The 144,179-nt window shown below is 39.7% G+C and overlaps 2 protein-coding genes and 1 pseudogene across 5 annotated transcripts; 2 read left to right on the top strand and 1 right to left on the bottom strand.

Moving 5' to 3' along the window:
- The first annotated feature begins 68,870 nt into the window (after positions 1-68,870).
- On the top strand, positions 68,871-69,017 carry LOC111756883 (small nucleolar RNA SNORA70; annotated as a pseudogene).
- Positions 69,018-69,981: 964 nt separating this feature from the next.
- Slc26a3 (solute carrier family 26 member 3) lies at positions 69,982-102,265 on the top strand. Of its 2 annotated transcripts, XM_063233818.1 has the most exons (21): positions 69,982-70,126; positions 78,010-78,224; positions 78,741-78,880; positions 80,415-80,525; positions 80,779-80,936; positions 82,596-82,760; positions 84,758-84,910; positions 85,442-85,524; positions 88,388-88,535; positions 88,652-88,765; positions 88,863-88,940; positions 91,767-91,862; positions 92,838-92,944; positions 94,031-94,100; positions 94,190-94,282; positions 95,029-95,124; positions 95,421-95,654; positions 97,008-97,062; positions 99,979-100,121; positions 100,242-100,307; positions 101,794-102,223. In XM_063233818.1, exons 2-21 carry the CDS (start codon positions 78,094-78,096, stop codon positions 101,815-101,817), a joined length of 2,265 nt encoding a protein of 754 aa, XP_063089888.1. In that variant the 5' UTR covers positions 69,982-70,126; positions 78,010-78,093; the 3' UTR covers positions 101,818-102,223.
- Cbll1 (Cbl proto-oncogene like 1) lies at positions 100,778-125,449 on the bottom strand. 3 transcript variants are annotated; one of them, XM_063238344.1, is made up of 6 exons: positions 125,103-125,449; positions 118,913-119,080; positions 115,848-115,921; positions 115,311-115,394; positions 114,705-114,778; positions 100,778-111,983 (listed from the first exon to the last, which is right to left on the bottom strand). In XM_063238344.1, the coding sequence occupies exons 1-6, from the start codon at positions 125,113-125,115 to the stop codon at positions 110,948-110,950; spliced, it is 1,449 nt and encodes a 482-aa protein (XP_063094414.1). In that variant the 5' UTR covers positions 125,116-125,449; the 3' UTR covers positions 100,778-110,947. The 3 variants fall into 3 exon arrangements, with proteins under 3 accessions (XP_063094414.1, XP_013007917.2, XP_063094404.1); XM_013152463.3 differs by having other exon boundaries at positions 115,848-115,924; positions 125,103-125,446; XM_063238334.1 differs by lacking the exon at positions 125,103-125,449 and adding an exon at positions 124,426-125,075 and having other exon boundaries at positions 115,848-115,924.
- Between the last annotated feature and the right edge of the window lie 18,730 nt (positions 125,450-144,179).

Genomic DNA, 144,179 nt, shown 5'->3' with positions numbered 1-144,179 from the left:
CTGAGATCTGAACACAAAAGGTTTGACCCTAGATCTCGTGTTCTGCCTTGAGGCAAGAAATGGAGTGGACAGGCAGGTGACCAGTGTAGGTTATGTAATTGTCCAGGGGAAATAGATAGGACGTGTTCGGGAGGCGAAAACAACAGAGAAATGACTAACATTCAGGCCTTTGTGTCTAGCTGGGGGAAACAGATAAATTAATAAGCTTTTAACTGAGTTTAGGAATTCTTAGGAGGTACAAGTTTCAGACCTACAGCCCAAAAGGAAGAGGAAAAGGGAAATAGCATTTATAAAGCAACATTTATGTTACAGGTTCCCTCCATAGATGTCTTGCTAAATTCCTGTAATTCTAAAAGATTGGTGTTAAATCTGAGAACCCTGTGGTTCAGAGAAGTTGCATAAGGTTACCCAACACGTCAGGCATTTGTCAGTTCGGGCATCCTGGTTTCTTTGGGGAATCATAGCCTTCCCATTGTATGTGCCTGGGAGTGTAACTCCAAGTACCTGCTTCCAACAAGAGGCTGAAAGCTGTCCTTGTTTTCACATGTTGATCTAGTCAACTGGTGGGCAGGCTGGCCAGAGCAGGTTTTAGTTGCTTGCAACTAGGAAGTCCAGAGATACGCAGTAAATGGTGAAGCCAAACCTCCAGTGCCAATCCATACATTCCCACATCATGCAGTTCCCTCAGTTTCTGCCCTGAGAATAGGGCGCACAGGATGACTGCTCACCAAAATTGTGGTATAAGAACTTTTCCAAAACTCATTAGATGCTTATCCCAGTGTCAGTGAAGAGCTTTGTCATGTAACTAAATAAAATTAGCTTTATAAGGTGTATATAATTCATATTCAGCAATTCATCCTGTTTAGTGAACCAGTTCTACACATTTAACAAACATAGAGTCATGAAAACACCATTAAAAACAAGCTATAGAGTTGCTCCACCACCCCAACCCTTTATCATCCCTGCCCTAATCCTAAGCAAACACTGTGGGGGTTTTAATTCTACTCTTTCCCAGAAGGCCAGGCAAGTGGAATTTACACTATGCAGTCCTGAGTTTCATGTACTTTACTCAGCATTAATGCTGAGAGTCATTCATGTGGTTACATCATCATTAATTCATTTATCACAGAAATTGTACTGAGTTGTCAGTAAATCTGTTAAATTGTCAGGCAGTCAATAAATATTTATTAGGTAGGCACTATTCCAGGTACAAAGGATACCGTAGTGACTGAAAGAAATCTGAGTTCCTGCATTCAGTAACCTTATATTCCAGTGTTGCAGGGGTACAGGTAGGCTGTTAAGGGCAGTCAGGCAATAAATGCATAATTACAATCCTTAAAATAATTTGATTTCAAGGGCTTGTTGCTCTACCCAGGATGATTTGTTCAGATCTCTCTGAAGAGGTGGTGTGAACGGAGACCCAGATAATGAGATGAGCCAGCCAGATCAACCTCTGGGCAAAGAGAAAAGGAGAAGCAAGTGCAGGGAACCCTGGGGGCCAAGCGTGGTGGAGACGGAGAGAAGTCTGCAGGGCCCAGAGTGGCATCAGGCAAACTGTAGTTTACTTGGAGCCCAATGGGCAGGCTGGAGAAGACAGGGCTGGGGAACAGATTGTTATCTGGCTGTAAGGGAGACTTTGAGAGTTTCTCATCAGAGCGACACAATTGGATTTACACTTTATGATTCATCTCTGCTTGCTGTGGTGAGGGGAAGGAAGCAGGCACATGTTTCTGGAGGCTTTCTCAGTGTTTAAGGGAGAGGTGACAGTGAGTCGACCAGCACTATAAACTGCAGAAGTACAGCAGTGCAGGTGATGAGAAGTATTAGGCTTGGTTTTGCTTTATTTTGTTTTGTGTTGTTTTTATTACAGGGGATTGAACTCGAGGCCTTGGCACTGAACCTCACCCCCAGCCCTTTGATTAGTTTTCATTTTGAGACAGGGTGTTGCTAAATTGCCCAGGTGAGGCTCAAACTTGCAATCCTTCTGCCTCAGCCTTCCAGAATGGGATTACAGGCACGCACACTCCTGGCCAAAGTGTTAGAATTTAATAATCCCATGGTATGGTAGAAACAGAAAGAGAAAAGTCACCTCCAAGAGCTATTAAACTTTAGCATTTATTTTAAAAGATTTAACTTCAATAATGTCAGCCAGGCATGGTGGCACACACCTGTAATCCCAGCATTTGGGAGGCTAAGGCAAGAGGATCCTTGCAAGTTTGAGACCAGACTGGGCTACAAAGTGAGCTCCAGGCCAGCCTGAACTGCATCGAAGGACCCTGTCTCAAAAAGATAGATAATAAATAAATAAGTTTATTTATTTATCATTAGTACAAACCTTAGGAAATACACAAGACATTTCAAACTCTGGAACACAAAACAGGTAAACTGGTCTTGATAATTGAATGCAAAATAATCTAAACTTGAAACTAGACTCATTTCATTTCACAGTACACACTGATCAACATAAAATGAGCCCACAGTTCACCAAGCCTCCACTGCACTTTGGATTGTAAGAACAGACGGTGAAAAAGCACACCGAGTCTAAATGCACTCCCAGGACATCTATGTTCCAAAAGCCACCCTGGGTTGATAAAAAGACTCGTTACCATGGCTGTGCTTTTGATGAAGGTGCCACCACATCCACCCTTCTGAAATGTTTGACTTAGAAATGGAAAACTGATAAAATGGAGTAATATAACCAAAGCAAACTATTAAAACATCACAGTTTCCAGCTATTTCTCCTCCACCTCCTTCACTCTACGTGGACATTAAGGCCCATGCCAGAGACCAAGTGCTGGGTTCTGAAGCAATCGTTCTGATCTACACGTGACCATCATTTTTCCAGCTAAGGTCAGTCTCCCTGGTAAACACAGATCTGTTCAGAGGATATGAAGGAACACATCTTAATGGAGTGTTCTGTTCCCTTGGCTGTTCAAAGGATTTGAGGACTTTGTTTCCAAAACAAGTAACCAGCCTTCTCCAGGCAGGTGTCCTTTAATTTAGAGGACAGCCAGCAGGAAGTCAGACCCAAAGAGAACTGTCCCAACTGGACCAAGCTCTCTGTTACCCTGCCCTCGCCCCCGCCTTCTTGTGTATATTGTTTACTTGTTTTGAAGATCAGTTTCTGTCTGACTTACTTCACCTACTAGCTCTCCAGCAGGATAAAGCACAGAGCAGCTGTAGGATGGGGCTCAGCCCCTCAGTTCTGTATTCACCCAGCCTGGAAGCAGGAAACTTGGATGTTGGAACAGAAAACGAGCCACTCCCTTTTCCTTTTCTCAGAGGGAGGGGTTGGCCAAGGCCCTGGAAAATCTTTGTGGGGCTTAGAAGAATCTCAGAAGAGGACCCTGCTGCGAAGAAAGCCAGTGGGAGGTGACAGGGAGGCTCAAGCAGCTTCCTGAGCTCCTTCTCAGCCCTGGACAGCAGGATTCTCTCCAGAGCCGCAGCCCACAGAGGCTCCCAGCACCCCGACTTCATTGCTTCTGAAAACCATTTCACACTTTCAGAAGCTTCTTTTGGAACTAGCAACTCACACTGCACCCACTGCTATCCATTTTTCTAGATATGAAATAACAGTTATTAAGGAAAAGAGTGAAACACAAGAGACAGATTCAGGAGAAAAAAAGGTGGGGGAGAGAGAGAGGAGGAATATTAATTGATGATTCGAGATAGTAGCACCTTTCCCTCAGGGCTGCCTGAGCCACAGTATTCAAAAATATTCCGTGAACAACTCACAGCATATATTTATTCACTCATTATTTTTATTTTCTTTATTTTAAAAAGAATAAAGCCAAGTAGAATACAACAGAATAAAGCCAATCAAAACAAACGAGTGTGACACAGGACTTCAAAATAACAGAAAATCAACAATGGTTACCATAATGCCTCTTGTCTTCAAAATAGCCACAGATATCTTCAGACATAGTAAAAATCAAACAAAATAGAATGGAGTAGGAACCAATAAAAATGAAGCAATGAATGCAATAAAGGATTTCAAACCAAATAATACTAAATCCAAAATAGCTACCATAATATACCTTGCTATCTTTGAAATAGCTGCCCATCCCATTAGATCTAACAAAATAAAACTCAACCCACAAAACAATGAAAATGATACAGGACTTAAAAACAAGGTGATAGGAAATTCACAATGGCCACCACCTTCAAGAGGAGATCCCCCATAGATGCTACACTGTGTACTGTTATCCTCTGAATACACAACCAGACCACCAGCCCTCGACCTGCAAAGTCAGTGAAACACGAAGCACCACAAGAATCAAATTGCATTTCACCTCAATACCTATCATCACAGCCTTGGGGGTTTGGGGGTGGCTCTTCTTGTTCGCCAGCCCTTGTGCCAGATGGGGCTGGGGTCTATCTGTCCCCCTGGTGGCCCATGCATGGTGCTGATTCACAGGGTAGGTTTGCTTCTTGATGATTTTGTGTTCTTTTCCCCCTTTATTTATTCATTAAAGAAAAATTTTTTGCATCTGCAGAATAACATAAAGTAGCCTGTGGCGGATAGTAGGTGATAGTAAATGTTCGTTCTTATTACTGCTAGTGTTACGCTGTTGCTACTCTTACTGTCCTGGTCTCTGTCCTCAGGGATGTCACCTCTAGCAGAGAGGAGAGGTGAATTAGCAGCAGGTCATGGCAGTGTAGTCAGTCTGATCAGGTTTCTGCAGGAGTCCGGGAGAGAGGCAGAAGCTGGGGATGGGTGCTGTTTTAAGAGGATTAAGTCATTAAGAGGATTCTTGAAGGGTGAATAGAAACTGGCTACACATATCATCAGTCCCAGTCTTTTAAATTCCTTTTTAATTTTTATTAATTAGTCCATGTTTGCAGTACATAATGACTGCATTCCCCAGGGGAGGTGGTGATCCGTGTCCATAATGCACCTTAATTCTCTTTACGTCCCTTATCCCTTCCGTTCTCTCCCCACATCAGCCACGGTCTTCACTGGAAGTGACGGCGACAATCTCTGGCCATTTTACATGGACAGAGAGGTACAGAGAGGACATCAGGGGGCCACAAGCTTGCTCTCAGGGTAGGCTGGAGAACAAGAGTTAGAAGCGTAGTTCGGGTTGGTGGGGTGGCACTCAGGACTGACCAGCTGCATGCTGCTCCTCCCCTCCCCCACCACGGCCAGTAGAGAAACACCCGCCTCCCAATCCACCTCCCATGCACTGCTCTTTGGTACCAGCACTTCCCAAATGAACATCGCAGACAGGTGTAGCTGAAGGGCCCAGCCTGGGATACCTGCCTGCAGCTTAGCTGCCAGGGGAATCAGCAAATTGAGCACTGGGGCTTCTCCACTTTTGTAGATTAAGCGAAGTATTGTCTCCCCGGGCTTCATGGTGAGGAACATCCTCACACACAGGAAGAAGGTTGAGGGACTTGAGTCAAAGCAGGAAGGAAGGCAGGTGCAAAGGCCCTACCTGGACGACCAGCTATATAGTACATGTAGAGGACAAGGACAATGTTGACTTTGACTGGAACACGGGCAGAGAGAGGGCAGGACTCTCTCTGGGCAGGTGGAGAGTCTCCAGAAACCAGGAGCACCCGGCAGGCTTCCCTGCCTGAGGAGTTTGTCTTCAGGTTGTGGATGAAGGTTTTCAGTCTACAGGTGAGGGGCAGGCTCACAGAGCCAGGATGAGGTGGACAAGACAGACCGGAGTTTTAAAACCTGAGCTGTGTGCTCATGAAAACGTAACAGAAAATATCTTTTTTATAGTACCGGGGTGGAGATGTCTGTTCAGCTTTCGTGGTCATCCTGCCAACCTTGGCCTCCACCGGATGGTATTTATTTAGAGGCAATAAAGGTATCAGCTACCACTATATTTTCATGCAGTAGGAACATTGCTGAAACCATGGAGTAAAATTGCTAAGAATAGAAATCTTTAGGACTCCTTGCTCACAGGAAAGAAATACAATATAGAGTGCCGTAAATCTCAGAGTACAGGGAGCCGTTAATTCAGGGCTGATATTCTGATGGCAGCTCTAGCTCAAGGAAAGGAATCCCCAGACATCTGCAGCACCAATCTTCTTGGCTTTCTGATGAGGAGAAGCCATGAAAATACAGAACGCACAGGGGAGGCCGCGCTTTGGGTCAGACGTTGGGAGCTGTTTCAGCCACAAATGTTGCCGTCTGCAGCAGGAATGGGAAAAGGCAAAGGGAAATCCCATTTCTACCCACATGGGGGAAAAAAAGAACTGAATAATTCAGACTTAGCTCCACTTTCCCCTCCCAATTCGCCACCCTTCCCCTATGTTTTCCAGATACTTGCCCACAGGACAATCATTGTAAGTCAGCCCCAGCCCCCAGTTACACAGGAGGTGTTGATCTGGAACACAAGGTTTGATGGTCGCAGGGCTGAGAACATCCCCCATCCCAGGGACAGCATCTCGGGGAGCCCCCATGACTGTGGCCTCACCCATCAGGTCTCTCACCATACCTGTTCCTGTCCAGAACTCCTCGGCAGTGACAGATAACTGCCCCACAGTGAGGATGACCCTTGTGCAGCCCTCTACAGTCAAGGATACCAGGGCTAGAGTGATTTTGAATCTAGAGAACTCTAATTCATTTGTGAGAGTGCACACAAACTTACAGTGGAAACATTTTGAGTCCCTATCTACTGCCTGTTTTGACAGGGATTTAGCACTGATGGATTTTTGAGGAGTTTTAAAACGTAAAGCCTGATTTTAAAGTAGTGAGAGGACTCTTCACTAAAGGATCTACAGCTCCGACTGAATTACCTGGTTAGCCAGTGAATCAAACTGAGATTTCAAAATATAATTTTGGGAAGGCAGGGAATGAACTCCTTGATTCTTTATGCAGATCACCACATTCACCAGATAAATGGCAGACAAATGCTTAAATGGATTTATTGAAGGACAATCTAAAAAGCCATTCATCTGTGCAGGGTCAAGGTGGACCCTGTGGTCTCTGCTCCTTGACTTCTGGGAGGGGGACCAGGGGACTTACGGCAGTCTCTGCCCAAACAGTCCAGTGAGCTCGGGCGAGCACGGCTGATGGCACTTACTGCAGTCACAGTTTTGTAGACACAGAGATACCACCTGACCAGGAGCTTTCGTTTCGGTTTTTCTTGCTTCCACCCTGTTCAGAATAAGAGCCATCTGCTCACTCTGAAATATTCTAGCTGGGCCTGAGAAATGTGTGTCAGGGAAAAGTTTAGGGGTCAAGTCATCTCTGGGCATTTTTTGAACTATGAAATTTTTAAAATGCTTCATTTTCATTATAAATCCTAAAAATAAAAAAATCACAAACATTATAAATTCTATGTTAGATACCTCAATAAAAATTACAGTGATTTCAAAATGCAACCGTCGAACTCTATAAATAGCCTTTATAATAACAATCAGTAAATGCAGAAATACATATTGACACTGTCAACAAATAAAATAAGTAAAGTAAACAGTGTTGTGGCACACGCTATCGTCCCAGTGTTCAGGAGGCTACAGCAAGAGGATTCCTGGGAGTGTCAGACAGCCTGGGCTCCATAGTGGGTTCAAGGCCAGTGTAGAAAAGGGAGACACTGTCTCAAACCACCTACCCCCAAAACACTAAAATTACCACATAAAGTGTAAATCAGGGGTGGGGAACATATCCTATCTTTTGAGTCACTTTATCACTTTAAAAAATAAAACCATAGTCACAGATGCTTCAGTCATGGACACATTCATTATAAGGGGGACATGAGACCACTGATGCTGACCACTGAGGACCCTCCCAGCAGAAATGTTCATAGCAGTGTCACTCACAGAAGCGAAAAGGTAGAAACAACCTGAATGCCTGAAAGAGGACCTGCATGCATGCAGTGGGATATTAGCCTTAAAAAGAGATATTCTGTATCATGAGTCAACTTTGAAAATTCTATGTCAAGGGAAATAAGCCAGACAAAAAAGTACAATATGCATGATTTTAGTGTAGCCAGGTTCACGGGGACCGGAAGTGGAATGGTGCTTGTCAGGCCTGAGGGGATGGAGGCAATGGAGAGCTACTGTGTAATGTGTAGTTTGTGTTTGGGATGATGCAAAAGTCTGTAGATGGATAGTGGTTGGTGGTAATGTCCTTAGAGGCACTGAAAAGCAGTGGGGTAAATTATATTCATGTTTACTTTACCCCAATTTGAAAACACAACAAACCCGACTCACCTGCAGAAAAGCTCCCACCTGCTGGCCCTGTTTTGTTGCTTAGATCACTTCAGTTTCTTGTAGGCCAACGTCTTTTCTTTGCCCTTCATTCTCCTCCTTTCTAGACTGCACCTAATAGGTTCCTTCATGGCATCGGATGTTAGCTCGATGAAACCCTTTCTGCCTGTCTCATTTCACCTGATACTGACACATGCGTGCTCCATCTGTCCCCCTCACCCGGGTGTGTGCTTCTCAGGAACTCCCAACTCCCATCTGTTCTAGTCCCTAGGAGTTAGTGTGGTCTGATCTGGAGCTGGTGCTCGGGAAATACGTGCTGAATGGATGGGTGGTTGAAGTCATGACACCGGGACTTAAACTGGCTGTCTATATCGTCCATAAATAGACCTTATTTGAAGTCAAGGGACACACTCAAGGCTGCACCCCTATTTTCTTGAGTGAATGTCTTTACATACTTTCCCTCCTTCCCCCTTTCCCCTCCCAATTTTCCCAGCCCTAAGTCCAGTGTCACATCATTTAAATGAGTAATACCGAGCTCTGTGTATAGACCTCACCCACATTAAAGTCCACTTGGTCCACACCTGCCCTATTGCTTTGCCCATTCCAGAGAGGTTAAGGCTCTTAAGCGAGGAAATAATTTGAAAGGTGGCAAAGTTAAACATCCCAGTCCAAGAGGCCTCCTGGGACAATTGCAGATTGAAATGATAAAACAGCAGTCTTGCTGCATGAGTTCATTTTACTGCCCTCATCTCCCAGGGCAAGCCTTGCCTCTTGCCATGATAGGCTTCAGACAGAAAGCCCAGCTAGGAAGAACCGGGTGCCAGCTGGCTAATCTCTGTTCTCACTCAGTGATGCCTCCGCCGCTGATGTGCCTGCATACCCCAAAGTGTGTGTTGTCAAACAGGGGCTCTGCTGCCACAGATGCACCCCAGATCTGGGGACTAGTGTGGAAGACCCAAGGGTCTGTGTGCTACCAGAAAACATCTGTCTCACGTGAGCCCAGGTTTAGCTCTTTAGATGTCATCAGGAGACAGTTCTGTTTATCTACTGCCAGTAGCTATTAATCCAAATGACAGCCAGCCTCAAGAGCCCAAAGATATATTAGGCCAAAGACACAGATCTGATCTGCATTGATCATAAATGGTGGGTGAGATGGGTGAGGAATAATAATGCTTATTTCTCCATTGTGTGCCTGACCTAAGGGTTCTGACATGGGAGTTTTACTTGACCTCATTTAATTTATTAAGAGCCTCCACTGAATTCTTTAACTATAAAGTACAAATCATCTCTATCCAACCATGCTGCAGATATAGGTTCACTGGTGCATGAAGTGTGCACAGAATATGAGTTTTAAGCACATTTTACATGGAAAAACTACTCAAAGTACAGCTGGAGGAAGAAATTGAAAATAATGCTTTTTGGAGTCTGGGAAGATGGTGGAACAGTAAGCAGCAAAGTAAAAAGCCTCTCTGAGAGAAACAGTCCAGATGCTGGAATATAGCATTCTGGAGAAGGCCAGAAAGAAAGAAGTAGATGCCCTCAACCCAGAACTAAAGTGAGAACTGAAGCCCACTGAGAGAATAAAAAAAAGAAAGAAAGAAAATCTTAAGCAGAAGAAAGCAGTAGGTGATGGCACCTTCACCGGGTCCAGTCCCACTGTGCCAGAAGTGCTGTTGGAACCAAGAGACCCATGGGCACAGTGAAGCTGGTGGCTGGCAAGCCCAAAGGCCTCGGCAGGGAGATACACTGGCAGAGGGGAGTGGCAGACCAGAGAACTGCACTGGTGAGTGTGGGGAACTTGGTTCTCTCACAGGAGTGGGAAATTGGCCAGGCACCATTTTGGAGTTGGGCAGGATAAGCCTGGAGACAGAACTGCAGCCGGCTTCATTCAGCCACTCCTACTCAGAGCAGACTGGCAGAAATTGCTTGGACTGAGTTCCACCCCTTTGCATGGTCCAATAGCCACTCCAAGGGTTCCCTAAAGCTATTCCTAACCAAACCCACCTGCCCAGTGCACTCTAACATGGTGAAGACTCCCTGTGGTTAACCTGCTCAGAAGGGAGGCACCAGCCTGTCCCACCCCTGCTTACACTCCAGTAGCCACCAGCAGACTGAGGAAAGCAGCAAACAGTAGAAATTGCTAGCCAGCAAGCTTCAGAGTAATTATAACCAATACAGGAAGTGCCGGGGACCCTGCTACCCACCTGTCTAGAAGAATCCAGGAACATTTTCCTAATTTAGCAAAAGGTAAAGATACTCAGATGTATGAGGCATACAGGACCCCAGCTACCTACAACCCTAACAGAGAAACACCCAGGCATATAATAATAAAAATTCCAGAAATTCAATACAAGAACAGAATATTAAAAGCTGTAAGAGACAAGAAACAGATCACTTACAAGGGAATACCCATCAGAATTACAGCAGATTTCTCTTCACAAACCATCAAATCACGAAGAGCATGGGGAGAAATAATTCAAGCTTTGAAAGATAATAATCTCCAGCCAAGATTGAGATATCCTGCACAACTGTCCCTGGAAATTGATAGAAAAACGAGGTGCTTCCAGGATAAAGAGGAACTGGGGGAATTTGCAACCACCAATTCAACCCTACAGAAAGTATTGCAGGATATTCTAAAAAAAGAAAAATACAAAGAACCCAGAAATAGTGGCGGGGAGGCCACAACGAATGGAGCAGAGAACAAAATGAAGAAGACAAACTGACAGCTACTGACAGAAAAAGAGCTCAACAGAAATGAGACAGAGAAGATTGGATGATAGGAACAGCTTTTTTTGGAGAAAATGACATCTTAATAGGTAATGCTGATTTAGTACCATCTTGTTTTGAAGTCTCATCTAGCTTTTGTTCTTCTGTCTCCAATGGTCTAAACAGGTTGTATCTTACTGGATTTTGTTATGTACGATAGTATAAGCAAAAACCTTTTAAGGACAAGGAGATTATACAGAGACCATTGTTCATTTTCTGTTAGTCGATTCTAAATACTCTATAATGCTGTCATTCTCTTAAATGGTTTTACATTGTTTTGATATACTTAATGCTACAGTATATGAAGTTGTACTCAAGGACTTCAGGGAGGGAGTCAATATGGTAACTATTTTTGGGTCAGGATTATCTGGTGGTGAAACACTATTATGCTTAAATGGTTATGTTTTGATCTGCCCTGTTTCGCTGTTATGCCCTCTTTTTTCTCAATCTCCACTCCATTATTTACTTTTTTATTTTTATCCATTTAATTAAAGGGAAAAATATAGCAGGATATAATATAGTAACCCACTTTGACTTTCTATTATCTCGATTTGAAGCCCTGTATTACTCTCACCATCTTGTTTTTGACTGAGGTTCCTCTATTCTGTTTTGCTGGATAGTATCAGGTTCGAAAGTTTAGGCACCAGCTGAGAAGATAATGAGATTCATTATAACGCCCATTCTCGTTGACTTTTATCTACTTTTGAAGACCTACAATATCTCCAATGTTTTGGTTTTGTCGGTTTTATTCTTTACGGTTTTGTTCAATTGTATTACAACTAATGATATAGGCAATTCTATTAGAAATAGCGGGAGGCATTATGGTAACCATAGTTGATCACCTTGTATTATGTTTTTATATTATCTATTATGTCCACCCTTTTGACTTGACCGATTCTGTTCTGTTATGTCACATTTGGTTTTACTCTCTTCCAAAAAAGCAATAAGAACCGTGGGAGCAATGAAACCCAAAATGTGTAATAGTCACTGTACAAAAGAGAGGAAAAGAAAGTGCTCTAAACTATATAACTGCATGTATATTTAAATGTATAAGATAGAAAATGATATCACAGAGTTTTATTGGATCATTGAACAGAACGGTTTGCAGTATCATTGTTGGAATGTCCACTCTACAAGCTTTAATTTTGTGACCTGAACAATTATTTCTAAGAAGGCAATATGTAATCCATTAACTAGTGATTTCCTACTGCGCATTTTTTTCTTCTGTAAATCTGTATAACTTGTACCCCTTCACTGTTTTTTTTTCTTTCTTTTCTTTTCTCCTTAAATAAAAATAAAAAAAAAATAATAATAAAAGAATCCAGGAACATGACAAGAGGACAAAGCAAAAAGCAGTCTCTAGCCTCCAGCCCGAGCAGTACTGTCCAGGAGATGTAAATACAGAAGTGATTGGGAGTCGCACACCTGCTTTCTGAAGTAGCAGCAACTGAAATAAAGAAACAACTCCATGAAGCTATAAGAGAACTTAAAGAGAAATACTGTTACAGTTAAAAGAAGATTTGAGAAACATAATAAAAGAATTGCTAAACATCTCTAAAGAAAACACAAATGGAAGAATAGAGGAGCATAGAAAAAGGAGGGAAACCTTCAATGAAGAATACACAAAAATTTAGAATACATGAAACAAATTCAAAGAGATTACCAGGAAATTAAAAACTCCATTGAAAGCTGGCAAAATTGCTTGAAAGAAACTAAAGATAGATTATCAAACCTAGAAGACAGATTTGCAGTTTGCAATCATGAAAGGAAAGATCTCTTTAAAATTACAAGGAAGTAAAAATACAAAAGGCTAGAAGATGACAAGAGGATCTATAACTTAAGAATAAATAATGTGAGTAAAGAAGCAGGGATAAACACAAAAGAAATACAAAGGCTATTTACAGAAATAATTAAAGAAAACTTCCCAAGCATAGGAAAAGGAAATGATATTCAGATAAATAAGGCATACAGCCAGCTATAACCAAAATAGATCTATACCCAGACATATAATAATCAAGATCCCAGAAATTCAGCACAAGAACAGAATATTAAAAGCTGTCAGAGAAAAGAAACAGATCACCTATAAAGGAAAACCTATCAGAATCATGACAGACTTCTCAACACAAACCATCAAATCAAGAGGAGCTTGGAGTGAAGTATTCCAAACCCTGAAAGAAAATAACCTCCAACCCAGATTGATGTACCCTGAAAAACCATCTCTAGAAATTAATAGAGAATCAAGATGCTTCCATGACAAAGAGGAAGTGGGGGAGTTTGTGACCACCAAACCAACTCTACAAAAATACTGAAGGACATTATATAGAGAGAGCAAAAAGACCATGGTTTCAGGAACAATGGCATAGGGGGCTCACTGAATGGGGCAGACAGTGGAATGAAAGGAAAAGTAAACAACCAGCGACAGAAAAATAGCATGTCAGAGATGAGGCAGAAAAGGTTGGCCATAATCACTAACATGGATGATATTGATACACTAATAAAAAGAAACACAGGTAGAGTAGATCAGGAGATAGGGTCCGTCAAGATGCTCTATATAAGAAATATAATTAACCTGAAAAGGTTTATGGACTGAAAGTCAAAGATGAGAAAATAATGCTCTATGTGACAGGCAACCAGAAAAAAGTGGGGGTAGCTCGCTCTTCAACCTGCAGATTGGTTGGAAAGACATAACACCTTTATTCAATGGAGAACTACTCAGCTATAAAGAAGGAAAACCTTGAGGCTCTTGTAGGTAAATAGATACAACTTGAGATCGTGCTCAGGGATAAAAAGGTTCAGAACCACCTAGGTAAATAGCAGGTTGCCTCCCTAATCTAAAAACTAAAGGAATTGGTGGGATACAAAATGTACAATGTACCCTGTGAAAGTGAAAAGGGAAGAATTGTCTAAAAAGGGAAGGCAGAGGACACAGTGAATCTTGTATCATGATTTGAAACCATGTTCCTTTCATTGCTCTGCTTAGTTTGGTTCTATTCTGTTCCAGGTTGTCTATTTGTATTAGATTTGATGGCATGGACAGCTATCCAAAGCTAGCAGGACATATTATGGTAACCATTTTTTATTTCCTATTAACTTGATTTGAAGGCCTGTATTGCTTTCACTGTCTTGTTTTGACTGATTTTATTCAATTCTGTTTTGTTTGATAATACCAAGTCTGAGGGTATAGGCAACCACTTTGAAGACAGTAAGATTCACTATGATACCCAATGTGATTTTACTATTATCTTTTTTTGAAATCCTATAATGTCTCCAATGTTTTGTTTTTATTGGTTTTGTTCTGTACTGTTTTGTTCAACTTTATTATGCCTAATGATATGGGCAATTCTTTTGAAGATAACAAGAAGCATTACAGTAACCATTATTGATGACCTTGTATTTTGTTTTTAAGTCATGTACTATGTTCATCCTTTTGTTTTGACTCTGTTTTGTCACATTTGGTTTTATTCTCTTTAAAATTAAAAAAGAAAATAATGCTTTTTTGACTTTTAATATAGTAAAAGAATAGTACAAAAGAAAAACGTGTTTTGGATGACTTTTGTCCTAAAATGCAGGATTACTTAACGTGCTTTCTCCTCTATACCCCTTCCCATGAGCACCACCTCCCTTCTCTTTCTCCTCTATTATTGCTCATGGATCTGTTTTCCATAACTACCCAAACAAGTGGTAACTCCTTTGAAGTTTTGCTAAAGCAGCGGAAGAAAGGCAATCCAGTCTTTTCAGAGTTAAAGTAAGAACTGCTCTGATCTCAGCAACAGTGACCAAGTCCCCTCCAGTTCTGTCAGCTGGCGAGTTATACTTTACAGCTACAGTCAAGCACAACTGCTCGTGTCCAGTACCAGTGTCCAGTACCAATGGGTGTACCCCGCTCGCTGTTCCCTTCAGCTTGTAGGACCAGCCCAAGGAATGTGAAGAGAAGCGTATGTGCCGAAATGACCCAGTGATCTATGCCTGTCCCTGGGTGGGATACTGCATGACAGGTGTCTGCTTTCCTCACGGAAGACGTACATAAAACCAGAAAATTCATTTTTGAGTTTTGCAGCTTTGAGTGGCGAGTTTGTGTTTCAAATGTTACATAAGGTGGTTATTTTCAGTCTTTTGATGACTGGATTAAGTGGAAAACAATTATCTTATTCTTATTTGAAAGTTCCCTAATAAGAGTTGTTGAATAAAACATCAATTAATTATGGATTCTTTGTACTGTTCTCATTTTTTATTAATATATAGGTACAGATATACACATTTATATAGATGTATACAGATATAGATGTAGTGTTACATAACAAAGGGACTTTGAAGATGTGCAGATATGAGTAAGGTTCATGACCATGAAATGAAGGGATAATTTTGGATTATCCAGGTGGGCTCAATTCCATGAGTTCTACTTGTCCACAGATACTGTAAGCAAGTGTAAGTGTAAGTAAGACACGGGCTTTGTAGTTGGCTATGACGATCAAGGAAGAGACCATGCATCAAGAAATATGAGCAGCTTCTAGAAGCTGGATTAGGTAAGAAAATAGATTTTTCCCTAGAGACCCCCAAAAGTTATACAGCCCTGATAACAGGTTGATTTTAGCACACTGAGATGATCAAACTTCCATTATACAAAGGCTAGGAGATAACACACTCAGTGGCATTAAACCAGTAGGTTTGTGGTAATTTGCATATCAGCAATGGAAAATTAAGGCAGCTGGAAATTTCAATGATGGCATATCAGATATCGTCAGCTGTCAAGTCAGGAAAACAATTTAAAAATATAGAAGATTGTAATAGCACACAAAGTCTTAGAAATCTTTTGCATCGTTGGTCTTCTATTAGCCAGTTTTAAATTTCACACCCCCTTCTCCCTGTGGTTCAAAGGCAGCAGGACAAGTGGCCCCAAGTGTGTTCTGTAGGACAAGCATAACTCTGAGATCCTCCAGAACTGTTTACTAATTTTCAACATTGTAACTCTTTGTTCAAAATCTACCAAAATATCCCAGCAATGTCTCCACAAATATTTCTTTTTACACTTTTAAAATTTTATCAGTGCATTTTAGATACACATAATGATAACATTTCTCATAGACAATTTTCTGTACATGATATACCTTGATTTTTTTTTTTCCGCATTTCTCTCCCCTCACTTCAATCCCTTCTCCTCATTTATAAAAGCTTTGTTCCCATTTTTTCCTCCCATTCTTTTTTTTTCTTGTCCCTTCTTTCCTTTCCCCATCCCTCCTCTCTTATTCTCCTTCCCTTCTGAACATTGTATTCCCATTTTCCAATAGCTATCATACATTTTGGTCCTGATTTACACTTTTAGTTTCTCACATCAGAGAAACAATGTGTGTTGAAACATGTGTGTTTGATTTATTTCACTGAAGAGTATGGACTCAAGGTATACCCATTTACCTAGAAATGTCTCAAGCTTATCCTTCTTTATGACAGGGTAAGAGTCCACTGTATTAAAAAAAAAAAGCCACATCTTCTTTATCCATTCACTGACTGATAGGCATTTAGGCTGTTTCCAAGATTTGGCTATTATAAACGCTGCTATAAACATGGGTGTGTATATATCACTGTGGTATGAAGCTTTTTAATTCTTTTGGGAATCAAGACAATAACTGGGTTGAATGAAATCTCTAGCTTTAGTTTTTTGAGGAATCTCCACACTGATTTCCATGGTGGTTGTACCTGTCTACACTCCCCCCAACAGTGGAGAAGGGTTTCTTTTTCCACATAGCCCTGCCAGCATTTGTTACTGGTTGATTTCTTGATGGTAGCCATTCTTTCAGGAGTGAGATGGAATCTCAGTGTTGTTTTAATTTGCATCTCTCAAGTGACCGATGATGTTAAATATATTTTCATGTATTTATTTTCTACTTCTATTTCATCTGAGAATTATTTATTCATTTCAGATGCTCATCTTTGGATTGGGTCTTTAAATTTGGGGAGGGGTCTGATTTTTTTGAGTTCTTTACATATTCCAGATATTAATCCTTTGTCTGAGGAACAGCTGGCAAAATTTTATTCCTGTTGTGGGTTATCTCTTCACTTTGCTACTGATTTCTTTTATTGTACACAAGCTTTTTAATAAGACGAGATCCCAGATGTTGAATCTTTGTGAAATTTCCTGTGTGATTGCAGTTTTGTTCATAAAGTCTTTGCTAACATCAATGTCTTCAAGAGTTCTACCTATGCTATCTTCCAGAAGATATAGTGTTTCTGTTTTAATATTAAGATATTTGATCCATTCTGGTTTTAGCTTAGTGCATGATGAAAGATACTGGCCTGGTTTTAATCTTCAGCACATGGAAAGCCAGTTTTTCCATCACCATTTATTCAAGAAGCTATCTTTCTTGCAGGGAAGGTATTTGGTTCATTTGTCAAAGACAATGTGGCTGAGTATTTGGAGTTGTTTCTCCATCTTCTAATCTGTTCCACTGCTTGCCAGGTCTGCTTTTTGCTAGTACTGTTTTTATTGCTGTAGTTTTATAGTATAATTTCAAGCCAGGGAATGTGATGGCCCTTGCATTTTCATTTTTTTTTTTCTGGTCTAATTGCTCTGGTTAATGTTTTCATAACTATGTAGAGTAAGAGTGGTGACAGTGGGACATCCTTGTCTTGTTCCTCATTTTAGAGCGAAAGCTTTCAATTTTGATCTTTTAGTATGATGTTGGCTGTTATATTGTCATAGGTGGCTGTTATCAGACTGAGATAAAGACCATCAATTCCAATTTTCTGTAGAATTTTTTTTATCACTAAGGGGTGTTGGACTTTGTTAAAAGCTTTTTCTGTGTCTAATGAGATGAGCATATGGTTTTTGTCCCTGGGTCTATTGATACAGTGTATTATATTTTTGATTTGCCTATGTCGAACCATTCCTGCATGTTTGAGTGAATCCTACTTAGTCATGCTGTATAATCTTGATGATTTGCTGTATTCTGTTCTCCAGTACCTTACTGATCCTTTTTTAGTGTGTGTCTGTGTTCATTAGGGAGATTGGCCTGTAGTTTTCTCTTTTGGTTGGGTCCTTCTCTGGTTTTGGTGTCAGGATAATGTTGCTTCTAGGAATGAATTTGCGAGTACTGCTTCCCTAACAATTTCATTAAAGAATTTGAGAAGTAGTGGCATTAGATTTTCTCTAAACATCTTACAGAATTCAGCAGTGAATCCTTTAGGTTTGGACTTTTATTTTCAGGTAGGTTTTTAATTATATTTTTAATGTCACTGAGATTAGTTTATTTCAAATTTTTTATCTTCTTGATTCAGCTTTATTCAGCTTGATTCAGATTCTTTGGTAGAGTACCTAGGAATCTGTCCATTTAGTCTATGTTTTCCATCTTATTAGAATACAGGTTCTCAAAGTATTGATGATCTTCTGAATTTCTGCAGGATCTGTTCTGATTTCACATTTTTCATTCCTAATTGCATGGATTTGAGTCTTTCTTTAATAAGACTGGCTAAGGGTTTATTAATTTTAATTTATTAAAAATTAATCTTAAAGTGATATAATCTTAAATTAACTTATTCTTAAATTAATCTTTCCAAGAAACAACTCTTTAATTCATTCTTTGTATTGTTTTCTTAGTCTCCATTGTATTAATTTCTGCTCTGATCTTTATAATTTCCTGCCTAGTACAAGCTTTACACTTCACTTTCTCTTCTAGAAGCTTGAGGTTCAACATTAGGTGGTTTATTTGAGCTCACACCGGTTTTCTGATATGGGAATTTACTGCTTTAAACTTCCCTCACAGCATTGATTTTATTGCATCCCATGAGTTCTGGTATGTTGTACTGGCAAAATCATTTAATTGTAGAAACTAATTTCTTCTTTTATTTCATCTGTGACTCATTGGTTGTTCAGGAGGGTGTTATTTAATTTCCATGTGTTTATGAAGTTCTTGTGGTTTCTGATAGATTCTGCCAGCCTGGGACTTAGCTATCCCTAACATGACAGCCACCCAATTGGGCAACCGCCTGAGAAACAATTTATCTCTCCAAAAGCAGTGTCTATGTTGCTTTTATAGTCCCAGAAAAAAACAAAAAACCTCCCTTTTTGTGCGCCAAGCCTTTTCCAATCCCAAGACTCCACAGTCACCCAAGCACCCCACCCCCGGTGCAACTCCATAAAAACCATCCTCAGCTCCCCCTTTCTTGAGGGCTCTTGCACTCTTCTGCAGCCTCCCGTGCCCGCAGTAAAAGTCCCTTTTTCTCTGTCTCTCTGTCTCTGTCTGTCTCTCTCTCAACTACACTGAAAAAACCGTTAAGTTACTTTTGCCATTGCCTTCTAATTGCTTTACATTAAGGTCTAACAGTATGTGTAGGATAATGTTGCAGTCAGGGGTTATACAGAGAACAATTAAGATCAGGACATGGAATTTATAATATTTTTATAATGGCCACCAGAAGTTAACACAGGAAAATGCAGGAAATCTATCCACAACACCAAAGACATAGATTATTTAGTCAAGAGCCTAAACCTCACAGCAATGTCTCACGTGAGTCCAAATAAAAACCCAGAGCTCAGGACAGTGCCTCTCACGAGTCCAACTGGAGGTCCAGAGCCCACAAGAAGCACTCACGCCAGTCTCTTTTACAGATCCATGCCGGGAAGACCCAAGGGTCAGTGATGGAAGCCAGAAAGTCCATGCCAGCAGGGTGAGGAGCTGTGCTAGTGGGTGAGGGTTCTACGCTGGAGCCGAGAAGTCACACTCACAACAAAGACCAGGGCTGTCCTGAAAGGCACCACAGCTGTCCTCAGCGACATAGAGGCCCCGAGCTCCTCTGACGACAAGCACAGTCGGGTACGTGCCAGGAAGCAGCGTGACAAGTTCATCCTGGAGACCAAGCAGCACATGTCTTCCCCTCCGGAGCCAGGAAACAATGCTCGATGTGAGGACCAAACCTTCTCCAGGAGAACCAACAGCTCAGACAGCAACTCACAGGAGAACCCCGAATGCCTCCTTAATGCCTCAAGCCTCTCCACATCGCCCTTCTTCTCCACCTATTTATCCTGGCAACCCTCCTCAGGTGGAGCATCTTTGCTCAATGCCATGCTGATGTAATCCAGCTGGTGTTAAGTTGACCACCAGTTCTCAATCCATAACAATCCACCCCTGGTCAACTTAATAACCACATGCCTTTCCTTAAATTATAGTCCTTAGTGGCAGATTTGTTATATTAATAACACAATTATATATATACACATTCTTTTTACACTTAATTCCTGCATCAAAACTAAAACATTTAGTTTAGTTTTGATCAAAACTAAAACATTTAAAAGGTGACCAAGGTTCAACATTAAAACACAATACTTTGACAAGTTAACCTGGTTACAAACATAAAACATTAAAATCACACTAAAAGCACAATTACAATCATAGTCCTTGCCTCCCATTAACTTTAACATGGCATGGCAAGACTAAAATATAAGAATCTCCTGCAATTTAAATGTACTCTTACTTTTGTTATTGTCCTATTCTTCTAAACAACCATGTTTTCTGTTTCATCTTTACAACCCACAGTTCCAATGGAGCCTTCTTGGCCAAGTGTCTTAAATTATTTTACTGGCTCTTTGCTCTAAATTTTTAAAATAGATCTGGTCAAAAGTTCTCTAAAGTAACTATGCTACCATCTCAACAGTAGCACTAAAATTTTTCTGCCACCCAGGTAATATCTCTAAATACAAACAAGAAGACTAACCTTCAGCCAATGCATAATATACTACCTGGACTCCAGCAGACATTGCAGTCTTTCTCAACAGAAGCCTCCCAAGCTTTATCTTAATTGGCAGCATTTTCATCAGTACTCCAATCTTCCAGGTTCCAACCAGAGTCTCCAAAATAGTACAGCATACAGGGGCTGTCTCTTTGGCCAGTTTCTCAAAAACTTTTTAAATTAATTTCTAAGGCTCTTAAGTTACATAGCCAGGCAACATAACAGCAATGACCCAACTCTTGGTACCAATTTCTGTTGTAGTCAGGGGTTATACAGAGAACAATTAAGATTAGGACATGGGGTTTACAATATTTTTATAATGATCAGCAGAAGTTAACACAGGAAAATGCAGGAAATCTATCCACAACACCAAAGACATAGATTATTTAGTCAAGAACCTAAACCCCACAGCAATGTACCACATGAGTCCAGATAAAAACCCAGAGCTCAGGACAATGCCTCCCACGAGTCCAACTGGAGGTCCAGAGCCCACAAGAAAGACTCAGGCCAGTCTCTTTTATGGATCTGTGCCGGGAAGACCCAAGGATCAGCAGTGGAAGCCAGAAACTCTATGCCAGCAGGATGAAGGAGCTGTGCTAGTGGGATGAGGGTTCTATGCTGTAGCCGAGAAGTCACACTCACAACAAAGACCAGGGCTATCCTGAAAGGCACCACAGCTGTTCTCAGTGACATGGAGGCCCCGAGCTCCTCTGACGACAAGCACAGTCAGATACGTGCCAGGAAGCAGTGTGAGGAATTCATCCTGGAGACCAAGCAGCACATGTCTTCCCCTCCGGAGCCCGGAAGCAATGCTTGATGTGAGGATCAAAGCTTCTCCAGGAGAATCAACAGCTCAGACAGCAACTCATCGGAGAACCCACAATGCCTCCTTAATGCCTCAACCCCTCTCAATATCTCCCTTCTTCTCCATCTACTTATCCTGGCAACCTTCCTCAGGTGGAGCATCTTTGCTCAATGCCATGCTGATGTAATCCAGCTGGTGTTAAGTTGACCACCAGTTCTCAATCCATAACAGATAATTTCCATCCTTTTGCATTCTAAGCATGTTCTATGAGCTAGTATGCAGTCTCCTTTGGAGCATATCCCATGTGCACCTGCAGCTAAGAAGGGCCACTCTGCCTCTGTTTCTGGAATCTTGGTGTTTTTCATTTTTAGAATATCCTGCAGTAATCTCTGTAGAGTTGAGTTGGTGATTGCAAATTCCCCTAGTTCCTCTTTATCCTGGAAGCACCTTGTTTTTCCATCAATTTCTAGAGACAGCTGTGCAGGATATATCAATCTTGGCTGGAGGTTATTATCTTTCAAAACTTGAATTATTTCCCCCCACACTCTTCATGATTTGATGGTTTGTGCCGAGAAGTCTGCTGTAATTCTGATGGGTGTTCCCTTGTAAGTGATCTGTTTCTTGTCTTTGATGGCTTTTAATATTCTGTTCTTATATTGGATTTCTGGAATTTTGATTATTATATGCCTGGGTGTAGCTCTGTTTGGGTTGGGTTGTAGGTGGTTGGGGTCCTGTTTGCCTCATATATCTGAGTATCTTTACCTTTTGCTAAATTAGGGAAATTCTCCTGGATTATTTCTGTGAATAGCTTTTGTAGTTCATTTGTTTGAGTCCCTATTTCTTCTTTTATGTTCTTAATTCTTAAGTTATAGATCCTCTTATCATCTTCTAGTCTTTGTATTATTGCTGTTTGTTTTCTTGTTATTTTTAAGAAGTTTTTCATTTCATGCTCCCACCTTACAAATCTGTCCTCCAATTCTGATAATCTATCCTTAGTTTTTTTCAAGCTGTTATGCCAGCTTTCAACAGAGTTTTTAGTTTCCTGGTAATCTCTTTGAACCTGCTTCACATATTCTATGTTTTCTCTATTTTCTCCATCAAACAATTCTCCCCTTTTTGTCTGTTCTTCCATTCCACCATCTGTTTTTTCTTGGGTGGTGCTTGGCATTTCTCTAACTATTCTACTTATTTCTTGCTTTATTTCATTAAATACTTCATTTTTGAACTCATCTATGAGGCTCTGGAGGCACCGCTTTATGTCTATAGGTGCCGTATCTGATATTGTATGTTTTCTGTCTTCATTCTCTTTTGCATTTACATTTCCTGGATCAGTGTTCTCAGGATTGGGGACTGACAACCCTTTCTTGTTGCTCCCTTTTCCCATACTTTTTGTTCCTTCCATACAAGCATCTGTAGGAGGCCCATTTTTTTTTCCTCTTTGTCTGTTACAGTTTGTTTGAATCCACTGGCTAGGTGTTCCCACCCACTGCAGTGTACTAGGGAGACACAGACCTGGGCAGCCTCTGCTGGGCCCACCCCTCCAGGTCAACCTACTGAATGCTTCACTGCTAGGGTGCACTGCCAGGCACAAGGACCTGATTTGGGCTAGCCTACTGGATCTTAGTCCGTGGTGTCACTAGACCAAGCGCTCCCCACCACTCCCACTTGAGAGGGGAATATGGGACTAAAGTCACTGCAGGGCCCTGTTCCGGCTAGTCTGCTCATTCCCAGAATGTCCTCTGTTGGAGCCTCCTAGTCTATGAAAGGGTCCCCATTTCTCTCACTCACCACAGGTCGATGCAGGGCTCCCTGCCAGTCCTGCTCTCAACGCTGTTTGGTTCACCGATTCCAGCTCTCAGAGCTTTCGTGCATCATTCTCCCTGCCACGCGGATTGGGAGGCAGTAGCAGCAGCAGGAAATACAAATCTCGGCTTCCAATGGCACGGGATCCAGCTTCCACACTGAGATTTTATCTGTTCCTGTTATAGCATCAGGATTGCATTTCCAGTTGGTTTCTCTCAGCTTAGTTCGTTCCTGGGTCGGCAGGGTACATCTCCCCTCGCGTAGGACTCCTCACACTGCTCCTGGATTCTAAACTGGCAATCTCAGAGAGCCTCTGTGGCTGCTGTTATTTGTCTGCCATGTTCTCCCAGAAGTCTTCTCTATCTCTCTTAATCAGCCTTGGCTTGAAATCCACTTTGTCTCAAATAGAGTAGCTACCCCTACTTTTTTGCAGGTTCCTATCACATGGAGTATTGTTTTGCATGCTTTGACTTTAAGTCTCTAAATTTCTTTTTGCAATAAATGTGTTTCTTTTGTGCAGCACATTGTTGGATCTTGCTTCTTGATCCATTCTGGCAGTCTATTTCTTTTGTTTGGTGAATTGAAATCATTAAATCGATGGCTATCACTGATATGCATTGACTTATACTTGCCATGTTGTTGATTTTCATGTTGTTGATTACCCCTTTTCTCCATTTAATTACTTGCCTTATCTGGTAGGTTGGGGTTTATGGAGTTGTAGTCCTTGTTATCTTATTGTTTGCTTATTACTGGGAATCTAACTCAGGACCTTGCACTTGCCAGGCAGGTACTTGTGTTGCTGACTTATATCCCTACTTACCTTTTTCTAGAATGTCCTTCAGAACATTTTGGAGTGCTAGTTTGATGGTCATGAATTTTATCAGGTGTCCTTTATCATAAAATATCTTATTTCTCCATGCATTTTGAAAGATATTTTTGTAGGGTACATCAATCTGAACTGGGGGTTGTTTTCTTTTAGGGCTTGAAATACTTCACTTCAAGCTCTCCTTCACTTGAGGGTTTGTATTGAGAAGTTGTGTGATTTTGATAATCTTTCCTCTATAGGTGGTTTGTTTCTTTTCTCTAACAGTTTTTCATATTGTTTCTGTGTCGAATTTCTAGCATCTTGACTATTGCTCCCTGAGTCTGCCTTTGGTAAACAGGAAATCTGGGATTGCATCTTCATTAAGTGTCTTTTAATTTTCTACTTTTTAAACTGAATTCCTGAGTTGATACTTGCAAATTGTTTATGATAAACAGCTTTTCTGCTAGTATTTAGAAACCTTGGGAAATGCCTACATCTCAGTGATATCTTTAGGTATAGCTTGTTTTGGATTTTGAATCCATTGCAAGATCCTACTTCTTCAAATTATTAGGAAAGAGAAGTTGCTCCTAACCCCTGGCTCTTTGGCACTGGCCTAAGGTATCTTTTATGAGCCTTAGGTAATCTCAGAAATATCAATTCCTTGACATACCAGGAAAAATAATTGATTAGAACAATATGTCAGCCCGACTAAAGTAATACAATCAGCAATAACAATAGCATCAAATACAACCTAGAAACTAACAAACTGTGGGAAGTATTAATTTGCCACCTTTAACTGTATATATTAGATTTGTGATTATATAATAAAATCTAATTATATACAGTAAATATGTATACAGTAAATTGTACACAGAAAATATGTATAAATAAATATGCCCTCATATGGTAATTCTATCCCCAGAGGAAAAAATTTAGAAATGGCCAGGGGAAAACAATACAGAAAAGAAGAAGAGGAAGAGATTAGAAGCAAGCCTGAAGGATAACAGAAGATTACACAAACTCTGGGAAACTGGTGATGAAAACAGGAAAAAAAGAGAGAAGAAAAAAATAAAAACAAAGTCTATGGCCATACCACCCTGAACGCACCCAATCCTGTCTGATCTCAGAAGCTAAGCAGGGTCGGGCCTGGTTAGTGCTTGGATGGGAGAAATAAAACCAAGAACACAGCAACAACAACAATCTAGAAACAATGTTCACGCTCATAAAAACAAGAACAAGCAATCAAGAAAAAATAAAAATAAAATATCTATTTCAAGATGTCTCTCCTGTGACTGGCAGAAAAAGTAGATAGAGTCCAGATCTGTGTGGATTAATCCCAATAAGCCAGCTGTAGATTTATTGTAGGGCAGTGGATAATCCCAGCAGCATGTATTTTTAGTTCCACTGAAGTTCAGGTTGGTTTCTGGCTAAGAGGCTGAAATCCCATTTGCTCAGCCTGCAACACTCCTGTGCCTCTGCCCAGCCCAAATTCAGCTCTCTGCCTTCTGTCAACTTGAACTCAGTTCAACCTCATCCTGGCACTGGGAGCCACTAGATGAAGCCCACAGGTGCTCTCAATTCTGAGCTCAGTTGGTCCCTAACCAAGATGGCTATCAGCCAATTGCTCTCTTCTGGGGGACATCTAAACTTGAACAACTCTCCAGCCACTGCAATCCACTGTGTTTACTGCTCTATTTCAGTGGTGAAGTTCTCTGTGGAGGCCTCTGGGATTGCCAGTAGTCACTGCAGGTTCAAGCCACCCATCCCACACAGTGAGTCAGGGCTCAGAGAGAAAGTGCTGCTTGCTATTTCCTTCTTCTTTGCTGAGGTCTCTCCCTTTCTCTCCCCATGCATGTCAATGCTCACTTCAGATCCTTCGTAGGGCCACTTCCCTCCTCTTCCTCATATTGATATATGCCAGCATCTGGACAATGGAACTTGGAGAGGCTATTTCCCTTCTGTTCACCACTCCCCCATCCCCACAAATGTTAAATGAATAAATATTGCAATAAAATACACAGGAATCCCAAAAATTTTGTAGTAAATCATATATCCAGTTTATGGTCAGAAAAGATGGTTCTGTTACCATTGTGTTATCTTATTCCTTAGGAGATTTATGGCAATTTGATGTCTTCTGAATCCATCCATTCTACTCTTCCAAAATAAACTGGTTAATATAGCACAATGCAAAAGTTGACTAGACTGTAATCCTGTTCATTTGATCAGCCGTTCACCTCAAATTGGATGATAGTTGCATAGTTCAGAAATTAGTTCTCTGTTGTAGAACATTCCGATTCACATATATCCAAGATGTGTGTTGAGAATCACATGATGGTCTTTCTAGAGGCCCCCAAACAGCACAGTTGAGTTTGAAGCTGCCAACATCTGCTCTAGGTACTTACAAAGTGACTAGGCTATCAAATCTCAGTTTACTGGGTTTAGTACTCATTTGTCTTAGTCTGACCATGAGCCTGTAGCTAGAGCAGCCTCAGGTATCACCTGCCAGGCTGGGACCTCGAACTTACTGCAGAACTAGCTGTAACTTAGGGTGGTCTAGGAAGAAGCAAAGGAATTTCAGTTCATACCATTCACTCTCACTTTATAATCCAATTATAATTTCCTCTACTATTATTCATAACATTACATTCTCTACCTATATCCAGATGGCTCAAAGAACCCCATTCATAAGAGAATGTTACAAATTTTTAAAAACAGAGATAGAGAAGGAAGAGAAATTTACCTTTCAAACAAAATAAAACAAACAAAGAAGTTTATGTTAACTAGATTTGTTCCAGTGTTAACTGGAATTTTCATTCATTGATGGCAGGAATGAAAAATGACATATCCTTTTTGAAAAACATTTTGGCATTTTTAAATAAAGTTAAGCATATACTATTACTATATGGCCTAGCAATCCTACTCCTATGTGTTTAGCCTATAAAAATTTAAACCAGGATTTGTGCATATACACAGATGGCTGAAAATATTGATAGTAGCTGTACCCATCATGTTAAAAGCAAAAACAACCCAAAGACCTTCAACTTATCTAGCCACAAAAAATAGAATACTAAATGAGGATGAATCTCAATGAATTATACTAAATGAAACACTGGATTTTAAAAGCTTACATATGATTTCATTACACAGAATTCTTGGAAAAGGGAAATGATGTAGGGACAGAAATCATATAGTTGCCAAGAGCTGGGTGTAATGAGAGAGAAACTACAAAAAGGAATTTTTTCTGGGCGGTGGGGCCATTCTGTATCTTATTATAGTGGTAGATACACAACGGTTCATGTCAAAATTCACAGAACTGTATACTAAGAAGACCCATGAACTTTATTGTATATAATGAATGTATATAATGAATCTGACCTTAAAAAATAAGTGATATACTGTCTTATAAGAAAGCATCTTATTTAAAAGCAGTGAGCCAGCTGTAGCCATGCCACTGGGAGGAGAAACATGAAGCCAGCCCCTTCCTGTGAGCCAGTGGCAGCCATGCAGGCTGCCAGAAGGAAAAACAAGCCAGCTCCTTCCTGTGGGCCAGCAGCAGTTGTGGGATGCTGGAAGGAGAAACAAGCAAGCAAGCAAGCAAGCAAGCAAGGAAAAAAAAGAAAAGAACAGCTTAACATTTGCAGTGTTTAGTGTTTGCTTGACTTTGCAGACCTAAAACCAGTAGTCTGAGAATCTATTTAGAGGATAACAACATGCAATATAGCGACTATGGTAGATTTCCCTCTGAAGGTGAAAGCTATTGTTAATTCCTTATTATCTTGTTTTAAAGTCTTGTAACATTTTCATTGCCTTGTTTGGTTTTATTCTGTTTTACTTTGTTTGATTTTATTATATCTGATGGCATAGGCAACTATTTCAAAATAACAAGATATATTATGGTATGGGCCAGAGATTTAGGTCAGCAGCATAAGCACCTGCCTTGCAAGTGCAGTTTTGAGTTTGATTCCCAGTACCAAAAAAAGAAAGAAAAGAAAAGACATATTATGGTAACTGTTATTGATTTTCTACTATCTTGTTTTGAAGTCTGTATCACTTTCATTGCTTTGTTTTGATTGCTTTTATTCTGTTCTGTTTTGTTTGATTTTATTATTTCTGATGGTATGGGCAGCTACTTTGATTATGGCAGCCACTGTTGATTTTCTATTATCTTGTTTTGAAGTCCTGTATCACTTTCACTGCTTTGGTTTTGTTTTGTTTTGTTTTGTTTTGTTTTGTTTTGTTTTGTTTGATTGGTTTTATTCTGTTTATTTTGTTTGGTTTTATTCACTTTAAAATAAAATTGGAAAACATTTTTTTAAAAGATAAAAGCAAACCCCATACTTAGCCCCTGCAAGATAACATAGTATCTGGGTCATCCAGATGACCCAAAGAACACTGCGGCTTTTCCAGTGCTCATGAAACAGGTGCCCAACACTTGTCCTTCTGAATTCAGCAAGACTTAAAAAGAAAATGTCAAGTTTTCCAAACTTCCCTTCCCTACAGCTATTGTTCTTTGTCCTAATACATATAAAAATAGTAACTTTTGTCCCCATAAGTAAAATTTTATAACCTCCTGGTCCCATAATATCCTGTTATGCCTGAGTAGAACCATCAAGATACACTACAAAACTGTCAGTAGACAAGCTGCCTTTGTTCTCCTTCTGCCCACCTGCAAGTTCCACACCAGAGATCAGTCCCTTGGCAACGTGTATAAAATCGGAGCCCTTCCTTTGTGCAGTGCTCAGCCCCTTTGGACAGAAGTTCACTGAGCTAAGTGTACACGTAAACAAACTGATCCCCCTGATCTTCCCGTGGTCTCTCTGTTCTCTTGAGTTCTACAACATTTCCACACTGGATCCCTGTCATTTGTGCCAGGCTCCTGTACATACCACCCCTGCAGTCTGTAGGCTGGGCCTGCTCTTCTGCTGCTCATTAGCTGGGAAGGGGGTCTTCTGATTTCAGTCTCCATTTAAAGTCGCTTCCCAAAAGAGGCACTTCTTGATTCATTTTTTTTCCCAAATCAATTTTATTTCAACAAGAAAAAATTTTTAAAAAGAAGAAGAAAAAAACTAAAACAAAATTTTAAAACATGTCAATCAGGGGGCAACAATGGTATATACCTTGCTCATTGCCATCTGCAAATCATTCACCCAGAGCACAAGACATCTACATTTAGTTGTCCAAACAATACTGGCACAAATATTTCTCTTCAGTGAATTCAGAGAAATCAGTAGTATAACTATCTTAATCAGTAGTGTAACTATCTTATAAATATTTTTAATGTGCACATATATATACATATATATTTGTCATTTCTTTCAGCTTCTCACACTAATAAGACAATATGATGTTTATATATATATATATATATATATATGGCTTATTTATTTTACTATTGAGTATGGTCTGAAGTTGCATCCATTTACCTATAAAAGTCTCCAGTTTACCATTCTTTATGGCTGAGTAGTACTCCATTGTATAAAAATGTCACATCTTTTTTATTCATTTCTCAGTTGATGGGCATTTAGGTTGTTTCCAAGATATGGTTATTACAAATTGTACTGCTGTAAATATGGGTGCACATGTATCACTGTGGTATGAGGTTTTTAATTCTTTTGGGAAGATACCCAGAAGTGGAATAGCTGAGTTTAATGGACCCTGTAATCCTAAATTTTTGAGGAGTCTCCACACTGATTTCTACAGTGGTTGCACCAGTCTGAATTCCCACCAATGGAGAAGGGTTTCTTTTCCCTCACAGCCCTGCTAGCTCCCTGATTCCTGAGCACAGCACTGTGGTAAAGTTAGTGGTCAGTAAATGTTTGCTGAATCAAGAGACTAGAGATCCTGCCTAGGGGAGCAGGTCCTATGAGCAACAGCAGAATTTTACCCAGCATGGTGTTATCTTTAAAACCAGCAACTGTTTATCCTTTAGCCCTCTAGGCACAATGGTGTCAGCACCACACTGAGCTGCACTAAACCCAGTATACACAAATAGAACACCCACAAGTTCATTTCATGCAGTGGAAAGACTTGTAGGGTGATCATCAGCAGGTGTGGGTGAAACCAAGTTGTATCCATTGTGCACCAGAATTTAACAGTAAGTGTATATTCACAATAGCTCTATCCTATATGATGAACACAAGCACCTCGAAAATACAAAAGAATTGCTTTTGATCAATACATTATGCAATGCCTTCTCACAGTCAGTAAATCATTAATTAATATCTTAAAGCATTTCCTGACCCAAATGCAATAAAAAGATAATTTCCTACTTAAACCATAGTTCAAGATCAAATATTGATTTTTTTTCCTCCAGTAACTATAGGCTCAATGTTTAAAATATAGGCTTATATATTAGTTATGTATTTACCCTTCCTAACTGAAAACTATGTAGGACCCACCAAGCTATATATTTGTTGCTCAGGATCATCTTACCAATATGTCACTAATGTGTTGTGATGAAGTCTTTATATCTGTGATTCCCTCTGTCTTCTCCCTCATCACTCAAAGACCACTAGATTAACAGATTGTTCCTGATACACCCGAATTAAAACCTTATCATTCACCTCCTCACCTGGTATGCTGCTTTCTTCTTTCCTGCTTTTCTTAGCAGGAAAGCATAGCATCCATCTCTATCTGCTATACTACAAATGTATACAAAGCGAGACTTACTTGCTTTGTTTATTATATGTCTCCCTTCACTAAGCACAAGGAAGAATGATTATTTTCTGTCATTTTTTTACTTAGTATTGCATTTTCAGGATCTAGAAAAGTGCCTGAAACATTCGAAGCGATCAGTAAATGTGTGTTCAATGATTACTAGTTAAATTGATGTGATTTGTTATATAAGCCACTTAACACTAAATTGGTGACAGTAGCCGTAAGTCTCAGGTCCCTTCTAGGTGGTGTGCACTTTTTTCTCAGTTAGCTTTTGTGGGGATGTGGCAGTTCAGAGCTCAAGAGCTTCAACAAACTAGAGAGGAACTAACATTTCTTGGGTAATCATTGCTCTTAAACTGAGGATACCCAAGAGCCATTTGTTTGAAATTTAACACAAACCAAGCAAACATCAGGTAGAGGTAGCATGATGGAAAGACCATTGTTCTGGGCTTCTGGATGTACTATTCACACGTTATCAAGCAAATCAGTCCTCTGGGGCTCAGCTGTTTCTTTTAAAGGGAAGCAATTAATTGACAGGATTTGCTCTGATTAGTGTGGATGAACTGAAAACTCCTCTATCCTACTCCCCTAATATATCTGGTTGTTTCTCTTTCTGGGTGCTGGTGCAGAAATCTGATAAGCTAACTATATTTAATGGACTAGTGTATCTAGGTTTCAAAAACTTAACAGAGATTGTAGGGAGTCTTTTGCTTTATTGGAAAAAAATTCAAACAAACCACAAAGGTAAGCACTGTGGCCAGAGTATGAGAGTGATCATTAATTATTTGGGGAGCAAAGTTCCTTTTGAAATGCACTAAATTAGACTTCAAAATGACTTAAGGAGAAATAATTACGCACCCTGGAGATCTACTGATTGCATTCTTCAATTCGTCAGAGGTACTGAGCATCTACTACGACCCTGCTTCTCCATAAACAGATGAGTATGCCTAGTTACTTCTATGTCTCCCCTATATGCACATGCTTCACATGGCACATGCCCAAGGATTTTCAATGCATTCTTGTCCTGCTACAAAGCAGCAAAACACAGGGCACCTAAGAGAGGAACCTCTTCTCCACACTCAACAACCTCTCAGTATCATACTCCAGGCATCCCCAGGAGCATCACGATGTCCTCGTACTGCTGAACACTCTAGGTTAGCCGTAAACACCAGCTTCTGCATCCTATCATTTGAGTCAAGGCCAAGGCCCTTTCCTTCTGGATGTTTTCCTCCTTCTCCTACTGACCTGTGCTGAAAGGGGAATGGCACAGTGTTGGTGGGAGTGCATTTTGAATTGTTATGTATTGTCACACTGCGTGTCTGTTAATGTCTCATAGAATCTTTCTCTATGGTCAGCTTCAGGGGTGGGCTTATTACATTCTTGGCTAATTCAGTCTGTGCTTCATCCTTGATGTGGGTCTGTGATACGTAGCTTTGCCCTTTATTAATCCTCCACAGAATGAATATGACCAGTCTGCTAAGACTTTCCCTGAGAGAAAGAGTTTTTCAAAAATGTTTTATCTCCTCTCCAGATCCCTAAGGCTGTTTTTACAGGGAACAAAATATTAAAGGCAGTGACCTTACCCTGAGGTCCAGGCTGATCTCATATTCTACATACATAAATCAATGAATACAATACATCACGTAAGTATAACAAGGTTAAAAATCACATAATCATCTCGATGGGTGTAGAAAAGGCCTTCAATAAAATCCAACGTTCCTTACTGATTAAAAAAAAAATCCTGATGAAAACAGACAAAGGATCGTAGATCAAACAGGAGAAAGTTGTATTTGACAAACCTCTAGCCAACATAATACCTAATAGAGAAAAGCTGGAAGCATTTCTCCTAAATCAGGAACAAGACAAGGGAGTCGCTCTTACCACTCTTATTCAATAGAGTACTTGAAACTAGCCAGAGCAATCAGATAAGAGAAATAAATAAAAGGGCTAAGAAGAGGAAAGGAAGAAGTCAAAGCATCCCTTTTGTAGATGATATCCTTTACGTAGGAGACTCAAACAATTCTACCGGAAGACTTTTAAATCTGATAAACTGAGCAAAGTGACAGGACACAAAATCATCACATGAAAATCAGTAGTGTTCCTGTACACCAGTAATGAACCCACTGAGAAAGAAATCAGAAAAGCAACTCCATCCACAATTGCTAAATAGAAAAACACCTAGGAATCAATCATAACCAAGGAGTTGACATCTACAATAAACATCACTGAGTACTACGGAAAGAAACTTACAGAAACTAGAAAGAAGGGATTTAGCTCAGTGGCATAAGCACCTGCCTTGCAAGTGTGCAGTCGTGAGTTTGATCCCTGGTACCCAAAAAAAAAAAAAAAGAAAAGAAAAGAAAATAGAAAGACCTTCCTTTTTCATGGACTGAAAGAACTAATACTGAGAATGAAATGGACATGATTCAATGTAATATGTGTTAGAATACTAGCAACAGTTTTCACAGAACCAGAAAGAAATTCTAATATTTACTTGGAATCAAAAGAGTCCCAGAACAGCCAAAGCAATTCTGAGCAAAAGAGCAAAACAGATTTCAAGTTATACTCCAAAGCAAGCTACAATAATAAAAACAGCATGGCATGAAAACAAAAACAGACATGTACACCAAAGGAATAGGACAGAAGGCACAGAAGCAGCCCCAGGCACCTTTAGTCATCTGACCTTTCACCACGAAGCTAAAAACATACAGGGGAAGAAAGATAGCTTCTTTTATTTTTTGGTACCAGGAAATGAACTCAGGAATTTATGCCATTGAGTTACATCCCCAGTTAACTTCTTTTAACAAATGGTGCTGGGGAAATTTCACAATCCACATGCAAAAGAATGAACCTAGACCCGTGTCTCTCAACTTGTACTAAAATCAAATCAAAATATTATCTAGGACCTAGATCTAAAAACAGAAACTTTAAAACTGCTGGGATATAACATAGAGGAAACACTTGAAACTACGTCCACATCCACAAAGACTTCCTGACTAGAACATCATAGTACAGAAAATAATAAGAATTATTGTACGGGATTACATCAAATTTAAAAGCTTCTGTAAACTGCTTGTGGTGGCATACACTTGTAATCCCAGGAGGCTGAGGCAGGAGGACTGTCACGAGTTTGAAGCCTCTTCTGATAGAGGATTAATCTCTAGAATATGTAAAGAATTAAATAAAATTTTAAATTAATCTCAAAAATATCCCAATTAAAAATGTCAAGTAAGCTGAGTAGACACTTCTCCAAAGTACAAATGTTTGATATCTTTAACCATTAGGGAAATGCAACTCAAAATTATTTGAGATCCCATCCCACTCCAGTCACAATGGCCATAATCAGTCATATAACAAACAAGAGCTGGGCATGGCGGTGTACACCTTGGGCATGGACTGACCTATATTGTTCTTTCAGTCTCAGCACTCTGGTAGGCTGAGGCAGGAGGACTGCAAGTTCCACTTCGGTCTGGGAAACTTGGCAACTTAGCAAGATCCTGTCTCAAAATTAAAAAATGATCCAGGATGTAGCTTAGTGTGATGGCACTGGGTTAATCCCCAGTCAGACACACACACACACACAGAGAGAGAGAGAGAGAGAGAGAGAGAGAGAGAGAGAGAGAGAGAGAGAATATGTTGATATGTTGACATGGGCACAGAGAAAAAGGAACCTTCATATATTTTTGGTGAGAAAATGAATCAGTGCAACTACTATGGAAACCAGCATGGAGATTCCTCAAGAAACTAAAAAACAGAAGTAAAATTTGACCCCACCATACCACTCCTGGATATATTCCCAAAAGAATTAAAGACAACATACCACAGTGATACATGCACACCCAGGCTTACATAGGCAAAACTCAGAACAGCTAAGCTGTGGATGCAGCTTGTTAACAGAAGAATGGATAAAGAAAATCTAGCATCTACACACAATGGAGGACTACTCACCAGAAAGAAGTCATGTCGTTTGCAGGACAATGGATGGACCTGGAGATTATCTTGTTAAACAAAATAAGCCACAGTTAGAGAGCTAAATAGCTCATGATGTTCTTGTCTGAGAAGCCAGATAAATAAAAGAATAAGAGATGACAAAAAATTAGAAGACAGGCTTTTGGAGAAGGGAAAGAAAGCTGAGGAAAAAAAAGAAAGAAAGAGAGGTAGAGAGAGGTAGATCATTGAAAATGATCTGGATGCACCAGGCGTGAAAGAGCTTGCCCATAACCCAGCAGGAGGACCGCTGAAGCAGGAGGCTGATGCAGGAGGACCGCTGTGAGTTTGAGCCTAGCCTGGACTACATAGTAAGATTCCGCCTCAAAGAACTAACAACAACAACAAAATTACCAGGATGTGATATTACTAACATGCTCTTTTAAAAAAAAAAGGCAGGGGTCTCACTGTATTGCCCGAGCTGGTCTCAGACTCCTGGGCTCTTGTCTCAGCCTTGAGTAGTAGCTGCGACTACAGGTATACACCATACTCAGTGAAAGGAAATTTTTAAAAATCGTGAACATTGTCCTCACCCAGGTTTTGTCAGCTTCCACCAAAAAGGCATCATCTTGATAGAGCCTCAAAACCTGTGTTCATTCATTCAACAAAAATTAACTGAGATGGTCCCGTGCAATCTCAAATAAAACAGAGAATGAGATGGATATGCCCTGCTCTCCTGGAGCCTGTAATGAAGGAGTTTTGCGTTAAAAAGAGATAAGAAAATAACAGTAACTTATCATACATTTCAAAATAGCCAGAAGAGAGGCTTTTGAATGTTTCCAACCCAAAGAAATGATAAACGGTTGAGGTGAAAGGGACGCTAATTATCCTGACTGGTCGCTGAACCCCGTGTACAAAGGCCAAAATATCACATTATACTGCACGGATATGTGCAATTAGTGTGTGTCAATTATAGAAGATTTAAGGATCTTTTTTTAAAAAGAAAGTAAACCTAAAATTAGGAAAATGATTGAGATAATGTTAAATAAACTAAACCAGACACACAAGCTTAAATTCTCTTCTATGAGAAACCCAAACTATAAATAAAGAGCAAAACAAAGGCCTGATAATAAGAAGGGAGAGAGATCCTTCTCATCTGGGGAGGGGATTAAGAGATCAAAGGAGGGGGAGGAGAGGAGGGGACGAGACTAGAGAAGAATCAAATGCACCACTTACTGCACCAGCGCCCCACAAGGAACACAATCAGTGTGTGCTGCAAGCATGTAATAATAAAAAAAAAAGAAAGAAAGAAAAATAAATAATCCGGGGGAAAAAGCAAACCAACAAGCTCAGGCTGGGTCAAACCCTGAGGAAGGACAAGACAGGGGACAGGAGGTAAAAAGGAAAACCAGAGGCGCTCATTTAAGGCGGGGTGGGTGGGGCTGGGTGGGTGCCACCAGGGCAAAGGGAACCAGGCACCGCCGGAGGCTCTAGGTGGGCAGGGCCGGTAGGTGGAGGAGGCTGAGGAAGGGCCTGCAGGGGCAGAGCAGGACCAGGAGGAGGCTGCCTCTAGAAGCCTCACCTCTCGCCGGGAGCTGCCACAGGGTGACTGCCCCAGGCCTCTAGGCAGCGGAGAGCAAGATGAGAACGCAGGTGTCCTCCCCTTACCCTGTTTTTCCAGGACAGCAGTGACCTTTGTCCTGCAAATCCAGGTCCCATGTTGACTCATTAATTTGCCAAGGACAAAGAAGGATTCTACATAAGGTACAGAGAGATGGCAGTGAACAAGAGGCATTTGGAGGTGTAAATTTGGAACATCCATGAAAAATAATTTAAATCTCTTCAAACCAAAAATACACAGCTGGCCCCAGGGAGCTACTGCCCTGGAGCTACTGTCACCTGACTGTCACCCTCAGCACCGCCCCCTTTCTGCAGCCCCAACAAATGTTTTTCTTCTCTTCCCACTGCCTGTGTCTTATCTCTAAGGACTGCGGTCACAGGAGCACATGTGGAAGTCGGTGTGTCCTGCTGCGGTGCACAGCAGCCCTTGCCTCCAGCAGGGTGACCTGGATGAAGGATGTCCCCGAGTTGGGAGCAGAGCCAGCATCAAGAAATGGCAGTTGCTCCTCTGCCTTAAATCTTCACAAGCCCACAGATGGCAGGAATCTAGCAGTGCGCCGTTGCCCATGCCCTGCTTTAGTGTTCTCAAGTGTTGTGAGCCTCATCCCTGGAATCAACCTCTGGAAAATGTTCATCAAGATATCTCACATCCCTTGGGCTGCTCAGGCTTCCACACAGTAAGTGCACGAGGCAGATATTTTAAAAGTCTCAGTTCCAAGCCAGTTGACGGTGACCTTGACTGCATGAAGGTTAACCTAGCACACAGTCAACAGTTTAAAAATACAGCCCTCTCCTAGTACCCTGGACATGGTTAACACAGTGTTGCATTTATGATGAACTCAGCTCCTCCTGCACAGTGGGAAAACAGTTCATCCAGACTGCAGGGAAAAGGTTTTCTCACCAGCCTGTTTGTTGGTACTTGGTCCTCATCCTGCGCTCTGGAAAGAATAACAATGGTTTATTGATTGCTTATCATGAGTGGGCCAAAGGAGACCACCTGGTCTCCTTTAATCATCTCCTAATCCCCACAGTAACCCAAGGAGACAGATACCGAACCATCTCTATTGTGAGATAAGGGATGATGGGACAAGAAAAGGTACGAAGCTTGAACAGTGCACAGGTTGGTTAAAAAGTGGTGGAGGTGAGAGTCACACTCAGGAAGCTTCATTTGGACTCTTTCCCCTTCTAGTTAGTGTCATCCACACTGGCTGATACTAGACCGAGCCTGTCGGGCACCATGGTTTGTTACAGTAAAAAGTAAATATGGAACCTCAGGAACGGACTCTAGGTAAAAAAGAGTGGGGGGGGGCTTAGGATTTCTCTCCCTATAGAAATGAAATTGTCGAGCACAGTTCTCCATCTCTGTTCACGGACGTGTCTCCTTCGCATTGAGTGCTGCTCACTTCTTCTTTTCTATTTCCAGCACTGATTTTCATTTCCTTTTTCTTAGATCTCTCTTTTTGATTGTGGTTTGAACCACCATGCTATGAACACGACCAGTTTACCTTTCAAAATAGTGCTAGTTTTTGAATCTGTTGCAAGGTTAACTATGAATGATTAGGTCATTTATAACTACTCTTAAAACTGCCTTAGAAAAAGCAGATAACCTGTTATAACACCCCCCCCCATATAGGGTCCCATCTATTTGATCCAGAGGCAAGGGAGACCAGAACATGGATGGAGAATTAGAATAGCTTGGTCCCAGTGGACTTGTAGGACCTGATAAGGACGAAGTTAAAGAACAGTATTCTTCTATCACTTCCATTGAGGACAGCTAAGGAGCTGAGAGCAAGGAAGGTGATTCACAGTTTATGTGGACTTTGCATAAGCTAGGCATTGTGCAAGGAGCTTTTGCAAATATTTTGCAAGTTACTCGTTACAATTTTATAGCTAATAGCTAACATCATTAATCACAATGTTCTGCGTGCTTTACAAACATAACATGACAACAAGATAAAGGATATTCTGTTATTTTCTTCTCTTTAGAACAGAAGAAAGAAGGTCAGCAAGAGGGTAAGTCACTGCCAAGGTGCTGTCATGAAGCAGAATGAGAATTTAACCACAGGCTCAAGAACATGCAGCTGTCAGACATCCTAGCTCTCAGGATAAGGGAACCAGGGCTCGGAGAGGCTCTCAGGCCCACGATCACACCAGGAGGAGCCAAGGTGCAGAGCCCAGATGCATCTGTCACCAAGGGGCCCGCTTCCTTCTGCCTCGCTGCCACCTTTTTCCTGTGACCACTGAAACTATGCCATCCTACCTTTAGGTGCAAATCTTAATTCCTTTTTGGATTTCCGATTTTTTCCTCTTCACCGCTGTGCCCTCTGCACCCCCATTTTTCTGCCTTTCATTCTCTCCCCTTCCTTGCTTATACCTCAGGTCTGCTGGGGACACTGCGAGCACCACGAAGGCTCAGGAGGTTAATGAGTCCTGCCGCTCGTTAATTTAAGCAGAATTAAATAACTGCACAGTAACTGCCAATACGACCGGAAGCCTGCTAATAATTGAAAATGTTTATCTCAAGAAATAGTGACAAATTGGTTCAATAGCTGGACAAAGGGGAATTTCAGTGTTGATTGTGGCCAGCCAGTTGTTCGGATCATTATGTTCTCGCTGGATTAATTGTTCAATAGTTTGATCGAGGGTGTGGTGATTGACGTTGTTGTTCACATTAACCAAATTACACGGTCTGAGGCAGGATCCCAGAAAGCCAACTGCCACAGAAGCATAGGCCGCCTACGAAGTTCCCAATTTGTTGGCCTAAGGACAATATTGACTTGTAAGACACCCCAGAATTTTTCAAATAAAGGAATTTATGAAAGTCATCAATCCCTAGAAGACTCCAGAAAATGCTTTCATGTCTATAATCCTTTCGGTGCATTACACGATCAGTGTAGCTTCTGTTCAAATTGTGGCGCTGTCCAGGCTCTGACCTTGATGCCTTTCTTTTCCCCTTGTATCTCTTCATTCGCTTCCATGCCCTGAGGTCTCATCGCTTGCTCATGACGTCTAGATCTGTGCCTCTAGAACATACTCTCAACAAACGTTTCCTACTGCTTCCTTCTGAAGTCCCTCCCGGGCTACCCCTCAGACAGCTTATTTCAAGCAGAATTGCATGCCTTGACCTTTCCCACACACACGATGCTATTCATGCTGCCCCATCTCTCAGCCCCACGAGTTTAACTTCTTGCTGCCTCCCTGAGCCCTTTCTCTCCCATACTTGGCAGATCTCCACGTCTCTTTAGATCTTACTAAGGAGACCTCTTTGAGTCATCACCGCCTCTGTACCCCTTCTGCTCCTGCCTCTGATCATCCCAGACAGGACTGTTGCCATCATCCTGCAAACAGTATTTAGGGTATGACCCACGTTTGCTTCTCTGTTTTCTGTTTTAGCACGTAAACTACTTTAGGACCAGAACGGAGTCTCAGTCACCTTTAGATAGAGGCACCAGAACTCAGCTGGTTTCACCTCACTGCAGTTCCCTGTCCATGTTGCTGCAGGGATTCACTATCTATAAATCAGTCATCCTTTTATTTCCATGGCTTTCCTGCTACTTACAGAACAAAGGTCAAGCACATTGCCATGGCACATGAGGCTTTTTCACAGTCCCAACACAATTGAACTCTCCTCCTCCTTACTTCTCACCTGTGTGACTCACCCGCTGAACCAGGGTGTCCTGTGTTTCCAAGTGCACCGCGATCCACGTATTCTCACACCTTTGCACATGTTGTTTCTCCTGCAGGAAAGATGTCCCTGTGCACTAACCCCAATGCTGCCCAAAGACAGCTGCTTACCATTTAAAACCCATCTCAGTGTCCTGTCCTCTGAGACACCTTCCAGATGGCTCTTCCTTCTCCAACCATTGGTGTAACCATCTACCACCTTTAATGCTTACCTCCACGTATGATGTTGTTTGGTGGAGATTTATTTACTTTGTATATCACCAACTATTGAGTTCTAGTGACTAGAGTAATAAGCTACCACAAAGTAGATGGTTTCAAATAACAGAAGTTTACTTGCTTACGGTTCTGGAGACCAGAAGTCTGAAATCATATCACTGGGTCAAGATCAAGGTGACAGAGGGCCATAGCCCCTTAGAAATTCTAAGGGAGAGTTAGTTCCTTCCCCTTCCAGGTTCAGTGGCTGTGAGCATTCCTTGGCTTAAGGCCACATCACTCCCCTCTCTGCCTCCACCATCACAAGGGCTTCTCCCCTACATGTATGCACATGCATGTGAAATCTCCCTCTGTTTCCATTTATAAAATGGTACATGTGATGGCATTCAGAGCCCACCTGGATGATCCAGTATAACCCCTTCATCTCCAGATCCTAATCACATCCACAGACTCTTCTTTCAAATAAAGGCAAAGTTTACAGGTTACAGGGAAGATTAGGATCTGATATTTTGGGGGCCCACTACACTATCCCCCAGTTGGGACCTCCTCAAGGGCAGGGACTGTGATTTACTTGTTTTTTAAATTTCTAGAGCCTACCACTAATAGGCATACAACAAATACTGAATGGTTGGAGAATAAATGAACTAAACTCCCTTATCTTGCATGTATACCCAAGACAAGCATTCAACAATATTATTCATTATTATTTATTCAGAAAATAGCTATTGATCATTCTTGCATACTAGATAATGCTTTAGGTACAGGAAGCACAATAACAACAGGAAAAGGTCACAGCATAAACAGAAATGATGACACCTTAGGATAAGAGTTGGGAAAACAAAGTGTAAGGACAAGGGAAGGGGACAAAGAGGTGCAGATCAACAGAGGTCACCATGGAAGTAACACGATAAGCCAAGAGCTGAAGGATGCATACATGAGAGTGGGGAGGATTATTCCAGGCAGAGGGGGCAGCATCTGCACAGGTTCTTAGGAAGTAAACACCTGGGGAGTTCAGGAAACAAAGAGGCCAGGGAACGCTGAAGTGTAAGGATCTAGAGAAGAAAAGAGGCGCACTGCTAGGGCAGATCGTGCAGGCGTTGAGATCATGTGAGCGATTTTGAATTTTTGGTTGAAACGGTATGAATTTAAGTTCAGTGAATGACATGACCAGATTCTTAATTTCAGAAGATGCCTCCAACTATTCATTTGAGGACTGATAGGAATGGTCAAAGGAAGGAAGCAGAAACCCATCATGAGGTCACCTAAGGAGCCTAAATGAAACTTGATAGAAGCTTGCAGAGCATGCAGGCCTGAGAGATGTTTAGGGTTAGAATGGATTGATCATGTCATACACTAAATCGCAGATAACTTTTTTTTCTTGCTGGGTAGTGTGGGCTGGACTTGAACTCTCTATGTAGCCCAGGCTGGCACTGAACTCGTGGTGATCCTCCTGCCTCAGCCTCCCAAAGAAATATCATTTTTACAGATTGGTGGATTGACAACCGGTGGTCAACTTGAAACACCCCACTGAACTGAATCAGTGTGGTGCTGGGTGTGGAGGCCCACCTGAGGTCTGTAACAACAGCATAAAAAGGAGAACTGGACAGAAAGAGGCAGTGTGGTTGATTCTCCGGGAGAAACTTGACATGCTGGCTTTCCTGATGTGAACTCAGCTGTTCTCATTATCAGAGGAGCTTGTGTCCTTGCTGTCACTGAGGATGACTGTGATTCTCTTTGGAAGAGTTCTCGTCTATGATTTCTGGCTCCAGTATGGATCCCTCAACCTGCTGACACAGACTTTCTAGCATCCATCGCGGACCTTTTGGCCTTCCCAGTGCAGATCCTTGACACAGAGACATTGCATGAGACATTGTCATGGGCTCTGGGCCTCCAGCTAGACTCATGGAGGACACTGCCATAGGCTCTAGGTCTTCAGCTGGACTCGTGCAGGACATCGCCATGGGATCCAGGCCTTCAGCTGATTACTTTGGGTCTCTAGTGTGTGGACAGATCTCCAGCATTCTTTTGCATTTTACTCTTAGGGTTAATATTATAAAATAATCCTATAAATTATGTGTCTTTTAATAAATTGTTTCTCTTGTAAACCCTGACTACAACAACAGGTTAAGTTCATATATTCATCTAACCTGGTAGAGAAAGTATAAAAGTCAATGAAATATATATATTTTTTTCAACGAATATTGTGGGTATAACTAGAGATCTGTAGGTAAGAGAATTAAGTTGGGACCCCTATTTTACCCATATACATAAATTTACTCAAATTTACTCAAAGATCCAAATGTGAAAGCTAAAAGAACAAAACTCCTAGAAAAACCACAGAGGTAGATCCTTAGAATACTGAATGTGGCAATGCATTCTTACACATGTAATCAAAGGCAGCCAGGCCTGTAGTAACCCCGGCACTCCAGGAGGCTGATAGGAAGATTGCCAAACGCCCAAGGCCAGCCTGGGCTGTACAGTGAGTTAGCGAGTTCAAGGCCAGTTTGAATTACACAGTGAGACCCTATCTCAAAAAAAAAAGGCATAGGCAACAAAACAGAGATTAGATAAAGAGGACTTTATCAATATTTAAGATGTTTGTGCCTTAAGAGATACTATTCAGAGAGGCAAAAGGCAAACTGAGGATGAGAGAAAATATGTATCTGGCAGGGCTTAGTATCCATAATATGAAATAACTCACAATTCAGAAACAAGACAACTCCGTTAAAAGGGGCAAAGGACTTAAATGGAAATTTCTCCAAAGCAGATGTGCAAGTGAGAAACATGTAAGTAACCAGCAAAGCTGTTTGACCCCATTAGCTTAGGGAAATACAGATCAGAACCACAATTATTCATACCAGCACCACTCTCATGGGAAAAAGCTGGAAATAACACAAATGTCCATAAACTAGTTAATGGATAAAGACATGATGGAATACATACAATGGAATATTATTCAGACATAAAAAGGAATGAAGTCCTAATCTGCATTAAAACATGAATGAATTCTTGAAAACATGCTAATTGAGAGAGTCCAGAGACTTTTTGAAAAGACACATATTGTATGATTTTAACGAATAGAATATCCAGAACAGGACATTCACAGAGGCAGAAAGCAGATCCCTAGTGTCCAGGGGACGGGGGAAGGGGAAATAGAGAGTTACTGCTTAATGGGTGCAGAGGCTCCTTTTGTAATAAAAATGTATCAGAATCATTTAGAAGCAAGTATCCTATAACTCTATGAATGTACCAAATGTCACTGAATTATATACTTTAAAATGATTAGCTTTACTCTATATGATTTTCATCTAAAATTTTTAAATCAACTCAGTAGACTTTTGGATAGAGTCAGCTCAAAGAATAGTGCCCTGAGCTCCTTTCTTTTCCATTTCATGGTGACAGCATAAGCTAGGTCGTCTGGACTTTTGAGATGAAGGGTGGGGGCCAAGTCTGCATTTTATAATTCTGAAAAGCATCTGTGTGAAGTAGTCTGTTTTGTGACCCAGATCTCTAGTTATACTGAGAAACACTGCCATCATAAAAGAACATGTAAATGATCTTAGAAGAGAATAAATGAGTTAAATATAGCGGCTGATACACATAAAAACATTTGTTGATTGTACAAAGGATGAGAGCATAATATCCCAAATAGGGAGGAGGGACAATATGTCTGGTTCAGCAATCAAACATGTCAAAGGCTTATTGTTTAAGGAGTTGCGGGGACCAGGTGGAATGGGAATTGGTGTAGAAGGGGGCTGCACCCCAAAGACAACGCTTGCTCTTTTCTTTTTCTCAACTGTCAAAGTCAGATCTATGCCGGAACTTAAGAATAATACCTAGGATGGATTCTCAGTTTAGTATTTACTAAGCATGATACATAAAGGAAGGTAACAGAGCCTAAGCAAGACAAGGGACCAGCTTGAGACATGATTTCCAGGAATCCCTTTATTCATCATTTCTGATTCAGTTATAACACATGAGTTAATCATGTCTGCAGCTATTATTAGTGAAAAAATGAGCATTTATTATATACCCAGTGTATTACTTAGTTTTTCTGTTACTGGGACACCTTGTGTGACCCTCACAGTTTAATGGAGGAGAGTTCAATTTGATTCACGGTTTCAGGTGGTTCAGTCCATAGCTGGAGGGTCCAAGGCAGAACCATTCTAGTAGAAGGGTATGGCTGAGCAAAGAAGCTTAGTTCATGGTGGGAAGAAAGCAGAGTAAGGACACAGTACTGGACAGTAGAGGCCATGGACCACAGGCAGCACCTAAAATCATTGCTCCAAATGCCACCTAATGCATCCAAAAGCATGTTTTACTAACCCTCTTGGTGGCTTCCAAGCCAATCAAGCTGCAATCAAATTAACAGAATTAAGCTTCATTACCACACTCAAGCACTATGCTGAATGCTCTCTATACACTATCTTGTTTTACACTTTTGAATATCCTCTGAATTAGATCTGGCTTGCAAGCTTACAAGGTGGAGCAGAGAGTCCAAGTACGTTGGCAGTATGAGTCCAGCAATATAGCTTTAAAAAATTACTTCATTATATAATCTACTGCTGACTTTTCAGAGATTTTAGGTTTTACCTTGGCTATTTAAGAGAGAATAAGATAACTAATAATGAAAAAACTGGTATCTTCTAAAGATTTACTAAAGTCCTTTATTTTTAAAAAAATTGTAAGAGAAATTTAACAAGTAATCAGCATATAATCCCAAGAATAAAATAAAAATACAGTAGTACCTTGATTCATGAACTGAATTTGTTCCACGATTCTAGGGAAGATGGCTGTGGTCAGATTCGTCACCTGACGCAGAGTTTGTGAATGGAACCCAAATACTATTGTTTGCAAACCGAGGTATTACTATACATACATGAAGCAATACTAATACAAACAAACAAGCAATTGGATACAAAAATAAATGGAGATCTTAGCTCGTGACAGCAAGGGAACTTTATGGCTTCCTGCCACACTGAACCAGCTCTGCAGGGCTTGGGCTTCCCTGCACCAGCTTCTAGCCATACTCAGCCAGCTCTGGGAATCTGGGCCTGCCTGCCTGCCTGCGCCCTGAACTCTGGAGACTGGGGGACGTGGGAGAACTGGGCGGCCAGAGTCCCAGAAGCTCAGAGCATAGAAGAGGATTTCCAACAGGCCCAGGGGAAGCCTTGGAATAACACTTGAAACACAGAAATATAGGAAAATGGCCAAATGAAAGACCAAAATACAATCTCAAGCCTCCAGCCCATCCCAAGAAACCTTAGGAGCTATGTACATAGAAGAAAACATACGCCATACACCTGAAATACCTGTAATAACAGCAACTGAACTAAAGAAGCAACTACGGGAAGCTTTAAAGGAATTCAAACTAGAAATAATCTCCCAGGTAAAAGAAGAAATGATAAAAGAAATGAAAGAGATGCTAAACATATCTAAAGAAGAGACAGTTAAAAAATTGTTGGGACTAAACAACAAGATAGAATCCATGGATGAACAATATAGGAAACAAACAAAAATAAATGGAGAAGGACTAATTGTTTCTTACATATGAATTCAAGTTAATAATTGTAGAAAAAATGAGGGAACTAGGAAATCACCCTTAGAACACAAAGCAATAGTTACTATAAGACCCACGGGTGGATGTTAAAAATCCATGGGTAAAAGTTTGTAAAGAAACAGAATATTTGCACAGTCTCATATTAACTTCTACCCTGGGAAAACACTTAAATATCAAAAGACAGTATAGTCATTACAAAGAGGAGAACACTGGCCGATCTTGTCTTACCCAAGGATTGAGATTAACATCATCAGTAATCAAATATATATCACCTCCATGTGCCTCTCTGATAGGATGCAATGAAAAAGATTTCACTTCTGGGAGAGTTTCCCCAGGAACATGTAACTGCAATCTAAGCATTAGAAAACCTCAGAAACCAAACTGAGGAGCAGTCTGCAAAATGGCCAACAGAGCTCTTAAAAATTTCCAAGTTATGGAAAAACTGAAGAACTGTCAGAGATGTGACAGCTAAGTACCATCCTAACTGGATCCCTGAAGGGGAAAAAGACAATAGTACCAGTTTCTCTGGGGGAAGTCTGAATCAAGTTGATGATTTAGTTAATAGTATGATACTGACATCTCTTCCTTTGAGTAATTGTGCTATCGTCATGAACAATGTTAATGTGAGAAGCTGGTTGAAAGATACATGGGAATTTCTGGGCTACTTTTACAACTTTTTAAATGCTAATATTTTTTTTAAATTTTTCAAAAGTAGGACCAGGGACATAGCTCAGTGTCACAGTGCCTGCCTGGAAAGTGTGAGATCGTGAGTGTGGTCCCTGGTACAAAAAAAAAAAAAAAAAATTTTTTTTTTTTTTTTAAATAACAATCAAGCCAGGGATTTAACTCAGCGGCATAAACACCTGCCTGGCAAACGCGAGGTCGTGTGTTCGATCCCCGGTACCAAAAAATAAAATAAAATAATAACAATCAAGAGATCAATTGAGCATGCTTATAGACTGCACATTATAGGCCATTCCAAGAATACACTGAATTCTCTTCGGGCTGGGTCAAGACATTTCTAAGGAACTTGTTTACAAGTGATCCAGTCATGTCACCCTTTGTTGCACTAATCAGTAAGATGCATCCACCTCCAAAAGCAGGTAACCCCAGGCTGGTCTTAAGAAAAACCTCCCAAATGAAGGACAGTCAATAAAACACCTGACCAAGACTCCTCAAACTGTTAAGGTCACTGTAATGGTCAGTTTTATGTTTCAACTTGTCCATCCTTTAGTACCCAGTTACTTAATCTCACATGGATACAAGTGTTGTGGAGGTACTTTATAAATATGATTACATCTACAATCAGTTGACTGTCACTACAGGAAATTACCCTTAACTTAGGGTAATGTAGTGAGGCCTCGATCAACTGAAATGTAAGCAAAAGTCCTAAAAGCAAAACTTGAGTTTCTCCAAAGAAGCAGTCTTCAGTACTGAACCATTAATGACTGCCATCTATTTTCCCATCTGCCAGCCACCCAGAAAATGAAATCAAAATCAAAGCATCATTCCTGTAGCAGCTTTCCTGACTGATCTTTCAGCCTCCGGCCTGCCCTCACAATCGTGTCAAGGGCTTTCTGAAAATAAACAAAGATAGATAGATAGATAGATAGATAGATAGATAGATAGATAGACAGACAGGTTCTTGTACTGGCTTTATCTCTCTGGAGAACTCTAATCCAGTCATCAAAAATAAGAAAAATCTGAGAACCGTAACAACCAAGAGAGTCCAAAGAAGACAACTAATGAATGTAATGTGGCGCTCTGGATGGCACTCGAGGATAGTAAAGTGGACCTAAAAAGCAAGACAAGAGCCAGGCATGGTAGCACACACCTATAATCCCGGCTCTTAGAGAGACCGAGGCAGGAGGATCACTGTGAGTTTTCAGGCCAGCCTATGCTACGTAGCAAGACCTTGTCTCAAAAACTAAAACAGAAAAAGCACCTGGAGATAATATTAGCTTTGGTTAACAATAACATCAATATTGTTTATTAATTAAAATAAATGAACATATTTAAAATGTTAACACAAGGAGAAACTGACTGCCTAGTATTTATAGGAAGTCTCTGTACTATTTTGAAATTGTGTAAAACTGTTTGAACATAAAATATTTATTTAAAAAAAGATATAAAGCTTATCCTTTCCAAAGAGTCAAAATAAAGTTTATATTGAGACACACCTTCAATAGGGCTATCGGTATTATTCATAACCAAATAAATCAGTATGACTATGTAATAATACATATTAATATGTCCTCATAAATCAGTAATTATTATAATATTTAGGACTATTTAGTAGATCATTGAATCAAAGTGTCAAGAAAAATCATTTGATGTTTATTATTTAAAGAATGTGTTCAAAAAAAAGTAAAGAATATGTTCATTGAACATTTGTTAGTTCTATCTTTAGAGAAGGGCCACTCTTTTTTTTTTTCAGTTTTTTAAAATTTTATTTTAGAGAGAATAAAACCAAGAAAAATAAAACCAAACAAGGCCAATCAACACAAGATAGTGTAAGTGACATAGAATTTCAAAATGAGATAATAGGAAATCAACAATGGCAGTGTCTCTTGTTGTCTTTAAAATAGCTGCCCATACCTTCAGATCTGGTAAAATCTGAAACAGAAACAGAAAAGAACCAATAAAAACAAAACAATGAATGCAGGAATTTGAAACAAGGTAATAGTAAGTCCAAAATGGCTACCATAATATATCTTGTCATACTAGAAACAGCTGCCCATGTCATCAGATAAAACAAAATCAAACCCAATAAAATAATAAAGCTCAATCAAACAAAGCAATGAGAATGATACAGGATTTCAAAACAAGATAATAGAGAATGAACAATGGACACCATCTTCAGAAGGAGATCCCCAGAGATGCTACATTGTATACTGTTATCCTCTGAATAAACAATCAGATTACCAGTTTTAGGCCTGCAAAATCAGTGAAGCACTAAACACTAGAAGCATTAAGTTGTATTTTAACTTATTAGCTATCATCACAGCCTGTGTTTCTCTGGATCAGCCGGTTGCTTACAGGGAGGCGGGGGAACATTGCCTCCTCCTGGCTTTTCCCCAGGTCCCCTGTGCATGGCGCCGACTCACAGGAGGTCTTAGCTTCTTGTTGACTTCTTGCGTCCTGTCCCTCCCCGCCATGTAGTCCACAATGGCACTGACTCACAGAAGAGGGCTGGCATCACTCTCCCCCAGTCAGCCAGCACATGGCCTCTTTTTATATCTATTTCTTCCACGATTCTGGTTTTGGCCTTTCATAGGATATTTGTGAGCAAATGGGTCTGAAGGACACTGTGATTTTAGATCAGATGAAACTTAAGTATTAGTGCTCATAAGCAGTTTCATTGGAATAAGCTTTGCTCATACATTTGTATGTTCTCTGTGGCTGCTTTCTGCTATACCAGCAGCATTAAGTTGTTGTAGTAGAGACTTTATGGCCCACAAAGCCTAAAATATTTACTATTTGGCCTTCCGTGGGAAGCGTCTGAGCCCCACTATTGGTGATAGTCTGTATCATCTCCTTGTGAATACACATTTGTTTATCTAATGTACTTGGAACTACAAGATGTGTCTGTGTTAGAAAACCTTAACTACAGGCCTGTTTTGCAGATGCTTGAGAAATCTATTGATAAATTATGCAAAAACCTGAATTGTCCATTACAGCCCTCAACAGTAACAAGACTGCTTACATTATGCATAGAAGAATTAAAGCGGAATTCATACTCATCAGTTAGGCTAGTATCAGATGATGATTAACAGTGCTGTTTTCACTGGCTGAATATTAACTCTCTCCTTTTCTTTCTCTGATCTTTCCTTCTTTCCTTCCTTTCTTCCTTCTTTTTCCCCTTCCTTCCAGCCTAGTCTCACCAAAGGGAGAAATGATTATGACTTCTTGACAAGATGATCTTGAAAAATTCTTGAGATCTTATTTTGCAGTCTGTGAAAACTGGAGGAAACTAATTAGGAATGCTGATGAATTGGTTCAGCCAGTCATCAAGCAGTCTTTTCTCACAGAACCAACTTAGTCCAGTTTTATCCTGAGCACAAACTAAATGACTAATTTTTCAGAACAATATGTATGGAAGAGAATGTACATTCCCATGGCAGGTATCATACCAGGTGACTATGGTGATGTGATTGGCAGGTGTGATTGAAACATACAGCAATATAATGATTAACGTTTATGGAACACCTATTATGAACAATTCACAATGATACTGTAATACATGATGTGACCTCATATTACCCTCAGAACAAATCTATACGACAGATATTGTTGTTTTCTCTGTGTTATAGATAAAGAAGTCAAAGTTTAGGGAAGTTGATATACCTGGGGGCACACAACAAATATACAGCAGAACAAGGATTCTAAGCTACGTTTGTCAGAGGACAACCTTATTAAATGTATGCATATATCTCATGTATTTCTTTTTCCGTGTATGTATTTCTACATTATATGTTCCATCTTTTCTCTCGGTTGTACAAAACCTTCTCCCCAAGACCTTAAGCAAGTTGAGGACTTGGGCGATCAGGACAGGAAATGATGATAGCAGGACAGAGTGGGAGGGAGAGAGGGGAGAGGGAGAGAGGGGAGAGGAAAAGAGGAGAGAGTTAGCATTCAGCTTCTGCCTTCTAAAAGCAGTTTTCAATTCCTTAACAAGACAATAGGCTTGAAAGCTAAGCTTTGTCAATAGAGAAAAGGATTTTCTAAATTCTCTTATCTCTTTTTTTACTATATCAAGAACCATGTCTGGGAACCTTGCTCAGTGACTTTCATAAAGAGCAGTTCTCAACAACCCAGAAGAGACTCTTTTCCTTTCAGCAGTCTGTGGAGAGAAAGGCAGAGCCAGGTTGTCTGGGAGACATAGTGTGGCATTTCTAGTCAATATTTGGGGGGAAAGCTTTCTCTTCCTGTAAGAAGAAAAATTATGATCTAAAATTTCTGGGCCTAATTTTTCTACTATATTATTTAGGCTGAATTATCAAATGTCTGGTTTAAGGATTACTTTATATCCTCAAAAAATTATTGAGGGTCGCAAAGAACCTTTTTATGTGTGCTTTATAGTTATTGACATTTACTGTACTATAAATAAAAAAGAATTTTAAAATTGTTATTTCATTTGAAATGATAATAAATCCCTTACAGGTTAACATAAACAACATTGTCTTAATTTTTAAAAATAAATTTTGGCCAGGCATGGTGGCACACTCCTGTAATCCTAGCATTTGGGAGGCTGAGGCAGGAGGATTGCAAGTTTGAAACCAGACTGCGCTATGAAGTGAACCCAACACCAGCCTGAACTGCATAGCAAGACCTTGTCTCAAAAAAAAAAAAAAAAAGAAAGAAAGAAAGAAAGAAAGAAAAAAAGAAATTTCTCTAAATGAAAAAATTTTTGAGATGTTTTATATTTTTGCAAACCCATTTAAATTTAGTTTAATGGAAAACCACTAGATTCTTATATCTGGTGCTTATAATGTATCGTACAGCCTCTGGTAAATCCCCAAATACCTGAGAGACAATTCGAATGAGAAAACACCTAAATATCTGTGCTGGTTCCTCAATGTTGCTGTGCAAAGCTGCACAGACTTAACAGCTCAAAACAATAAACATTTATTATCTTAAATTTCTGGAGGTCAGAAGTTCAAAATCAATCTTCCTGGGCTGAAGTCAGATGTCAGGAGAGACGGTTGTCCCAGAGCCTCTAGGGTGGAGTCCTTCTCCTTACCTCTTTCAGTATCTGGAGGCTGCCGTTTTCTTCCTGGTTTTTGGTTTGTGATTCTCTCCTCCATCCTCAAAGCCCGCAAGATAATGTTACACCTTCTCTAACTGTCCTCTCCCTTACAGGGACCCTGTGGGTTTTACATCTGAGGATCCGTTCCCACTTCAAGATCCTTAATTCATCTTGGATGGTGGCTCGTACCTATAATCCCAGCACACCAGCAGGCTGAGTTTTAGCCCTTTCCAAGGAATTTAGTGACTTAGGGAAACCCTGTTTTAAAATTTTTTTTTTTATTTTATAAGAAGAGCTGGGGATATAGCTCAGTGGAAAAGCCCTGGTTTCAAGCCCTAGTACTACAAAAAGAGGGAGGGAAAGAGAGAGGGAAAGGAAACAAGGGAAAAGGAGAAGAAAGAAGGAAGGAAAGGTCCTTTGTTTAATCTCATTTTCAAAATCCCGCTTGCCGCATAAAGTAACACAGCCACTGGTCCCAGATCTTTGGGGGCGTTATTCAACCTACCAGTGTTTCCGTGCAACAGTGCTGATCTCAGGAACTCCACTAAAAGTCTCAGGGGCCCAGGGGCTCCAGAAGCCCTACTTGGCTGCTCTAAAGCATCCTGAAACCATAATGGTTCACACAAAAGGAGTGTTTCTTCCCATTATGACAGTTAAAACACATACTATGTGAAAGTGGCATGGAAGTTCTACAATGTCAGGGACCTTTTGTTCAGCTTTAAAAGTAGGACTCAGATGATTTTTACCTTTACAAGTGTGTTCATCTGTTTGGCTCAAGGAGACTCATTACCATGTTCAAATTCTAACTCAAGGAAGGAAGGAATATAGGCCTTCTACTTACGTCCTGTTAACTCTGCTGGTTATGTGGCCACACTCAGCTTCCAAGGGGTCTTCTTGGTCAGTCATGGGTCCTTAAATCAATAGTCTTTTAGGTGTTATGAGCAAAATCTACAGTGGTGGTAGACATTATAGAAGACAGCAGACCCGAAAAGTTCTCAAAGAAATAAAGTCAGGTCAAGCCTTCGCTTAAGCCTTACTTGAAGTTTTCAGTTGCATGCGAGCTGTTCTTTTTTCCTTCTGTTAAACCCGATTTGATTTGGAATTCCGTTATTTGCAACCAAAGCTATCTGCCTCAGTAACTATTTTCTCCACCAAAAAGAAGAACTACAAGATCTGACAAGTTTATGTATGCTATAGGAACAATAGGACAGATTATTTGAAATGGGAACTACCCAGAACATGGGGGGTGGGAGGATTGATCGCTAATTTTAATACTAATTTGGGCTCCATATTAGCTAAAAAGTCAACCACTGAACAGCAAAGGAAGCCACTAACAAAATGAACTGACAAAGTACACAATGGGAAAAATAATTTTCTACCTATTCCTCAAAGGACTAATATATAGAATACTTAGAATATATAAAAAAATTAGACTCTTCAAATTTAAAGGCCCTATTGAAAATGGGTATCTGAAATGGATATACATTTCTCAGATGAATAAATAGAAATAGCCAACAAATATATGAAAAAATGTTAAAGGTTGCTGGCCATTTGAGAAATGCTAGTTAAGACAGCACTGAGATTCCATCTCACTCCAGAGAGAATGGCTAAGATCCAGAAGTAAACTAACAACGCATGCTGGCAGGCCGTGGGATAAAGGACACTTCTCCATTGTTGGTGGGACTGAAAACTGATGCAGTTACTTCGGATATCAGTCTGGAGATGCCTCAAAACACTAAAAGTAAAGATTCTATTTCACCCGTTTCACCCAGCTATTCTCCTTCTAGATGTTTTCCCAAAAGACTTAAAGACAGCATGCCACAGTGATACATGCACACACATGTTTATAGCAGTGCAATTCATGATAGCTGGATCTTGCATCAACAGATGAATGGGTAAACAAAATGTGGCGTTTATACAAGTGGAGTGTTACCCTGCCAAAAAAGGATAAATTTGAGTCATTTGCAGAAAAGTTGATACATCTTGGGCAGAGGAGGAGCTGGGCAGATCTGGGGTGCCCTCATCAGCCTCTCTGCGTGTCTGGAGGACTCTGGATATCTCCGCCCAGACTGTTGGAGTTCCCCCAGGCTTCCAGGTGCAGTGAAGGGGAGAGGTGGGTTCGAGGCTTCCACATCAGCCTCCCCATGCCGGTTACACTTGGAGAACTGCTGAGCTCCCGACGGGTGGGCGGGCCCACACTATCAGCCTAGCCCAGCCTGTTTAGCTGCCACGCCTGGCCATCGGTGTGCAGAGGAGGAGCTGGGCAGATCTGGGGTGCCCTCATCGGCCTCTCTGTGTGTCTGGAGGACTGTGGATATCTCTGCAAGCAGGGAGGGACCACAAGTTCCTGAGGCACTGCGGCCTGTGGTGAGTACCCTAACCCGGCTGCGATTGAAGAACTGTGGAGCTTCCAAGGGGCAGGTGGGCGCACAGTGTCCCTGAGGCCCAGCTTGTCTGGAACTGCGGAGTTCTGAGCAGGCAGAGGAGGGCCACTGGTTCTGTAGGCCCAATGGCTTGGGGTAGCGTGGTGCCAGAGTCTCAGTAGCTCCAAACATAGAAGGGGATTTTCAACAGATCCTGAGGAAGCTTTCAAATAACACTTGAAACACAGAAATATAGGAAAATGACAAAACGAAAGACCAAATTACAACCTCAAACCTCCAGCCCATCTCAAGAAACCCTAGGAGCGATGTATATAGAAGAAAATATATCCCATCCACCTCATATATCGGACACAATAGCTACTGAAATTGACAAGCAACTCCAGGAAGCTTTAAAGAAATTCAAACTCGAAATAATCTCCCAGATAAAAGAAGAAATGATAAAAGAAATGAAAGAGATTCTAAATATATCTAAAGAAAACACAGATAAAAAATTGGAGGAACTAAACAAAAAGATAGAATCCCTAGACGAGCAATATAAGAAACAAACAATACATAATGCAGATGCACAGAGATATACAGGAAATAAAAAACTCCACTGAAAGTTGTAAAAACCGCCTTAATGAAAGTGAAGATAGAATTTCAGACCTTGAAGACAGGATTGCAGCTAGTGAACAGGAAAGGAAAGATCTTTTGAAAATAACAAGGAATCAGGAAACAACAATTCAACAACTGCAAGACAATGCAAAGAAGAATAACATAAGAATGATAGGGATTAATGAAAGAGAGGGAGACAACATGAAGGATGTCAGGAGGATATTTAGAGAAGTAATAGCTGAAAATTTCCCAAGCATGAGATCAGAAACTGACATCAGGATCAGTGAAGCATATAGAACTCCAAATAGTCATAACCAAAATAAAACTACACCCAGACATATAATAATCACCATCCCAGAAATCCAACACAAGAATAGATTATTAAAAGCTGTCAGAGAGAAAAGACAGATCACTTATAAAGGAAAACCTATCAGAATCACAGCAGACTTCTCAGCACAAACGATAAAGTCAAGAAGAGCATGGAGTGAAATATTCCAGATCCTAAAGCAAAATGATCTCCAACCAAGACTGATATATCCTGCAAAACTATCATTCAAAATAGATGGTGAAATACGATACTTCCATGACAAAGAACAGCTGAAGAACTTCATGAACACCAAACCAACCCTGCAAAAAATATTGAAAGACAGTTTAGATACACAAAGGAAAAAACCACTAAGCAAAGCAAATAATTAAACAGAACAGAAAGATAAAGATGCAACAGCAGAGAGATAACATTCCTACAATTAACCAGCATTTAACAGTAATAACCATTAATGTAAATGGTCTCAATGCACCAATCAAAAGAAACAGACTAGCAGAATGGATCAAGAAACAAAATCCAACCATATGCTGTTTACAGGAAACCCATCTAACCCAGAAGGATACTCACAGACTGAAAGTCAATGGATGGAAAACAATACTTCATGCAGCAGGAATCCAAAAAAAGGCAGGAGTAGCCATTCTGTTTGCAGACAACGTGAACTTTAAACCAACAATGACCATTAAGGACAAAGAAGGTCACTACATACTCATAAGGGGAAAACTCCAAGAGGAAGAGATAACTATCTTAAATATATACGCACCAAACTCCAGAGCACCCAGTTATATAAAACAATTATTAACAGAAATGAAAACTCAAATTATCAGTAACACAATTGTAACAGGAGACCTTAATACACCACTGACACCAAGGGACAGATCAACCAGACAGAAAATGAGCAAAGAAATAACAGAACTGAATCACACCTGTGAACAAATGGGTTTGATAGACATATACAGAATGTTCCACCCAACAACATCAGAATACACATTCTTCTCAGCAGTACATGGATCATTTTCTAAAATAGACCATATATTAGCTCACAGAACATATTTAAGCAAATGCAAAAGAGTTGAAATCATCCCTTGCATATTATCGGATCATAGCGCTCTGAAATTAGAAATTAATGATAAAAGATACTGCAAAAATTCCGCAAACACATGGAAACTGAATAACACACTCTTGAGCAATCAGTGGGTCACAGAAGAAATTAAAGAAGAAATTAAACAATACCTAAAAGAAAATGAAAATGCAGACACAACTTATCGGAATCTGTGGGATGCAATGAAAGCCGTCCTGAGAGGAAAATTTATTGCACTGAGTTCCCACATCAGGAAAACAGAACGAATACAAATAAATAACTTGATGCTACACCTCAAACAGCTAGAAAAAGAAGAGTAAGTCAAGCCCAAAGCCAAAAGAAGAGAGGAAATTATAAAAATCAGAGCAGAAATCAATGCAATAGAGACTAAGAAAACAATCCAAAGAATCAACAAATCAAAGAGTTGGTTCTTTGAAAGAATAAATAAAATCGATAAGCCCCTAGCCAACCTTATTAAAAAAAGGGAAGAAAAAGCTCAAATTCATGCAATAAGAAATGAAAAAGGAGAAATCACTACAGACCCAATAGAAATACAGAGGATCATCAACACCTATTTCGAAAACCTCTACTCTCAAAAGTTTGATAACACAGAAGAAATAGACAGATTCTTAGAAGCATATGAAGTACCAAAGCTAGATCAAGAGGATGTAAAACTGTTGAATAACCCAATCTCTGCTAATGAAATTGAAAATGTAATTAAGTCCTTACCCATCAAGAAGAGCCCAGGCCCAGATGGATTCACTGCAGAATTCTACAAGAAATACAAAGAAGACCTAATGCCGACACTCCTCAAACTATTCAATGAAATTGAAAGGGAAGCAATCCTTCCTAAGTCATTCCTGGAAGCAAATATTACTCTAGTACCAAAACCTGAGAAAGACCCAACAATAAAAGAGAACTATAGACCGATCTCCCTAATGAACACAGATGCAAAAATCCTCAATAAAATATTGGCAAATAGGATCCAGCAAATCATCAAGAAGATTATACACCATGACCAAGTGGGATTCATCCCAGGAATGCAAGGATGGTTCAACATACGCAAATCAATAAATGTAATCCACCATATCAATAAAGCCAAAAATAAGAATCACATGATCATTTCTATAGATGCAGAAAAAGTCTTCAATAAGGTCCAACAGTTATTCATGATAAGAACTTTACAGAAAATTGGAATAAATGGTCTTTACCTCAATATAATAAAGGCCATTTATGACAAACCAACAGCCAGCATCATACTAAATGGCCAAAAATTGAAAGCCTTTACTTTAAAATCAGGCACAAGACAAGGATGTCCTTTATCACCACTCCTATTTAATATAGTACTGGAAGTACTAGCCAGAGCAATTAGGCAAGAAAGAGAAATAAAAGGGGTAAAGATAGGAAAAGAAGAAGTTAAATTATCATTGTTTGCAAATGACATGATACTCTACATAGAAGACCCCCTAAACTCCATTGAAAGACTCTTAGATACAATAAATAAATTCAGTAATGTGGCTGGATACAAAATCAATACTCAGAAATCAATAGCATTCCTATACACGAACAACAAAATCACAGAGAGGGAAATAAGAGAAACTGGACTATTCACATTAGCAAGCAAAAAATGAAATATTTAGGAATTACTCTTACGCAAGAAGTGAAAGACTTATACAGTGAAAATTATAATACACTGAAAAAGGAAATTGAAGATGATCTCAGAAAATGGAAAGACATCCCTTGCTCATGGATAGGAAGAACAAACATTGTGAAAATGGCCATTCTCCCAAAACTGTTATACAGATTCAATGCAATCCCAATAGAAATACCATCAACGTACCTTATAGATCTAGAGAAATCACTCCTAAATTTCATCTGGAACCAGAAGAGACCTAGAATCACAAAGGCAATTCTAAGCAGCAAAGACAAAGCAGGAGGCATCACAATCCCTGACTTGAAGTTATACTACAAAGCAACAGTAGTAAAATCAACATGGTATTGGAATCAAAACAGAACCGAAGATCAATGGAATAGATTAGAAGATACAACCACAACTACAAACACACTCAACCACCTTATCTTTGATAAAGGAGCCAAGCAGGTTCACTGGAAGAACGACAGTCTCTTTAATAAATGGTGCTGGAAAAACTGGCTCTCCATTTGCCGAAAACTAAAGCTAGACCCATCTCTATCACCATGTACTAAATTAAAATCTAAATGGGTCAAAGATCTGAATATTAAAACAGAAACACTAAATCTATTGGAAGACAAATTAGGTAGAAACCTTGGAGACATAGGAGTAGGTAAAGAATTCATGAACAGGACTCAAACCGCACAAGAAATACTCCCCAGAATCAATAACTGGGACCACTTCTTATTAAAAAGTTTCTGCATGTCAAAAGAAATCTCCAGCATAGTGAAAAGAAAACCCACAAACTGGGAAAAGATTTTAGTGAACTCTCTCTCAGACAAGGGCCTCTTGTCTAAAACATATAAAGAATTAAAGAAACTCAGACCTCCAAAATTCAAAGATCCAATCCAAAAATGGGCATCTGAGATGAATACGCAATTCTCAGATGAAGAAATGCAAATGGCAAATAAATACATGAAAAAATGCTCACCATCATTGGTCATTAGAGAAATGCAAATTAAAACCACACTGAGATACCATCTCACTCCTGAAAGAATGGCCAGGATCAAGAAAACCGACAACAAATGCTGGAGAGGCTGTGGGGAAAAAGGAACTCTCCTGCACTGCTAGTGGGAGTGTAGACTGGTACAGCCTTTGTGGAGGTCTGTCTGGAGATTTCTCAAAAAGTTGGGACTGGAAATCCCATTTATTCCAGCTATTCCACTTCTAGGCATATTCCCAGACGAACTGAAAGCATCATACCACAGTGATATATGTGCACCTATGTTTATAGCAGCACAATTTGTAATCGCCAGATCTTGGAAACAACCCAAGTGTCCATCAACTGAGGAGTGGATAAAAAAGTTGTGGTATTTCTATACAATGGAGTATTATTCAGCTATAAAGAAGGATCACATTGAGATATTTATCAATAAATGGGCGCAGCTTGAGACCATACTCATAAGTGAAATAAATCAATCTCGCATGTGTGAATACCGAATAGTTTCCCTAATGTAATAATGATTCAAATATATAAAAATATGTGGTAATCATGATTCCCCATTAGGTGGCCTTGAAGCCTTATAAAGTTTTCACTCATTAATTAGAAAGGCTTTATTCTGGGCTTCTTGATATGGAAATATTTGAAGCTAGAGTATATGAAGTTTTATCCAAATATTTCAAGGAAAAAGACAGACACTATGGTAACTACTATTAAGTCGGGTTATATGGTGGTGAAGTACTAGGTTGCTGAAGCAGTCATGCTTTGACCTCTATTGTTATATTGTTATGTCCTGTTTTATCTCAATCTCCCCCTTATTCTTTTAAAAAATTATTTAGTCATTTCTTATGTTTGTCTTAATTAAAGAAAAAATTTAAAAAATTAGGATATATAAATAGTAACTCTTTTTGATTTTCTATTAACTTGTTTTGAAGTCCTGTAATACTCCCACGATCTTGTTTTGACTGATTAGACTCTGTTCCATTCTGTATGATAGTATCAAGTTTGAGGATCTAGGCAACTACTTTGAAGGCAATAAGATTCACTAAGATGCCCATTCTGGTTTGACTATTGTCTTCTTTGGAAGTCCTGTAATGTTTACAATGCCTAAGTTTTATTGGTCTTGTTCTCTACTGTTTTGTCCAACTTTATAATATCTAATGAGATAGACAATTCTTTTTAAGGAAACAAGAGACAATGTTGATAACCATTGTTGATAACCTTGTACTCTGTTCTACACCATGTGCTATGCCTATCCTTGGTTTTGACTGACAGCTCTGTTTTGCCATATTTGACTGTATTCTCTCCCCCCCCAAAAAAAGTAATAAGCACTAAGGAGTAATAAAATCCAAAATGTGTAAATTTTGTTGTAAAAAAGAGAGGAAAAAAAAAAGAAAAAGCTCTAACGGATATAACAGCAAGTGTGTTTGGGGTGTTAAATAGCTGACTATATCAATGTTTTTGCATCATTGAACACAGCTGTTTGCAGTCTCCCTGTTTGAATGTCCACCTTGTATTCTTTGATACTGTGATTTGAGCAACTATTTTCAAGATGATAATATGTAATCTATTAACAGGTGATTTCTTACTGTTATGTTTTTTTTTTGTAGTTCTGTATTACGTGTACCCTTACACCACTTTGTTTTGTTTTGTGTTTTTCTCTTTTTCCTCTTAAATAAAAAAAAAAAGAAAAGAAAAGTGGATACATCTTGAGACTGCAATGTTAAAGTAACTCAAACACACAAGCTTAAATATAGCTCTTTTCTTATATAAAAAACATATTATATTATATTATATTATAGTAATAATAAAAGACAAACAATGGAAAAAAGAGAAAGAAAAACCAAACACGATTCAGTGAGGACAATGTGTCTAAAAGTGCACCTTGACTTAGTATAATTGTCTTACAAGTTTTGTACGTTCTTTGGCCTATTAGTCTGGTTTTCTGTCTGTATATATGATAATTAAGTTCATAAGATCTTATGAGATAAATTAATGAATCTGATACCGGAAAGATAAAAGGGGGTGGGGGTGGAATAGAAGGGAATTGAGGTGTGTTATATACATGTACCAATGCCCTACAGTAAATACAATCACTATGTACTGCAAACATGTACCAATAAAAGTAAAAAAATCCAGTCACAATTTTTTGAGATGTCTTGAACATCTTGGATTGTGTCTAACTTCTTTCCTGGATCAGGCTGTGAAATTCTGAGTAGATGATAGTACCATTCAATGCAAAATTGAGTATCTCTTCCTGGAGCTAACCCAGGGTCTCCATGGTTCCAGGACCCTGGCTCCTTGACTTTGTCTTTCTATGTCTCTAGACTGGTTGCCTGGATCCCTGTGAGACGAAATAGCTCATGACTACCTCCACCAGTCCCGCCAGCAGGAAAAAAGAAAGGAACCCTTTCTCAAGTTCTATAAAGGACATGAAATTTGTTCAGAGAAATTATGTGTCACTAATTTTGCTTCTAAAAAATAGATAAGAGAAACAGCTTACATAATTTATTTTGGAGCTTAAAACAATGTTTTATTCCCAGATCTGTAGAATAAAACAAAGTACTGAGTTATCATAGAATTTGGGCAAATGCTGAGGTGAAGGTACCTTTTAGGCAATTGATAAGGAATAAATGAATGACAAAAGATGAATCACAGCAAGACTGGTAAGGAAATTGAATTTGGTTTTGTTTTTGTCTTTTATGGTACTGAGAATCAAACTCACGGACTCGCACTTACCAGGCAAGCACTTGAGCCACTGAGCTAAATCCTCAACTCAAGGAAATTATATAACAGATGCTGATTTCTTTTTTATGTCGAATGTTTAAAGATATATATATATATATATATATATATATATATTGGTCTTTTTTGTTTCTATCGGTACCAGGGATCGAACTCACGACTGCCTATTTGCAAGGCAGGCGCTTATGCCGCTGAGCTAAATCCCCAGCCCTATTTAAATTTAATGTAAAAACTCATTGCAGTGAAAGGTACATCGCCGTAGTTTCCCTCAAAATTCTCTCCTCGCTTCAAACTCTACTGTCCCTCAATCCTGCCCCTTTCCAAGCAGTTCTGGAATCCTCTGCAGTGTCATGAGCCACAGAGACTTAAATGGGGTTTTCTAGACATGTGAACAGTAAAACTGTTTTCAAAAATCAAGAAGTACACCACAATATAGATTTCAAAGTAAGAATCATCCTCCTCTTTTCCCATCCCACTGTGACTATTAATTGCTTTTAGAGTCTTCCTTCTTGAATTTTTTACACAAATATAATCACTCTTATTTACATTGCGTTTAGTAGTATATTTAAAGGTAGAACTTTCCAGACTGATGGTAGCAGCACACATCTGTAATCCCAGCACTCTAGGATGCTGAGGCAGGGGGATCCTAAGTGTGAGCCCAGCTTGAAATCCAGACAACTTAGTGACTCACTGAGACTCTGCCCTGAAATAAAATAATAAAAGCCTGGGAATATGGCTCAGTGGAGAAGGTCCTCGGTTCCAACTCTAATGCCACAAAAGGGGGGGGGTTCTAAATACACTTTTTAAAGCCTGCATAGTATTCCCTTCTGGAGATGTACTTCATACACTTAATCAGTTCTGTGCTGGTAATATTTTGACTGTATTTAGCAGAAGTTTTTTTGCAGGGTAGTCTTTTGCCCCTATTTCTGATTACAACTGCAAAACAAATAACTGAATGGAATGTTTTCACATATTTATGAACATGTGTCTCTTACGTAAATTCTTAGAAATGGAAGTGTCAGGTCAAATATAGTTTTTAAGTTTTAATACATATATTTTAAATGTTGATAAAGATAGATGTGAGGATACATGCCTATATCTGGTTGTAGCACTCAGTACCCTGAGGCAAGAGGATCAAAAGTTTGACGCTCACTATGGGCTACATAAATGGCTCAAGGCCAGGCTAGACTCTGTATTCAGATCCTGTCTCAAAAAAGGAATGAATGAATGAATAACAGTATTACCAAACGCATAGAATATAGTAAGAAACACTTGTAACCACAAAACCAAACCTTTCCATTCTGCCAAACTATAAAATAAATAATGTTACCATATCACTTAAATTGCTTCACAAAATTGTAGACGTGTGTCTGCAGAGCTGCAGGGTCGCTTAGAAGGGGTAATTTTGTAGTTGCCCAATGTAAAAGGATCTGGGTGTGTGTGTGAGCAGGGAAGAGTACAGCTGCTCCTTTTGGGGTCATGAACAAAAGTGAATAAAGTTCTCTAAGAGAGTGAGCGTGTAGTTAGTTAGAAGAGCTGAGAAGCCAAGCTCTGGGGAGACAGGTGATGCAGAAGGAGGAAGAGGAACCAGCAGGAGGAGGCTAATAAGAGCCGGGAAAATCAAATTCCTTTAAGAACACGAAAGAAGAAAAGCATCCATGAGTTGCCTTAAGAACTGGGAAAATAATCACAGAAGAGGTGCTTGATTGGGTCGCAAAATAAAAATGGATGCATTCAGTTTTATTATTATCCATATATTAGGACTTGTCTACGTTAGGAATGCTTACTGTTTGGCCGGTGGGAAACCCAGCCAGCTCTACACTTTTCCAAAGATGAGACTGGCTCATTTCCCAAATGGCAATAAAGCAGAATGAGGAACACCGCCATCTCACGCCCCACCCGTGATTTTACAAGGAGTCCCACCTCTGATAGGAAGACTCTAGCCAAGGGAGTTCTGACATGACAAGGACAAAGATTACCGTGCCCTTTCAAACGTATAAAATGTAATGCTTCCTTCCAATATTGCTGTGAATTTAACCACACTGCTACACACAATAAAATGAATTGAAATAAGAAGCAATAAAGGGAATGTGACCCTATGCAAGAACCGAGAGTCACAAGACTCGGTGATTGTCTTCAGCTAGAACAGAGTGTACTTCCTGCAAAGGCTCCAGCACCGCGCTCCTCTCCTGCCCTCCACCCTCTCTGCCCACCATGGATCCCTGAGGATGGCGATTCCGCTCCATCCTCTAATTCTATGCTTCCAGTGCAAGCAGGTGCTTTATAATAGTATTCTAAAAGCTTGCTTCTCCACCCTCATAGTAGTCTTTCAAATTTAACCAAAATAACAGGCATTAAAGAATTTAATTTAGCCGGGCGTGGTGGTGCATGCCTGTAACCCCAGCACTCAGGAGGCTGAGGCAGGGGCATTGCCGTGAGTTCAATGCCATGCACGTTCAACTGCACGGCGAGACTGTCTCAAAAAGACAAAAAATAAGTTTCACTTGTTTCTGATTGATGACTAGTGATTAGTTTTATTCTTTTCTCTATAGGCTGGTTACTTTTATTACCATTTGGCACCACTGGATTTATCTGGATAGTAAGAGGGATTAACAAAGTCACATTAAACTAGGGGATTATTTTCTTAGATGATTGGATTCTTTGGGGGCCAGACTTTATGAAGAATATAAAAATAACTGTCTCATTTCCAAACTTCTTGAAGTAACAGAAAAGGACGCAATGCAGGGGGACAGTTGGCCTTGGAAAGGCAGTGTGGGGCCCATTCAACAAACAGCATGATTTGACATCAAGGTATGATCCAGGGAGGTAAAGTCTGATTTTTGTCTTCCATGACCAACAGATTAACTCCTGGTTTAATTTCTGCCCATTTTGTCAGTGATGTGGGGAGGTGCATCTGCCTTATGCCAGAGAATTCATTTCAATCCATTCTATTCATACACTGAATGGTCGACTCGGCAGAAAAGTCAAATTGATTATTCACATTGCTCCTCTAATTTTTGTGCTTTACACAATGGTCATAATTGATCCATATAGCCACAATATTAGATCTTTTGACTCTGCTCTACAACTTTTTATATCTCTTCACCACTGAGAGTCTGATGAGACCTATGGAACATTTTCCATGAAAATTTACACACACGCAGTATTGGAGGTTGAACCTAGGCCTACAAGCTGAGCTACATTCACAGTCCCCCTTCCCCTTAAAAAAAGATTTTTTTCTAATTCTGAGATGGGGTCTCACTAAATCACTCCGTTGCCCAGGCAAGGCTCAAACTTGTGTCCTCCTGCCTCAACTCTTAAGAGTGCTGAGATTAGAGAACAAATTTGAAAGTGAGTTTCTATGAAAAGAGAGAGGTTGATAATTTTAGTCTTTCATATTCCGGGATTAAATTAATGTTTATTTATTTGTTTATTTACTCAATAGCCTGACTGAGCAGTGGTTACATGCCCAGCATTGTGCTAGTTATATAGAATAAAAAGGTAAATAAAACACAGCTCATCTTCAAGAAGTAGGAGAAACCAAAAAGAACTATTTAATACCAGGAATCAGGTGAGTTACAAGTAAAATATTTGACAAGACAGAAAAAAAGATTGGTTTTCTAGGATACAAGGCTAAGTCAAATTTGTCCTATTAAGGTTCAACTATTAAAATATTAGTTAAATGTGTTTCCAAGTTATAATCACATAATGGTGTTAAAAATGACTTGTTGATATATACCACCAAAGTCTTAATTCATGACACTTAGGCTAAAATTTTAAGAAACATTTATTACGGTGTTGCAGTTGTTTGTTTGTTTGTTTGAATGTTTTTTTAAGAAATAAAACAAATGGCTAAAACTGAAAACTGATAATACCAAATATTGACAAAAAGAGCAATTGGAATTTTTCTTACATCAGTGATTGGAGTTTAAATTGGTAATATCACTTTCAAAACTGTTTGGCAGTTTTATGTTGTTAAACATATTTCTATTCCCTGGCCTACTAATTTTTCCAGTACTCAAGAGGAATTAAAAATATATTTCTACAAATAACTTGTATAAGAATGTTCCTAATATATAGACTCAAATTTGAAATAATCCAAATGTTTAACCAGAGAATTATCAACAAATTTTGGCATAACCATACAATGGAATACTATCCAACAATAAAAAAGAAAAGGCAACTGATTCATGTAACAAAGTAGAAAAACCACAAAAACATTAAGTCATACACAAAAGAGAACATACTGTGTGTCTCACTTATATGAACTTCTAATCGAATTAATCAAAAATGATAGAAATCAGTACGGAGATTGCCTCTGGGAGTTGGCTAGGATTAACATAGAAAAGGTATAAAGATATTTTCCTGGGGAGAGGAAAGTTTTCTCTATTTTGATTGGGTGGGCATTACATGACTTCCAAAAATGGCCATGTCCTAATGCACGAGACATGTATAGTTTAAAAGACCTATGATTAAAGTTAAGAACCTTGCAGTGGAGAGATTTTTCTGAATGGACCTGATCTAATCACATGAGCCCTTAAGAGAGAGAACCTTTCCTCCCTGTGGTCACAGAGGGAGGCTATTATCAGAGGGAGGGCGGAGAGATACAACAGTGCTGGCTCCAAACATGGGAGAAAGAGTCAGGAGCCAAGGAATGGGTGCTGTCTAGAAATTAGGAAAGACAAAGAAACAGGTTCTCCTTCAGGAAGGAACACAGCCCTGCTGCTCCCTTGACTTTAGGCCAATAAGATCCATGTCAGCACTCTAAGTTGTAAAAGTGTAAGATAACACGTTTGTGCTGCTTCAAGTCACAAAGCCTGTGATAATTCGTTATACGATCAATAAAAAACTAACCAATGTATGAGCATTTATCAAAATTCATCAAAATATCTGCTCAAGATTTGTACATTTCAGTGCATATAAACTGTACCTTGTTATTGATAGAATTGTGTCTCTCAAAAAAAGAAAAAATACATTGAAAAAGGCAACTTCAGTAGTAGTTCAGATACAGCCTTATTTGAATATAGGGTCACTGCATATGCAATTAGGTATGATGAGGTCACGCTAGAGTGGAATAGGCTAAAAATGACAAAGATGGGGAAAGACAGACATACAGTGAAATATCATGTGAACACACGAGCAGGTACCAGAGGGAAATGCCTGCAGGACCAGGATGCCAAGGATCAATAACCACCACCAGGTGTAGGAGGAGGCAAGGGCGGTTCTGCCCTGCATCTTATAGGAACGTAGCTTTGCTGACACCTTCATTTTGAACATCTGGGTTTCAGAACTGTGATGCAATAAATTTATACTGGGAATTTTTTCCTAGGCAGCTGGGAAATTAATAGACACCGCTATAGTTTATATCTAGATGTCCCCCAAAAGCCTCATGTGCTTCTAGGTGGAGCTCTTGGAGAGTGACGGGATTATGGCAGCTTAGAAGAGACTTGCTTTCAGGAGGTAGAGTCTGGTTGGAAGAGGTGGAATGACATGAAAGCCTTTATCTCCCTTCCCTGCTCTTCCCCCAGCTCTCTGCTTCCTGGCTGCCATGAGATGAGCAGCAACTCCTCCGCCATACTCCTGTGCCAGGCCATCCTGCCTGGGCGCCAGCAGACTACAGACTCAGACTAGCACATGAGCCCAAATAAACCTCTCTTCTTCCTTTAAGAGTTGTGGATGTCCGATGTTATATCTCAATGACAAGAAAACAACTGAGACACACACCTCAAAACAATTTTTAAGTCTGCAGTAAAAAAAGAAAGAAAATACTCCAGACACAGTTAAAGCCCACTTTGCAACCTGTCCAGAAAACTTTCTATCTCCCCAGAAACAACCACCCCTAATTTTTTTATTTCATTGTTTACTTTTATATATTTGGTGTGTAACATAAGCATTTTTGTTTCTCTTTGTTTAAATTTATTGTGATCAAAATAGACATTCCTAGCTTATTGTTCTTTTGGATAAATAAAATGTGCATATTTAAAGTGTACAGTATGGTGATTTGATACATGTTCACATTGAATTGACTGCTGCCATGAAGCTAATGAATGTATCTATCACCTCACATTTCTATCCATTGTGGGTGCCGTGAGTACACGTAAGATCAACTTTCTTAGCAGATCTTGAGTATGTAAACATGTCGGTTCACTACAGTCATTAGATCTCCAGCACTTATTCATCTCTGAAAGTTTGTAGTTGGACCAGTATCTCCTCATTTTGCTAGTTTCCTGGCAACCATAACTCTCTTTGGTTTTTATATAAGTTCAACTTTTTAAGATTCCACAGAGTAGTGACATGTGGCCTGCCTTAGGTAACATAATATCCTCAAGTTTCATGTGTGTTGCCACAAATGGCCAGATTTATTTCTTCTTTATATTCATTGTGTATGTATACATCACTTTTTTAAATTTTATTTTAGAGAGAATAAAGCTAAGCAAAACAGAATAAAGCCAATCAGAACAAGACAATGTAAGTGACACAGGATTCTGAAACAAGGTAATAGGAAAGTGACAATGGACACCACTTTTTTAATCCATTCATCTGTCAATGGACACTTGGGCTCTCATAGCTTGGCTATTACAACTAATGCTGCCGTGATTATGGGAGTGCAGACAACTCTTTCACATGCTGATTTCATTTCCTTTAGATTCATACCCAGAAATGGGATTGATGTAAATTAGCACAGAAATTATGGAAATTGGTACGACCCTTTTGGAAATGTCAAAATACTAAAAAGTAGAATTACCATGTGAACCAGCCAGATTTTTAAAAATAGGCTAGATTAGTTTCTAACAAACTCTAGTGACCTAGCTATTCTTTTGGAATTGTTATACTAAATATAATTCAAACATATATTTTTATAGTGGGACCAACTCACCCTTAGACTGTTTTTTTGTACCAGGGGTCAAACTCATGACTTCATAACTTGCCAGGCAAGCACTGTGCCACTAAGCTAACATCCCCAGCCCTAGTACTTTTTAAAATACTTTTGAGACACGGTTTACTTAAATTGCCCAGGCTGGCCTTGAACTTGTGATCCTCCTACTTCAGCCTTCCAAGTAGCTGAGATTATAGAAATATACCACAACGCCCAGCCTCCACCAGTATGGTTTCATTTTATTTTATGTTTGGTTGCTCTGTTGTTGATTCATTCTAGGTTCTGGGGATGCAGTAGAAAGACAGTTATGATCCCTGCCTGCCTGGGGCTTTCATACTAACAAAGGAGCAAAACGCTACACAATTATACAATTGTGTGTTTTTAAATTATGATTATTAAATTATGTATATATTTTTTAAAGTACACAATGCTGTGAGACAAAACCACAGGGGGCTTGCTGAGATCAGGAAGTCAACAGGTTCAGATTCGAATGTGTTAAGTTTGAGGTGCAGTCAGGCATCCAAGCAATGAAGTTGGGCAAGTATTTAAATATGTGGGTCTTGAGGGCCAGAGTTACAAATGCAAAAGACACTGTGAGCCATGGGGAGAGAAAGGAGAAGAGAACAGAGCCCAGGAAAGAACCTAGGGGAAGAAAATGCTAAAGAAGGAACTGAATAGAGGAGCTGACAGCGAAGTATGGGCTGAAAAATGAAGTGTGGTAAAACATTTTTAAAAATATTTTAAAAGCAGGAGATTTCTCTGCAGTCAATGAGGTCTACTAGGTGCCTTTGCTGGTGGGTGCCCAGCATACAGTGGCTGCGAACAGCAATTCCTCAGTGGTGCACAGAGCCTAATACTCGTATGTACAGCCCAGGAGACAGGCTTGAAGGGGCTTAGGAGACAGTGCTTCCCTGTGCATGCTCGTGCTCTGTATCTGACCTCCTGCTGACCTCCTGCCATCCCCAGTCCAGGCTGCAGACAGGAATGTGGGTGGCCTTAGGGAAGGCCCGGGGCACAGTGGGAAGGGTTCACATTGGACAGGTCATCGTGGCCATCTGCACCATGTGAAGCAGGCCATGAGTAGGGCCAAGTTCAAGACCCCTGGCCACCAGAATATTCACATCTCAAAGTGGGGCTTCACCAAGTTCAATGAGTGCAGACAGATTTAAAGGCAGGGTGGTTTCTTAGAAGCGCCTCATCCGTGATGGCCACCGGGTGAAATACAGCCTGAATCGCTGGCCTTGGACAAGCGACTGGCCTTACACTCCTGCAAGCGTCCCCTGCGGGGTACCCCTCACCTTCACAACATCATCAACAAATCTCATCTCTGCCCCCATAGGAGATTTCCAGGAAGAGTTGTAGCAGAGTCCAGTGCTAAAAGGTTAAGTAAAATGAGGACTGGAAATAGACATTGGCTCAGCAACACGGGGTTTATTGGTTTTAGCAAGAGCAGCCGCGGAATGAAAATCAGAGAGTAAATAGATGTTGCCTGAAGGTGAAAAAGCCTTTCCAACAAGGATCTTTATCATCCTCAGGGTTAACTTGTACCTCACTGTCTCACAGAGTTTCGTGGAGTCACCTGGCTTGTGAAGAAACAACCTCTTCACTCCCATCTAAACCTGTAGGGAAAATGTCAGGGAGATAACCCTTGCACCGATTTTTTTTACATCTGTTGTACAAATCTCTGCAAACCAATAGACGTGCAATGGGTGGTTTAATCTCACAAGGAACTTGAGGAAGCTGTTGTCATCATCGCTTCTGCTAATCAGATCTCAAAGGTCACGACACATTGGAGTCTTTCCATTATTGTAAAAGTTAATGAAAGTTAATTATTAAAGCTGACAGAAAGATAATTCGTCCACTGCCTTACATAACCTATATATAGACATCCTTATACATATGGATGCACAGCTGCCTACATACCCAGGAAGATGGACACTGCCTCCTAGAATCCGGACTGCTTCATCTCAAAAGACTTTCATCATTACGGAAGCTCTTTCCTGAGTGTGTTTCAGGTAGGAGCTACATTTATAATTGTTGTACTCGAATTGATTATTGATTTCTTGAAATATTTTTTTCTGATCATAGACTGTTTTGAAGCTATGTTCTTGAGATTATTCTGTGACTGTAAATATTTGAACGATCCCACTCATAGGCTAAAAAAATGTATGTCTGGGTCATTCACTAGCAATGTGAAGTAAATATTTGATTAGGCTTTTAGTTACCAAGTAAGTGGTTGTATGCATTGCTAAGGCTTAAATAGCCTTGTCAAAGATAGCAATGTTTTGGTCACTAGTCAGATAATTCCTTTAATTCTCCACCTGAATCTGACTTTATAAGTAGATCATCAGCTCTGCAAGTTATCAAACAAAGCAAGCATTTCGGAAGTTTTCTCTAGGAGCTCGAATCATCTGTTAAAAGGGATTTAGAGGGGCTGGGGATTTAGCTCAGCGGCATAAGCACCTGCCTTGCAAGCAAGCAGTCATGAGTTCGATCCCCGGTACCGATAAAAAGGAAAAAGACAAAAAAAAAAAGGGATTTAGAAAGGCCACCTGGGGCAGACACCAGACATCCCAGAAAGTCCAAAAGTAAAGAAAGGAGAAAGAGAATAGAAAAAAGCAGGACAGAGGAAAGAAGGATGGGAGGAAACAGCAGCAGAATGCCCTGTGCCACCAGCGGTATAAAATCCGCATGGAGGACCCACCCTGCAGAGTACCAGCCCTAACAAGATGCGATCTAGTTCATTTTTTAAAATGTCAGAAAATATTTACAATATTCTTCAGCTGTACAACCGAGCAAGAATGTATTAAACCATAACTCAATCTCTTTTCCAAAGTAAGCTCGTCTCCTGTATTAAACCGTGCAGTGAATGTCACCCATCCAAAGATCATTCCTGCTGAGAAAATAGGCAGTATTTATATGAACCCAAACAAATAGTTTAGAACAAGTAGTTTAGGTTAATGCATACTGTCTCCTCCCTCTAAATAAATGGATAACATATAAATAAATGAACAAAGGATTAATTTGGACTAAACAGCTTAGATTCAACTAAGAAACAATGGAGTCACCAAATGAGGATTGGCTATTTTGACGTTACTAGAATAAATAGATACTACTAGTCCTAGCTTGTCTCCACAAGGAAGGTCTTTGTTTCTCCAACCAAAAAGATGAAAGTTTCTCCCAGCCTAGGTTGCACTGTGTCAAGATACAAAAGGGAGAATAAACCAGGTCACTTCACGAAAATGGAAGCTGGGCATGGTGGTGCACACTTATAATCCCAGCACTCTGGAGGCTGAGGCAGGAAGATTGCTGTCAGTCCCAGGGCAGCCTGAACTAAGTAGTGAGACCCTGTATTCAAAAAAAGAATGCGTAACCCAGATTCACATTTTGTGTCTGTGTTGCTGAGAGTAGGGGGTGGGCTCTCCACTGAGGGGCAAGGGCCCTGGGTTCTGTCCTCTTGCTTCATGGGCAGAGGGGCTAACAGGTCCCCACATTAACAGTGGAGGGGTAATTGTGTGGACTGAGTCAGTCATTGACAAAAAAACAAACAAACAAAAAAAAACTGGCTTCTTGTCCAGGTTTTGTAAATAACTGAGATTGGGAAGCAGAGAAAAACATGTAATAGTCAGAGTGAGATATTCATTTGTAACACCTGGCTTCCGATCCTGGCTCTGTTGCTTGCTAGCTAGACTACTGAGAAAGGCATTTGTCTTCTCTCAAATTCTTCATCTGTAAATTGTCAAAAATGATACCTACCTTTTCTGCATGCATGACAAGGTCAGGACCCAAGGAAGAAAAGGGAAAGTATTCAGAAAATGACAAAGCCTTCGGGAGACAGCCAGGGATTCTCTCAGGGATTCTTCCCTGAGCCCACTGAGTCTGAAACTTCTCCTGGTGGTGCATCGCAGTGTTTCTCTAATGCTTGTGCCTTTGGGCCAACAAAGCCTTTAGTTTCATTTCTTACTGCCCTTTGAACAGGACTCGATCATTCCCCTTTGCTTTCCCATCATCCTTTCCAAGCTTAACTGTCCTTTAAGGTTTAACTCAAGACCCGCTGCTCCTTCATGAAGGAATCCTTTGGGGTTCTGCCTGTGTAACCAGCTGCATCGTGTATATATCTTTTGTTTATGGTTCACCTTGCTCTGACAAACCTTCTTGAATACTGACGATGGTAGAGGACCATGGCAAAAGAGTAAAAAAATCAAACTGAGCTCTGAGCCTTGTGTCTGGAGAATTCGGTTTTATAAGAGAGAGAAATATAAACAGGTGATAATAAAGGACAATAAGAATAGAAATATGTTCAAGGTACTTGCAAGAAGGAAATGATTAACTCTATCTGAGGGATTCCATGAAGCTTTACAACATCCTCTTATCTTGTACAGCCAAGTTCCTGACAAACAATAGGCTGATTAATGCCTGCTGAAGGGATGAAGAAATAAAGGAATGGTCAGGGACAGCTGAGTATTTTTAAGAACAGACTGGAGTTTGGCGGTATTGCAGGACAACACAGATCAAGGCAATAATGCGTGCGAATTCATGGAGATGCTAAATATCACAGTTATACACATGGAGAAGGACAGAAAAGACAGGCTAGAGTCCAAAAGTTTAGATAGGTAGATCCTTTTAAAATTAGGTTAAAATAAACCAGCGAGAGGATGGGAACAGATGCTTATGAAGATAAACCCAAAGCAAATATAATGTCCTAGAAAAGCTGACCCCACTATCATTTCCCAGCATGTCCTGGTTGAAGTCATGTAGGTGCAACTGTAATTTGGATCTACACCATCAATATTAGACTCAGTCCTGCACTGATTCTGTACATTCAAAGCTAAAGTCTCTCCTTTCATACCTTAGCTTACTTGGGCAATAGCCCTACAAGACAGACAACGCCCTGCCCTTTTAACCACTGGAGAATCACTTGCTCACATGGTAAAGCAATGGAAAACAAGGGCTTGAAGCCTCGTCTCTTTAGCTGCCAAATTCTCACTCTCGTCTGTTGTACTTCCTGTCCTAAATAGGTCTTATTTCATTGTTCAGCATTGTGGGTGATTTAGTTTTAGAATTGATGGAAAGTGATAATAAGTTTAGGCCTACATTAAAGCTAAAATAGAGCTAAGCTGCTAGAAGATACTGTCACTATTTATTACCTAAGATACATAAACGGACATCTTGTACTAGCAATGAGGGAACTATGTCATATTCTTCTCTACAAAGGACACTGAACTAAAGGTGTGTATATTGCCCATACAAAGTTAGCCAAAGGAAGAAAATCAAGACTGTTGCCTTTAGTCATCTTGTCTTAGACAATGGAGGAATCCCTTCTACACCCCCAGGATCATCACCCCGGTGTCACCCTTAAACATTTTCTATGTCAGTTGATCCGCACTCCCCAAGAAATGACACTGGCTTCAAAAACAATCTTGGATGCGTTGGTGAGATGCCTATAGCCTTCAAGTGATCAGCACTAAATGGCAGCGAACACAGGTGTTTTCCATGTCCTAAATGACAACGATCCATTTATTATTCCCCAAAATAACTCCAGTGTACACCCTCTAACATGCTGCTGTGTTTCAAAAGTGACAAAAATGGATGGCTACAGCACTTCACAGGAAATTACTGCCCACCCCAGACTGCAACACCTTTCGGTCTCCCTTCACCAACATTGGTGCTGGCATGCTGGGTCGGTCCCCTTTGTCTCCCATCCCACTGTTAGTCCCGATCCACACTCTGAACCTTTTTGATGCTCATGGTGGCACCTTCCTCTTGCCCCCAGCTTGACACCAGCCAGATAGGAGCCTTTTTGTGCCTTTGACTCCCATTCCTCTGGCTGTTGAATGGGCTCCTGTCTCTGTGCTTCCTGGGCCAGTGGCCCTGGTAGTTCCATCTCCCTCCTCCTCCAAGTCTAGTCACCAGAATACTACTGTGTCCCCGTTCTCCAGGGCCTCATCCATGACAGAGGACTGGCTCACCTCTGGTTTCCGCTCACTGGCACGGGGCTATTTTGAGATCCAGGAAAGGAGAACCGTTCAGGCACACTATGGCACTTCATGATACCCATGCAGACACCCTCCTTAGATTGGGTGGCTGTGGTAATCAGAGCTGCCTGGTGCAAGAAGGACGGCATCACCTGTGCTGGGCAGAGGCTGATTTCAAATCACCAGTAATTCAAAACAAATTCTAGCACTGCCTCTGAGCATCTTGGTTCAACTTAGTAGCTTCCCAGCAGAAAGGACTGACCTTGGAAAGACTAGAACACTAGGTAAGTGCGGAGCAGTAGAAAGGCCAGGACCATAAGCTGCCTCACAGCAGAATGAAGCAGGCGGAGTGGAGGTTCCCAGTTAACTGGAGGCCAGGCTGTGACACTCTGCATATGACATGGGTGGAACCTGCTGGGATGGAGAAGTGGGTATACAACCATCCCTAGAAAGATCAGATTTATTAATAAGCCAGTATCACTGAACTGAGAAACTGAACTTCAGAAATAAACACTAGGATTAGATTTCTGCTTAAAAAATGAAAGAGCAGACCAGGCATGGTGGCACACATCTGTAATCCTAGCACTTGAGAGACTGAGGCAGGAGGATCACCATGAGTTTGAGGCCAGCCTGAACTATATAGCAAGACCCTATGCCCCCCCCAAAAAAAGAGACAGAAGAAAGAAAAAAAGAAAAAGTAGAGAATGAAAAATAAGACAAAGCACTAAGGTATATAGACACATATGAATAAATATGTGTCCATGTATATTATTTGTGTATGTATATATCCTAAAGAAATTATTAAGAACAGCAAATTTAAAAAGAGCACCTAATAGGAAATAAATAAGAATGAAAATATTTATAACTTAGCCTCAAAATTACTGGAGGGAAGGGTCCCTAGATATAAATTTCAGTTCCTCAAAAACCACTGACACCCTAAGGAATCTAGAGGGAAAATGAGCCACAAAGATAAAACAGACCATGACAGGGCATATGTTAATATGGGTGCAGTGTTTGAAACCAGAACTATGATTACACGAACCAAAAACATGTTTTCCCAAGAATTTCTTGGAAAAAGGTAACTTGTTCAAGTGAACAAAATAAGTCAATCAAATCCCCTCTGAATTCTTGACTGGAGTAGGTCATCCTGAAGACGCCCAGGAATGAAGAGCAGTATCCTCCGTGGCCACGTGGAGCCCTCCTCAGGGTGCTGGGCTCAGGGCTCAGGTCATGTCACTTCAGATCATGAGGTGACAGCTTGGGAGGGCAGGAAGGGGAGTATGGTGCAGGTGGGGGGAGCCTAGAATGTGGCTCCCACGGTCTCTGTGCTACTGGAAGGATTTCTTAAACTGCCACTGAATGTGGCCCTCGTCTGCAGGGCTGGCCAGAGTTCAGGTCTCTGTCCACCTAGAGGGACAGGAGTGCCCATTAAGGAGCCTCAGTCATCCCTAAGGAAGGGGAGAAATGAAGGTATTTCTGTCACTGGCACTGGCAAAAATAAAAGTAAGGATAAAAAGACCATGGATTAGCAGAGAGAAAGAGAGCATACAAATGACGGGGGGAAGAAACCAGCTTCGGGATCTGTTCTAGGGAAGAGGACTTCTGTGAACGTGCGGAAAGGCGAGTGAAGCATCCAAATGTACACTTGGTCCCTCCCTCCTTCCTTCCTTCCTTCTTTCCTATCTTCCTTGTTGTTTCCTTTCATTTCTCTTCCTTTTCTTTCTCTCTCTCTCTTCCTTCCTTTCTTTCTTTCTTTCTTTCTTTCTTTCTTTCTTTCTTTCTTTCTTTCTTTCTTTCTTTCTTTCTTTCTTTCTTTTTCATCCATAGCACGTCTGATGGACCTGAACATGCAGAGCACGCTAACCTTCTGCACTCTAAGCCTGGCTAGGCTGACACTTACACAACATGAAAACTGCTCTGGAAAGACACACTAAACAGCCCTTGTGAGACAAACAACATGTCACGAGACCTTGACCGTGGATTGTAACTGGTAAAATAACAAAAATAAACAAACCACGACACCAGACAAAAATTCACACCACGTACAGCCCTGAGCAAGCAGCATACTTCCCGAGCAAGTTCTTCCGATGATGGGAAATCCCATACAGTCAGTCAGAGGCAGCACCCAGGACTGGAAAGGAGTAAAGATGGGAAGAGGGGATAGAAACGAGAGATGGAGAGGACGAGCTCTTTAGCCAATGGGAAGATTCAGAAAGAATAACAAAAGAGGGTCTGAAAGACATAACAAAATTTAAAGGCTTTCAAATTCTGAGGACCTAGAGGATGAGTAGGAAATACCTCACTGTGTTTGGAGAAAGCCAGTGGAAGCTACTAGAAGCCACCAGGGAGGTGGGAAAGGAGAGAAATGGATGGCAAGGCCAGGAGCTGAGTCCGGTTCCTGATTATAACGTGAACTCTGCAAGCGCACTGCTTTCTCCTTTTAGTACAAGAGTGCACCGGGACACAAGATACAGCCTCTAGGAGATGATTCAATTAATCACTGAGATTTAAGTCAGATGACAAGACTCTGGGCATGGTGGGGTGTAATACAGGATGCGAGCAGAATATTGTTCAGTTACACTCATGTTGAACCATAGCAAAACTGCCAAATAGCAAAGTCTGGAAACAGAAGTTGCTTTCTGACCCTGCTAGCTGTATGACCCAAGAAAAAGAACTTGGATTCTAGCAAGTAGTAGGGGAGTGTGCAATTGGTTCTCATTTGTAAGAAGAGGATAATAATAACTGTAAATGTCTCAAATAATTGTGAGGGCCAAACTAATCATGTGCATAAAAGGATTTTTTACAAAATTGATTTTCTTTCAGTTCTGGGGATTGAACCTTTACAAAGAGCTACATTTCCATACCATTTATTTATTTTTTAAATTTTAAGACAGGATCTCATTAAATAGCCAAGTTACAAAGGCTATGTTCAAAGTTTTGATTCTCCTGTCTCAGCCTCCTAGAGTTCTGGGATTACAGGTGTATGCCCCCACGCCCAATGCAAAATTGATCTCCTCGGTATAATAGAAACAGGATTGAGATAAGGATAACCATCTAGACACACACAGCATGCTAATTGTTGCCATAATAGCTATCATTTGATGAATACTTACAATATGAGAGACACAAGGGCAGATACTTCGAAAACATCCTTATTTAATTTTATGGCCATTGTGGGCTGGGGACTTAGCTAACTGGCTTAAGTGCCTGCCTGGCAAGCATGAGGTCATAAATTTGATCCTGGTACCACCAAAAAGAAAAAACCAAAAATGTTATGGTCACCTTGAACCTTCGATATCTTTACTCCAATTATATGAGATTAAGGAATATTAAATAACTTGCCCAAAGGCTTTCCTTAAAAAAGACCTTGTCACTTGTGACGTAAGTAACCACATCATACTTAGTTTGTGCCGTGGTATCCTCAACTATAAATTGTAAAACTCTAACTCCCAGATTAAAAATAAATAATAAATAACTGAACAACACCTTTGAATAGCACAAATTAAAAACACTTTATAAGGGATTATAAAAGTTATGATGGGTAAATTAAAACAGGCTTGGTTGGAGTTAGGAGCAATTTAACCTGTCCCAGTACTCAAAACTATAACTTTGAAACATTCCTAGGAAAAGAGTCAATACCATGATCTCATTTTACATTTAGAAAATAGACTGATGGATTAGTAAACTCAGTCCATTTTTTTTTGCAATCTTTAATAATAAAGTTCTTATTTACTTACCATAGGAGCTATGTCCAGCTCGCTGGAGAAAAAAGTGATATCACTGTCACAAAACACAACCCAGGTCCTTAATCCTGCCTCTTTTGATCTCAAAAGGTGGTAACATTCAGTTCGGAGTTCACTCATCTGTAAATTGCATCACATTATCTCTGAGTTATTTAAGAAGCAAGCTCTGTTTGGTTTCAGGCATTTCAACCTGCAAAAGGCAAGAAGTATTCACCACGTCGTTTCAAAGGTCTTTCACTTGCCACCAGCACCAGCAAAAACAAAATGATCGAACCCATCGGTAATCAGTATGTTGTGGCCAGGCCAGTGTATTCTGCAAATGCTTTTGGGGAAGACCACAAGAAGATAGAAAGACGTCATAAGACACTTCTGGAACATCTCAAAAAGTGGTGTGGGTAAGATCTTTTTGAAGGTCCCGGCATGGGGAATAAGCACAGCACCTTTTCTTCAGGCTTCTTCCTTTCAGTTCCCCTTTCTGGCTCTAGTCCATAGCTCGAAGAGTCTCTTTGTCTTTGGTTTCCAAATCCCCTCCTCCTTGCCAGAGTTGGAAAGGTAGTATCTAAAAATGAACACAGATCAGCGATCAACATACTGTTGCCAAACCAGACATCTCACGGATGGGTACAGAGGCAAATTCTCAACTGAACTTCTGCCCATCTCAAGCTGAGGATGACAAATGAATTCTATTCCAGCTACAGAAAGGCTCGTGTTTTCCTTTCTGAAAAAAAGTATCTTTCAGTGATAACCAAGAAACGATTGATGTGGGCGAGGAGGTTAACGTGCTTGGGAGTAAAACTGCTAGTTTCATTTTGGATGTATTATCATTTTAATCAATTTTTTCCACCTACAATTAGGTGCTAAACTTACAATTTACTGTTAGTTGCCTGACCTGTGGCTTCTGATGTTTTCAGATGCTCCACAAAAAAGGCCAAGAGAATCGTCCTGTCTTTCTTCCCCGTAGCATCTTGGCTGCCAGGGTACCGGCTGAAGGAATGGCTTCTCAGCGACATCGTCTCTGGTATCAGCACAGGGTTGGTGGCTGTACTGCAAGGTAACTTGTTTTTGTGGGGGTTTTTTAATTGATACAACTCATACTGTAAAATTCACCTTTGTGTTTAGTTTTGTTTTCTATGGTGCCGGGGATCAAATTTAAAGCCACATTAAGCTGTCCATCTGACACCACCATCTCTACCACCACAACCCCTCCCCAAATCCTGACCCTTAAACGCCTCCAACTTCCCGCTTTCCTCATTTTCCTGAAAATGACTTTCTCCATGGATTGCTCCCACGTTTCATTACACAAGTTCTCTCTTTGTGTGTAGTCTCTGACTGTCTTAACTTTGGAATGTGGTCCACACTGGTCTCTTCAAACTTGCTATCCTCCAGCCTCAGCCTTCCAAGTGCTGTAATTACAGGTGCAGAGAGGAATTGTGCAATGGACGGTGCTTGGTATTTACCTTTTTTCACTTAGCATAATGCTTTCTGGGCTCGTCTATGTTGCAGCAAATAATATTTTGTGTGTAGTTATACTGTATTTTGAAACTCATCCATTCATCAGCTGATGGACATTTAAGTTGCTCATCCTTTAATACAATTATAAATAATGATGTTGTGAACGTTTGTTAGGGAATTATGAGTAATGTCACTGTGGACATTTGTGTATAGCTTTTTGTGTAAACAGATGTTGCAATGACCTGAGTACATCTCCAGGAATGTAATTGTCATTTGGTAGCTCTGTGTTAATCACTTGTGGAACTGCCAAATTGTTTTCTAAAGTAGCTGTACCATTTTACATTTCCACAGGCAGTGTGTGAGGATTTAAATTTCTTCACATTTTTAATGTTTCCTGTTGCCTTTTTTTTTTTTTAATTTTAGCTACTCCTTTGGGTATGAAGTGGTACCTCATAATCTCACTGTGGTTTTTACTTTGTATTTGTGTAATGGCTAGTGATGCTGTGCATCTTTTTTTTTTTTCTGTGCTTATTGGTTATTTCTGTGTCTTTGGGAAAATTGCTATTCAAACCCTTTTGCCCTCTTAAAAATTGGGCTGTCTTTTTATTGCAGAGTTGCAAGGATTATTGATGTATTCTAGGTACTAGACTCTTATTTAATGTACATATACAAATAATCTAGTTCATTCTGTGAGTTGTTATTTCATTTTCCTGGTAGCTTGTGTGATGTATTTTTTTTTTCCCTTCAAAGAATGAATTTTAGGAACAATGGAGGTTAAGAGCAGAATATGTTTATTGAGAGGAAGGGATCTTCAAGAGTGAGACAGAAGGGGTCCCTAGTGAGTTGTCCTTATGTATGCTTTTTATTTTTAGTAGAGTCAATTTGTCTATTTCTCCCCCTTTGTTTAACTCTAGGTGTCATTTCTAAGAAACTGTTGCTTGATGCAGGATCACAAAAATTTACACTTACGTTTTCTTCTGTATTTGAGCTTATAATTCTGATATTTATACCTTTAATACATTTTGAGCTAATAACTTATGTAAAGAGTTAGTCTCAAACACCCGAAGCCCCTAATGAGAACGTCTGTGATTCCTTTGCACAAAATAAGGATCCTTTTGCTTGTGTGTTTACAGGTTTAGCATTTGCTCTGCTGGTCACCATCCCCCCAAGATATGGATTGTTCGCTGCGTTTTTCCCAGTTATATCCTACTTTTTCTTGGGCACTTCTAGACACATATCTGTGGGTAAGTCAGTTACTGGGCTGATCAGTGTTTATATTGCTTTTTCATGCATTCTATTAGCCACACATTATCAGTTCCAAATTACCCATAATCCAGAATAGTCATAATTTTCTACAGGAGTTAACACCGGCCACACATGACAGTGTTTTTGTATGTTGGTACTAGCGATCCAACTGAGGGCCTCGTCTGCCAACTATACCCCCAGTACATGGAAGTCCTTTTCCATACTAACTATTGTTGCCCCTTGGTTAATTAGGTCCATTCCCTGTGCTGAGTACGATGGTGGGAGCAGTAGTTACAAGAGTAATAGCCTCTACAAATTCAACAAGTGTCCTAGACAGTGACGAACCCTCGCTGGAGGAGAAGAAGTTGGTGGTGGCAGCGTCAGTCACAGTCCTTTCTGGAATTATCCAGGTAAGCACTTTTTCACGCAATCTTCCTGCTGCAATCCGCTTGTTCTGACTGGTACAAATCTTTTTTTTTTTCCCTTCCTCCTCCTCTACTTCCACATCTTCCCTTTGGTTTGTATCCCTCCCTCAGTGGCTCACAGAAAATAATTTAAGGATTGTTCCCCACAACCAGAAGGAGGGGACAGATCCAAGTCACAAAAATGGAATATGCAGCTAGATGCACGTTGTGATAAAATTTTTTGAATGGTGTGTTTAAATAAGGAAATTTATTATAGCAAAGTATCACATTGCTAAGGGTCCTCTTCATAATACTCCTCCTCACAAGCTCGAAGTTGCCTAGGGCCAGCTCCAGTAAAGCAGGCAGATGGGGAGACACCATAACTGCTTTCGAGCCTACTTTTCCATTGGATGGCTCTGGGAAGCAGCCATATCATATTTTTATATCATAAAGACATGAAAGAGGATGGGATAAGTGTGTTTGAAATGAGAGGAAGTGTTTTAAGAGGATTCGTGGTAATGTGTATTTTTCCATAATCATTCACTCATTCATTACTTTATAAGCATTCACATTATTTTTTGATCACCCCCTGTAAAAGCAATGGTGGAGGCCTGGAGGCACTAGGAGTAAGGAATAAAATGCGTAATTCAATAAAATACCTCAGAACTGGTACAGCCATGCCACAAGAATATGCAAGTAATAGTAGCCCTGTGATTTTAGACACCTTGTCTTTCCAACTCTTCAGTGGCTGTAGTCCAGTTGGACGCACTAGAGCTTTGCCCTTTGACCCGTCCATATCAGAGATTTGGGAAAAACTAAAGCTCCTACAGCAGGACCGAAAACCTCATTCCCAAACCACAATACTGACATCACTTTGAATAGTGGAAAATGTCATGGACTTTTCAAGATGTTGCCTAAGTTTATGAGGGTTATTGATTTTATTGGTTAAGATCATTTCTTAAAGAAAAAGTCAGTTGCTACAAGGACATAAATGGATGTCCTACGAATGGATCATGTGGTCAGTTGTTTATGCTCCCAGACTACTCTGTCAGTAGTCTGGAGACATGAATAGAAAGACAGGTCAAGTATGCAAGAAGAGGAGAACCCATTCAATTCATCTGATGGCAAAACACTGGGGAGGATTAACCTCGCTTACTCCCCAGCTGGAGCCCAGCATGCCTAATGTCCACTGTGCAGTTATGAGCTTCTCAAGCAAGTTGAGCAACTTGTCTGGGGAAACATGAATGGGCATTCAGCCATGCATGCCGCAGCAGCTAGAAAGTATACTTTAAAATTACATCAGCAAGTTTATGAGGGCTGATGCTAGATAAGAGTCTGCTGCAAAGGTTACAGTGAGTATTCTAAAAATGCCAACCAAAAAATGGGGGTAGGGGAGTTACAAATCTGATACTTCTTGGGGACTAGTGGAGTTGTGTCTGACTTGAACATCATGTAACATTCAACCTGGGCGGGCGGGGTGGAGGAGAAGGAGAGGCAGAAACCCTGAATGGGAGATGTTCTCTGAGGTAGAGATGTCGGTTTCTTCAAGGACTGTACCTGAAGGCTGAACTTTTTATATTTTTGAGTCATTTTAACCACTGATCCTTTGGTTCGCCAAAGTATCCCACTAATCTGCACTAACAAAGGCTTCTGTCCTCTCTCCAGCTGGCCCTGGGGGCTCTGCAGATCGGGTTCGTGGTGATATACCTATCTGAGTCCCTGATCAGCGGCTTCACCACTGCGGCCGCTATTCATGTTTTAGTTTCCCAGCTCAAATTCATGCTGCAGCTGTCAGTCCCGGCACACACGGACCCATTTTCAATTTTCAAAGTAAGTACTTCTTCTGCTGGAGAAAAGATAGAAGCTCATGAAATTCACCTTGTGTTCCTTAGAGAGCCTTCCCTTCAATGTGGCACCTCCCTACAATTTCCAAGAGACCCATGAGTTGTAAAACTGACCCACATTAAAAAAAGTTGATATAAAAGACATCAATGCTGAAAATCAATCATGCAGCTAATGTCAACAACAGGAATCAAAAATGACTTCTCTCACACTTAACTTTTCACTAGTTTGAAAAAGAAAAAAAGTTTAAGTACATTATTAAAAGGTTTTTATTATTTTGTCCTGACATTTTAAATTTTTTCTCAAAATCTTACCATGAAAGATATTTATCTATTTAATTATGATGTTTCCCTATTTCTTTGAAAGAAGGCCTTGACAAATTGAAGATTTTGAGTCCTTTGTGAGGCCCTGTTTATAAAGCAAACCATCCTATCCACCAGCTGATAGATTTCCACTCCTCTAGATGGTGGAAAGTAGAAATGTGAAAGGCAAACATACAGTAACCCTAGTTTTGCAGACCCTAGTTGGCGTTATTTGCAATTATAAAATCAAGCAGAAGTCTAGACCAAAAATGGTTCAGAATATTCCACCTCACCTCATGGCTTGGTTACACTGATAGCAAACAGAAAGGAAGTGATGTATAGAAAACGGAAGTGAGGTACAGAGATTCCCATGTTCCCTGGTCACAGCTTCGGTCTGTTTTATCGGAATACGTACTGAACAGTTGACTAGAACTCAGCTACTTGTTATAAGAGTAGGTTATGAAAGTTAGATTGCTACATAAGGAAAAGCTGTTAGGTGAAATTAATTCTCAGCTTTAGAGGTAACTTTAGGCCAGATTAATTCCCATCTTTTGGTTAGCCTTTTCAGTTTTAGAGATTGACCAAAACTTTGAGCACTGGCATTACTCTCTGTAACCATCATAAATGAATTTTTTGGTCTCAAAGTCCACTGGGAAATAGCAGAACGGTGGAGCTGGGAAGGCAGGAACAACAAAACAACAGAAAACAATGATTAGCTGATAGCAGATTACTTCTGGCTACTCCTCACTCCTAGGTTAAAGAACAAGAAATTACCTGATTAAGTGAACTCAGCTAGACTAGAATCTAGATTTTAGGGGGAAAAAATTCAGAATCTGTCTGCTTCCTTAAAGTTTCAGCTTGTGTATATGGCTTCAGCATGAGTGACTCTGTTTTGGTTTGATCTGGTCTATTGGGTCCTACAGCAGGAGCTCAGTAAAAACAATGGGCTCTCATCCTTGTTTTTAAACAGTAGACAGTGTCTTTGGTGCTTCTATCCAGACAGTCTTCGGGCGTCTAAGACAACACTCGCTCCAAATTGGAACTGATGCTCTTTCACTTCAATCCAGAAGCGGGGTGTTGTTCTAGGAGCAATTGGGATTCAGATAGGGCCTGTTTGAGCTATCCCAGATCGATGGATATGGAATCCAGGTGGCTTTGAAAAGCAAGACTTTTCATGCACAATGCAGTTATTCAGGAATCTATTTTGTAAAAGCGAATAGAAAATCAACTAAAAAGTACGGGGAGTCTAAACCTGAAAAAGCAAGATTTAAGGAGATATATGCTTTGTAAAAAGAAAATCATCAAGGATTAATTTGTTCTTTGGACAAAACAGTAGTGATGGTTGTGAAATAAAAATCAGTGACCAACAATACCTAGGGGCAGATGAGATTTAATGCAAAAATGTGAAAAGTATACAACACCATTTGACACTAGCCATAAAACATCTCAGAAAAAAGACAGAAGCATCCCTAAACCCATAATCTGCAAGCAACACATCTCATCTCTCCACGCTGGTCTCCACAGCTCCCTGACTCATGATTAACAGGAGCAGAGTAGAGAATTTCCACTTACGCATGTCTTACCTTTTGCTTCAATGTTTATTTTATCTACTTAGAGATAAATGATAAATGTTGTATCCAAATGATGCATTAATGCAGGATTTTTGTGTTTTTGTAATTGTAGGTACTAATATCTGTATTCAGCCAAATAGAAAAGACTAACATCGCAGACCTGGTGACATCTCTTGTTATCCTAGTTATTGTATTTGTGGTTAAAGAAATAAATCAACGCTTCAAAGCAAAACTTCCAGTGCCCATCCCCATTGAACTCATTGTGGTAATTGATCATTTTGAAAAGTTTTCCAAAGTCTAGTGCTTTGAAGACCCTTCAACAGCTTGTATATCAGGAGGTTTAACAAGGCAAATCCCAACTCTGCCTTTTAGGAGTGCAGTGTTCAGTGTGTTCATTTCCTCTTCACTCAGAATTTAATAGCTTACTCTTATACTGCGATTTGGGGTTCATTCTGTCTTGTTTTGGGTTAACAAAAATGATCTAGATTTGATTGTGGTCGTGGTTTTACTACCCTGTCAATGTGCTGAAATCTGATCATGTGAGTGTGTAGAATATGCAAATTTTAGTTTAATAAAACTGTTATTAAAAAATAAGGGAGATAAAGAGCAGGATTTTTTAAGACCAAACAATATAACTGTGAGAATTACTTGAAAACCTCTTAAAAAATAACAAAGCTTTGGCTAGAAATGCTTATGAAACTTAGCCAGCAGTGGGTTTTGAGAATGGCATCTTTTTAAAAATAAGACTTTTAATTGAGTCTCACATTTCTAACCTGGATAATTTACATCATTACAGACTGTGATCGCAACAGGTGTATCCTACGGCTTTAACTTCGAACAGAGGTTTAATGTCTCTGTGGTTGGAACTATGAAACAAGGGTAAGTCCATCTTGTGTGCTAGTAGTTAAATACTCAAGAACTCAGTAGAGAATGAGTAATAGCTTTATACAGTTCTCCTTAGAAGATCCTTAGCACCCCACAGGCTTAAGAAAGAAAGACTTGCTACCCTCTTTCAAGGAAGTAGCTATAAAGAATATCAGAATATACCACTGTGAATGTTGGGAGTTTCTTTTTGAGAAAGAAATCACACACCAGGCAAACAAGGGCTCATATGAAAGTAAAAATTAGTGAAAGTAGAAACCCAAGACAAAATAAGCCATCTGTCCTTATAAAGAAGCACAAATTGAAATCACATTTCCTTGTCCATGATTTACTATAAACAATATGTAGTGCTTTGATTGAGGTTGCTGGAGCCAAGTTCTGAAAGTTCAAAGGAGACCCTAAAGGAATACCAGCACACCACTCAAGCAGTCCAGATAGGCACACTCTGTCCTTTCTCACGATCAAATCTAAAACAAAGCCAAAGCCACAGCAAAAAAAGGGTGGGGAGCCCAGTCTGTATAAGGAACTTGAAGACATATCCCATTACATTTAGTGGGTTCATCAGGGACATCCAGCTTCGTGTCCTCTTCCCCTCCCTCTCCCCTCGACTGAAGATAGCATCAGTTTCTCTCAACTTACTGAGGAAAGTTTTTTCTATGTATAAACCACTCAATCAATAAATAAGCATTTTCCTTCCCAGGGCTTAGCGGGTATTGGAGTATTCCAGGAATCATCATCCGTAAGGATCTTTGTCTTAAAAATAGCCAAATCCATAGAGTATTTTTAAACCGAAATGTGTTTTTATCATCAAATTTGCTTGTATTCGACTTACTGAGTCGCAAACATCCCTAATTTTAAAAGCTGCATGTTGGAAAGTAGGCTGAATTGAAAGATTGTTTCCAGGGTTTCCCTCCACCCTGTGGACTTTAAGTGATTACACTTCATTTAATGATTTAGGAGATGTAGACCACATTGAAAAATAAGTAAACAAGGACAAACTCAAAGTTTTATCCGGTAGAAGGTTTTTGAAAATACAATCACGTCAAATCGCTGAGTAATAGTCCTAGAGATCTCATTTAGGAAATACAGCTTGAATGTCGGTGGATCTCTCCGCACAAGCTTCGTGGGGTGGGGGAAGAAACTAGCTTACATTTACTGATCATTTGCTCTGCGCAGAGCCAGTGTGGCCTCATCTTGAGCACCTCCTTTCTGGAGGCAGGGTGCCTGAGACTGACTTCAGACTTCCTTCCAGACCTTGGGCAAAGTCTTAAACAGCGCCTCAACATCCTTGGCTGTAAAAATGGGAAAGAAACTAGTAGCTCTCATATAGGATTCTTGTGTCAATGACTGTGACATGGTAGTGTGTGGCCTACAGCTAGTATTAAATCTTCATTTACTAGCTTTACTAATTTAGCACCAAAATTAGGTACAAGGCACTTGATGTGCTTTTTCATACTTTTTTTCCCTAAGTGATGATTAAGTGAGCATTTTAGATTTCTATTGATTGCAAATGGACTCATACTGGAAGGTAACGATTACAAATCATTGTTTGTCTGCTATTAATGCATATATCACCTTAGAAATTTGTTGTGATACACACTAGGTAAAAATACTTTGTCTAAAAGGAAATGCTCACCAGGAGAGTAAAACACACACACATACACACACGGATATATTTAAATTTCAGAGGAATTTTATAATGATAGATAACAGGTACTTTGTGTTTCACAATGTTCAAGTAGTATTCACATTCATTATTGTATTGATCCTGCCACAAAACTATGAAAAAAAAGAATAAATAAGGACGCTGTGACTCAGGGAGGGTGAATGACCAGGAAACAAAGGTTTGGGACTGTGAATCTCCACATACCATTCTATGGCTTTCAGAGACCAAAACAAAAGAACAGTAGGGTCCTCGTTATTTCTGTATAAGTGTGAGATTATATCACTGATATGAGCTTTATTTTTTAAAAAAACAGTATGATGTTCCAAGATAATGTTTCAATTTCTGGTGCCAGCAGAGTACAGAATATTGTAGTTCTTCATACTGAAGCTGAAAGTGTGTTACCAAAGTAATTCACAAAGCAGGAACAGTAATCCAGAAAGAGTTGATTGAACTCAATTAACCTACTTCCCATGAGCTTTTGGGTAAAAACAGATGTTTATAAGAACTTGGTGCTGAGGCTGAGTTTGAGATACATGCACTTTTTATAACACAACAAATATATTTAACTGCTCTCAGTTCATGAAGCATAAACACAAAAGTGTCCTCTATGGGTGAATGTGGCTCCGCTACCCTGCCACTTTTAACTAAAACTCTCCCTCCAACTGGACCATGGTTGGTTCTAGCAATCCTGTGGCGTTCAGGCAAAGTCCAAGGCCCGCTTCTTTGTTAGGGATTTTTCATGAAAAGTTACTGTTTTTATCAATGGACACATTCTTTCTTTCATCACCTCAGAATTGTGTTTGCTCAAAGAGCATATTTATCCATCTGTAAGAACTAGAGGCATTGTGGGTAATGCTTTGTAAGCCATGCTAATAACACAAGTGGGGTCTAAGACCCTTTGCATGGGGTCTACAGAGAAGTTAGCGCACATCATAATGTGGGCATCCTGACAAAATCAGGGCCGCCTTACTGCTATCCCTGGACTGGATTTACAGTCTTTTATCAAATCTAGGCAGCACTATCCTGCAGCAATAAGATGGGAAATTTCAAAGTTTTCGGTTAAATTCTTGTGAGTCATATTCCAAACTGAGATACAGTGCGGCCTAGATTGCATTTATTTATTGATTTCTCCAATGATGACATAAATTTATTGGCAAGTTGGTGACACAGAGATTTGCTAAATTTCAATTTCAGATTTGAGCCACCTATCACACCCGATGTGACCGTCTTCCAACAGACCATCGGAGACTGCTTTGGCATCGCCATAGTGGGCTTTGCAGTAGCCTTTTCTGTTGCCAGCGTCTATTCCCTCAAATACGATTATCCTCTTAATGGCAATCAGGTAGGTGCGCAGCCTACGCTGTGTCTCATTAGGCGACTTCCAACAAGTTTGTGCACATAATATTCTTCTAAAAGAGAACACTTGTAAAAAACGTTTCCGCCTTGTTCTCCCATCAGGAGTTAATTGCCTTTGGAGTGAGTAACATATTCACTGGAGCATTCAAAGGATTTGCAGGGAGCACCGCCCTCTCCAGATCCGGGGTTCAGGAGAGCACAGGCGGCAAGACCCAGGTATTTCAAAGTTTTGCTGCCATCCTAGTGTTAATAACTGGGCACCCGAGCCAAGGGGAAAGGGCAGATTGTGAAGAGAACTCTTTCGTCTTCACAGATCGCTGGGCTTCTCTCTGCTATCATCGTGCTGATTGTCATTGTGGCCATCGGATTTCTGCTGGCGCCACTACAAAAGGTAACCTTCTTCTCGCTTTGGGTAACATCTCTCTCACTGGGGTGATAAATCTAAGGACCTTAGCTCTTTAATTCTGAAAGCACAATCTGAACTAGGAGAAACGAGGCAACAACAAACTTTCAAGTACTCTCCTTAGCCAAACTCTAGGGGTCAAAAACATTTCCTGGGCTCTGGCAGCACTTTATGAATGCTAGGAATGTCAATGCCCAAATTAGTTTATCTACTGTGCTCTGTAAGTGCGTAGTTCAAAAGATAATTAATGTTTAAGCAGGAAAGTGCCCTGGCACCACAGCTCCAACACAGGTGGATGAGTAAAGGCCCTCTATCTAGTGCAGAGAATGGTGCTACCAGCCACACAACCTGCTCTCTTGAACACACCCTGCAGCTCCTGGAGGTTTGGTTGGACTCCAAAACCAACACTGTCAGCTTGCAGGATGGGAGCAGACAGCCAGACAAGCCAGCATGGCCTCGCCTCTTTCCCCTTTCGCCGTCTGTTTCTGTAAGGGCTTAGCTTAATGTTTGTAAATTGCTGCAGCAGCCAGATTTACAAAACATAGGATCTCTAGGGAAGCAGATGATGGTAAATACAAATACACTGTGGTTTCATTTGAATCCAAGGTGGTGCAAAAAGCACATGGGTCGGGAGCCCTGTAGACCTGTTTCTCCTCCTGGCTCTGCCGCTGATTATTTACCTGCTTCTGAGCCAATTTATTCAACTTCTCTGAACTTCAAATTCTCCAGTTGTATAAGAGAAAGAGAAATAGTACCCAGCAGGCAGAGTAGCCAGGAAGACTAAATGAGCTAAGGTACACGAAGTACTTAACACAGGTTGCTAATATTATTAACTTAACCATTAGTATTATTATGGTTATTATATAAACAATCAACTACACTTCTGACCACAAGTGACATGGAGATATGATATGGACTGCCAGTGTCCACTGGTTGTTATCCAGGCCTTTTTTCCATGTCGGTTGGTAGCTGAAGTGTGAATTAGTTCCAGGTTTCTAGACTTTTGGTGTGGTCATCTCAAAGAGCCTCCGTGGGCAAATGTGTCTTTCAGCAATGCAGAGTATGTTTGTCAAAACTTTGTGTCATTACACTCCTGACTCCAAAATGATGGCATGAAAGCAGCCAAGGAATCCCACTAACGAATTATAAAAATGTGTATCTCAGTAACAATAAATGCGCAGATACTCCTACACCGAGGACAGCCCAATCATGTTTCCTGCAGGTGTAAACATGGGCTCTATTCAGCCCAAATCAGTTTGGAGGCACTGAAGAAACCAATGCCATTTAAATGCCTCTCTCTCTCCTGAATAAATCCCACTCAGAGACTTTGTCCAGGACATTAACCGGAGCCCGTAAAGAGCCCCTGGGACAGTTCTCTTTGGATCGCTGAGTCAAGAGTGTCACCTGTTTCACCTGAATAGCAATTTTGCTTCCTTTCATCACCTGAAGACAAAATAGCCCATAAAAACTGCTAATGAGGAATATTTAGCATGTGCTTTCTAAGCCTCAGCAGAGTTGCAAGCATTTAGTTCCTATTTAGTGCTTTCCACCAGTTGCAACATGGATGCCACATTTCTGGTAAAAAGATTGTTTCTTTTCTATGGTTTTTCATTGTACAAGATTTTGGAGCATAAAATTTACTTTTAAGAGTACTTTCTCATATACTATGTCATTGTAAATTGTTTAGCATTGTCCCATGGGATATTGGCCTGCTGAGAAAAAATGCTTGATGGGGAAAAAAAAGTCTCAGACAGGTGGCACCTGACATATTTTGTTGCTACACTAAAGTCTCGCGGAACGAGGTGACCTATTGTACAGAGTCCTATAAAACTTTACCTGCTACCCTGTGGTTACAGCTTTCATAGCTCTCGTCCCATAACAAAACCAGTACACTGACATTAATTGGCACAGTACTATAAACTTTTATTCAGTTTTCTCACTTTCTAACTGGCATTCATTTGTATACAGTTTCCTTTTTAAAGTTATTTTAGGACCATATTTTATAGGCCTACACGATGAACTCTAGTCTCACGATGAATCAATTAACCAGTTAAGTATTAACATATAAAAGTAACTTGTGGAAATTAAAAATACTGGCAGTTAAACAGTCTTTAAGAGAACGCATGAAAAGAAAAGCTGTGTGAAGTTTCTTGGTGTAGAAGTAGCCAGCATACGAATTCCAGGCTCCACTCCTTAGGGAAGGACTTGCAGAGAGCACAAGCATTCCTACCATTGTGTTGAAATCTAAACAACATGAGCCATATTTAGCTATTCAGCAAGTTTCACCTTAAGAATCACAACGTGAAACAATGGCCTTCTGGCCTGTGAAACCAGAGCCTGAAGGGATGTGTGACAAGGCTGAGTTTATAGTCCAGGGCCCTGGCAATGAATGTGCTACTCGGTGAGGCCAGTCCTGGGGCTCCTGAAAAGGCCATGTTGTGGGTTCTTAGTTCATGAGTTACGCCTCAACTGTAACAAAGGCACATGTTAGACTAGCTTTGCATGGGAAGCCTGGATTAGGATCTTTCCTTCTGTGTCCCAAGGCACAGGCTAAGTACAACAGATCATCTTTGGCACAATTACAAAGAGTAGTTCAGCCGTTGTCACTGTGGCGGGGACAGCGCATGCAGGGGAACGGGTCAGAGTCCCAGTCCTTGTGAGCTTTACCCAGCACTTTCTACCAGCAAAAGGGTGTATCCTTTGATATGCTTTGAGGCCTACTAAACGACCCACTTATCTGCAGCCTTCACCTTTGCTTCTATATGGTTTATTTGACTAACTTAAAGTACATTCTGTGTTTATGTCTTTTCACAGTCTGTGCTGGCAGCTTTAGCACTTGGGAACTTAAAGGGAATGCTGATGCAGTTTGCTGAAATAGGCAGATTATGGAAAAAGGATAAATATGATTGTGTAAGTAGATGCAATAATGCTGGGAAAAAACATTCACCCGAACGGCAGTTTAATACTGGTATAAAAAATACATATTTGTATTATAAACTGTATGAAACTGTATTTCTACAGTGTTCAAAATAATCTTAATTTGTTTTATTTGCCATTTTAAATTACACACTTCATGATCATTTTTTGGCATTTTAATTTGAAAGGATCCAAGCCAAAAATACTCCACAAACTTTCGTAGATCTCTTGTAAAAGTTTTTACAGTCATCCAAAAATGCCACAGAAACTCTGGACATTAGGTTACACATTGCTTCTGTTCTTTGTTACATACTGTGTGATTTGCCAGAGAACCTGTGAAGAATTTGAATTCTGCACATTTTTCTGGAAATACTCTTTCTTTTTGAAAAGGCTCTTCATTGCTGTCAACATGCCTTACTCTTGAGAATTTAATAATTTAATCAGAGCCAAAGTCTATAATGTAAATGTGATTTACAACATGGTCTATGGTGCTTAGAGAGTATAGTTATAATCTACGCTTGGTTTACTTTTGTTCCTGATAAACTATTGAAGCAGGGAGCTTAACACCTTTTTGGCATTGTTAAAGGCCTTGCAGAGTTAGTAGGCATTAATTAAATCAACAGAGCAAAGTGAGATTAGAATAGCCTCTACTAGTTAATAATCTAATATTAATGAATAGACTGGTTCTGCAATTTTTGCCCCAACAGATTGATTCAATCTAGTTTCATTAACTGATTCAGGGATAGGACTAGGAGTAAAGTCAGTCTCTTTGGATTATGTTTCTGTGGTCAAGAACCTAGCCTGGGGCAATGGCTTCTTGAGACAGGTGTCCTCCTGGGTACTTTGATCCTTGGCCCAAGATAACAACTTCCCAACTTAGAAGTTCACACCTTCTCAGAGCTCTGGACTTAATGTACATTGTACCTTACTCAGGGTACATTACCGCACGTGTGTTGCTTTCTTTCACAGTTAATCTGGGTCATGACCTTCATCTTTGCCATTGTCCTGGGACTTGGGTTAGGCCTGGCAGCAAGTGTGGCATTTCAGCTCTTAACCATCGTATTCCGGACCCAATTGTGAGTGCTCATGGTGCCCTGCAGCCTGACTTGCCCCATCAGAAGAGTACAAAGTGATTTACTTGCTAGGCATGCATACCTGTCAGCACTGGTCAGTGTGCTCTTCCGCAAGGGCCCACCTCAAGGTCCAGCTTGGGAATCTCACCCATGGACCAGCCTACCAAGAGGTCTACTTCCTGTTTGGATACCAATTCCATGAATTCCTAGAAATCCATTTGCATACCCATCCACCAGAAGTAATTCTGCTCTGAACAGGTTTTATGGCCTTGGCCCCAGACTTGTTAAACACAAGACTGTGCTACCAGGAAGACCGTGAGATTCTCCAGGGCTAGGGAAGGACTCTCCCTCCTCAGAGATGGCTGAACTGCACTCCCATTTAAAGGCATAAATGGGGATTAGAGAACTTCTCAAAGGCCCCTCTAGGTCCTAAAGTTCCACAAAAGGTAGAAATTCTTAACTGTCATTCAGTTCAATGCTGGAATGTCTTCCTCATTTTTAAGTCTTGGCTGAATGATATTACCACCATGTGGCTACTCGAGGCTGGATTGCATGGTGTGATCACAAGGAGAAATGTTTCCTTGGGTGCTTACATGTTCTAGAACAGAGGTTGTTCACTTAAAGTTATTCCTTGGCTGATGGGCTATACTGTGCTGAGACACACTGGTGTTGCTCTTACAGCTTTCATTCAGTCAGACTTTTAGTACATTCCTTACTGGGGACCTATTAAACATGGAGACACTGAACGGTCACCTGGGGAAGTCCTCTGACTTCTCCCTATTGTCAGTCCTCACCCACACAACTGGGTACTCCTTTACCTCACTGAATAACTGCAATTCAAGTGGCAAAAGCTCATAGAAGTGCTTTGTAAACTGCAAGGAGCTAGCCTGGATGTGGTTTAGGACTATGTGAGCACCCAAAGCTAAGTATAATACAGTGCTTGCTTCCAGGGTCTGAATGGCATGATGATGTCCCACACCTTAGCGAAATGGGCTTGTGTTGACTAGCTAGGGGGAAAAAGTCAGTGTTAGCCTTAGTGGCCTAACAAATATGCCTGATTTACTTGACTTTTTTTGTTTTTTTTCTCAGTCCCAAATGCAGCACACTGGCCAATGTTGGAAGAAGCAATATCTACAAGAATGTAAAAGATTACTCTGAGGTAAGGGGGATTCGTTTTTGTCTTTACTTGCTGAGTGATATGAATATGAATCTAATGGGCACCACTAATGCCACTTCTCTGCCTTACAGATGTATGAGCCAGAAGGAGTGAAAATTTTCAGATGTCCATCTCCGATCTACTTTGCAAACATTGGTTTCTTTAAACAGAAACTTACTGATGTTGTAAGATTTGGGGCCATCCGACTTTCTTTTCTAATTCTACTAATCATCAGGGAATCTGTGCTTGTTCTTTAGCAAGAAGGTGGTTGGCTTCCTGTCTGGGCTGTGTCAGTGTTTTGTTTTGTTCTGTTTTGACCCACATTCCAGAGCAGGTGAAACTACCTTGTAAGGGATCCACTATGGTTTGGGAAATAAGCCCCTTTGGATGAGGCCAAATAGATGACATTTTATCAAATGCTGCTCTCAAGTAAAAGAGATTTATCCTAAATTCTTAAGCTGCTGATTTTTAACATTCTATAGATTTGCTTTGGGCATCAGCTTCAAAAACAATAAGGAAACATTTAATATTTCACTGCATTATTGAAGATATTCAGGATAGTAGCTGTAAAGGAATTTAACTTTCACGATAAGTACTGAGAGTGCTGGTAAAAATGACAAGGAAACAGTCTTTAAAGTTAAGACACAAAAGTTCAGTATTCTTGAAACACGCCCTCTGGCCTGCTTTGTACCTTGCACAGGGCTGCCATACGCCCTAACAATTAATTTGGTCCATAAACCGTAAGTCTGACATAACATTGCTGATGTTTTTAAACCGAGTTTTCAGTTTCATCACAAATATTTCTATGAAGTGTCCTTAACCCTCAGCCCATCCCAGCTAGTTACCAGAATCATGCTGTGTTCAGCATATTCAGTGTTCAGCAAATCACAGCATATTCGCTGTTCTCCTAACACAGCAATGGGTTTTTCAGATTGGCTTTAGTCCACTTCGAGTTTTACGCAAGCGGAACAAAGCTTTGAAGAAACTCCGAAAACTGCACAGTAAAGGCCTGCTACAAGTGACACCGGTGAGGATACCCATCACTTTTCTGCGCATTATAGCTTAAAAGCTTAGTAAACTATATGGTGTTAGTTGCATTCCTATAAATGAAATATGAGATAAAGGTGTTTAAAATGTTATTTTTTTAAAAGGACCTCTTTGAAGGTCTCCCTGAAAGTTTTATTGTACTGGCTTGGTACAACTATGAAACACAAGTATCTACAATTCCAGGGCTTGGCCAGCTGTGCTCACAAGCGCCTTGGTTATCCTGGACACACAGTTGTCCACAGTGGAAATGGTCACACCTGTTATTGTCTCCTGCAGAAAGGGTATATATGCACCACTGACAGCTTCAAAGATTCTGATGAAGAGTTGGACAACAACCAGATAGAAGAACTGGATCAGCCGATCAACACAACAGATCTGCCCTTCCAGATAGACTGGAACGCTGACCTTCCTTTCAACATTGTGGTTCCCAAAATCAGCCTCCACAGCCTCATTCTTGATTTTTCAGCAGTGTCTTTTCTTGATGTTTCTTCAATGAGAGGTCTCAAAACGGTAACTCGGTTTTTCTTAATGAAAATAACCAATCATTAATTAACAATAAAAACTGTACTTACCCATTAGGTGACATGCATGTAATTAGAAGTAAACTTTTTTGTATATTTTAATCTTACAATATCCTATCAAAGGGGTGGACAGCACAAAGTGTCCAACAAACTCTTTTAAAGTGAATTTTCTGCAAGACCACACACTATTTTGAAGGCAACCAAATTTACAAGCCAAACTTGCTAATGGGCAACTAGGCTCACATTCCTAGCCAATCTGAGCATCAACTCTGGTGCTTTCAATTGTGAAAACTGTATTTAAACTCCCTACATCCTGATGAATTTGGCTACTTAAACATATATCTAAGAAAACACATATGAAACAATTAATGTCCATGTCACTTACAAACAGGACTAAACAGTTAAATAGTGGTCTGTTCTTTTTCTAAAATAAATGATTTCCTGATATAAACAAAATTTAGGAAGTTCTACATTTCCCTTTGTTTTTCTTAGGTTTTTGTATCTACTTAAGGAACCTGACCTAAGATAAGATCTATTAAACATGGATAAGCTGTATACAAAATTAGAAAACACACTCAATTTAGTTTTCTTCTAATTTTGCTTTTTTAAAAAAAATTATATACCTCTCAAGATTTCTTGATTTTTTTCCTTTTCTTTCTTACTCCCCTCTTTATGAGAAAAAAATACACATACTTTTCTTTAAAAAAAAAAAAGCTCTAGTGCATTTTTTAAGTTTTTTACTTAGTCCCTTGCAGAGATTTTAAAAGAGTTTAGATGATGGTGATGATACGGTATACACAATTATGCAGCCTGACCAGCAGGGAGCACTACAGTTCTTCCCGTGTGTAATCTTACCCATGTCACTGCTGGTGTTTTAAATGTAAAGACCAGGGACCTGGATAGAGTAGCCAGATACAGCCAGTCACTGTGGACTGGAATAATGGGTGACACGTGGGCCAGAGTGTTTGGCTTTGCTTTGGTTTTTATTTTCCTTTTATGTAGATAGAAAACTCTAGGCCCCGTCTTCCTATAGAAGACACTGTGTTAAAATTAAGTCAGAACTGATCTTGTGAGCCTGAAGCAGAACATTTTCTTATAATAGTTGTCTCAAGAAGGATGCTTTTCAGCTGCTTACTGAGACAGGCTCTCTGCCCTTTGGGCTTATTTCCTTCTGTCAGGGGGTCTTGTTTTTAACATTAGCATCTCCTTCTATTATTACGTCTTTTCAAAATGTAAAAGGTTCTAAAAGTAATATATCACTCATAAAGTATAATTATGATAGTTTTCTTTACAATTCTGACAAATGAAGCTGTTTCCTAAATAGGTGTATTTTTTTTGACAGCTCTTACAAGAATTTGCAAGGATAAATGTAGATGTGTATATTGTTGGAACTGATGGTAAGTACTTTTATTTTTATTTTATGTTCAGTCTGTCACGTGAGCGCACAGTCAGTCCCTAACGTAAACAGGCTGTCTGGCAAACAAGAATCTTATAGGATCACCAGGAAAGAAGCTGAGTTTGTAGTTGAGTTAGTAACAATTCCTTTGGAAACAGCATCTTTGTGCTTTAGTTGTGTTGATATAGAAGTAAATGAGTTTTATGGTTTGAATTCTAATTTAATAAGCAGCATGAATAAATATGTTAACTGTTTTTCATTCTGAACTTACTGAAAAAGTAGTCTCTCCCTGTCCTCCCTTGCATTCCTCAGCTCTTGGCTTTCACTTCACCTTGCCAGCGTGGCCACCACGTTGGACATTATCAGGGACGCCCAGTGTGTCAGGATTAATCACCTACCTCTCCGCCTCTGCCCATTTGAGCCTACTTGAGTATTTGGCTCTCGCACATTTTTCTTTCTTTCTTTCTTTCTTTCTTTCTTTCTTTCTTTCTTTCTTTCTTTCTCTTTTGCAGTACTAGAGATTGAACCCAGGGCCTTTGCACTGAACCACATCCTCATCTCCTTTAAAAAATTAAATCAGTTTTTACAATTTTGAGATAAGGTCTCATAAATTACTCAATTACCTGGGTTGGGGTCAAACTTGCCCTTCTCCTGTCCCAGGCTCCCCGAGCCTAAGATGACAGGCGTGCACCACCCAACCTGGCTTCAGCCTTTGTCTCTGAGCCTGTCTCCCTCCCTGACTTGCGTACGCCCATCTCTTTGATTCATCTGACTTCTGACTCTGTTTCTGGCACCGGCTCCCCTTCTCACCCTTAGCAGGCAGTATTCCCTTGGCTTCACCCCTTAATTCTACGTTCTAGAGTCTCTTCCCCTCAGTGTTTCCGACCCTTGTCCTTTCTCACCTGGGTCCTTGGAAGGCCATTCTGAGCACAGTGTCCTTGTCTGTCCCTAGAATGACCTCACATCTCACTTTTCTTTACTTTTTTCTTTTTTTTCAATTTTTCTCTTTGGTACCAAGAATCAAACTCAGGACCTTGAACTTGCCAGGTAGGCACTCATGCCACTGAGCTACATCCCAGCCCCTACATCCACTTTTCTAACTAGAACATTTTTTTTCAAGAATTTTTTTCTGACAAGAACCATGAAAACCTCCCTCTTTCCCCAGGCAGAGCACTGGGTCTTCAAGACTATTTGCATTTGCAAAATACATGCCTATAGCATTACTTTGTAGTAGGGGCCTGGGAATTACCTCAGTGGCATAAGCACCTGCTGGCAAGCATGAGGTCCTGGAGTTTGATCACTGGTACAAAAAAAAAAAAAAAAAAAAAAAGCATTATTCTGCAATTGAGTCTATGTGCCTGCTAGACTGTCATCTCTTCCAGGACAGGGATTAGTCTTGTTTACACTCTCCCTGTCTCTTGCTCAGGCCCTAAGACATGACAGACAAGTAAAGACTTCTTAGCATTATTGTAGGGCACTGTTCTGGGTGCGGCTGCAACAGTAAATGAGGAGGAACCTGCCCTCAGGAAGCTCACAGTCACTCAAGAAGTCTGCCGTTAATAAGCAAATAAAATCGCATTTCAAACAGTGCAGTGATGAACAGAGAGGTTAAAAGACAGAGCAGTGGGGTAGTGTGACTTAGGCGGGGACCAGGGTTGTGCAGTAGCGGGATGTGTGAGTGGGGATGAATGAAGTGTGGGTGTCAACTTGGACAGTGTCTAAAGGAAGAGCATTTTAGAGAGAGTTGGGCGTTGGTACATGGGTCTGTCCATGAGCAGGAGTCAGAATCTCTAATCTCTCCTCTACTGGCTCCCATCCCTAAAATCTAAAGATGTGCTAGAGTTTCGAGGGTTTCTCACAATTTAAAATATTCCATTGATCTCACTAACTCATTATTTACCAGTTTTATTCCCTCCCCACTCACCATCCCGATGGGTCTTTTTTTTTTTTTTTTTTTTTGAGGCAAGGTCCCACTGTGTATTCCAGACTGACCTTGAACTCACAGTGCTCCTCCTGCCTCAGCTTCCCAAGTGCTGAGACTACCAGCACGCGCCACCACGCCCAGCCACCCCCAGACCTTTTTGAAAGTGCCCATTTCCTGCCGCCTCTGCTACCTGGCATGCCTCTCCGGCAAAGTGACAACACCACCTTCCCTCCTCTCCCTTTTCTCTTCCTACCTGTTGAAAGCTTGCTTGTAAGCAGCCCCAGTCACCTCCATGCTGTTATTCGTTCTCTTCCTTCACCCTTCTCCAAATCCTGGGTCCTATAAAATGCTACTCACTCAGTCAAGCCTTCCCAGATGCCCACCAGGAGGAGATTCACCTTTAATTTGCCTTTTGGCCTTTTTTATTACTCAGCTAGAACTTGGATATAGCCCACATGAGGTCGCATTTGGTCGAGGGATATGTGCAAACGAGCGCTGGCCAGTGCCCACAGGAAGATGTGGTCGATACAATCCAGCGGCTTTGGGGAAATGGGCTAGAGTGAAGTAACTGATAAAATGCCAGGTCTGTCGTCAAAGCCTACAGCATAGCAATGATCTCAAAGCATGTGCTCAATCTGGGAAGAATCCAGTTTTAAGCATAAGTCATGTTTTACGGTTCAGTCATGAAGTAGGGAGATCGGCTCCTGTGTAAATAAAAACTAGTTTGTTTTTAAGAAATACTTAAGATTTTCTCATTTGAACCTTTTCCTTTTCACATTAGTTACATATGTATGTTTATTAGAGAGGTCTCTTCATTCCAGGAGATACTGCACCAGTGATGCATAGGTTTGTTCCATCATAACCCACAGATACTTTGCCACAAATTAATGAAATGCGTATTTGCAAGTGTGATTTCAAATTAGCATCTTCAAAGACGTCTGTGACCAAACAGTTACTTCTTCCTAAGTATTGTGGCTCCTTTTTTCTCTTTAGATGACTTCATAGAGAAGCTTACTCGGTGTCAGTTTTTTGATGATGAAGTCAAAGACTCAATGTTTTTCTTAACAATCCATGATGCTGTTTTGCATGTTTTGATGAAGAAAGATTACAGTACTTCGAAGTTCAATTCCAACCAGGTACCACCTCTTTCGTGACATTCACATTTGTAATCATTCGCTTTTCTTCAATTTTCCTTTGAATTTCAACATTTTAGAAAATTAGTTCCTAATCCTTATGTTTTTATTCTCTTTTTTCAGCAAAAAGAAACAAAATTTGACTTTACCATAAATACAAATGGAGGGTTACGTAATCGAGAATGTCAGGTAAGATTCCTCAGCAGGCTTATCTTCATCCAGACATCACAGTTAAAAACAAATTTGAAAGCAGTGAGGCTTCTTCCAACATGTTACAGAGAGCACAGTGCTTGTTTGAGCCTCTGTGCCTCATTCCTAGAAAACTGAAACGGTGCTATCCAATCTCTTAAGGAATTGAGGAAAACAAGCATACCAGTGAAAGAAAAACTTCCATTTACATGTGAATTAATATAGCTGAGACTAATACACACCTCCCTCTGCCCAGGTGCATAGGAAATCCCTAGTACAGTGCCAGCTGGGCATAACATTAGATTCCTTTCCCTCCTCACTAGACTCTACCAACAGTTAATCATTTAACTGGACAGTTCCACTTCATTCTAGAACACTCATTTCTAGAACATTCAGTCTTTAAGATAATGTCTCTCATTTGGGAAAAGCAGAATCTCAAATTAAAATGGGCTTCTAGCCGGGCGTGGTGGCGCGCGCCTGTAGTCCCAGCTACTCGGGAGGCTGAGGTGGGAGGATCGCTTGAGTCCAGGAGTTCTGGGCTGCAGTGCGCTATGCCGATCGGGTGTCCGCACTAAGTTCGGCATCAATATGGTGACCTCCCGGGAGCGGGGGACCACCAGGTTGCCTAAGGAGGGGTGAACCGGCCCAGGTCGGAAACGGAGCAGGTCAAAACTCCCGTGCTGATCAGTAGTGGGATCGCGCCTGTGAATAGCCACTGCACTCCAGCCTGGGCAATATAGTGAGACCCTGTCTCTAAAAAAAAAAAAAAAAAAAAAAAAAAATGGGCTTCTGTTGTAGGGCCAGAGGCCCAGAAAGCTCAGTTAATTTGCCTGAGAACACATGTCAAGTGATAGTAACAGAATTTGAACTAAGATCTGATGACAAGACCCGTGTTCTGTTCACCACCATCTACCACCTCTAGCTCTCCATCAAAGATGAATACATCAAGGGTCTTGAGAATCTACTGACTGTCTTCAAGTACTGAAGGTGGTTAGTGGTATTTTCTTATTTAAAGAAAGGTCGAAGAACAGCAAAAGGAATGTAGCTTAGAAACAATGAAAAGGCCAGGCATGGTAACACGTTGCTATCACACACTGGCTTTTACATTAAGTTAAATTAGGTCTTTGAAATGCCCAATAAACATGATAACCTTTGGATCTGTGCTAGGTAGCAATGGAAAATGTCTTATTAAAATTCAAAACAAAGGCTGGGTGTGGCGGTGCATGCCTGCTATCCCAGCCCTTGGGAGGCTGAGGCAGGAGGATTGTTATGAGTTCAAGACTAGTTTGGGCTACAAAGTGAGTTCGCCAGTCTCGGCTGCATAGTGAGACCCTGTCTCAAAAAGACCAAAAAAAAATAAATACATTTTTTTTTAAATTCAAGACAAAAGATTTGTTGAAGACTGTGGTAGTCTGTCTCCTAGGATATGATTATTGAAAGAGAAATAATAAATCTTTTTAAACAAGAAATTTCCATCTTCTTCCAGGTACCATATGAAACAAAATTCTAATCAAAATATAATTCAGAGGGATCCTCATCTGTCACATGAAGAACAACTTTATACCCGGAAAGTTATTGATAAATTCATACATTGTATGAAGAATATTTTTATTTGACAGAATTATGTTTCAAACTTTGGAACGAGATTGTTCTAACATGGTATATTTTTCACATATCTAGTATGAAATTATGTAAATATTTTTAATTTTAAGAAGAAAATTATGTGTATATGTATTTTTGTAGCACTTACAGATTCCTTTCCAAGTCACTACGTACATGCTTTGTAGTATATTTACTCCACAGCTTTGAATCTCATAATTTATACGGGTCATGCTGAAATATCTCCATTTTTAAAAATTCAGTTGTACAGCAGATGTGTCTTCTCTTATTAAATTGGTTGTTAACTTTATGAAGAATGTGCTGTGGGTCCCTTTTACAGTGGTCTGACTGGCAGATTGCTCCATGAGAATCTGAAAGTTCCTGCAGTAAGACTTCTTCATTCCGTCTATGAATCACTCCAGCTTTTTCAAGCATCTCATCATCCATTCAGACTTAGACACAGTCCTTTTAATGCCATATCTATAACCACAACTACTTTTTGAAGCAAATCCCTATTTTCTTCCTTTCGATATGAAGCTAATAGGAGCTATAAAATAACTGAGAGGTGAAAATTAAGAGGGTAACTTATCCTGGTCTCAACAGGATGAAAGAAAACAGACGGCAGGGAAAGGAAGGACTCTTTTGTCGTTGGTGGGGGATTATACTCATAAGAATAAAGGCTCTAGAGCTCCACTTTGCTGTAGAATGAGATTCATCCTCTTTTTCACTATCATTATGCTTGGTTCAGATTAAATTTATTCATGTAACAGTTAAACATCATCACCACCAGAAGGAAGATTCAGCACTTTCTATTAAACATCAAATGACTTTGTCACTGAGAAATCTGTGCCAGTTTTAGACTCACTCTATTTATTGGCTGACATAGTGATATAGCTCAGCAGCACAGCAAGCGTGCTGCCTGACAAGTATGAGGTCCTGAGTTTGATTCCTGATACAAAAAATATGCTCTTTCATCTTTTGTGAATTATCTTTGCTGACAAGATTTGTCTACTGGACTAAGCCCAAATACAGAATGGTATAATAAAGGTTATTTACATAGCAGATCTTAATTAAAACTACAGTATCAGCACACTTTACACAGTGTTTCAACTTTTTGAATTGTGGATGTTTGTTGTCTTAAAATCCCTGTGGTTTTTAAGGGGTAAAATAAATACACAAGTAAACATTTATGCATGATGCCCAATAAATTTGAGGGTAAGAGCTTTTCCTTCATAGAGGGCATAGAATAGAAATTGAAAATAGGAGCCTTTAGTGATTATTTGGTTTAGGAGTGGGGTAGAAGCTTCATATAAGAGTCTTGCTATGTCTCCACCTTCCCAGGCAAAGATGCCGCATGGATATCACAGGGAGGAGACACAAACACAGGCACTTCAGTTCTTTCTTAACATCTTAGAGATAAACTTATATTCTCAGCCTTAAGTGTTTCTTTTCTCCAAGGTTCTAAGGTGGCTATGCTTTGAGTAATATGGGCCTCAGAGCAAATTTTGAAAATTAAGAATTCTGATCTCTGATTTAGAAAGAAGTTAAAGACCATGACAGAGCAAAGGAAAAGAGTGAAACTTACAGACAGCATAACCTGAGAAAAGACAAATACATTAGTGAAGATTTTGAGGTTATTACATATTGAATAGTTTAAATTAAAAATAATTTTATAGTAATTAAGCTTTTAGGGCTGGGAATTTAGCTAGGTGGCATAAGTGCCTCCCTGGCAAGCATGAAGTCATGAGTTTGATCCCTAGTACCAATAATAGTAATAATAATTAAGCTTTTTGGGGGCCAGAGATTTAGTTCAATGACTCAAGCACTTGCCTGGTGAGTGCACAGACATGAGTTCAATCCCTGATACCAAAAAAAAAAACTTTGGAAAAAATAAGCTTTTGGGGGGAGGTGGCACTAGGATTCAAACTCAGGACCTGTGCTTGCCAGGCAGGCGCTATGCTGTTGAGCTAAATCCCTGGCCCCAAAATAAGCTTTTGGTATGCACCCTAGGTTAGATCTCAAATGTCCTTAAGTCCGGTGCATCTGTCAGATGCCTGGATTGTGGGGGTGCTATACTCATCAGTGGGTGAGTTCATAGCTGAATGCACTGTTAGGACGTGTACCCTGTCCCCAGCTCCTCCCTTCTCTCTCTGCTTCCTAGCTGCACAGTTGAGCACCTTTCCTCAGTCATGCTCTTTTGCTATGCTGTTTTTGCCTTGCAGACAGCCAACCTTGTACTGAAACTGTGAGCCTAAATAAACCTCTCTTCCTGTAAGTTATGAGTGTCAAATATTTTGTGCCAGTATCAAGAAAGTGACTAATACAATGTTACATTTTTGCCTAACATAGTAACCTACCACAGAAAATATATACATAAAATGTTTAAAATGCAAGCCTGACTCAATACTGCATGAACAGGAATAGAGAAGTGTGATAATTCATTCACTGTTTGGCATCTTCAGCAGCATTTCACCATGTAGACACTCATCTACTGACCTTGTACTCATTTAATTCTCAAAATAGCCCTCATAATGCTGCAGTGCTATGGTTACCTCTACTTTTTAGGAAAGCAAAGTAAAACTGGCTCAAAAAGCATCAATAATTAGTCTATGTTACATAGTTGCAGAAATCTGTGTAGAAAATCTGACTCCAGAGGCAAGGCTTCCAATTGTTAGAAAGCATTACTTCTCCAAAGAAGTTAAAACCTGTGTAAAAATTGACCCATTAAAAGACGCAACTAAACTCATGAAAATATACATATGTACTGTGAATTTCTTCCAAAGTGACTAATACAGAAAATATTATCAGAAAATATTAAATAAAACCAGAAAAGCTATTAGAAAACATATCATTATCTTCAGAATTAAATACTTAATACTTCTCAATATGAATGTGTTTGTATATTTTGGTAACTTTTTGTTTTGTTTTGCACCCTGGTAACATATTTTTAAAGGTCCACCTTTTTCCTTTGAAAAAATATATTAGAAAACTTTTTGAGGAGAATTTAGGGATGATCAGTAAGGACAATTCCTAAATAAGTTAGCACGTAAGCTCCTAGGAGATGGTGAGGGGCAAGTGTCAGGACGATAAAGGGAAAACTACTGGAGGAGAGAATGAGAGAAGGAACTCTCGGAACCAATACAGGAGGGATGGAAAGCTCTAAATAGCACAAAGGCAATTCAGAGAGAGGTGAAAGGCAACTGGCAACTGGAACTCGGGATCCCTCATCGGGGCAGGTAGGGAGCCCAAAATTACAAGCATAAGGTTTGCTGGAGAGCGCAGACAACCCTGATGACACCAGCAGTCCAGCCCCAACCCAGTCCTAACTGCAAGAAAAATTCCATGATTCTTACCAGCTTTCTAGCCACTTGTGGATTTGGTCTGAAAGAGATAAGCACATTTTAAAGATTCATTACTGTACATGTGTTAGGAAGCACTTAGTGCCACAACCCAGGAGGCATCTTGAGAAGGATCCTGTTGTAGGAGCTAAACCTTCCTGTGTATCAGAAAACACAGACGATCACAATCCCAGAGGCCACCAGGCCACCCTGCTGCAGGACTGGGTGGGAGCTGGCCTCATGAGAAAGTTGTGGCTAGAGAAGTGTCTGTCACAATCGCACAGACAGGGTTGAGCAGTGCAAAGCACAGCTGTGGCTGGGAGCAGAGTAGAGGGCTCCATGGTCCTGATCACTGTAAGGAAGAGACCAGTCTCATGTGGCTTCACATGGGGCCGGATCTGAGGGTAACGAGCAGAGCTGTCAATTCGTTTGGTACCACGGCTGCTCCTCCAGTACAGATCTGTTTCTTTCTTGAGACACATCACAGTTTGGACATATGTCATGCTCCCAGGTGCACACACCAAAAAGATCTGAGAGTTCACAGCCCTGCTGTGGTCAACATTCCACTAATCTCCCAGGTGAGAAATGACGGGGAGCGGAGAGGAACACCAGCTGGTTTCCGCTGCAGCCCACTCCCCCTCCGTACCTGGTGGGCTCCTGAGAGTCTCCAAGTCCAAACAGCTCCTCGGGAGCTGCCTCTCATTGCCTTTTTTCTTATGTTTGCTCTTTTTTTAATCCTTTAATTGGATTTTTGTTCTCAATTTTTCCTTTTCAAAAATGTTTTCTTTTCCCTTTTTGACCTTCCTCATTCATGTTTTTACAAAATTTAATCATTTTTAGCTTTTAAGTGTATTCTAACCCTTTTCCATTGCTATTGGTGCTGCAGGTGTTTCTTTATTTCTATGCCTGATTTGTTTTCATGTCATGGTTTTCATTTTTCTGTTCAGTGGGATGGAGCTGAGCACCTCAGGCACATTGGCTGGGTGCTTTCCCACTGAGCCAACCCCAGCCAGTTGAAACTGTATGCATTCTAGTCACAACCTAGGGCTGCCAGAACCCTGGCAGACACTTCAATTTACAGAACAGGGGAGGAAACACCTACAGCTGACACATGGTCCCATGTCATCACAGCTGGGGTGAGCTGAAGCGACTTCCCTAGCAATAGTGGACAGTACATTGTGTACACCACACATGTGAGGGATCCCAGCCCAGGCCAGACCCATACCTTTCAAATCACGCACTGCTGACAGGACTGGAGGAGAAACCACAGAAGTGTACCTCATTTACTACGCTGTCTATTCTATACCTCTCTGAACTATCAAAGGAACTTCACTGTTGTAAACCTACAGAAAACACAGGCCCTTCAAGCCCTGTTTCAAAACACATTTGTCACAGTCAAAAAAACTCACAGGGAAACTAACTTAGAAAATCTACTAAATTCCAAAATCTACTTCAAATTAATTTCAACATTACAAAACAAAAATTAAAAAAACAACCAAATTCCAGGGCACATCCAGAGAATGCTGCTCACTGAGAAGACCTCACACAAATGTTTCTGAAAGAAGTATCTATCCTAACAGATAAATCTCAACATATAAATACAAGAAATATGAAAAGAGCAAGATAACATGACATCTCTAAAACTTCATAATACTCCAGGGATTCATTCCAATCATATCAAAGTGAATGACTAGCTTGCCAAATAATTTTTAAAAATGACTTATAAATTCAAAGAAAATACAAATAAACAGAAGAATAAATTTAAAAAGACAATGAAGGATACAAAAGAACAATTCAATAGAAAGATTCTGAAAAATACAAAAAAGAAATCATGAGAATGAAAAGTTCAGTAAGTTAAAAAAAAACTCGGTTGAAAGTCTCACCAATAAACTGGGTCAAGCAGAAAAAAAGAATATTCAGAGCTTGAAGATGATGTTGATGAATTATCACATTTGGATAGTAAGGAAAAAATCAGAATAAATAGAATACAAAATCTAAAGGACACCAGTAAAGAGATGAAATGTATATAATCAGAATAAACAAAGGAGCTGAATATATATAATCAGAATAAACGAGGGAGGCTAACGGTACAGAAAATTTATTCAGTTCAATGCTTAAAAATTTCCAAATCTTAGGAAAGAAATGGACATTCAAATATAGGAGACATTTAGAATCCCGAATAGGCATGACCAGAAAAAAAACTCCCAACATATTATAATTAAACTTCCAAAAATACATGCCAAAGAAAGAATTTTGCAAACAAGCACAAACTTATAAAAGCAAACCCAATGGAATACTAGCAGATTTCTCAGCAGAAACTCTGAAGGCCAGGAGGGCATGTAAAAAATATATTTCAACCTCTGAAAGAAAATAATTGCCAACCTAGATTACTAGGAGCCAGTAAAATTATTCTTCAGAATCAAAGGAAAAATGAAGCATAAGCTAAAGGAGTTCATGAAACACATTACAGAACACACTTGTAAGAATCTTCCACACAGAAGAGTGGATAAGTAAGAATTAGGGAAGAATCAAACATGATACAGTAAACCATCAAACCGTGAATACGGATAAGGAAGAGAGAAGTGATGTAGATTATCTGAAACAGCCAGAGACAGGGGAAAAATGACAAGAACTAAAACATACCTTTCAATAATAAGCATGATTGTAAAAAGTTTTAATTCTCCAATTAAAAGACAGATTTGGCTGATTAGGTTACAAACAAAGCCCAACAGTCTACTGTATGCAAGAAACTCACCTCACTGGCAAAGACATACACAGACTGAAAGTAAAAGAATGAAAAACAATAATCTAAACAAATGAAATCCAAAAGAAAGCAGAGGTAGGGGTAACTCATATTCAATGAAACAGATTTTAGGTAAAAATTCGTCAGAAGAGACAAAGGTTACTACATATGGATAAAATGATCCATGAAAAAGATAGCAATTACAAATGTATATGTACCAAAACACAAAAATGCCATTAAAGAAACACAATTTTCTACTTGCTGGTTTTAATTTTTTTAAAAGTGAATCTAAAGCAGACGTGGTGACACATGTTTGTAATCCCAACACCTAGGAGCCTGAAGCAGGATTGCTGCAAGTTCAAGAGCAGCCCAGGCTATGAACTGAGCTCAAGGCCAGCTTGAACTGTATAGTGAGACCCTGTCTCAAAAAGAGCCCCGCCCAAAAAGAATCCAGTTTTACTGTAGAAAGCTTTACCATAAACATGAAAAATCTTGCATTGTCCCAAATGTATCATCATTAGGTAAAAATTCATCTAGGCAAAATAGTATTTATGCTTCCATTTTATTGTTTTTAAGAGTTAAAACTGCCACCTCAGTAGTCTTAAGAGCAATATAATGAAACATACATACATTTAGACTTACGTCCATCATAGCTTCAAAGGGTTCCCTGAAATAAGGCTGGGATTCACATCTTTTTCCTTAAGAAAAGAAACACTAACAGTAATTTTGTTTTCCTTCTACCCACCCACCCTCATTCAAACAATTAACTGATGAGTTCAAGTCTAACATCAATTAAAAATTTTTGTCTCCTACAAGACATTCATTTGATCTGCCTCCCTGGATAACGTTTATTAAACCTAAATTAAGTCATTTTTAAAAGCCTATAGGAATTCTCTTAACATATGGAATTTTAGCATGATAGTTTTTTTCTTTTTTGTTTTGTCCAAAACACAGGCGAGGTGGTTTCTTACCACATTTGATGTAATGAATTTCAATAAAAGCAGAAGAGCTCTTCACAAATAGCTGAGAAGCTCTAACGTGAATTTGGCTGCTATTTTCTAATTACATGACAAAGAATGGTTTGGATTTTTAATTAGTAATATTTTAATAGATCCTAAACAGGGGCATGAATAGGAATCAAGTTTGCACCAGTCCAAGTACCTACAGTAATATGATAGAAGCACTCACCACCAATACTTCACACTATTTCACTCTCATGCTCCTAATAACAAGAATTTCTCCTTAGAAATAGTGCATTAACCAACTAGTCTCTCAAACTGCTAAGTGTGAAAAATTACTTAAGAAAAAAGTGTATTATTTTTGGCCAGTCAAGAGTGAAAAGGCCATTTATATTAACTGTTCTAAGTTCAGAAAGTTTTGTATCTGATCATCCAAAATGAAAATTTGTTTTGCCTGTACCAGACAGATTAAAATGGTAAATTAGCAAATAGTTCATCCTTTGTTGAAAAAGAAGTATGTTCTAAATTTATATACTACAAACTACCTAATAAATGATGTCTGCATACTACACGTCATGTTTATAATATGCACCATTTTAGGAGGGAAGAAAAGTTCACAGGGGTTTCTTCAGAGGATATATAATAATATCCTAAGAATGTTGATTTATACATATGAGATCCGTATAAACCATAAGTGGTCATCTTAGCTGGACTGTAACAAGCCCCAGTAATGCAAAAGCTGACTCTAAAGGCACCTATAAAGCACTGAAATTCACAATTTAGTCATTACCTTTTTCTCCAATACAAAATTATCTGGTAGTCATCATTGTTGATGCCATGCTAAAACATTACAAATTTAGATCACTTGACCAATAAAAGGAACAAGAAATAATAGTTTTCAAATTTCAAGTTAGAGGAAAAACCCTTATCACACAAGCAATGAAACCTGAGCATATGCTAGTTTTGTGATTACAAGAAAACATTCCTCATTAATACATTATTCAAATTCCTCCAAAGCATTTCAATTTTAGTTTAAAACCCAATAAACAAGAACCCACATAAGCACAGAATTTAAACTACCATGAAATGAGGATTTATATAAAGCCTATCAGCCCTAAATATTTAGCTTAAGACAATGAGCAGAGAAAATGTCATCTATATAACACCAATTGAACAGTTCTATAAAATGTTAGTTAAGATCAGTAAGTGTGGTGCATCGTGTGATTCCAACCATTCAGGAAAAAAAAAGTGACAGCGTTCCCCTCCCCCAAGCTTGGAGCCTGTAGAGTATTACTTTGGCTGTATTCTCCCAAATAATTAGAATGCCTTTTAATATCATCAGCATCTTAGTACTGGAATTCCAATGTATTTTGGTGTCCCTAAGGCTGCCTAAACTCAAGAAGGCATCCAAGTGAAATGTATTATATACTTACTACATCTCAAAATTTCAGTGCCTAAAATGTGAAATACTCTTATCATTTAACAGTCTGCCTTATAGCAAATTCTACTTTAAGGATTTTATTATAACTTTGGGAAATTAGTGGTAAAACATATGATTTTAAAAAACAGTATGTGGCTGCACTTAAGTTTACATAAAAATAGCATTTTTACAACCATATTGAAATTTAATCCTTTTACACAGGTTAACAAAATGTATCACAAGAAAAACTAAACATTGGGTTTACCAAAAGCTGTACTTTCGAAAGTGGAACAATGAAAATTTTTCAATTTTTTTTTTTTACAAATGGTCACTTCTGAGTTAATTTACCGCACTAGGGGAACAAAGTTGTTAAAATATAGCTGTGCTCAACCGAGCCACTTAACTGCACTACAGTATAGTACTTGAAATCAATCCTAAAGTCAAGATTGAAAACCATTTCAAAAGACAAAAGACCCTATGTTTGGTAAGAGGTACTTTTCCTTCCCAAAACAGTCAAAGCTTAATGAAAAGACTGACTCTAAGTTTTTTCCTCCTCATGTCTTCAGTTCAAAACGCTATTATCATTGGTAATAAGGTCTATATCTTGTCTGATCTGGATGATGTGGTCCAGGAATTGGGGTTTGAGAAGGCGGACCCTGCATTCGTGGAGGAGGAGGTGGCCCTCTTGGTGCAGGCCATATACCAGGACTCATTCCCCCTGGTTGTGTAAATGGAGGGCTGAGAGTTCCTTGATCTTCAGTAAACTGGGGTAAAGAGTTAGGATTGTAATGGTGAGGAGGGGGAGCAGTTACAGGCGGACCACCATGTTGAGGTGGGGGAGGTCCTGGAGGAGGGTGATTCATATAAGGTGGCATCTGGGCAATAATATGTCCAGGGGGAGGGGTTATTGGTGGTGGAGCAGAGGTCATTGGTGGAGGTGGAGCTTGGCTGTATACCAAGTGAGGAGTACCTGCAGCCTGGGGAGGATGTGGCATTGGATGACTGATTGGAGGTGGAGGAGGTGGGGGTGGTGCATAATGTTGCTGTGGAGGCATAATATGATGAGGGTGCGAAACCACTGGTTGACCCTGATATTCAGGATGATGGTGAGCAGGTGCTGGGGCAGGAGGTGGTGGTTCTCTAGCACCTGAATTTGAGTCATCCTGAATAGGGACGGTTATTAAATTGCTGTGTTTTCTTGTTGAAATACGAAAGGTTTCCTGACTGACCGAGCGAGGTGGTGGTGGAGCCATGGACAATTCTGTGGGAGGAGCACGAATATCCTCATGTGGCTGATTATAGTGCTCATGTGGCACGTGCTGCAAAGGAGGCGGTGGCATCATGATGTGCTGCTTTGGTGGAATATGGCTCATGTGGTGCTTATCTGGCGGCATTATAAAGCGCTCAGGGATTTCAGCTGGTGGCGGGGCAATAGGAGGATGAACATTTTCAAGCGAAGTGCGGGTAACAGGTTTTCCAGCTCGCATGTGGCGATGGTTGATGTGAGCCTGTAAGTCTCTCTGAGACAAATACGTTCTCTTGCACCCTTGAACAATGCTACACATGAAGAGAGAACCTCGTGTACACTGTTCAATTCGCTGCACAGGATCACTGCAGCTAAATTAGAAGGGGAAAAAATTTGATTTAGTAAAAACAGAATGTAAATGCATGTATTTTGAAAGTATGGCTTTAAATTTTTCTGTAACATCCAGCAAAAAGTTCACAATTAAAAGGCAGTTATTTTATGTGAAGCTGTAATCACGCTCACTTTCTAGTCTTAGCTACTGAACATCAGCACTTCTGTCAACTTCAAAATCAATTGCATTATCAGAGTATGTCTAAAGAGACCTGAATACCTCCCTCAACCTAGAATTCATATAATTTCCCCAAACAACTGTGTGCTTTGTATCCATTGTAAAGAAAAGAAATCCAGGAACAATAAAGCAAAGAATCTGCCACTTACAAACACAGAATTCAAACTTGCAGCATTACTGAACAGTAAGTGGAAGATGCTTGCGAGGACTACACTGAGGAGGATCTTCCTAATCACTGGAGTTCTTAACATAAAAACGTCAGTTCAGCAACCTTAGGACAGTGCTTCCGGGTTTTCAGCCAAATTTACTACTAAAAACTGGTATATTTTCCCAGCTATCAAAATTTAACTCAACATTTCTTAATGACTTGGGGTCAAAATAATAACTACTCTTCATTTGTATTTAATCCATTCTTGCCTCTAAAGTCTTCCTAAGACAGTGGAAAGAGAACTGAATTTGAAATCCAAACACATGGGATCTAATCATACTGGCTCTGTATGTTGGAAGTTATTTAACCACTTTGTTTCCTCGTTTATAGAATGGGGTTAAAAATGTGTACTCTACCTAACCCACAATGTTTTTATAGTTATTTCACCTTACTCAAAAGAGTATTCTTAAGATTAAATGAAACAATGAAAGTAACTAATCACCCGTTAAGCACTACATAGGTATAGATATAAGCTGTTACCACTGAGTATGTGTGTAAGGTCATTTGACACTCTCTGAAACAGTTCTGCACTACTGATTTTAAACTATGCCGACTTTTCCATCCTTGGGATGAGGCTGGCACTCCTTGATGACATAGTATATACTTCCCTTTGGTGGCCATTTGCCACACATCTTATTTTTTGCATCAATTTTGCTATATAAACTAGGAAACATTTCCCAGTTAGTAGTTTACAAGGCACTTCTTTTGGATGATGCCTAATATCAGCAGCATATAGTGTTTCCAATAACTCTGGCTGCCATTTCTTCACTTCCTGATCTGGGTTTGTTGATCAAGGTAGGTTTCTGACCTGAAACAGCTAAGGACCACACAGGTGAGCGGCTTACTGAAGTTCCATTCAGTATCTTGAAAACTAAGTCTCCATTTCAATATTATCATTATAACACTTAGGTAAAAGAAAATCTTTTAAATTGGTTATAAACCCATTATGAAGTACTTTATCACAACTGAAATCTTTTCTGCCAGTGAAGCAACCAAATTTACTAAAGTGAAGGGGCACTGAATTTGAAAATTAGGCATTAGAAAAAACATCCAAAACACAAAGTACTTCTAATTTCATAATTGTAATTCTACACAATAAATAGTCTTTAAACCCACAGTACCAGGTTTTATAATGTTCCTTCAAAAAGCTAGTAAGATACGCTTTTAAAAACATCAGTTGTTATTGAATTGTCACAAAACCATCCTTATGTTTTCTTGTGTTGCAATTTCCTACACCATAAAAGGGTGTCACCAGGCTGGGGCTGCAGTTCAGTGACAGAGTACTTGCACTCCCAGGACTTTGCATTTTATCCTAAGTACTGAAAAAAAAATAATGTGGCAGGAGTGGTATACCTTACAACTGTTCACGGCAACCAATACTATAAATCTTGAGGCAGCTTCACAGGTTATAAGGAATCTAGGAAGTCTATGGCTGTTCCAAGGAAGCTTCCCTAAGTCTTCCCAAAGCCTTCCTTACGAGGGGTTCTAGATAAATACAAAAACTACTACTTTAGATACTTTGAGATCATTCCAAGGACCAGTTCTTCATAATTTGAGTCTATGGCACTCTAATATCCCAAGACATACTAACAACAGTTGAATGCAATAGAAGCTTATACATACGAGGGGCTTATTTTATATATCAGATCCTATCTATCTTCCTACCCATCTACCTATCAATCATGTAGCTTCATTCACTTTTAAAATTAACCCAGAGATCGAGGCAGAATTGTTAGCCCCATTTTACAAATTAAACAAACAAAACTAAACTAACATATGTCACATAGTTAATAAATCGTAGGACAAAGATTTAAACTCAAGAATTCCAATCTATTGTCTCTATTGTCAATCATTATAACATACTGTACTACCTCTATAGCACATCACTGAAAATAATAATTTTACAATGATAATTGGCTTTGGCTTACAATATCAAGTTTATCTACCTATCTTGCTTTCTGTTCTTGTTTTTTTGAATCAAGGTCTTGATACGGGGATCAGGCTGGCCTCAAACTGATGGCAATACTCCTGTCTCAGCCTCCTGAGTGCTGAAATTGCAAGTATGCACACCACACCAGCTCAAGTTTATGATGGCAAGTAGATTTATCATTTTAGCCAATGTGAACTGACAGAGTAGGAGCCTAGCGCTGTTTTAAGAAAGCTAAAGCAAACTCCGGGTTCACATAGAAAGCTTATCTATGTTTACACATTTGATCCCTTACCTGGTTTACATCTAATCCCAACCCTTAACCCAGTTTATAAATCAGTTCACTATAAACTCTACTACTTAAAAATATAAAGATGACCTTATCTTACCCTGGACACATCTTATCTCCCTTTTTCTCATGTAAAATAGCACAGTCATAGCAAAAAACATGTTTGCATGGAATCTGTAAATAAAGACAGTATAAATGATACATTGACAGTTAACACATTAGAACAATTAAAATATTTGCATAACAAACAGTAAACATAATGACCTATACACAGAAAGAAAGCACATGAGAAATCTTAAAGTGACAGTTATTAAGGACTATATGAAGGCAATAGTTAGCTTTTTTTGCTCACAAAGTATTCTGAGAATGGTTACACGTTCTGGCCCCTTTTCCAATAAATATATGCACATATATCTACTTATACTTTCTACAGTTATAAACCCTATAAACTCTAAACAGTTCTTAGATATTAAAAGCTCCTGAAACACTGTAAATATGTTCTGTCATATCCTATTCTGAAACTATTCTAAAGCACTAAAATAACCATTACATTAAATGCAGATTATTCCAAGAATTCCTTTAGCTACATCATAAACATGTTTCAAACTTACTTATTAAACGATAAACCTCTACTTAAATTTCAGAATCTTACCTCTACACAAATGTTTACATTTACAAAACCAGGGTTTAGTTCATTAATACTTACCATTCGCCCATAGATTTTAATAGGCAGGCCACATTTGTCACAGAAATGAACTGGTGTATCATCCTTTTCACCTAAGATGTTTATCTGTTGAAATGATATAATTAAAGTTTCCTCTCAAGCAATTCTAAACATAATGTCTAAAATTCACATGATTAAAAAATGGCTACAATTTTATAAGGGTTATTAACTAGGGATGAATACAGGCTGCTGCCGCATTCCATGCCTCCCCAGGCCTCCTCCACTTCTGAGACAGGTTTAGAAGTTGCCCAGGCTGGGTTCAAACTTGTAATCATCTTACCCTAGTCTCCCAGAGACTATTTTTTTTCTCTTTCTTTTAAAATAATGGTCCATTAGATTTTACTTGACTTTACTGAAAATTACTTCAAATTATTTTTAGAAATAGTACAAAAAGGCATTTAAAAAAGCAAACAATCCATATATGCTAGGAAAAAAACAGATGTAATAAAAATTCATACCATTCTTTACACATTTAGTATTGCAAGTATATAACAGTTGACTTTTCATTTTTAGCTATACCTTAAAGTCCCAAAATAGATGTTCAGGAAATCTTCGCTGATTTCCAAACAGTTCTTCTTCATTATAATCAAATCCTTCTGAGGGAAAAAAGTATTACCTGTTAACTTTTCAAATCTCAAATTTTATCTAAGAAGTGTGTGTGTGTGTGTGTGTGTGTGTGTGTGTGTGTGTATCCTTATTAAGTCTACCTGATGTCTTTCAAAGCTCCAGGAACAGATAAAGCGCAGCTTAAAATATTGACCAGAAGTAATCCTGTTGACAATCAAGCCCATCTTTATTACTTTATAATTGAGAATACTTCTGGGTACTTGAACAGGCCAAACACATGCTTTATCACTGAGCCATGCCCTAGTCATGCTACCATGATTTAAGAACATTCTGACTTTGGGCTGGGGATTTAGCTCAGCGGCATAAGCGCCTGCTTCACAAGCTTGAGTTTGTGAGTTTGATCCCCAATACCCCCCACAAAAAAGAACATTCTGACTTCAAATATACTTATTTAGGGAGAGAAATTCTGCAGTGGAAGAAAACATAAGGTATAGTTTCAACAGTCTGGTTCCGATAAAGAAATACAGATTGCTATAACAAAATAGAAAATTTAGATATAGGCACAACTACTTTCGTAATTTTAATGTTAATGGCAAGACTCCTATTCAGCAAGGAAAAAGCAGATTATTCAGAGGCTGAGACACTGGTTAGCTATTTACAGAAAAAATAAAGCAAGGCCACAACTATTTTTGTTTTGAGAAAACCAAATAAATATTTCTAGAATTGTTCCAAAGCAGAGGTCAGCATACTTTCTCTATAAAAGGCCAGACAGTAAATGTCTCAGGCTTTATAGGATTCTGCTGTCATAGCATGAAAGTAGGCAGCTGCAGACTGTACACTGCAGTAATTTTGTTTATAAAAACAGGACCAGATTTGGCCTATAAGTAATAGTTTGCTAATCTGTATTAAAAGGTAAGATAGCAAAACTGTTTTACATTCGTGGACAAATGAAAAGGAAGACCTGTTTATTTTGTTCTGAGACAATATCTCACTCTATAGTGCAGGCTGACCTTAAATTAAACTCACTATATAGCCCAGATTGTTCATAAACTCCTAAAAGAAGATGCGTTCAAGAATGTTTTAAGTCTACAAAGTCTTAAGAGCAAAGAACAATAACCTGACTACATAGAATCTTAAGGCTCTTTACAGTAAAAATTTTATACAAAATGCAAAAGACCACTGGAGAAAATACACACTATAAAGTGACCAAATGAAACAAAAATTATTTGAAGTTCATAATATCAAACATTGACATGTGGGTATATAAACTAATGTATCCTTTTTGAAGAGCAATCTGACAGAACCCACAAATTCTAAAATGTACAATATTAAATGTCCCAATGTTTGCAAAGTACAAATTTTAGAAAGCATATTTAATAGCCTGTATAACATTACTATAACAAAAAATTTTTAAAAATCAATAAATTATAGTATATCTATAAATGAAATATCTAAACCTACTATTTTTATACAATGGAGTACTACTCAACTATAAAGAATGATCACATTGAGATATTTATAAGTGGTTGCAACTTGAGACAATATTTGTAAGTGAACTCACATGAGTAAATACCGTATTGTCTCCCCAGTATAAGAAATGGTAAGAGTACATAAGATACAAAATCCTCAATAAATATAGTGACAGGGTAAGAATTTTCTCAAAGGGGGAAAAAGAAAAATATCTAAATTTGTATAAACACACTTAGGATAGCTAAAATGATTGCACTACAAATTCTCTAAGTTTGTAGAACAAAGCAGTTAATATTCATAGGATTAGAACAATTTTGCATGTTTGTGTCAGGTGACTAGAGAACTCTTAAAGATCACTATGTAAAATATCAACCTTAATTCTGTTCCTACCACCGTGTTTTGAAGGCCTATATCGTTAATTGTTTTGGGCTCTTTGCTATAGTTGTCTTTTTTGTTTATTTTTTTAGTAATGTTTTGTTTTGTTTTGTTTTTCCCTCTAATGCAGAAAGCATAAGTATATATGTAGAGGCTTATACATGTGTAGAACTCCTCCTAAACAGTTTATGAGAATCGATTATATTATGTGTGATGAAATGAAGAGCTACTTTGAAGAAAATCAGACTTTATGGTATCCATTGCTGATTTCGTATCATCATGCTGTGAAATCCACTTTGTTCAGAGTGGTTTTAGTCTATTTTGTATTGTTTAATTTCACCATACATGAAGGTATAGACAGCTATCTTGAAGAAAACAAGAGACATTATGGCACCCATTATTGATTTTCCTATTGTCTGATTTGAAGGCCTGTAATGCCTTCATTACTCTGTTATGATTAGTTTTATACTATTTTGTTTTGTGTGAATTTATTGTGTGTAAAGATATAGACAACCATTTTGAAGAAAACAAGAGACATTATGGTAACCACTGTAGATCTCCTGTTGTCTTGCTTTGAAATCTGTCACTTACATTGTTTTCTTCTGATCTGCTTTATGTTTAGTTTTACCTTTTTGTAAAATAAATTTTAAAAACTGAGATTACATCTGTATGTACTGATAAGAAATGCAAAACATCAAATGCAGAATACATGAAAAAAAGCAGTTATACATAAAAAACTAATACTGCCATATAAGAAAGTCTTAACATTATCTTTGGAGGGACGGACTATAGGGAAACAAGGGATAATTTTATTTTATTTATTTTATTTTATTTTATTTTGTCTTTTTCGTTTTTATTGGTACCAGGGATCGAACTCACGACCGCACACTTGCAAGAAAGGCGCTTATGCCGCTGAGCTAAATCCCCAGCCTCGATAATTTTATTTTTAATGTTATGCTTTCTATAATACTGTTTAGTTTTTTGTTTTTAAATAAGAAACTTATAAAGGGAAGAAAAACGTAAAAGATGCCAAAATAAGATGTCAAACAAAACATTTGAAGAATAAAGTATGTAAAAAAAAAAACTTTTAAAGGTAGCTATAAGTAAATACAATCACAAGAATTATTTAGCACAATCACAGACTGTTAGACCATTAAGTTTACACAAATTACCTTCATCACCAGCTGTAGCCTTAGCAGGCATCCTGTTTATAGTCCTCTGAGTTCGAGGTGTAGGTTTGGCTTTGTTTGCTTGCTTGGAGATGAGCTTTATAGGAATTCGTCTGCGAACATCAAGACCACCCAGCGATCCAGAACTATTAGTGCCTTGTAACTCATTGTCTATGTTAGAAAAATAAAATAAATTTTTTCTATTAGTTCTTTCTGAAGATTATTCTGTCACAGGTAATAAAACAATATAACCAACAATATCAAATGTCAAAGGTCTTGGTTCTGATTTTGCATAGCAGTTAAACACTGCTAGTTTTCTCTATTTTGGATAAAGTTTTAACACAATGCTTTTTAATTAGTTTCTTTTGGACATGAACCCCTTTGCTTCTCCCTATAAAAACAGACAATAAAATCTTTCATATAACTCTAGATTTAAAGAAATATAAAACCCTCATGAACCCAAAATAAGAATTTTGTCTTAAAGTAACTCAAAGAGACCTTCTAAAACTTAAAAAAAAAAAAAAAAAAAAAAGAGAGAATGAAAAGAAACAGACCATTCCTATCTCTGTGTCTGACCATCAAGCATGCAAAGTAGGCACTCAATAAATTTACTAAATCTATTCACTAAATTTACATCAGGACAATCAAACTGGAAACCCAAACTGGAAGGCAAAATTAAATGATGCATCTGAAATTTGTTAATTTTAAGGAAAATGATTAATTCCTTAGTGTAAAATGACTTACCTGAAATGTATTCAGACATATAATAATTGTACATTTACTAGAAACACGCAAAAATGCATTTATGCTGTATAGACACACGTGACTGAATTATTCTTAGCACTGTAATATAAACCAATAATTTAGGAAGATACAGGCTTTCTAACTTCAACTGAGTTGAAACAACTGACATTTTCTAGTCTTTGTGTTACATCTATGAAATAAATTAACTCATGTCCCATGAGTAAGCAAGTGCATTATTTCATAAAACTGACTCATGTAAAGCTTAGTAAAGTTATCTTTTTTCAAGTATATTAAAAGATATAACATATGGGAAAAAGAAACTCTCCTGCACTGTTGGTGAGAATGTAGACTGGTGCAACCATTGTGGAGGTCAGTCTGGAGATTTCTCAAAAAGCTGGGATTGGAAGTCCCATTTGATCCAGCTATTCGAATTCTAGGCATATTCCCAGAAGAACTCAAAACATCATACCACAGTGATATATGTGCACCCATGTTTATAGCAGCACAATTTGTAATAGCCAGATCTTGGAAACAACTTAAGCATCCAACAACTGAAGAACGGATAAAAAAGTTGTGGTATTTTTATACAATGGAGTACTACTCAGCTATAAAGAATGATCACACTGAGATATTTATAAATAAATGGACTCCACTTGAGACCATACTCATAAGTGAAATAAATCAAACTCACATGTATAAATATCGTATAGTTTCCTTAGTGTAAGAAATGGTAAGAGTACATAAAAGTTTATGGTAATCATGATTCCCCATTACATTACTTTGAAGCCTTATGTTTCCATTTATTAGTTGGAATGGTTTTATCCTGGGTTGTTTGATTTTATTATCTGTGATGGTATGAACAACTATTTTGAAGAAAACAAGATATTACAAATAGCCAGTGCTAATTTAGTATCATCTTGTTTTGAAGTCCTACCATACTTTTGTTCTTCTGTTTCCATTGGTTATATCATGTTGTATCTTATTGGATTTTATTATGTGTAGTAGTATAAATAAATTTTTTATAGACAATGAGAAAATATAGTAACCATTTTTCATTCTCTGTTATTTGGTTCTGAATGCCTTGTAATACTTTCATTCTCTTTAATGGGATACTATTTTTTTATGTTTGATACTATTGTTTATGAAGGTATGCTCAACTATTTCAAGGAAAGAGACATTATGGTAGCTACTGTTATATTGGGTTGTTTTGTGGTGAAATACTGTTTTTGTTAAATTGTCCTGTTCTGATCTGCTTTGTTATGTCCTCTTTTATCTTAATCTCTTTCAATAAAAAAAATTTTAGAAAAGGTATAACATAAAACATTCAACTTTACATAGAGATAAAAAGGAAAATGCTTTAGGAAATACAACATTTTTTTTCTACTTGTAATTATTAAGTTGTTGAATAAAGCCATGGACTGCCCCTGCAAGAAATATTATACTCCACACTGATAACCAAATTGTCCACATAAAATTCGTTAAGACAAATAAGGAAGCAATAAACTAATACTAAAGACTTCCAAGTCTGTAAGCATTGCAGATACCTGTTAAATTCACTCATTCTCATTTTTTGTGAATATATCAAATAAAAATTCAAGATGGGCCCTAAATGATTATTTTAAATCTTTGTTGTCTACTTTCTACTCTTATAATGGCTAATCTTATACACACACACAAATCACAGAAGAGCTGGAGATGTAGCTCACAAATTCACAGGTACAGCGCTCGCCTAGCAGTCAAAATATCCCAGTACTGAGTGGGGAGGTCACGGAATACAGATTGCCCAGAGAGGTAAAACCTTGAGGTAGGATAAACCTGACTTGATCAACTTCCAACATTTCACTAACTGGTCTAACAAAATGATTAGTGTATTTTATCTATTATTCACTGCATTTGCCTGTCTATATAGGACAACTCACAGGCAATGCAACGGCTGAAAAACATGACAGAATGACTTCTTCTTGCACAAAAAGTATTCCTGACTCTCCGATGAACTAAAAAAAAGCTGTTGTAGGCAGATAGTTAATCTTGTCCTTCAGATATTAAAAAGAACCTTTAATGGTTTTATCTTTGTGGATGGAAATACCAACATTTCACTGCAGGTCCTTTTCACATTACCCTGAATACTTAAGATTTCTATTGCTGACATAACCGATCTTTTAAGGGTCTGCTTTCCCTTGAAATTTTGCTGCTTGCCTTACAGACTCTAAGTTAGAAAGTACAGCATTTAATTGTGACAATATTCTGGGTTTGGGGGCTTTCTGATTTTTGCTTAAATTAAGAAAATATAAAGCTTGGGTTTTTTTGTTTGTTTGTTTATTGGGTTTTTTTGTCTTTTTTGAGACAAGGTCTTGCTATGCATTTCAGGCTGGCCTTGAGCTCACTTTGTAGCCCAGGCTGGGCTCCAACTTGCAATGATCCTCCCAACTCAGCCTCCTGAGTGCTGGGATTACAGGTGTGGCCCACCACACCCGGCTTGATTTCTTTTTTAATACATAATAGCAAAACACAAAAGTGTGTAACAAAGATCTTGGTATAGTAAATACAAAGATAGAACTAAGAATAATTTGCCAGTGAAGGCGAATCCATCTTTAAGAATAACACCTTCATATAATTTTAAAACATTTAGGATTTTTCTCTTCAATAAAGTGAACAAAAATATCTTTTAGTACAAAAGTGCTAATTCTTAGAAAAACCAGAGAATGGAATCAACTGTTAACTGGGAGTTTCCTGAAGTGATTTTTTTTTCCTAGTAAAATTCTATTAGAACATCTTCAATTCAATTTGAATTTTAATTATAATCATATAATGGGTCACTTTTGTATAATATTCAAGATTTCATCAATTTTCCCAAAGACTTCCTTATCCTTTGATATTAAAATTGCTCTTTTAAGATGCCTATGCAGTCATGATGTCTTCAATTTACTAGATAACTGGTCAATTTGTCATTTGCCAATGGCTTTGTAATTTAAATAGTTATCCAATTCATGTCTATGAATTTCATGAAAACCTGAATGTTTTGCAAGGTTTCTAATTTTTTCATCATGATCAGTGAACAGCAACTGATACTTTTTTTTTTTTTTTTTTTTTTTTTTTTGGTCTTTTTCCTTTTTATCAGTACCAGGGATCGAACTCACGACTGCCTGCTTGCAAGGCAGGTGCTTATGCCACTGAGCTAAATCCCCAGCCCCCTGATACTGTTTTTTGATATGAAAAATTAAGGACAGTAACTCAAAGGCGTTAAAAAATACAAAACAAGCTAATGTTAAGCAGAAACTATACCTGACTCGAAACTCCTTTTTTAACTGGTCAGCTCACTAGTGAGCTGTACTTACATGTTAGGATGACTTATTTCTGAAGGCAAGTTTGTAACTTAGGAAAGTAGGATAATAAATACTTTTATATATTCACCTATATTCAAATGTCCTAACAACTTGAAATTGACAGGGACATGACTCTCAAACCCAGTAACCAGCTGTAATGTGAAATACTTTGCTGCAACAAAGTATCTGCTACACCCGCTTCACCATACCAGAATTTCAACTCTATACTTTTTTCAAAGGTGGGAAGCTGCAGTTCCTTGCAGCCCTCTTCTATCCTCACTCTCCTGAAGTGATCTCGCCAATTCTCGTGCTTTCAAAGATATCAACTATAACATACTACCGTATTTTCGGTACATCATTCTTCTGACCTTAAGATTTCCCTTCATATATCTTAATACACACCTCACACATGGCAGCAATACAAAACCAAATTCCTGTTCCCAACAGTATCTGCTACCTTCAAATGAATGTTTTTCTAAGTTTTCCTCAACTCAGTAGTAGGCACTACCAAGATGCTCAAACGAAAATCTCATGCATTTCGAATTTCTCTCATATACCTCCAAACCAATCAGTTAGTGTTTGAATTCCACCACTAAAATATTTGTTTCTGTAAGTGCGCGTGCGTACTGAGGAAGGACCCTAGGGTGTTGAGCTTGCTATGGAAGCACTGTACCAGAGCTACACAATCCCACTTCTCCATCATCACTAAATCAGGTCTCCCTCTCGTTTTACTACAGTCATGTACTAAATTGTGTATTTTCTATTGTTCTTACACCATTCTCCATCTAACAGTCTATTGTATGTTTAAAAGGTTATGCTCCTTTATTTCTACTCAATGGCTTCGCATTCACTTAAAATCTTTCAAAGCTCTGAAACCAGATTTACACCTTCCTTTGCAATCTCATCTTAAAGCTCTTTTCTTTTTACCAAATAGGCTATCGTCTACTAACCTCCTCTCAGTGCCTTTGTGCTTACTGAAAATGCTCTCCCTTCTGCTTCACTTCCTGGCAGGATCCTTCTCAACTGATCTCAGCTTAACTAATTAATACCATTCCGGAAAAACATTCCCTGACTATCCTCTCTGAAACTTCCTACTCCACAGAACCGGTTATTCTTCAAAACACTACGTTTTTTAAAAGCCTGTCTTCTCCAAGAGAACGTAATCTCCAGGAGGACAACAGCTCAGTATTGTTGCATACCGTTCCATCTCCAGGCCTACAACTATCTGTGCATATTTAGCATAAACAAACATATACATTACATACGTAAGTAAGTGGCTAACGACTGAGGACATTACAATCAATGCTTTAAAAAAAAAAACAAAACCTTTTTTTAACTCGTGCTATGATGGACATACTATCTGAAGCACTTACTAACCCCAACGCATTCACTTAACAGCCAAGAACCATAAGAGAAGCCAAGAAACAGAAAGGATGGAGCCAGTCTTACTTGCAGAAAGGGTTGAGAATATCTTCATTTTAAGATCTTCTTTGTAAATGTTCCCAAATGATGAGAAAGGGCCACAGCAGAAGCGCGGGCCATGCTTTGAAAGGCTTAAACAGAAAAGCTGCTCTGTTTATAATTTTTTGAAAACTATATTCGACTCTGGTCTCTATAACCTCTAGTCCATGAAGGAACGGAGAGACAATTAACGATAGGAGGCGACCATCGCCGCACCCGCCCAAAGCTGGCTGAGACAGCAGGAAGTGTCCAACCCACTTTCGCCCATCCACTCTCAGTGTAATGAGGCTTCTCCAACTCTAAGAGTGGAATCCAACCGCCAGTGCCCCATAACGTAAGGGAGAGTAACCAGGTTGAGGGGAAATAAAGAGCTATCATTTTCCCCTTCCCACGAAGCCTGCGCCGCCCACTGTCTGGCTTTGGAGCTCAGCTGAACGTGAGAAGCAGCGGTTGCTGCCGGCACTAAGGATGGAGATACCGTACTGGAGGGCAGGCCGAGAAGCACCAGGCCTACTGGGCACAGGAAGGGGTGTGTGAGATTTATTTCTCACCACCACACGTCAGTGCTGTGGGGCGAGCGTTATTCCTCTTGCCGGCAGGGCGACCAGTCCCAGACCGGCCAAGGGGGCATGAAACCCGGACCCCCACTGCCTCCGCCTCCTTACCAGTGTGATCCATGATTCGGCTCGCAGAGCACAGTGGGAGCGGAAGTCAACCGCGCCAGAGTCGCAGCGAGCGCGTGCGCGCAACCTTCCTGAGCCCAGTAGCCGGAAGCGCGACCGTGTTTCCCCGTTTTGGCCTATTAGAGCTTCCGTCTCCCACCTACACCGAGCAACTCCGGGGAGGGGATCGGGCATAGTCCGAGAAGAGACGGAAAAAGCGAGTACGCGAGGAGCTTAGAGGTAGGGGTTGCTAAAGCTCTTTCCTCTCCGGCCTCAAGAGGAAATAGCCTTTAGCAATAGGAAGCACACTGGACAGGAGCGGGGAGGGGAGAGTAGTAGCCGTTTCAATGAGCTCCCGGCAGGTAAAGGCGGCCACCCACCCCCGGAGTGTTGTCTTGTGGGACTTGTAGTGCGCTGGCGCGGGCTGACGAACAAACAGCGCAGGCGCGGCGGTTAGGCTGGCCCCACCCCGGCGGGCGGAGTAACTGTGGAGTTCCCCGGGGTCCGCGAGCCGAGCGATGGTCTCCTCCTCCAGAGCTGGAAAAGCGTGAACAGCAGCGCTCCGGAAAGCGTTTTCCCGCGGGAGCTTGCCCGAGGGATGGAGTATGTGGCGACGCTCCCAGCTGAAGAGAGAAACTACTGTTTTTATTGTCTAAAATTTTGTTAGGTCGTGACGAGCTACGCCCAGACCTACGCACTGCGGTAGTGTGCTCCCCCACCCTCCATTCCGGCTCCGAAGTTTCTAACGTTCGAAACACGTTTTTAAGGCTGGGCAGCTCTTCGGTTTCCAGAGCGACGCAAGTGGCTCTCGGAGAGCCGCAGCACCGCCTCGGGACGGGCGGAAGGCCGGACAGAGGGCTGGAGCCTGACAGTGCTGTGCTGCGGGGTTGCAGCCGGCGGACGGGGACCCGGTTGAGGGGCGGGGGACCGCCGAGGTGGGCCTGAAGGAGAGGGTAACTAGAGGAGGAGGGTTACCAAACGCACGGTACCTAGTTCCAGTTCTTGGTCCCGGGGATTAGTGATTGCTGCTTTCATCTCTCTCAGCCAGAACAAAAGGCAAGTGTCAGAGGGCGATTCCCGAGGACCTTCCGTGCGGTTTCCACCTGGCCAACTTGGCGCGTTTATGTCCACTCCCTCCTGTAACCTTTTACACTTGGTGCTCTCAGATGAGTAGAAAGGAGCACAATTAGTGGAAAACACTAGCCTGATAGTCAAGGGATTTGGGTTCTATTCTTGTCGTCCCTTGGTGACGACATGATTACATTGAGTAATTCACACTTTCGGTGCCACAGTTTTTAGATCAGTAAAAGGAATAATATGTTGATCTGTTGCAGGAATGTGTTCCCGGTCCTGACCTCTGAAAGTATGGTTAGCATGGTGCTATATCAGTAAATAATACTATGCAATCATTACTATCATTGAACCGTGTTATTTGGTGATTATGTTACCAGAATCTTTAAAAGAAAAAGACTTTCACACTATACAGTTTCATAAGCATGTTCCTAATTCACAACTAAAGACGGTTGTGAGTGAAAGTTTCACCTGCTTTTCAAATGTAAAAGTCTGTACAACTAAATCTTTTAAAATGCTCTCAGCTGCTGGGATTATTATTTTGGGAGTGGGGAAAATTTTAAATCTCCGTATTTTTCTACAGTGGTGATGTGGTCGAGTGTTTTGTTGTTGCTGTTTTTTTTTTTTTAAATCGGTACTGGGGATGAAACTCACTACCGCCTGCTTGCAGGGCTTATGCCACTGAGCTAAATCCCCAGCCCCTGGTCGAGTGTTTTTCACCTGTTTAGAGTTTTTCAAGTAGTAATTTCCATCCAGGAAGTCGTTTTTTACCCTATTAAACTTGACCTATCAGTTCATCTTCAGGTTGATGCTAATCTTGATGCAAAACAATATTAGTGTCTGCTTATGCTAAAGAATTTTTTAAAAAGCTCTTAGGTTGTATTTCATATTTTATATGTGAGTCAGAAGTGTTGGCATTTTATGGTGCACCAAGTTATGAAGGTTTACTCAGAAAAGATTCACTTAGTTTACATTTGATAACGTATTTAGCATTTGATTTGACATCTGTTACTTTTGTACATTACTTTAGCATCTTTGTTTATATTAATTACCCCCAGTCGTGGTTACCTTTATCTACCAATACTGCAACAGTGGGACAAATCCGTTTCTCCCCAAATTAGTAGGTGAAACTATACATAGACATATTTTATTACTACTTGATAGTATGTCTTATTAGTGATCTCGCTGTAAGGAGCTGCAGTTTATCAGGAGTTGATTTTATGTAGCATACTGACATAAGGGCTATAAAAATGAAACATCATTGTAGTGGAAAACCTGAAGCACTGAGGAGACTTTTTTCCCCCTTATTGAAATGCGCAAACTTATAAATTACAGGCTAATTGTCTTCAGGATGTTTTGGTAGCCTTCCGTTTATATAGTACTACTCATGCCATGAGGAAAAAAAAGAGGGATATCAGAGTCTTGTTTTCCCAATTGCTTATTTCAGATGCCTCAGTATCAGGATAATAATCTTCCATTGCCTAATGCTTTTTCAAATGTAGTTACCTAAAACTGTAGAAACGAGCTGTGTAAACAATGGTCCTTATCTCTAGGGCCATACAGGCTCATATTTATGGAAATAAAGTCCATTGTAATGAAGTTCTTACTATTTGGAGGAATTGTAGTGCTATCTACATTCAAATAAGGCAATAAGCAGTAGCACTGAAAGCAGTTAGACTTTAGGGAATGGGTTAAGTCTTGAGGAACAGATAACATTTGAAGAGTAAGAGCAATGACAGAGACAAATAATATATGGAAGAGCAAGGTACCTATGACAGCTGTTAATGTTATTTATATCCAGGACAGTGACTAGCTTGATTGTATTGTTGAACTACATTTGGGAGTACTAACAATTAAAACAAGGTTTGATTAAAGAAAACCTTGAAAAAGTTATAAGATTGCAGTGTAACAAGGGAATAGAGCCTAGCATTGTGTATTTGTGTAAATACAATCCAATATGATAGCTTTAAAAACAGTAAGAAAATCCTAAATTGGTGAGTGTTGGTGGTTAATAGTCTTACATCTCAGAAAAGGACAATTATCCAAGAAACAGAAACACCTATAATGGACAAAATGCCAGCAAGTATGAGTGAACAGTTAATAAAAGAACTAATCAGAATAGTGTACACTACTCTGTTAAAATGTTAACAATTTGGGGGACTGGGGATTTAGCTCAGCTGTATAAGCGCCTGCCTTACAAGCAGGCAGGCGTGAGTTCGATCCCTGGTACCGATAAAAAGGAAAAAGACCAAAAAAAAAAAAAAAAAAAGTTAACAATTTTGATAAGCAAAAGTAGATGGGAAAGACCGTAGAACACACTGACTAGATGCATGTCTTACCAAATTATGACAGCCAGCTTTCCAAAAACCACAAAAGGCATATACTTGGTTTATACATAGACTCTGTTATTATTTAAATTGTTTCTTCCTATCAGCAGTATATTTTACATCATGGCCCAATATCATAAATAACAGACATATTTAAATATATATGTAAGTGTCATGGAGCTGTACTTACCATATGCAATGCTTTGCAATTTCTATTCTGTCCTTTTAAGAATGTTTATGGCCTAAAATATCTAGTGGGTTGGAGTTTAACTTTGAAAACCACTGCTTTGCATCTTACATTGTTTCGGAGAATTTCTACTATTCTAGAAATATCCGAGAAGGATAAGTCTTAGCACAGAGAAGGCTTATTGCTTATGCATCCATGCAAAAATATGATGAAGGAAATAAAATTCAAGGCCAAAAACGTTTAGGAAGCTCAAGAAAAAAATTACTAAGAGCTTCTTTCCTGGAATTGATAATGGCTGTATCCAGAACTGGGTTTCAGATGAGGAAAGACTTAATTCCTTGGCGGTAGACTTACCATCCACCTGTCCCATCCATTGAGGAAAATGCCAGACAAGCATTTGCAGTTCTTTCTTTGACTTAACAGCTACCTGTCATCGCAGTACTTGGTCATATGCCATCTTACTGATTGAACCTTCTCATTTACTTTTGCAACAGGTTGTATAATGTAGTAAATAATGAGAGCTTTATTGGTAATCAGGCAGAACTGGGTTCAAATCTTAGATCTCTGTAGTATTAGGCAGTTTCTTAAACTAGTTTTCTATGTCACTAAAATGGCGACTGATCGTTTTCTTCACAGGTTTCCTAAAGGTTAAAGGAGATGATATCAATAAAGGATCTTTATTGCTTGCCAAATAACAGGCCTTCAATAAATGCTTTTCATTCATTCCTCTTGGTAGTTGCTACTTATTCCCTCTGAATATCAAGCACTGTGAAGACTCTTTCCACTTTGTATTATATATAGCAGGATGTTTTTATTTTTTCCTTCTTGAGGATAGGGTCATTGATCACATATATTGGTACAGTACATAGTGTTTAGTAGAAGGTGCTCATGGACTGTTACTCTACTAAAGAATGTCATCAAAAAAAATGGCCACATCAGTTTTCGTTACAAATGAACTTTTGCCATGAATATGACAACCTGTTAGAAATTTACAATAAAGCATGGTGATGTAAAGGCATTGCCTGCTAGTATTGAACAAGTGCATTGTACAGTCGGTACTCAGATTTCACAAAGAGCATCTTGCTGGAACATAATGGCCAATGTGTACAGTACTTCTGCTGGGGAATTATGACTGGAGAGTAGTATATCAGTGAAGATGTAACTCAAGCATACAGGCAAAAGACAGTTGTTGGGTTGCCATTCCCAAATACCACAGTATTTGGAAATACCCAGTGTTTGAGTGCTGTACACAACAGAAACTTGTCATAGTTCTGAAGATTGGAAATCTGCAGTCAGGCTGCCAGCATGGTAAGCCCTGATGATGATCTTTTCCTGGCTTGCAGAGAGAGATGCCTCCTGGCTGTGTGCCCACATGACCTTTCCTTGGTGCATCTGTGTGAAGAAAGAGAGCAAGCTCTTAGGTGTCTCTTTTTACAGGTGTGCTAAACACGAGGGCCCAGCCTCATGCCCTCATCTCAGTCTAATTAGCTCCCAAAGGCCCAGTCTCCAAGCACCATATATATACAAAGTGGAAGTTAGGGCTTCAACACAGATTTTGGAGAAACACAAACACTCAACTTACAAGGCCAAATTTCATTTATTTATTTTTACTGCCAGTGAGTCAGCTATTTCCAAGTTTTTATTATGTAGAATTTTAAATAGAAAATTTAAAGGTACATAATACAATATGCCCACTACCTACATTAGTTCTCAGGTATTTGGCCATATTTGCCTCATCTGTATGCTTATCTATCTAAATAAGTGCTATATATTTGAAAGTAACTTGCAAAATGATGTTCAGCTTATCAGTGTGCATTTCCTCACTAAAATACCACTACCAGATTTAAGAAAATCCCTTATATAATCTCGGCTATCTATATTAAAATTTCTTCCAGTATTTTAATAGCCATTTCCCTCTATTTGGAGAATCAAATGAAATATTGTATTATTCAATCTCTTTAGTTTTATTAATTTACGAAATCTTAAGAGTTTCTGACCCTAACACTAGCCCTAAACCAGAGGTGATACAAACGTTGGTATCAGTTATTGGGGTAGATTAGTGGATGGTGAGTTTTGAGGAGTATGCTGCTAATATGGACAGGCAATTCTGGCCCACTCCCAGGAAGGAGAAATGTTATTGGAGGAGCTTACCTAGAAAAAAGGTATTTCCCTTCTCCAGTGTTGGTGGGAGTATAGAGTGCTACAGTCAACATAGAGATTCCTCAAAGAACTAGGACGAGAGGTTCCATTCAATCCAGCTATTCCACTTCTTGGTGTTTTCCCAAGAGAGAAGCATCACACCACAGCAATATATGCACACCCATGTTTATAGCTGTACAGTTTGTAATAGCCAAGTCTTGAAAACAAGCCAAATGCCTATAAACTGGTGAATGGATAGTGAAGTGATTTTTTTATATGGTGGAGTACTATGCCATAAAAAAAAAAAAAAACATTTCTCAGTAAATGAATATACCTCTTAAGTGAAATAAGTTGGACATGCATGTAAATATCACATTGATTCTCTGGTGTGACAAACGAAGTGAAAATAAGGATCCAAATATCTAATAGGTGTTGTGAAAATAGGAAGAAAATGGGGAATGGGTAGAGAAAAGTGAAAAAGGCAAAAGTTTTTTAAAAAAAAGCATGGGGCTGGGGATTTAGCTCAGCAGCATAAGTGCCTGCCTTGCAAGCAGGCAGTCGTGAGTTCGATCCCTGGTACCGATAAAAACGAAAAAGACAAAAAAAAAAAAAAAGCATGGAAACAAACCTTTTGTAAATGGGTAGGGATTGAAAGGAAGGTAGGGGAAAAAACATGTACAGGTACAGATTGTCTATGAAGGATGTGATCATTATGTATAGCTAAAATGTTCCAGTAAAATCTATTTGGAGAGGGAAACTTTTTAAGAAGAAACACTGTTAAAGTGTTAAAGAACTTGGCTGGAGTTCTTGCACTTTTTGTAAAACTGATTAGGATCAAATGGAGGAAATAAATCACAGCAAATGGGCATAAATACAGAACAGGGGTTCCTTCTGTAGAGAGTGGATTAGTGGTTCTTCGCTTCCTTAAGGTGGTTGGTACCTATTTAGAAGATCAATACATGATACTTATCCTTAGGAAGTTTTTAGGTGCATTCATTTCATCTTTGGTCTTGTGGTCTGGCCCTCAGCTGGAGGTTTATGTACCGCTAACAGTTGCAAGGTATCACCTTTTCTGCACTGGCTCCTTTGGGGGCCCAGCCCTAACTGACTGCCGATAGTGTTTCTACCTAACTTAGCTGTCTATAACAAGATTAATCAGCATAATTATGAATACAGTCAACAAAACTTTTCACTAAGAAAAGCCAGTAATAGCTTCCCATAAAAAAGGATAAGAAGATCCGGAGAATTTCTTTTTTTTTTTTTTTTTATCATTTTTATCAGTACCAGGGATCGAACTCACGACTTCCTGCCTGCAAGGCAGGTGCTTATGCCGCTGAGCTAAATCCCCAGCCCAGTCCAGGGAATTTCAGAGTCTGACATTAATTTGTTGTCTAATATCTTGACCTGCTACTGAGATATTAGCCAAAGAATCAGGAACATACATAACATTTAGCTTTTACGTACAAATACCTGTACTATGCTGCTAGAAAGTCTAATGCCATCCAATTTTGGAGGATGACTTGTCTCCTTAATTTTGCCTCTTCATTTAAGAGAGAGAGGCCAGCTGTGCTGTCCTTTAAGGCCCACTGAATATAGTTAAGGCCTTAATATGTGGTATATAACCATCTTTCAACAAGGTTGCTCTGGTGGGTCTCAGTAAAAGGAAGTTAGCCTATTTGTCATTGATTTCATCTGTATGATCCTTTGAGGTTTGGCAGTGTTTAGGCAAGAATAAATTTTTGAAAAGCTAGAACGTGTATAATGAAAGCATGTGCACTACACCAGGTAGGTAAATCTAGAGACTGTTCTTAGCATAGAATAGCAATTATAATCTACTGGTTCTTAGACCCCTCTACTGGAGGACTCTGATACTTTGTGAAAGTCCCTCCAGTTTTAGCTGGAATTACCTCCAAAATTTTGATGACTTATGAGAACCAGATTATAACAACACATTATTTTGACCAGTGAAAAACTTTTAAGTTACTTTACATAGACAACAGTGTGTATTGTTTTTGTAAAACCAGTCTCAGCATCATTTTGATTAGCTGCCAACCTGAGTCTATGTATTATAGTATTTATACAAAATAAAATATCTCTCCAGGATGGGAACTAGGCTTTTAGGCATAACAAAAATAAAGTAAGTAAAGAGAAAGTGATCCCAAATACAGTGTAAGCAAGTTACTGTTTCTCTGGTGACTCTCCTGGCTAGAAGGAAGGCCAGTGTTAAGGACAAAGAGAAGGTGCCAATGTCCAGCAATAGGCTGCTTTTCTTCTCTGTAATCATGACTGCTTGGGGCTCCTTCATGGGGATGACAGGTGGAAATAACTGTTCAACCAGAGGGAGAAGGCAGAGTGCCCTGGGGCCCTTTAGTCTTGCTAAATCTGCTAGGAAAAGTAATTGAGCTCTGGGCCTCTGCTTCATAGTGCAGTCTCACTTCCAGCAGCCACCTTTGTAGTCAGAGCATGGTGTGGAGGTCACTAAGGAAGTCCCTCTTAAGGTGGCTTGACTTTCCACAGTAGTAGGTGCTCTTCTTGGAGCCTTGAGAATAGACTTAGGATCTGTTTTTCTTAAGGCTGAAAACAAAGGCGGCCACTTTCTCTGTTTTCTCTTTGGCCTCCTCATCACAATTATAAAATACTGAGGAGGCAAGTTTTTACTAAAGTATCAGGTTAGCTCTCTGGAGCAAAAGCCATCTTTTGTAGTTTTTTTCTAATATCTGAGGCTGGGTAATAAACTTATCTTTAGAAATAATATGTCCTATTGAATCAGGAACTAGGTGTGTATGATCTATCAGTGCTGCTTATAAATGATCTAAGTAGGCTGAGGGGTTTTCATTTTTTTCTTGCTGAATAATTGAAAATGTAAAATAATTGAAGGGCTTATTTCTCATCCTTCTTAGACCTTCAAGAATACATGACTGAAGATGTCTTCTAATCTCCCGTCTGGTTGGTAGGCCAGTAGGAATATTGAATAGGGAGAGCCTGCTTGGGCTCCAGTGGGAATTGGTTGTTCCCCAGGTTCCCTATCATCCAGTCTTTCAAAGTTAGCAATATGATACTCATCCCCAAATGCAACAACAGCTTGTAATGCTGCTTGGCTCATTCGAAATCAGTGTTTGATTTAAGAGCAACATTACCATTTGCCTGTCTAGTTTACAGGTCTGAGTAAGTCCTCTGAAGACTTCAATGTTCTTATCAAGATCATCTGAAAATTTTCCTAGATCTCCTTTAGGTTGCTGAGGACACATGAACTCAGGTGGTTCCAAATTCCTCATTTACTTGTAAGGGATACTGTCCTTGAGGTACTTGAATAAAACAGCTAAGGCTGGGCATAACCCTGTAGAGGTTTTGATTATGGCTTGTCTAGATGCCCCACCCTCAGGAGCTGAAGGTCCAGAAGGGAAAGCTTTAGACACCGGTAACAACTGGTGAGGCTTTGACTAAAGTTGTTTTGCAGACCTCCTCCTTAGATTCCAGAGGTTGAGGAAGAACAGGCTTAAGCTCAGGGGTAGTGAATGTCTTAAGGGCCAGACGTGCATGGTTTTCCTGTGGCTCATAGTTACATCTTGGACACAAATAAGGACAGTTTCTTTTTTTTTTTTTTTTTTTTTTTTTTTTTTTGTCTTTTTCCTTTTTATCGGTACCGGGGATCGAACTCACGACCGCCTGCTTGCAAGGCAGGTGCTTATGCCGCTGAGCTAAACCCCCAGCCCCAGGACAGTTTCTTAATGCAAAGAAAATCTGAACATAAGGCAATCTTGATCATTTTCCCTCTTTTTTACCGTATGATTCTAGTTGTAAAAAAATCATAATACTTAATACTTCCCTCAGCATTCCATTTTGGCTGTAGGGGATAGGTAAGCCATGTGCATGCAGAAAAATATCACACAGCTTTTTTTCAACATGTAAAGACTGAATCTCTAATGCTTAAAAATATATTCCAAAGGAGTAAGAGACTTTGAGTTCCTCATGTCTGAAATGCACAAGGAAAGAATCACACATCCCTTTGGTTTCTACTTGATTTCTATTACCTCAAGGCATCACTCAAGTCAATTCCACTCCAGGACAGGTGGATATTGTATGGAGAGAGATCAGAAGATAAAATACAAAAAGCCTGTCTACCCTAGTGTTGTGGAAAACTGGTACCAAATCAAAAGGAAGATGCCATGCACCAAGGAGTTGGAAGACAAGCCATTCATTAAACAGAAGGCTGATGGAAAGACCAGTTCCAAATCACCAGCCCTGAATCAGCTTTGGGTTTTGGTTATATAAAGTTTGCAAGCAGGAAGTACAAAAGCCATAACTAATCAGTTATAGACTTCATCATATATTGTTAGGCAAATTGGGCAGATTCAGTTAAGGAATTATCATAAGGTGGGAGTGTCTTGGGAGGAAATTTGAGGAAGGAGGTGGGTGAAATCGTATTTGTCCTTGTCCTTGACTAGACTAGACAGCCCTTAGAACAGGTTAGTAAGACAGTATATATTTTTAGGTAGAGACACAGAAACACCGCAGCTGGACTGGGTTTGGTTGGCCTATACCAGACTATCAGTGGAAAGCAGCCAGATGCAGTATAAGTCAAGGCTGACTGGGTCTGGTGATCCAGTCATGGGGCAGGCCAGGTGAGCACATCCTGTTTCAATATGGTGTAAAGATGCTAAGTAGTTTTTACATTTTGTTACAGTTTTCTGTTACACTGGCACTGGTGCACAGTTTCATCTTCCCAGGAAACTGGTGTACTTTTCTAGGTGCTTTTATAAGCACAATTTACAATTGGTCTCAACTGTGACAGTCATATTTAAAGAAGTAAGCATTACTTAGTGTTAAACTATTTGGGGTTTTCCTTGTTCTTCTTTAAAAGAGGGCACATACCAAAAAGTGTATTGGAAGTACTTAGAATGCTTCTCAGCTGTAAAAGAGATCACCTCTTGAGATAGAAGCAACAATTGACCTGAGGAATTTCATTCCGGGCTTTAGGACAAAGAAGTGTCTCCAAGACACTTGGAGATAGATTAGATAGTCTAATCTATCTAATCACCTAGGCAGCCTTTCCTAGAAGCAAGATAAAACTGTGCTTTATTTCAATTATATATTTGAATCTCACAGGTTAAACATGTCTATCATCTAGGAATCACAATATACATGTCAGTAAAGGCACATTTATTAAATGCCTTTTATACTTGCATGCAAGAAAAAGGCTAAAATATCTTTCTTGTCCTTAGTATATGCAAAGCATAAACGTAAATCATTTTTCCTGAAAGCTGCTATGAAAGTCAAACAGTTGTAAGCTGCCTAAGCTGAATTTTGGAGGGGCAGTCTAAGAACAAAGTGGTTTTAAAGCAAACTCAAAATCTTAGGGAAATTCTCTAATTTGCTAGCAGAGAGAGAGAGAGAAATATGATACATAAGTGGAGATTTTTCTGTAGTCAGGAGCCAGTTTCCACTGAGGAAACCTTGGGTATCTGCCAGAGAGCAGCCCTGGTCATGACACCCCAGTTGCTCTCAATTTGTATTGGTTCATGCAACCAGAGATCTGCCTCCAGAAAGGAATCCAGCTGCCTGTCTGGTCAACATTCCATTGGTCATTGGCTTCGATGGGGATTCACCAGAAGATTCTGGGGAAATCTCTCCTCTGCTTGAAGAGTGGCAGCTGCTCTGGGCATTTAACTAGCTGGCAAAGTAACCACTGTTTGTCAAAAGTTCTGTAAGGGGTAGGTAAAAGCCTGAGAAAAATCATTACCTATCACTGTATAAGTTTACAGTAAAGGTTTTAAAGTCTGCAATGTATTATCAAAGTATTTTTCCTATATACATAAATGATAATTAGACCTAGGATGGGAAAGAGAAGATTGGTGATCTTCTCTTAGGCTAATTATGTTTTACTCCCTTAAGTCTGATGTTTTGAAAATAGCTCCTCCTGGTTTCATCCAGAAGTTGACTCTTTCTACTGTCTCAGGTTCAAGTCTGAGGAAGACTGTTACCCAAAACACTAAGACAGAAAAAAAAAAAAAAAAAAAAAAAAAAAAAAAAAACCACTAAGACAGGACATGGTTTTTATCTGTTCTGGACAGGCAAAATTCTGATATCTCATCAGACCCAGAGATAGGGCATGTGTTTCTCAACTAAGATGACTTCTCTGTTTTTGGCATTAGCAAATGCTCATTTTCTGTGGGCTTAATTTAGTTAGGTAGGAGGAAAAGGTTGGAACAGTTTAGAGTTCGTGTCTCTAATCTTACATGCCTCCCCTCCAAAAAGGGAAAATACAGAGTGGAAGGAAAAGATCAGAAATAAAATCAGAGAAAGGAAGTCTTTCCTTCTCATGCTCACAGTGAGTTACTGAAACAGTTTGCCCGTGAGTCATCATTCTCAGCCTGGAAGGGCACGAATGGAAATCTGAAGAGTTAAGGTTGTCTCCTCCCCACCAGAATATCAGATCAGAAAGGAAACCACGGCAGCACAGGCTTGACATTTTCTCAAGAGTATAAAGGAGGATCAGCCAGTTTGTCTCAATGAAATCTGTCCTCCAGATCTGAAGAGTAGCCACCAATTTAGCATTTTTAACAGGGGGAAGGAGTCCCGTGGTTTATTAATAGGCATATATATTTTCTAAGAACCAAATAAAAAGGTCTTTTCCATAAAAAGACCTATTTTTGCAGAATTTTATATTAAAGTCCACTGGGAGCAGTCCAAAGTTACTCTTCCTTGCACCATTGTCTAAAGTCAAGCTAGAAACATTATCAAATTCAGGAACTAGTTCAAATGCAAAATATATAAAACAGAAGTTTAAAAAATCCCTCTAAAGAAGTGTCATGACCTTATAACCTCATGTTTTTAACTTAAATTTATTATCAATATTAACAAAACTATATCAGCAAAACATAAGCAATTATAAACAATGGGCAAAGACAAAATGAATCATAAAAATTTGGGTAATTAAATCACAATTCAGAATCTATGAAACAAAGCAAGCTCTTCCGTCTGGTGATCTCAGTGGAACCTCCAAATTATATAAAGGAAAAATCTCCCAGTCTGCTAGATATCCAGTATGAATTCGTGATCTCTAAAATTGAAGAGAATAAATTCTGAGAGAGTCAGAAGGGGTCCCAAGTAGATTGCCAAGGACCTAAGAGGTAAGGCATGAGGTGGGACAAAACTGATCAACCAGTAAGATTTCAAGCTTCAAGATTTCAATTGCTCAGGTAATATGGATTACATAGGAATGAAATGGGGAAGCAAGACCTGTAGCAAGAGGGTATGAAAGAGAACAGGACCTTTTCCTGGAGGAGGATGGATCCGTAGCTCTTCCTGGCTCTCCCAAGGTGATCCATACCTATTTCGAATGTCAGTCACTGTTGTTTACCCCTAAGGGAAGTATGTGGATACTTTGGTTTCATCTTTTATGTTGAGGGCTGGCCCTCTGTAGCTGCATCTCTCCCACAGTTGCAGTGTCTACCATCTTTCACACTGGCTCCTTTGAGGCCCTAGCCCTGTCTGATTGCCTACAATATTTCTACCTAACTTACCTGTCTATAAAACTATGATACTTTATTATAGCAGCCAAAGCTGACTGACACATCTAGTAATGACAATTTTGCTGAATTACACAGAAAATCCTTAGTCACATCATGAAGCTGCAGTAGCGTCTACTCGGCAGAGAGGTTGGCACACAAGTGCAATGAACATCATTTAGAGGCAAGAAAATGATACATACATCACCTCCCCCCACAGCTAAATTTGACTGGCTTTTAAAAAAAAATGATACATACACTCTTCATTCATCAGGAATAAAAATTCAGGTTATCACAACAGAGTCTGAGCTTCCTAATTTGCTATAGAAGGAGAAAAGCAGTCTTCACTCTAGTGCTAGCATTTATTATTGTGTTCTTACCTCTGCAATAAAAGACAATAAAAACAATGACTCAGTCGATCTTCACCTTTGCCCAAGGCACCAGAGAAATTCAAAATGAATCTCATTTGTCCAGGTTTGGTGCATGACATATCTTGGCTCCTTCTTAAAGTGCCAGGGAATAACCAAGTTGCTTCCATAGAACCTGTTAGTAATGTCTTTTCTAGCCATCTCCAATATGCTAAATCACACCACCGATATCCTCTCATTTCCCATTGTACGAACACATGGTACTGGTCGCTTTAATTATAGTGGTGACTCAGTGTTTTAGTGTGGTGCGGGTCATGCTCTAGAATTTATAATCTGCAATTTCTTCCTGAGTACCGTATGCTTAAATAACTCAATCAATTTTTTCATTGTCTTCATTTTGTTTCTCTGTAAAATGAGGACAGTTCTTCCTACCTACAGTGTTGTTTTAGAGATTAAATTCAGTAAATTAGCATTACACCTAACAATGCCAAACAAAGAATAAGCAATAAATGTTGAGTCATCTTCATCGTGTGTGTGTGTGTGTGTGTGTGTGTGTGTGTGTGTGTGGTACTGGGGATCAAACACAGGACCTTGCACTTGCCAAGCAGGTACTTATGCCACTGAGCTAAATCCCCAGCCTCCAGTCATCTTCATCTTCATCCTCACCTTTGCTAGGTAGATAAAAAACCTTAGATTCAAACCTGTTGAGGAGTTTATGCCCAGTAGGTGGCACCAGCCACAGCCGAATGAAATCTGAATATAACATTTCATCAAAAGTTTGGAGCTCTAGAAGACACAAAACTGCAGTAGTAATAATGTAGGATGGATAGATAGATAGATAGATAGATCTAATACAGCCCCCAAACTAAGCATTTAATCCGTAACAATTACCTAAATCATGTCTTTCAAGGCACAGATTCTATTTTGTGATTCCCAGACCCTACAAGGTCATTCTGTATCCAAGGGTGGTTGGGGCAAAAACCAGGGTTTTCTTTTGGAGAAGGACCCTGCTGAAAACAAGAGATTCTTTCCAACTCCTGTCTTCACAAACCCTTTATTCCATTGTTCAGTCATTTCTCTATTCAACACATTTGATAGAGGTAAAGGTAGATGCAGTGTTGTCCCAGGGCTGTAGCCAGGTTATAACAGCAGAGTTATCAGGCCTGGGGCCAGAACAAGGCTGCAGGCGTTTACAGAGGCCCCACCCTTCCACTGGTCTACTTTGGTCCTAGCCCGGGTTTCAGGCTGCTTGCTCACCTGTTATTTTTGTCAGTGTACTGACAACTCTGCTATCTGCAATAGGATCTTAAAATTCCTGAAAAGGAATGGCCACTCCTTATGTTTCCCAATCTTCATCCTCCAGCCCCTTCTAGTAGGGTGAAACTGAAATATATATACATAATTTCAAACAATTGTAAATACCATGAAAGTGTTGGAGAAGATGATGGCACAGAAGTGGGGTGCAGGGGTGGGGGCAACTGGTTTATAAAGTTTATAAAGATGGTCAAAGAACACCTCTTTGGGAAGACATGATTTGAGATGAGACCTGACAGATGAGAAAAATTAATCTTTAGTGAAATTTGGAGCTGAGGGTGAAGGTAGAGGGAAAAGTGAAAAGGTACAAAAAAAAAAAATCTTAAAAGAAAAAAAATGAAAGGGGACTGGGGATTTAGCTCAGCGGCATTAAGCGCCTGCCTTGGAAGCAGGCTGTTGTGAGTTAGATCCCCGGTACCGATAAAAAGACAAAAAAAAAATCTTAAAAAAAAAAGGTACTAAAAGCAGAGCATTGGAAGAACCGGAAGGCTCCGCACCTGTCTAGAGCTTTGTGGTTAGAAGGTGGTTAGAAACAGGGAAGAGGTGAGTCTCGTTTTATTAGATGGGAGATGTCACTAGCAGATACAATTCAGTAGAGAAAGAATGGAGACAGGGACAGACAGGAGGGAATCCCTTGTACAATTAGGTTAATTTTGATAAGAGCCAAGACACAACCTTTTAAAGTTCTTTTCCCTTAGTGCAGTCAACTTAAACACTCGCTGAACTGAATCAGTGCGGTGCTGAGCGTGGATGGCCCACCTGAGGACTGCTGGCGGCATAGAAAGGAGACCTGGAGAGGGAGAGTAGCGTTGTGGCTTCTCCTAAGTGGCGTTGTTTGGAGCTATGAGTTCTCCTGGAGGAGCTTGTCATGCTGGCTTCCCTGATAGGAACTCAGCTGTTAGCACTGGAGGAGCTTGGACCTTGTCGCTGAGGATGGCTGTGGCTCACTTTGGGGGAGCTCTGGTCCTTACTTTGAACATTGTTTCCTGAGTCCGGAAGGGAAGATGTGTGCTATTTAATCTCCAGGAGAAGTTTGTCACGCTGGCTTCCTGATATGTACTCAGCTGTTCTCATCATTGGAAGAGCTCAGGACTTCACAGTCCCTGATGATGGCTGTGGTACTGTTACAGGCAGCTGAGCTAGTTAGAAATAGTATAGGCAATTAGACAGGGCTAGGCCCTCAAAGAAGCTGGCACAGAGGACCAAATGTCTGGTGATCTTGGAGGGGACACACACCTCTTGCTGTGGGCCAGAGCTCAATATAGAAGGCAAAACTAATGCAACAACACCCTTAAGTGTAATCCTTAGGGATTAAGTATGGATCACCTTGAGAAGCCAGGAGTCACAATGCCATCCCCCTACAGGAAGAGTCACTGATCCGTAAAGAATGCTCACTTGCTACATGACCCACTTTCCCATTTGCCCCTGATTTAGTCAATTTTGCCTGAATAATTAAACTTACTGGTTGACCATAGCTCTGTCCCACCTCATGCCCATCTGCCTTGTGAGTTCCCAGTTTTCCTCCACTTTAGACTCACCTCACCGCATGATTTTACTCTCTAAAAATCCCTACAAAATACAGAATCTTGGCCCGGGGATTTAGCTCTGCAGTATAAGCGCCTGCCTGGCAAGCACAAAGTTGTGAGTTCAATCCCTGGTACTGCAAAAAAAAGAAAGAAAATACAGAATCTTTAGCAACCCATTTAGGACCCCTTCTGTCTCTCTCAGACAGAAGCTTGCTTTCTCTCAATAAATATTTCTGCTCTTAATCTCCGTTGTTCCTAAAATTCATTTTTCGATTTTAGAGAACACGAGCTCATAGCAGACTTGGTAGGTCAGGAGTTTATTCCCCTGTATCAGTACTTTTCAGGGGAGCCCTGGTCCTTATTTTAAGCATTGCTTCTTGCGCCAGTACAGAACTTTCGGCCTGCTGGCACAGATCCGTCACCCCGCTGGCAGAGACTTTCTAACTTTCACCGCTGACTTTTGGGCCTCCAGCGCAGATCTGTAGAATAGACTTGCATGGGTCAGGTTTTCATCTGAACTCATGCAGCTTATGGCCATGGGATCCAGGCCCTCGGCTGGATGGTCCAGGTTTTTAGTGTTGGGGACAGATTTCCTGCACCTTCTTTGTAGTTGACTCCTTGGATGACCATCATAAATACTATAAATCATGTGCCCTATATGTAATTGTTCCCCTTGCAACCTGTCTGCAACACTTCATTTTAATAATATCACTCTCGATTCTCCCATCCAATCCCTGATTATTCCTTCTCCATCTTCTTTCCCTTTAATTTTGCTGATCCGCAAGGCCATATGTCCACAGCTCTCTTCTAGCAATCCTAAATATTTCCTTTCAGTAATTTTATCCATAGTTGTACCAGCCTAGAATCACTAGACTTTACTCTTTCCTATCCTACATGATATATTTTAATCTAAATTTATATCACCAGCATATCTCTATCTTCTGACCTTTTCTGATTTATTGGCTTATTTAACACCTACACTTGGGTGAAGGCGTCTTGAATTTCACATGTCCAAACTGGGGCTCCATGGGTCTTCCCATACAGGAGACACAACATTCAGCAGTGCATACGCTCAGGGATGGCCATATTCCCACCTCTCATCACCACTCTGTTTTGGTAAACGGAAAACAGTCACCTAAGCATTGTTTGTGGTCCCCAATGTTTAATCCTTCCTTTCCTAGACACTTGGAAGGATTATCTTTATCTACCTCCTTTACTTTGGCCACTGAGATATGACAGTTACATGTTGCTTCTGGGCAGAACAATTTAAAGCTGCCTTCCTCCACAATTTACCTTTTGTACTAAGGTAATCACATGTTGAAATATAGATGCCTAAAATCAAAACAGTCTGGAATGTTAAGACATCAGTGGAAAAAATTGCCACGAGTGTCACTTGGACCTGCAGCAAACTTTAAAGCAAGGGAGGACAAAAATGTTTGGTTGTGTAAGTCACTGAGGTTTTTGTTTTTTGGTTCTGAGATGTGTGTGTGTATGTGCGTGTGTGCAATAAGTTACTATAGTGTAACCAAATGTATTCTAAGTGCTGTGCACATACATATTTAAGACAGAGCTCTTTCTTTTTCTTTTTTTTTTTTTTTTTTTTTTTTGTCTTTTTTTCTTTTTATCGGTACCAGGGATCAAACTCACAACTGCCTACTTGCAAGGCAGGCGCTTATGCCGCTGAGCTAAATTCCCCAGCCCCAACAGAGCTCTTTCAACTTCTACTTGCAACTGGCTACTAGAGTTGAAATTTTCCAAATAGAAAAATAGAATTTTAGAAATAGAAATTTTAGAATTGCTAAGTGCCCCAGACTGTCCTTCTAAACTCTCCCCAGCTTCAGTAATTGTCATCACTTTGCATTTAGTTACTTAATCCAGAAGCTTAAAATAGGGTGGGAATGTCTTAATTCTTCCCTCTTCCTCTTTCCCTCAAATTGACTCCTAAATTTTCCTATGTCTCAAGTATATTTTAAACAACTGCAGCAGCTTTCTTCCCAGTCCTGCTTCTATTCCTGGGATACATAATCCCAGGTGTTACAGAATCAGAAGTGGGTTTTTTTTTTTTTTTTTTTTTTGCTTTGTTTTGTTTTAGAATCAGAAGTTAATGAAGAATAGACATTCTGCCTCCTCCCTCTGTCCCCCAGCCACCCAGTAAATTCTTGTAGGCAACCAGTATGACTGGTTCCTTGAGGACTCTTTAGGAGATATACTCTCCTTACAGAAACAAGTCTGGATTTCTCTCAGAGTAATTTTCAGCAACGCAAATCTGACCATATTTTCCCAGTCAAAAGCCTTTTAGTGCTTTCCCATTGCAGATTTTTGGATGATGAGGGCCCTGCTTTGGCAGCCTGCTCACCTTCCTTTCTGTACTCCATGCTCCTGGCCTGCTGATTTTTGAGGTCCTAGACAATACCTCGGATAATCAATCTTTCCTGCCTCAACAACCTGTGCTGTTCTGTCTGCTTGAAAAATTCTTCCTTGGTTTGTCCTTGCTAATGCCTTCCATAAGTGTGATCACCTCCAGAGTGTGCATCGTCCTCCCACGCTCATTACTATCTGTAACTGCCCTCCGTGCATCGCGTTCAAAGCCTCTGCCATGAGGAGCTGCGGTACAGTCAGCCCCACCCATGGATTCCACAT

This window comes from Cavia porcellus, unplaced genomic scaffold (assembly GCF_034190915.1).
Source record: "Cavia porcellus strain 051 isolate PalLab524CR breed Dunkin Hartley unplaced genomic scaffold, mCavPor4.1 scaffold_2, whole genome shotgun sequence".
NCBI classification, from domain to species: domain Eukaryota; kingdom Metazoa; phylum Chordata; class Mammalia; order Rodentia; family Caviidae; genus Cavia; species Cavia porcellus.
The sequence above is the reverse complement of the archived record's forward strand: the minus strand, read 5'-3'. Positions and strand labels throughout refer to the sequence as shown.

What these genes read in the sequence shown, in the direction of transcription:
- Slc26a3 (XM_063233818.1), top strand. Translation starts at nt 78,094, where the DNA reads ATGATCGAACCCATCGGTAATCAGTATGTTGTGGCCAGGCCAGTGTAT. An exon ending in GTTGGAACTATGAAACAAGG is followed by an intron (nt 85,525 to 88,387) that starts GTAAGTCCATCT and finishes TTTCAATTTCAG; the next exon opens with ATTTGAGCCACCTATCACAC. An exon ending in CAATGAGAGGTCTCAAAACG is followed by an intron (nt 95,655 to 97,007) that starts GTAACTCGGTTT and finishes TTTTTTTGACAG; the next exon opens with CTCTTACAAGAATTTGCAAG.
- Cbll1 (XM_063238334.1), bottom strand. Translation starts at nt 124,453, where the DNA reads ATGAAGATATTCTCAACCCTTTCTGCAA. An exon ending in ATCTATTTTGGGACTTTAAG is followed by an intron (nt 115,395 to 115,847) that starts GTATAGCTAAAA and finishes TCATTTCAACAG; the next exon opens with ATAAACATCTTAGGTGAAAA. An exon ending in TTAAAATCTATGGGCGAATG is followed by an intron (nt 114,779 to 115,310) that starts GTAAGTATTAAT and finishes CTTTATTTACAG; the next exon opens with ATTCCATGCAAACATGTTTT.